General features: G+C 37.4%; 1 pseudogene; it reads left to right on the forward strand.

Annotated features, from left to right (window-relative positions):
• The first annotated feature begins 39,430 nt into the window (after window positions 1-39,430).
• LOC116109474 lies at window positions 39,431-120,913 on the forward strand (annotated as a pseudogene).
• Window positions 120,914-137,423: the final 16,510 nt, after the last annotated feature.

Genomic DNA, 137,423 nt, shown 5'->3' on the forward strand with positions numbered 1-137,423 from the left:
TTCCCCGGTTGGTACTTAATCTCACATTCATAGTCCTTAACCAGCTCTAACCACCTTCTTTGTCTCATATTCAGCTCCTTCTGAGTGAAGAAGTACTTTAAACTCTTATGATCGGTGTAGATATTACTCTTGGCACCATAAAGATAATGCCTCCAAATCTTCAATGCAAAGACCACGGCTGCCAACTCTAAATTGTGCGTAGGGTATCTTGCCTCGTACTCTTTCAATTGCCGAGAAGCATAAGCTATCACCCTACCTAACTGCATCAACACAGCACCAAGTCCTTGCAGTGAGGCATCTGTATAAATATCATAATCTACACCCTCTTGTGGTAACACTAACACGGGAGCTGTCGTTAATCTTTTCTTCAACTCTTGAAAACTCTCTTCACATGCTTCTGACCATATAAACGGAGTTCTCTGTTTGGTAAGCGTTGTCATTGGTTTAGCCAACTGGGCAAACCCTGCTACAAATTATTGGTAGTAACGTGCTAGGCCGAAGAAACTTCTAACCTCTTTTACTGTCTTCGACGTCTGTCATTCAAGGATTGCCTTCACTTTACTAGGATCAACTGAAATCCCTTCTTTAGACACAGTATGGCCCGGAAATATCACCTGATCAAGCCAGAACTCACACTTGGAAAACTTGGCATACAGCTTCTTTTCCCTCAATCGTTGCAACACTATTCTTAAGTGTTCCTCATGCTCTTCTCTCGACTTAGAGTAAACCAGGATATCATTTATAAAAACCACTATGAACTGATCCAAACAATCATGAAATACCCAGTTCATCAAGTCCATAAAAACTGCTGGGGCATTAGTCAAGCCAAAAGGCATCACTACAAATTCATAATGCCCATATCTTATACGGAAAGCAGTCTTAGCTATGTCTTACTCAGCCACTCTTACTTGATGGTACCCTAACCTCAAATCAATTTTGGAGAACACTGCGGCTCTTTTCAGCTGATCAAATAAATCATCTATCCGAGGTAGCGGGTATTTATTCTTCACTGTCACTTTATTCAACTCTCTGTAGTCTATACACATCCGTAATGATCCATCTTTCTTTTTCACAAACAGAATTAGAGCTCCCCAGGGAGAATGACTCGGTCGGATAAAACCTTTATCTAAGAGCTCTTGGAGTTGCTTTTTCAATTCCTGAAGCTCGGCTGGGGCCATTCGGTAAGGAGCTTTAGATATCGGTGCTGTTCTTGGTGCTAGTTCAATACTAAACTCAACTTCTCTTTCCGGAGGTAAACTTGGGAGATCTTTCGAGAACACATCTAGAAATTCCTGAACTACTGGCACCTTTTGAATTGTTGGCTGTGGAACATCACCACTCTGCACCACGTGAGCAATATACCCAGAGCACCCCTTTCTTAACATCTTTCTAGCCTTCACACTCCTGATCAACATACTTAACTGATGGCCCTCTCCAAAACTAAACTTGTCTCCACTATCGAGATTAAATCTCGCTTTTTTCTTCCGACAATCAATTTCTACTCCATACCTCCCTAGGAAGTCCATACCCAAAATCACATCAAAGTCAGGCATATCGAATATTGTTAAATCAATTGCTAACTCCCTACCATGAATTCCTACAGACTCTCCTAGAAGCATCTCACGGGTCAAAACACTAACCCCATCAGGTAACTCTATCTTAATGGGTTGGTCTACCACAACTGATTTCAGACCTAGTCTTTCTATCATCCCATGAGATATAAATGAATGAGTGGCTCTAGAATCAATTAAAGCATATAAAGGAATTGCATGAAATAATAACTGAACAGTTATAGCTGATGAACTGTCCTGGCTGTCGGCACCTATAACACATATTACGGTCCCTTAAACACTCTCTTGAATGGTTCCTCCCACATTTAGAACAAGGGGGAAACCTTTCTGTCTTTGGCCGTTTATTTTGCCAGTCTTTCCTATTCGTCTTGGGTTGGAACTTTTTCTTGGCCCTCACTTCCCTGTTCCTTGTAGCATTTACTCTTTCTCTCTGTGAGGTAGAGGATGGTTCAGTGGGTACCGTTAAAGATAATCCCTCTGCGAGGAATTTGTTTACAAATATTTCTGCCCTTAAGGCTCGCACTAAAGCTTCACTATAAGTATGAGGAGGCTCGGCTCCTGTCATCACATCACGGGCTATATCCGACCTCAAGCCATGAACAAATTTTTCTTTCCTCAACTCCAGAGTATACACCATCCCGGGTGCAAAACGAGCAAGGGAATTAAATCTTACCGAATATTCTTTCACCGTACTAGTCTCCTGCTTCAAATTAATGAATTCTTGGATCTTCTCATGTACTCAATCTTCTGTTCGGTACTCGACCTCAAACAATCTCCTGAATTCTTCCCAAGTCATCGAGGCCATGTCATGAGTCTCTTCCATTAATTCCCACCAAATTCGAGCATCACCCCAAAATAAGAAACTTGTATACCTAATCCTCTCTCTATCGGTCATAGGAAACAATGTCGTCATTCGTTCTACGGACCTGAACCACTTTTCTACCTCTAACGGATCCGTAGTACCCCTGAACTCTGGCGGCTGGTGTTGGCTTGGAAGCCCATAAATCGGCTCAATCTGATTCTGTACTGTCTGAGGTACCGACCTTTCTCTTTCTTGCCTCACGGTCGATATCAGATAGGGGTTTCAGTTCTCTCTGGTACAACTCTCCCTTGACTTTCTGCTAAAACTCGCTGTACAATATCACAGATTCTCGTCTCATCGAGAGCAGGGGGAGTTGGTTCTGGTGGGTTAGAAGGTTCTCCCTCATTCATCACACTCTTACCACGCTTCCGATTACTATGCCTCATCTACAAAACAACCACATTTGATCAATTCAAGAAACACTTAGAGTAAGGAAAGAATTAACTCACAACGGTCGACTATCAGACGTCGTGGCGACGAGAATAGTACACTGTCAAATCCCAAAAATCTTGCTCTAATATACTCATAAAATATACATAATAAAAATACATGTATATTAACAAAAGTAGTTGGGCCCAAATTTTTCTTTTACTAAATATATTGGTTCTTTACATAGTACAAAATATCATGTACAAAACCATCAAAAACGGTGGACAGCATAGCTATTTCTTTTCGCTTGCCGACGTCCATCTGACCGCATCCTAACCTAGATCCTGTAAAAACATAGAAAAATGGTGTGCTGTCGTAGGCAACCAAGATTAATAACCTTTCTAACCTAACTACTAAACTGTAAATAAGGTAAGCAAGGGTCGATCCCACGAAGAGTGTCTAGCCGAATTTTCGATGATGTGAACAAGGCTAGGGGGGTTTGAGTGAAACAGAAACAGTCTTAGCAAAAATCAAAACAAAAACAATTTAAATTGAAATCAATTAATATAACAAAACTTGGTCTCAGACAACATCCGCCATCGGAATCTTACAACTGATCATTGATGCAAAATTAAATCAATCCATACCTGAATATTCACCGTTGGAACTATTTTCCTATCTCTCCTTGATTGTAATTAATCAAGAAACAAGCGATCTTAATTAATCTTACCACTAAACAACCCTAGACAAGCGCTCAAGATTTAATCTAGTGGCAGCCTTAAGAATTAGAGAAATCGATGAAGCTAAACAACACAAACACAAGCGGTTGTATTTAATTTAGTTGAATGTTCTTCTTAAGATTACTAATTCCTGACGCAGCGAATTATTAACCCTAATTGCTTCACAAGTTAGAGGGATCAAACAATTACGGATTTGATATCTAACTTAGCAGTAGATTGCAACAATTAATAAACTAGTAGGCCTCCCTAGTAATTAAACGAAACAATCATAAAATTAGGTATAGAAAAACATCCAATACTCAAACATGAAAATTGAACACTAAGAAAAATATATTAGATCTCACAGTTTAATGATTCCGAGGCCTTCGTTTCCTTCGACCAAGTTACAAAAGTTCTAGCCGCTCATGGCCATAACAAAAACTCAAGAGAAATAAAAATTCCAGAGGAGAGAAGAAAGAGACGTGGTCCCCCTCAAAAACCCTCCTCTGATCCCTTTGCAAAAATCCAGTTTTAGAATTCGAATCTCACTCAATCTCCTAAAAGAAATATTCTCATATCCTAAAATAACATTAATCCTAATTTAATTCTAATTAATTTAAAATAAGATAGAGTCCTAAAATAAAATAGGAAAGTGGTGATTCTGAGCTGTAACTTGCGTGCCACATGTCCTCAAATCTTCCAACAATAAACTGCCCAATTGATTTGCATGACAAGGCAGAATGCTTCAGGACGTCCAGTGCAGATGCGTCAACTCCAAGCTCGATTAAAACCTTGATGCAGTGAGTATATCTCCAAACTCAAAACATGAAAGTTGTAGATATATTTCGTAGCGTTACACAGAATTTTGAATCATCTCAATCGGAGCTCGGATGAGAGAGTTATTCCCAGATTACGAAACAATGTCGAAACTGTCTGAATTCACTTAATTAGTTCCATTTTGCAATTAACGCCTCCATTTGCATCCTAAATCAAAATAGAATAATAATGAGTATATTTAGGCAGCAAATAAGTATAAAAGACTAGACATTAAGGGGGGTAAATATGACATTTTGCATTCCCATCAAGAAACAACAGGGTGAGCACAAATAATGCTCAATAAGTAAATCCTCTAATACTCTATCCCCGTAACTCTTTTTTTAATTCTTTCCTTACATTACTCTCATTTTTCCCTTTCTGTTTCTCTTTCTCGCAACTCTTTTCTACTATCTCTTTCTCTCATTCTCTCTCATTTGAATGTCACGGCCCCATCTTACCGGAGGCACGGCCTGGACCTCATCCCACTCTTCGTGACTTCTACTCATTCTTTGCCGATCGGACTCTGTTATGCATGGATTCGGAACCCTTGGCCATGTGAGTGTATTCTCTCTCTCAGATACTCTCGGGTATAGCCCTCATCCGCATGTACTCTCACGGGCTATACTACTTCTCTCTATCATACTCATGCCGCTCTCAACACGGCATACACGCGGGAATACTCTACCCATAACTCACGGGTTCCCCATCGCACAACCTACTCTATTCTCTTCTTTAGCATTTTTCTCTCTTTTGTTCTCTAGTGTTTATTCTCTCTTTCTCTTTACTCTTAGAGAGCTTTATTCTCAAAAATTTCTACTCTTTCTCAAGCTACTTCTCAAATGCACAATATAAGCTTGTGGATGGCTCATGTTCATTAAATGCACTCATGAAATGCAAGTATGAAATGTTGCAATAATTTAAGGTTCTCTACTCATACTCATGCTTTTCTTAGGCATTTCATCAAACAATAAATGTGCAAACATAAACTCTACTTTAACTATAACTCTACTCCTTTCTTTAACCATCCAATATGGGAGAAAACTCCCTTGTATGATCATAATCCCTGTCAAGGAAAAACACTCCCAAAAAGTTTACTCAAACTCTTCCAACTTCAGCCATACTTCAATCCATCATCATACACTCAAAAGCACTTCTCATAACTCAAACATATCCAACAACAACATAAAGAGACACCCATCTCTTCTCAATTCCTCAACAATCATAACATATACATACATAAAGAAATATCTACTCAAGTGATTTCTTAAACCTCAACTTGGGTTGGATTTACTTACCTTGTGATTGAGTGACTCCACTAGCACTTCTTTTCCGTTGGTAGATAGTCTTTTCTCTACAACTTTAAACAATAACACTATAAGGCTTCAACACATCTATAAGTATATTTCACATCCAAAGCAAGAATTCTTACCTTATGATGCTTTAGATTAATTCTCTACCAAAACTACTCAAAAGCCCTCTAAAACTCCTTGAAAGATTGAATGAAAAGTTGAGAGAAAATGAAGAATGGGAATGGCGGTGGAAGTAGAGAAATGAGGGGGTTTCTCAGACCAAACCCTTAATATCTCATTTTACAATCATTCTTTCCCATTTTGCCCTTACACTTTCTTGGAAATTCCATCTTTGCCCTTTAATTCGTTGCAATCACAACCCAACTCTAATATATTCTCCATGAAATTTTCTTACATTTCACTCCCCACTTTTCCTACTAATTAGGGGTAGAATTGTCACTTTGCCCCTATGAAAAATTCTCTAGAAACTTCACCAAACTTTTCAGCCAACCCTTCGCCGCGACGAACACTTTTCCTTCGCCTCGATGAAAAAATCCAGAGCCTACGTCGCCGCGGCGAAGATTATTCCTCACCCCGGCGAAGACTGTAACCTCAAAATTTGCCAAGTCTTAACAATTTTCAAGGCAATTACTCAACCAAACCGAAACTCACATTCAACTAAGGGCCAACCAAACAATATTCACAACATACAAACTCAATTAAGGGCAAACCAATGAACAATTAGGAAAGACTACATACATTAGCTATGTACCTCAAGTGGGACGTTACATCTGACGAGTTAGAAGGTTCACCCATACTCATTGCCTTCTTACTGCCTGCTCGAGTTCTACGTCTCATCTACATAACACCAACACTTATAGTCAACTCAATTAACTCATCTACTACAAGGAAAGAAATAACTTACAACGGTCGACTACGGGACGTCAATGTTGCGAAAGAGGCACACTGTCAAATCCCAAAACCTTTGCTCTGATACCAAAAATGTAATACTTTCTCTCTCCAGCTAGTATACTCATAAAATAACAGTAAAACTCACTTAATATATATGAGAAAATATACATGTAGATGAGTATAAAATAATGGGCCCATAACTAATTTTTCTTTATATACAAGTCTTTACATAATGTAATAAAGTCACAAAACATCAACTCAACAGTGTTGCCAAACCCTTCCGCTTCTTGACGTTCCAAGCGATCGCATCTCACCTATTACCTGCAAAAACATTGAAAATAATGGGATGAGCACTAATTGCTCAGTAAGTAAACCCGCTATGCTACTCTTCTCTCTCCGTTGCTTATATTCTGAATTTATTTCCTTACATCACACTTCTCTATTCTTCGCTGTTCTCTCTCAATTTCTAATTTCTCACTACTCATGGTAGTAGGCATGGTATCATGCATAGGTATGATGCAAATGCACAAATGCATAAAATGTGCATTTTCTTTTCTGTTTTTCTATTTTCTTATTCTGTTTTCTGTTTCTTTTCTCTGTATTTCTTTCTATGCTTCCTTTCTTTCTATTCTTTCTTTCTTTCTATTCTTTTTTTTCTTTTCTATTCTTTCTTTTCTTCACTTTTCTAGTCTTTCTTTTCTTTTCTTTTCTATTCTTTCTTTCTTTTCTTTCTATTCTTTCTTTTCTTTTCTTTCTTTCTTGCCGATCGGACTCGGTTGAGGCATGGATTTAGAACCTTGGCCGTGTGAGTGTATTCTCTAATTATGGGTACAGTCCTCATCCACATGCACTTCTAACGGACTGTACAATTCTTCTTTCTAATTCTGAGGTCGCTCACTAAAGGCGGCGTGCATGCGGGGCTATGTCACTCACGAGTTCCCCATCGCAACAACCTTCTCTTCTTTTATCTTTTTACACTTCTTTAAATAAAAATTCAGATTTGAACTTCTTTAATATTTCTCATTTCTTTTTGTTTGTTCTTTAACTTTAATGTTCATTATTGCTCTTTAATGCTCTTATGAGTATGTATGCATGTAGATGGGCTCATGCTTATTATTCTTTCTAACTTCACATGTTTGGATGCAATAATGCAATATGGAATGTAAACATGTCATTCTCTNGTCAATAAAGTGGACAATAGCATTGAGATAAGTCAACACCGACACTAAATTTGTCCAATCACTCGTTGAAACATCATTGTAAGGAATAATATGTCCGGATGTCAATTCCGGTGTCAATGTCTTGGCGTCAGACTTGGTTCTATGAATCTCTCTTTCCGAATGATGATAAAATTGTACACAAAACAATTATAGATTTGGAGACCAATACGTATGGAATAAATCAAAAACTCATTGTAAATGCTCTCAAGACTTTGCAAAATTCAAACAAAGAACACATGTGTAATCAGTTTCGAAAACTGAGTAAATGAGATTATTTATTATAGAGGGGTTTAGTAAAGAATACTTGTATAGTAGAGAGCAAGAGTTGAATGAAAGGGAATTAAAACTTATTTATTATTCTCTTCCAACAATGGGATTAAATAGTTACAAGATACAGACTTGTTCTTAAAGTTTAGGAACTGGAATGACTAATTACAGGAAGGAAAGATTATAGGTATCCTAATTTATCATGTACAACTAAGAAATATACAAAAGAGGAAATAAAATATACAAGGGGAGAAAACATAGGAGACTGATAGCAATGATTTCATAACACTCCTCAAGTTGGTGCATAGATGTCACACATGCCCAACTTGTCGAGACACCAACTAAATGCTTGATTGCCTTAGTTAGCACATCTGCAAGTTGATCTTCAGACCGAACATGAGGCACCTCAATGATTTTTGCTTCTAGTTTTTCCTTGATGAAATGTCTATCAACTTCAACGTGCTTAGTTTGATCATGTTGAACTGGATTATGAGCAATATCGCACGCTGCCTTATTATCACAATATAATCTCATAAGACTGACTTGCCGAATATGTAAATCTTGCATTAAATTCCTGATCCATAATAATTCACATATTCCTTTAGCCATCCCTCTGTATTCAGCCTCAGCATTGGATCTAGCTACAACCTCTTGCTTCTTACTCCACCAAGTAACAAGATTTCCACCCATAAATGTTAAATAACCGGATGTAGAACGTCTATCATCAACTGATCCAGCCCAATCAGCATCGGTATACCCTTTAATATCCAAGCTATGACTTTAAGTATTGCAAAATGCGAATAACAACATTCATATGGTCTTCATTTGGGGAATGCATGAATTGACTGACAACACTTAATGCATAAGCCAAATTTGGTCGAGTATGTCCAAGATACACTAGTCTGCGTACTAATCTCTGATAACGTTCTTTATTAGCAGGGATTTGATTCGAATCCATACTTAGTTTCAAATTTTCCTCCATGGGAGTACTAACTGGACTGCAAGCAGACATTCCTTTTTCATCTAATAAATCTAAGGCATTTTCCGCTGAGACAAGAAAATGCCTTTCTTTGACCTTGACACCTCAATTCCTAGGAAGTACTTCAATGGACCCAGATCTTTCATTTCAAATTCTTGAGCGAGATGACTTTGTAACGAAACCTTCTCTTCTAGATCATTTCCTGTCACTATCATGTCATCAACATACACAATAAGAGCAGTGATTTTCTCTTTATTATGTTTCAAGAAGAGAGTATGATCCAAGTTACTTTGTTGATATCCAAAAACCTTCATAGAGCTAGTAAATCTTCCAAACCAGGCTCTAGGAGATTGCTTTAAACCATACAAAGACTTTCTCAATTTGCAAACCTGTTGACTTCCTTTAATCTACATTTTACATCCGGGAGGCAATTCCATATATAATTCTTCTTGAAGGTCTCCATGCAAAAAGGCATTCTTTACATCAAACTGGTGCAATGGCCAATCAAGATTTACCGCCAGAGATAACAGGACACGAACAATATTGATTTTGGCAACGGGTGCAAACGTTTCCATATAATCAACTCCATAAGTTTGAGTATACCCTTTAGCGATAAGTCTGGCTTTGAATTGTTCGATAGTTCCATCAGCTTTGTATTTAATAGTGAAGACTCATCTACACCCTACTGGTGTCTTCCCTTCGGGTAAATCAACAACTTCCCATGTTGAATTCTTTTGGAGAGATTTCATTTCTTCATTCATCGCTTCTTTCCACCTAGGATCTTTCAAGGCTTCCTGCACACTATTAGGAATAGATACTACAGATAATTGATTCACAAAAGATTCACATTCTTTTGACAACCTATGGTAGGACACAACATTACTCATGGAATATTTAGGTTTGGAGGTAAGAGTAGGTTCATAATTTATTTTAGGTATACCTCTTGTGACTCAATTTGGTAACACTTTTATATGGGTTTCAGAGTTTACCTGAGGTTCGTAGATGGACTCAGATTGGGGAGACAATTGATTAAATGGTACAGATTGAGGAGAGGAAGTTGTTACTTCTGGTGATGAAGAGACTGGCGGTATTACTTCCATTTCATTCTCATTGTCTACAATATGACCTGCCTCATCATTTAAAGTATGACCAACCGCCTCATTTTGACTTTCCCAGTTGCCATTACTTGTAAAATCCTCCAAGTCGTCTAGAGTCTACAGTTCATCTCTACTCTCCCCCTGAAATGGAGACTCAAGGACAAAGTAATACATTTCATTTTCATGAAAGGTAACATCAAGTGTAACATACATCTTGCGAGAAGGAGGGTGATAACACCGATAGCCTTTCTGATACAAGCCATAGCCTACAAATACACATCAAATAGCTTGAGGTTCCAATTTATTTCTCAAAGATTTGTGAAGATGTACGAAGGCTACACATTCGAATACTCTAAGTGGCAGATTTGGCACGACAGGAGCACTTATAGTCTCATGAAGCACATGGAGAGGAGTCTTAAATTGTAATGAACTTGACGGTACATGGTTAATTAGCTAGGCTGCAACTATGAGAGCTTCACCCCAGTAACTGGTAGACATGTGCGCCCCAAATAAAGATGCACGTACAACTTCAAGAAGATGACGATTCTTGCGCTCTACAACCCCATTTTGTTGGAGGGAGTTGGGGCAAGTCGTTTGATGAGCAATACCATGTAAATTCAGATATTGTTTTAAGTCTTGATTAACAAACTCTCTACCGTTATCAGTGCGAAGAACCTGTATATGAGATTGATATTGAGTTGCTATCATCTTGTGAAATTTCTAAAACAAAGAACTAACTTCATTTTTTGATTTCATCAAACAAACCCAAGTCATACGTGTGTGATCATTAATAAATGAAACAAACCAGTATGCACCCTTTAGAGAAGAAATCTTTGTAGGACCTCATACATCCGAATGAACAACCATAAAAGGTACTGGAAAAGTAACACGATGACTTTAGCCAATTCACAAATATCACACTTAAAACTAGAATCAGTCAACTGAGAAAACATCTTTGGAAATAATTTTTTTAAATATCCAAAAGAAGCATTGCCTAACCGCTTATGCCATAACCAAATTTCAGAGTTTTGAACATTGCTAGATCTTTCAACTGAGAATGCTTGGGATAATTGATTCGAACTTGCCAGAGTCAACTCAAGATAATAGAGCTTTTCTTTTCTAGTACCATAACCAATTGTCCTCCGAGTCTGGATGTCCTTAAAAACACAAAAATTAGGCCAAAATATCATAATACAATGCAAAGTACATGTTATTTGAGCAACAGACAATAAGTTATAGTTAAGAGAGGGAACAACCAAAACTAAATCCAACTTTAAATTTTCGGTAAGAGTAATTGAACCTTCTCCAATCACATGAGAAGGAGTACCATTGGTTGTGGACACTTTAGATTGTTTAGATGATTTCATAGACTGAACATGATTAGTGTCAAAAGTCATGTGATCCGTAGCTCCAGAATCAATTATCCAAGTACTATTACCATTTAGTGTGGAGACATTAAGAGCCTTACCAATATTACCTGAAATAGCGATTAATGATGAAGATTCTTCAAGGTTGCTAGAAGGTTCGACCACAATAGCAGAAGCATGAGGCTTTTTTTTTTTAATTCCGTTTGGGCGCTTTAGTAGGATCCCACCAATCTGGATACCTAATCAATTCATAGCACCTTGACTTGGTATGTCCAGTTCCACCATAATGAGTACACATGCGTTCTGATTTTGAAGTCCCTATTTCATAGTTGCGATTTTGCGATTAAGATGATTGGTTTTGATCAATAATCTGTTTTGAAGGTCCAGAGTTTTGTTGATTTGTACGCCCTTGTTGAGGTTTGTTCTAACGAGCTATCATAGCAGATGATTCATGATGATCAATTTCTCCATTTAATGTCGTTCTGTGGATAGCATCATGACCTACATACACATATGTTTCTTCAAAATCCAGTGCTGGATCCTTTCTGAGAATCTCTCCTCTAACTTGTTCAAATTCTGCATCGAGTCCATTAAGAAAGATGTGCACTCTCAAGCGTTTAACTGATTTTTTATATGCAATAACATCATTTGGATCTTTCATTACAACCTTATCACGATAATCTAGCTCTTGAAAAATCTTTACAAGATCACCATAATAAGTTGATAAAGGACGACCAACCTGTTTAGTGGAGAAAGCTTGTTGGTTTAATGCAAAGATTTGTGCTTCGTCTGACCCATCATAGAAAGCCTTGGCCAGGGCATTCCAGATTTCTTGTGCGGTGTGTAACCTAAGATACCGCTTCATAATTTCAAGTGACATGGGTGTCAATAACCAGCCCTTAACCTTTTGATTTCTGCATACGACTTTGCATGGGAAGCATCAGTCTCCGTTGGTTAAGGTGTTTTTCCCATAATATAATCAAGCTTTTCACGCCCTGCAATATGCATCTCCATGATTTGGGACCATACATCATAGTTCGTTTCATTAAGAATGATACTAGACTTGAAGCCAGCATTTTCAGATTGCACATGTATGACTGGTGTAGGTGATTCAGGTTTGTTGCCAGTCATGGTACAAGGAATAGATGAAGATTCAAGTTGTAATGATACGTATGGATGGTACGAACCTTACTCTGATACCAAGTAAAGAATACGGGTATAGCAGAGAGCAAGAGTTGAATGAAAGGGAATTAAAACTTATGTATTATTCTCTTCCAACAATGGGATTAAATAGTTACAAGATACAGACTTGTTCCTAAAGTTTAGGAACTGGAATGACTAATTACAGGAAGAAAAGATTATAGGTATCCTAATTTATCATGTACAACTAAGAAATATATAAAAGAGGAAATAAAATATACAAGGGGAGAAAACATAGGAGACTGATAGCAATGATTTCGTAACATGTTTGATGGATATTCTCAAGTTTATTCATCATTATATTCATGTTTACAACACGTGATATCATTTGTTAGACTGTAGATGGAAAAAAATGAGATTGATTGGGTGGGTGATTCTCAAGAAATATTGATTATGACACAAGGTGATGATCAACATGGTTAGAGACAGAGAAAAACTTAAAAGAGAATTAGTTTAATTTGGGGTGTTCAAAAGAACCGGTTGGAACCAGAACCGACGGGTACCCTGGGTTTGGTTCCGATTCTTACCCAGAACCAGTCATCAATGGGTAGGTTCTGGTTCCAAATTTTTGGAGCCGTTACTGTGCGGTTCCGGTTTTGGTTCCTATAGTTAGGAACCATAACCGGAACCAAGAACCAGGAACTGAGACTAATATAAAATAAAATTAAAGATTAGAGGGGTTAATAAAAACTTTTGTAGAAAAAGTAATGTGAATACATTTATATTTATATTTTATAACATTTAAAGTAAGTTGGTTTGACTTTTGATAATTTATTTTTATAAAGTAATGGAGTTTTTTATTTTGAATTTATAATTTGTAATTTTATTTTTGTTAACAAGTGCCAGGTGGGGGGTATTTGTAAGTTTTTAAGGGTTTTTTTGCCATTTTAAAAACTTTTGGGGGGTCACGAATTTTACAGAGTACCCAGAACCGGAACCGAAACCGAAACCATTGTTACAGGTTCTGGTTTTGGGTACCTAGGAACCGGAACCGTCAGTTCCGGTTCTAGTTCCAAATTTCAAGGAACCGTCGGTTTTGGTTCTGGTTTCGGTTCCTTCAAAAAGTGTAGGGTACCCAGAACCGAACACCCCTACGTTTAACTAGTCTTAGAAGCATGAATATGAATAGTGGCAATGTTGGCACTTTAATTTATGCACATGAAATTGATTAATCCTCTCTCACCAAATCCATTATTCTTCTGAGTACATAACCCACAGAATGGGTACAAAAACTCATGTGTGCTTAGATATATGTCATGAGTTTAATGGTTAATGAAGTTTAATTTGGTTGGAAATTAAAGAAATAATAATAAGATTAATGATAGATGACAGGGAGTATCCAAATACTGTACCTACTTTTTGAGCTAAATGTTTGTCACAATTCACATGATGAATGGCCCAATAATGCAAAATATAGCCAGTGGTGACACATTGGATTCTTTTTTTAAGTGATGGTTTGAGTGAGAGAGAGAACAAATGGGGCAATGGTTGGTGGGTTCTTCTTCAATTTCAATTATAGTGAAGTAGGAGGAGATGGTGTCATAATAGATGATGGATAATTTAACAATAATAGAGCTCTTGATTGGAAATTTTTGCTGAAAACCCTATTTTATATATTTACCAATTCTTTACTTAGTGTTTAATTATAAGGCGTATGTACTGATTTAATAATGTTATCGAGTTAATAAAAATTCATATGGGTATTATTTAATTTAACTGTTCTTCAACATTATTGATCTAATAATGTATATTGAAGTGATAAAGTTTTATGACTACATACATAATTGATCTAAGACTTGTATTATATGCAAGGTTTTAAAACCTGGTCTAGCACGAAACCAGGCAAAGTGGTCGAGTCCCGAGTTGATCGGAGGATCAAACCGGTGATGTCAACCTGTAAAAAAGTTTGAAATCAAGCAAAAACACCCCAAATTACATTGTTAGCATCGACAATCTAGGCCAAATAGGGTCTGTTTCCACTGCCAACAACACACCTCATCACCACAAAAACTCTCCCTTCAACCTTCTGACCAAAACCCATTTCACCCCAACCCCATTTGCCTTGCCAATCACCTAGCCCATTGTTGCCATCGATTTATTTTTGCTATTTTCGGTTGTTTCACTCACCGAAAATCACTTCTGTCGCCACCTTTCCACTTACCGACCCTTTCTCTTCAAAAGCCTCAACATCCCAACCTTCAATTGTGCACCGATCATTGTCCTAATTTCTAAGGTTTTTAAACCTGACCTAGTGAATGTTAGTAAACGGTCCCGTATACGCAGCGGANTTTGAGCTAAATGTTTGTCACAATTCACATGATGAATGGCCCAATAATGCAAAATATAGTCAGTGGTGACACATTGGATTCTTTTTTTAAGTGATGGTTTGAGTGAGAGAGAGAACAAATGTGGCAATGGTTGGTGGGTTCTTCTTCAATTTCAAATCAAGTTTATAGTGAAGTAGGAGGAGAAGGTGTCATAATAGATGATTGGATAATTTAACAATAATAGAGCTCTTGATTGGAAATTTTTGCTGGAAACCCTATTTTATATATTTACCAATTCTTTATTTAGTGTTTAATTATAAGGCGTATGTACTGATTTAATCATGTTATTGAGTCAATAAAAATGCATATAGTTATTATTTAATTTAACTGTTCTTCGACATTATTGATCTAATAATGTATATTGAAGTGATAAAGTTTTATGACTACATACATAATTGATCTAAGACTTGTATTATATGCAAGGTTTTAAAACCCGGTCTGACATGAAACCAAGCAAAGTGGTTGGGTCCCGAGTTGATCAGAGGATCAAACCGGTGATGTCAACCTATAAAAATATTTGAAATCAAGCAAAACACCCCAAATTACACTGTTAGCGTCGACAATTTAGGCTAAATAGGGCATGTTTCCACTGTCAACAACACACCCCATCACCACGAAAACTCTCCCTTCAACCTTCTGACCAAAACCCATTTCACCCCAAGCCCATTTACCTCGCCAGTCACCTAGCCCATTGTTGCCATCAATTTATTTTTACTATTTTCGGTTGTTTCACTCACCGAATATCACTTTTCTAGCCACCTTTTCACTCACCGACCCTTTTTCTTCAAAAGCCTCAACATCCCAACCTTCAATTGTGCACTAATCGTTGTCCTAATTTATAGGGTTTTTAATGAATAGTAAAATTGGTACCCCGACCTAGTGAAGGCCCTAGGTCCACCTGATATGGTAGGTTGTGATGTGATGTGCTATTTACCACTCTAATGCTCTATTATGTAGGGACTTAAGTTACATTTACTTATTGGAAACAACTCATAAAGCAAAATAATTGAACATGCTTTACGAGTTCAATTTAAGAGTATAATTGTGTGCGTAAGCAAGACTAAGACAATGAAAAAGAATGGTCAATCTATACACTCTGAGGGATACCATAAACACTCGACATAAACCATCACTGACAACAAAAAAATTGATTGAATCTGTCATACCCCATACCATTTAGTGAATATGAGTTTGGGATTCGGCTTATAAGACTCAAATATTTAAAAGTAAGTAGATGCGTTTTAGATGATAAACACTTATGTAAAACCTAAAAACAATTCTATGAGGCCAGAACCAAAATGGACAATTAATATTTACTTGGACCTAAGATTTGATAAAAGTTGTGAAATATGAATTGGTTAAACTTTGGAAGAGGAGTTATAAGTTTTACCGTAAGAGTAAAAGCAGAAATGATGGAGAAGTAACAAGGGGGTAAGGAGTTAGGGTCTCTATGATTTAGAAATGAAAAAGCATACATGGTAGGATAGCATTGAATTTATTGGGTGGAACTGTTTGAAATCATAGCTTTTTTGACAGAGAGATAGATGGGGACCAGAACATGATAGATTCATATAAAGTAATTCAGAAGTGAAGTATGGGAATCACCAAAGTCACCTCAGGTGAATTTGAATGACTTATAAAAACAAAGAGGCTAACCAGCCTCACAATCCAATCATATGGGGACATTACATTATTCTGTCAGTCATTTCACAATTGCCCAAAATCTCTAAACAAACCTCGACTCACCTCCCATTACTCTCCTTTCCAATTTCTCATTTCTATAATATATTATTGTTATGCCTGGAAAAGTAGGGCTGACGCAGAACCCTGTCAGCGTAAGCAGTCAGAGCTTAGGTAGATCCTGTAGCCATTCAAACGCAGCCACGTCGTGTGCTGACATGAGTAGCATGCTCCTACCAGTGTAGTGGGTCTGCAGCAGAATGACGAAAGGTTGGAGGTGCTCCACGTGTCTAATCCCTGCACACGTCGAGTAAATCACTCGATATTCATCCCACTATAAATAGAGGACTCTTCTTCTATTTGTGGGATTAGCTAATTTCTCTCTAGAAATAGCACATATACTTTCTCTCTCTCTCTTTCTCTCTCTCTTGTAATCACTTGTAAATCAGCTCGCTAAACGCGACCTGACCTCATATATTAATACAATACCAGTGGACGTAGGATTTGCTTACTCAAGCATCCGAACCACTTTAAACATTGTTTCTCCATCTTTTACTCACTTCAATACCCCTATACACGTGTATCTTCTGAACCAGCTCAGCATTTCCCATGTGCGATTAGTTGGTGTCAAAATCAAGCATCAACAGTTTGGCGCTAGAAAGAGGGCCCGATTTAGTGTTCGTCCTTCATCAGGAGAATATCTGACTAATTGGTCCCACAACAACAAATGGCTCACCGATTTGAATCTGGGTGAACCAATCATGGTGACGAAGAGATCCCCCAGGTACAAGAGGACACTTCTCCCCAAGTACAAGAGGACACTTCTCCCGAGGTGTCCTCAGGCCCATAAAATACCGTGGGGGATATCCCTTCAAGCTCACTGCTTGTTAACCGAAGGTTGGACCGATTGGATCAGGTCGTTCCACCCGAATCAAATGAGGCAGTGCCAACACAAAAAACGCCTACAGGTTGCATAAAGGCGCGGAAAAGGGCAATAGCCCATGCCGCACGTCAAAGAAAAGAAAAGCAAGTGGCAAACAATGGCCCTAGAGGCTCCAAGAGGCTAGTAAACACTGGCCGTGCCCCAGGTAGATTACCCGTGCCATTAAGGCTCGGTGACATGTCGCGTGAGCACTCCTACAAAAGTGCAAGGCGGGGAGATTCCCACTACCATTGAAATGATGACTTTGATCATCATACGGGAAGTTCCCACCATTTGCGGGTTGGTTTGTACCACCGCAGAGGCCGGGAAGGTTCCCTGAATAATGCAGAACCATCACATGACTCTAGCCAGCGTGTGTTGAGATTGGCCGGAACTGCTGGCAGAGGCAAGGAGGAATCCAACCTACAGTCATTCCTCAATCATAACCATGAGGGTCGAACCCACGTTGAGGAAAGTGATCCGCAGGTAGCTCCGCTACCTCAGATTGAGGAGTTGTAGCGAGCTCTAGATCAACTAAAGGCTCAGCAAAATAAGTGAAGGTAGGTCATAGAGGCGTCTCCCTTTTCTCTAACTATATTAGCCGCCCCTCTCCCATCAAGATTCAGAATGCCCGATATGTGGGCGTTCGATGGAAATTCTGATTCGCAGGATCATCTGTATGAATTCAATGACCTGATAGAACTTCACCAAGTTTCTGACTTGGCAAAGTGACATTGCCTGGCAGTAACTCTAACTTCACATGCTAAGCAATGGTTCAGATCGCTCCCAGNCGGCTAGACACTCTTCGTGGGATCGACCCTTGCTTACCCTATTTACAGTTCAGTAGTTAGGTTCGGAAGGTTTTAATTCTGGGTGCCTACGACAGCACGCCAACGGCTCTAGCCAGCATGTATTGAGATGGTCGGAACTATCGGGAGAGGCAAGGAGGAATTCAACCTACAGTCATTCCTCAATCGTAACTGTGAGGGTCGAACCCACGTTGCGAAAAGTGATCCACAGGTAGCTCTGCTACCTCAGATTGAGGAGCTACAGCGAGCTCTAGATCAGCTAAAGGCTCAGCAAAATGAGCGAGGGCAGGTCATAGAGGCGTCTCCCTTTTCTCCAACAATATTAGCCGCCCCTCTCCCAACAAGATTCAGAATGCCCGATATGCAGAAGTTCGATGGAAATTCTGATTCGCAGGATAATCTGTATGAATTCAACGATCTGATGGAACTTCACCAAGTTTCTGACTTGGCAAAGTGTCGTTACCTGGTAGTAACTCTAACTTCACATGCCAAGCAATGGTTCAAGTCGCTCCCAGCGGGATCAATCAGCTTATGGCCTTAGATGAGTACGATGTTCCTGAGACACTTCCAAGCAAACGGGAAGTTCTCAATGCCTTTGAACTACCTCAGCAACATAAGGCAAGAGAGGGATGAATCCCTCCAATCTTACATCGATATATTCCACAGGGAGCTCCATAAAGTAGCTCACACTCCCAAGGAGTCCGTTCGAACTCTCATCATCGTGAGAGTTCATCCACAGACAGACATATGGAAAGAGCTGTAATCAGAGGATGATGTTTCTCTCACTCGCTTCTACAGTCTTATGGAGAAATACCTCCGTATTGAGAATTATGTGGCGGCACTCTACTGCCACGACCCCAACACTTTGGGCAGATGGACTAATGACAATCAGCGGAAAGGAAAGAAACCATGGTTTGAGCCCAAGAAGTCTTATGCTCTAGTTCCTCGTTGCGATCGCGACAGGAGTCAATATACCCCTCTGAATGTATCTGTCTCAGCCATTCTTGACAAGTTAGAAGAGGCCGGCTTGCTCGGAGAGCCTGAGCCCATGAAAAATCCCCCTTCAGCCAGAAACACTAAAAAGTACTATCGCTATCATCGGGATAATGGGCATCACACCGATGAGTGCCAAGCTCTCAAGCAAGCAATTGAAGACCTCATCAAGTAGGGGCATTTCAAAGAGTATGTTGATGACTCTGCTCCCATACGGGAGAAAAATCAGGAGGAACCAAGCAAGAAGCGTCATGGTTGTAATGGTATCTACAGCGTAGGAGTTATATTTGGAGGATTGCATCTCGTAGGGAATTTGTGAGGTGCCCAGAAAAGATATGCTCGCACAGCCCATCACGACCCCATCAGTGTGATGAACATGACGCATCGACCACCAAAGGTTTGCAGAGAGGAGGAAATCACCTTATCTGAAAAAGATGTAGTCCGATTGCATCATCCCCACGATGATGCTCTCGTCATTATGCCTCAAATAGGGCGTTGTGATGTCCACAGAATGTTGGTGGACAACGGAAGCGTTGTGAACATCCTGTTCTAGCAAGCTTTCGAGAGAATGAAATTGGATGAGGCCGACCTATAGCCCACCTCTATCCCTCTATATGATTTTACAGGGGATCACCTGATCCCCAAGGGAACGATCTCGCTTCCAATCACACTGGGTGATTCTGACGAGGTGACCAAGATCACTAAATTCTTAGTAGTGGACTGCCCGTTTGCTTTCAATGGCATCCTGGGGTAACCTCTACTAAGAAACTTCAAGGTAGTCACTTCGATCTACCATCTTAAGATGAAGTTCCCCACCCCGACGGGGATAGGGGAAGTAAGTGGATCTTAACACACATCTCGTGACTGCTATGTAAGGGTAGTGCAGATGGCGTGCAAAGGGAAAGGCATACCGCACGGCATTCCCGAGCAGGCAATGATGATCAGTCGGGTCAAATCTCAGCTTGGCCAAGCCGAGGATAATATGGATCCTCGTATCCAGGAATGCCCTTCCAGTGAGCCAGTTGAGGATTTATCTAAAGTGTCGGTCGACCAGAGCGAGCCAAGCCGAGTGTTGAGGATGGGAAGCAATCTTAACCCCCAGCTCGCCAGCGACCTGACCAACTTCCTCAGAGAAAACATTGATGTGTTCGCTTGGATACATGCCGACATGGTCGGGATCAGCCCGAATGTCATTTGCCATGCCCTGAGCATCGACAGTGAGGCTAGGCCGGTCTGTCAGAAGAGAAGAGTGATGGATCCAAAGCGATATGCTGCCTTGAAAATTGAGGTAGATAATCTCCTTCAGAATGGGTGCATCCGGGAAGCACTTTACCCGAGCTAGGTTACCAACCTGGTTCTAGTAAAGAAGCCCAACGGCAAGTGGCAGACCTGTGTTGACTTCACCGATCTCAACAAAGCGTGTCCGAAAGACAACTTTCCCCTACCAAGAATCGACCAACTCGTGGATGGCACTTTTGGGCACAAGTTGCTGAGCTTTATGGACGTATACTCGGGATACAATCAAATTCCAATGTATGCGCCGGACGAAGAGCATACCTCCTTTGTTACAGATCGGGGGTTGTATTGCTACAGAGTTATGCCCTTCGCCCTAAAGAATGCTAGCGTAGCTTACCAACGGTTGGTTAACCTAATGTTTTCCGAGCAGATTGGGAAGTCGATGGAAGTCTATGTTGATGACATGCTAGTCAAGTCGCATGTCGCTTCAGATCACATAGTGCATCTCGTTGAGATGTTCAACATCCTCCAGAAGTATAGAATAAAGCTTAATCCCCTTAAGTGTTCATTCGAAGTTTCCTTGGGAAAATTCTTGGGGTATATGGTTAACCAGAGGGGAATAGAGATCAACCCCAAGAAAATCCAAGCTCTCCTCGATATGAAGAGCCCGACCAACCGAAAGCAAGTTCAGAGCCTCAATGGGCGAATAGCGGCACTCAGTCGCTTCATATCGAAGGCAACAGATCGCTGCTTGCCATTCTTCAACATAGTCAGGGCCAATAAGAAGTTTGAGTGGACTCCCGAGTGCGAACAGGCATTCCAGAGCATTAAAGAACACCTCAGAAAGCCACCTCTTGTGTCCAAGCCTCTCCCGCAAGAAATTCTCCTCTTGTATCTATCCGTCTCTCAGCACGTGGTCAGTGGAGCTTTAGTTCGGGAAGAGAGCAAGGTTTAATGGCCGGTATTTTACACAAGCAAACGTCTGTTAGATGCCGAGATGCGGTATCCAAAAATGGAGCTATTAGCTTATGCCTTGCTGATTGCTTCCAGAAAGTTGCGACCTTACTTCCACGCCCACACAATTCATGTAATGACCAATTACCTGCTCAAACAGGTCCTCCAAAAACTAGAGGCATCGGATAAATTGCTCAAATAGGCCATGGAACTCAGTTAGTTCGATTTGAAGTACAAACCAAAAGCAACCATCAAAGGGTAGGCTGCTACCGATTTCATCCCAGAATTTTCATATCATCCGATCAAGGAATCTGAGCAACAAGCCAGCGAAATCACTTGGGAAACTATTCAGAATCTGTCGACCTGGAGGCTGTACATCGATGGATCATTGAATAGGAAAAGGGCTAGGGCAGGCCTTCTCCTCTTAAGTCCCAAAGGGACTCGTATTTGAAAGAACAACAACATGCATGAAGAGTGGTTGAAATGAAGATTGAAAGCATGAGAGGTTGGTTTTCAAAAAACGATTTTCAAACAAAGCTTGGATAAAGCATTATACCTACTTTTTTGCTTTAAGTTGATGAAGACAAGACTCAACATGATGAGACCTCCACACTTTAACACCACCTTGAGAGAGTTAGAGAGTGGCAGTGGCTAGGGAGAGAGCTTTTAGTTTGTTTTTGAGTGAACAAGTGAATAAATGAACTAAAATGCAACCATTTACATTTATATATACTTGGGCAATTTTGCAATTATTTGTTTTTCACTTCCAAGCCCTAATAAAATCTTATTTTAAAAGGGAGCCCAAGTATTTATTATGTCACCCTTTGAATAATCAATATTATTCAAGGGTCCATGTAAACTAAACTAGTTTACATCAACAACCTATTAGTTTACCCTTTTGCCCTTTAACTATTAAAATGTTATTTTAGTTCATCTCATTTATCTTAACGTTTTAAGATATAATAATTAAATATAAATAATTATTGCTTGACCATTTTAACCCTTAAAATGTCATAGATAATTTTCTATGTAACTATTACCATAGAAATCCCTTCATCACCCTTGGAAGGTGCTAGCCCTCTTTGGATAATCATTTCTCTCTCTCATCCTTCTCTAACTTCTCAAGGCTATTGGTGTGACCATGTAGGTCCACCGTGGAATAGCCGTGAGCTAGTTCTTGATGAATCTGGAAACCTGTTCAGAGGCCCAACGACTGTGGTTAAACATCTAGCAATGTGCCATAGTCCCTAAACCACGATGAAGAAATACTTCATCGAACCCATTTCAGATCATATGTACCATGTAGATAAATCCCTCCATTGATATATCTTGATCGAGCACGGATTCATGGAACGTCAAAATCCTAAACTCGATCTTTTATCGAATAGTCGATCAATATGTCCGGAACTCGTCATCATAAAATTGCTTTTATATGACTAATAATAGACTCTGGCCAAAGATTCTAATTTTTGACATTTATCAACGTTCAACCAGGAAGTCGAATTCGGATGGAGTCAGCAGTACTCCTAATCCTATATTTCCAAGTCAATGGATCCCTTCTTGACCATAGTTTGTTTCCGCATATGAACAACGCATGACCAAATAGGCTTTATCATATGAAACATGACTAGTCTCATACTTATACACCGTATGAACCATACGCATCCATATCAGATCCGACCACAATGTCTCAGGTCATCGTGCACTAATATAACCAAACAATAAATCATTGACTACATGCTCGTCCAAGTGATTTGTCGTTATTCGGTCACGTTTGAAAAATAGTTCACCAACCGCTAATTCATACTAATGCCCCAGTGACATGACTATCATTGTCATCCGTACTTATATCAACTCCTGATATCTTTCAGAAGCATCCAGTATGCCTGCTATGCAATATTGTTGCCCAAATTATATTGTTTCCATAGGGAGCCTTTTTTGATAATTCATTTATCGATTAAATGAATCATCTAGACTATTCATATACATACTTTATTTTAAATGCATGACTGAATAAAGGAAGCAATTTACATATATGAATTGAAGAACTCTCTCTTTTATTATTTATGATATATAGATACAAGACAAAATGCTCTAAAACCGACAACACGAATGGTTTCTAGGGCATACACTAATAGTATTCACGACATCCTCTGGTTTGGGTTCAAAGCAACCAATAATGAGGCTGAGTATGAAGCTCTGCTCACTAGGTTGTGGTTGGCCAAAGAAATGGGATCCAGCACGATTAGCATCCGCAGCGACTCCATGCTGGTCATCAACTAGATTTTAGGAGAATATCAAGCCAAGGAAGAAAATATGATCAACTATCTGAAGAAAGCTAAGGTCGCACGCGAGCCGTTCAAGCACTTCACGATCACACAGATTCCTAGAGATAGCAACTCTGTGGCAGATGCCTTGGCAAAGATAGCCTCATCGCTGGATTCAGATGCACCGGAAAGTATTCCTGTTCGGTTCATAGAGGCCCCTAGTGTCAGCTTGACCGAACAGGCCGTGAATGTGGTAGAATCAATTTCCTAAATGACCCCCATCATCCAGTATCTCTAAGATGGGACCTTGCCCAAAGACAAGGTCGAAGCAAAGACCCCACGAACCAGAGCTGCTCGTTACACACTTATAAGAGACCAACTATATAAGCGAGGGTTCAATGCCCCTCTCCTTCGATGTGTAACCGATGAGGAAACAGACTACATCATAAGGGATATACATGAAGGGATTTGTGGTAATCACACGGCCGCGTAATCTCTCGCCAACAAAGTTGTTCGTCAAGGGTATTACTAGCCCTTGATTCAAGAAGACACCTACAACTTTGTCAAAAAGTGTCACAAGTGCCAGCAGTTCATGAACATACCGCGAGCTCCTTCCTACCAGCTGATAACCATGACCAGCCCCTGGCCATTCTCCATGTGGGGAATCGATCTCATTGGTCTCATGCCAGTTGGTAAAGGGAGAGTCAAGTATGCAGTGGTCACGGTAGATTACTTCACCAAGTGGGTTGAAGTAGAGCCATTGGCCGTGATCACCACCAAAAAGCTCAAGGACTTTGTCTTCAAGAACATTGTGTGCCGCTATGGGATTCCTCATACCCTCATCTTTGATAATGGAAAGTAGTTCGATAACGAGGAATTCAAGCCATTTTGCGACGAGCTGGGTATCCATAAAAAATTTGCCTCAGTCGCAAGATCGCAAGTAAATGGTCAAGTTGAAGCTATCAACAAAACCATCAAGCACACTCTGAAGGCTAAGCTTGGCACAGCCAAGGGAAATTGGGCCGACAACCTTCCTGAAGTCCTATGGGCATACAAGACTACTCCGAGAACCTCTACCTCAGAAACCTCTTTTTCGCTAGCATATAGCTGCAAAGCAATGATCCCTGTGGAGGTAGGGACTGGTTCACTTCGGATAGACCTGTACAACGAGACAAACAACGAGGCGCTTATACGGGCAAGTCTGGATTTAGTTGAAGAACATCGCAGCAAGGCTTAGTTAAGAATGGCAACCTATCAACAATACGCGAAAAGGTTCTTCGACTCTAAGGTCAGAAGAAAAGACTTCCAAGTCGGCGACCTCATTCCAAAGGAAGTCCTTCTCGGTACAAGAGAACCGAGTGCGAGAGTTTTGGGGCCGAACTGGGAGGGCCCATACCGCATCACCAAAGTGATAAGACTTTGGACTTATCATCTCAAAAGGCTGAATGGTTCCGAAGTACCGCGAGCTTGGAATGCTAAACATTTTCAACCATATTATCAATAATTCTGAACTCATTTTTCCTTGTAAAGATTTTACTTTTCTTAATTCTTTTAAATAACAAGTGTATGATTTTGTTCTTTTGTAATCATTTTTACATGTATAATTCTGTTCGCATAGATTTGTACCAATGTTATTGTAAACAGTTAGAATGTGATCTCATGTGTAACATATATAGGGTACAAAAATTGTAAGTACTCATGAAAGATTAAAAAAGCGATGTCTTTATTTAGTCAAAAAAGGAAAGTACATGAGCAAACAGGGAAAAGACTATAAGAGTAGATCACTGGTCCTCATCCCTAGGTCTTGAAAGGGTGACCTCAACAACCTCGGACTGGTCGTCGATCACCTGTTTGGGTGGGAGCTCCTCTAGGACATACTCCAGATGCTTCTCTTCCAGGTTAGGTCCCTAAGCCACTTCCTCGTCCTCGGCCTGCGCCATGGTAGCAAGGAAATCCCGGTACTCATCGGGGAGGTCGAACAAATCGATTTGTGGGTTCTTTAACCGAAGGGCGAAGATGGAGTGAATCATCCACTCTGCAACCCTCCTCTCGATCTCCAACTCTTGCTGTTGCATCTCCACGGTTAGCGAAGTAACGCGACCTTGAGTGAATTGGAGCTCGGCCTCAAGTGCCCACCGCTGTTTTTCGGTGGTCTCCTATACCTCGACCCTTTCCCACTCTACTTGTAAGGCCTGCTCAGAATTAGTTTCCAGCTCCTGCTCTTTCTCGCCAGCTTCTCTGGTAAGTCTGGCCACTGTCCTCTAGAGCTCATTCACTTACTCTCTGCGCTTCTCCAGCTCGGCCTTCTAAAAGTCCACTGTACGAAGATCAGCATTCCTTTCAGACAAATACTGGTTCGTCTGAACAGTGGACAAGTCTCTTTCTGCTCGTGCAGCCTCTAATTCCCACGTAAGCCACACATTCTCTTCCCGCAGCTCGACCAATCCCTCAACGGCGCCCAACTGAACCTTCTACAAGGACAGGTGCATAGAGAGTAGGGCTTGTGTAACAAAGAGAATAAAGAGTTAGTTTATTTTCTACTGGAAAAGCAAATATAAGTCATCGCCGAGGATAACTCATTTTGCCTAGCTGAGGTGCTGGAAGGACATGAACATCAGGTCCATGGGGTTGGAGGCCATGAACTACTCGAACGCTTCCGCAAGCCCGCACTCCAGTAGAGTGAAAAATACCGGTTGCAAATGGTCTGGAAGTTGGCCCATCGAGTCATGCCTGTGCTCGTGCCCGTGCCCGCAGTAGGTAGAGTTTCTTCCTCGGGCTCTTTGCCCGACCTTCTCTCGGGACCTACGACCTCCCTTTGCCTCGTCCGCAGACCCTCTGAGGCAATAGAGATACCAGTCGTGCCCTTGGATGGCCCTCCCAAGCAGAACACTTAGTAAGGCTGCGACCTCTCGGGCTGGACGCCCAGACCCTTAGTCTCAGACTCCTACTCTTCGGCCTAAAGTTGATTTTGCTTCTTGGACTTCTGGGCCATGGTCTTTTGCTTCGGGTGAGCAGCCGAAGGCTGGGGAGCACCCACAAGTCAGATAGGAGCACTCGCCGGGGACCACTGGGAGCCCTTCTAGTTGATCCGATGACGTCTAGTCGGGGGAAGGAGAACTGCCTTAGGCGTGGCGATTTGGGCACCTTGGGAGGCATGGTCGCTGCATGCGAACATCGTTAGCAAAACAGTTCGCTGCATGAAAAATCAAGACAAGCTAAGAAGCTTACTTGATGTGGTCTCTAAGGTCGCTTCGGAGTTGAAGAAACCATACTTCTACAAATTTACAGTTGTCACGAGCAGTCTTGCGTCGCGACTCTCTTCGGGCAGAAAACCAAAGGTAGTGATTCTGTCTGGATCCTCGAGGAGCGATAACATGGTCGTTTTGTTAAGCGCAAAGTAACAAAGAGCTCGTTAACGAATAACAAAAGTAAGTTCTTGAACTCAAAAGAAATGAGAACCTACTCGGCTCCTAAAAGTGGCAAATGCCATCATATCGAAAGAAAAAGAACTTTGTCTCATATGCCCCCACATTGCTCGGGTAACTATGTATTTTCGCTCGATCGTAGGACGCTTGGAAAGGTAAAAGGAGTTCTTTTCCTTACTCTTCTTCAGGATGTACGAGCAACCGAGCTTTAGTGTAGTTAGCTCGCCTAATCCGTTTTCGTTGCACGCGATATACATAGCCACGACTATTATATACATGTTCGTCGTGAGCTAACCTGACAAAAGGGTGGAAAGGGATCAACCCTCCACTCTTAAAGATATTCTCGGAGATTGCAGCCATTCCTTTTGGCGCATTCCAAGCTGTGTATGACCTATGTTGGAAGACCTCCGTGCTGGAGCATATTGGTCTACCACTTCTGAATCTCCTCGGTGGTAATCATTGAAAGAATCTCTTGAAGGGGACCCGCAGGAGCATCCTGCACAGGCGAGTTGGTCCCTTCATCTGTCCTGGTCGTTGGAGAATCCATTCCTCTACAGTCTGAAAAAAGTCGCCGTACACTGTTTAGTATGATGACATGGAGGAAAAAATAAAATTTTCCTCCCTTAAACCGTAGAAAAACCCTAAAAGAATGTTTTAGAGTCACCATCAATGGCTCAAACCCAATGAGAAGATTTCATCTCCGATCAACTACTGGCAGACTGTCATCGCATGGCAACTATCGAAAACAAGAAAAAATAATAAAAGTGGCAGAGGAACCATCCTTACCTCTTGGAATGAGAAGATTAATCCTCCTGCTCCGAATATTAAGCGCGCACCAGTCTGAAAGACAAAGAACCAAGGCTCACGAAAGTTTCTTGCTCTCTCTGAGAAAATAAGTATTGTGACATTACCTGAAGTGAGCTTGGGGTTTTATAGTAAAGGAAGTGGGGCTTTGGCTTCCCAAAGTCAAATGACGTTTGGGCAGAAAACGCATCTCATCGTTGATCGTGACCACATGTTGCAAATCAGCGAAGAAGAGTGACCGTCATGCTTCAAGAAACCAATCGTCGTTCTCTTCCGTTGAAACACTCAAGCGACAACTCGTTTCCCTCCTCCACATTAAATATGCCCACGTCCACATTTAATGCTCTGATAGGGAATGTCGTTTCAGCATGGCTGGCACTTATTGCGCATAGGATACGTCTGTTAGAACAAAAGGTGTTCCATCAATGCATCAGCTACAAAAGTGTAACAAATAAAATTTGAAGAGGTCGTTACATAAAACACTCTTCATCTTATGTCAATCGCGAGGCGATGTGACTCTTCAACCTCATCTCGTGTCAGTGCGAAGCAACGTGACTCTTCGATCTCGTCTTATGTCAGTCGCGAGGCGACATAACTCCTCGATCTCGTCGTATATCAGTTGCGAAGCAACGTGATCCTTTACCTTCAGCGAAAATCTTGCTAAGAGTAAACAAGTCGTGAACCACGGTTAAGACCAGAATCATCGTTATGGCATTGAATAAGGTCTAAGAATAGGTCGCTGAACCTTAGAATAAAGATCATTTCAGGTCGCCTGCATGGGAGTGTTTTCCCAACCTCTTTGCAACTAGGTCAGATCTACCAGTATCTCTTCAAACACATCAAATCAAGGCATAATTATGTAGTTTCCAAGGTTCGATTCTCAAACCTTAAAACTAGGGGACTTCTTTTATGCCTAGAAAAGTAGGACTGACGCAAAGCCCTGTTAGCGCAAGCAGTCAGAGCTTAGGTAGATCCTGCAGTGGGTGTGCACCAGAATGACGAAAGGCTAGAGGTGCTCCACGTGTCTAATCCTTGCACATGTCGAGTAAATCAATCGAGCAGGTGAGCAATGGGACACAAGGAAGGATTTGCACAGCAGTCTAACCCACTACTAGATTCAGTAATCATTACCTTAATTCATCCCACTATAAATAGAGGGCTCCTCTACCGTTTGTGGGATTAGCTAATTTCTCTTTGGAAATAGCACATATACTCTCTCTCTCTCTCTCTCTCTCTCTCTCTCTCTCTCTTGTAATCACTTGTAAATCAGCTCACTGAACGTGACCTGACCTGACCTCATATATTAATACAATATCAGTGGACGTAGGATTNCGGTCCTTTTGCTACACCACTAGCAACGGCATTTTTAATTAAAGTGCGATATGCCAAAACAAGCGTTTGCCCAAACGCTATATCGGTGATATCACAGTCGGGATACAATAGATCACCATCACTAGTCTGTCGTAGCCTCATCAGTGCCAATATCTCATCGATGTGCTGCATCAAATAAAAAAAACAAGATAAGTATGGAAAACATAGGCAAAAATAAGGAAAATTAAGTGAAAATAACTCACCGAGTCCTCAAGCCACGTCCCCATCGTCAACAACTTCTGAAACCATTCTCGGGGATAATCCCCTGTCTTACACTTTATATGGCCATCACTTCCTGATCCATTGTAATAGGCATGGCTCAGCTAAGAATAGCAACCTATCAACAACGCGTGAAAAGGTTCTTCGACTCTAAGGTCAAAAGAAGAGACTTCCAGGTCGGCGACCTCATTCTAAAGGAAGTCCTTCTCGGTACAAGAGAACCGAGTACGGGAGTTTTAGGGCCGAACTAGGAGGGCCCATACTGCTTGCCAAAGTGATAAGACCGGGGACTTATCATCTCAAAAGGCTGAATGGTTCTGAAGTACCGCGAGCTTGGAATGCTGAACATCTCCGACCATATTATCAGTAATTTTGAACTCATTTTTCCTTGTAAAGATTTTACTTTTCTTAATTCTTTCAAATAACAAGTGTATGATTCTGTTCTTTTGTAATCATTTTTACATGTATAATTCTGTTCGCATAGACTTGTACCAATGTTATTGTAAACAGTTAGAATGCGATCTCATGTGTAACATATATGGGATACGAAAATTGTAAGTACTCATGAAAGATTAAAAAAGCGATGTCTTTATTTATTATAAAAAAGGAAAGTACATGAGTAAACAGGGAAAAGACTATAAGAGCAGATCACTGGTCCTTATCCCCAGGTCCTGAAGGGGTGACCTTAACATCCTTGGACTGGTCACCGATCACCTGTTTGGGTGCGGGCTCCTCTGGGACATACTTCAGATGCTCCTCTTCCAGGTTAGGTCCCTGAGCCGCTTCCTCGTCCTTAGCTCGGGCCATGGCAACAAGGGAATCCCGGTACTCATCGAGGAGGTCGGTATTGACTGAATCGTCCACTCTACAGCCCTCCTCTCGATCTCCAACTCCTACTATTGCATCTCCGTGGTCAGCGAAGTAGCGCGACCTTGAGTGAATTGGAGCTCGGCCTCAAGTGCCCATTGCTGCTTTTCGGTGGTCTCCCACAACTTGGCCCTTTCCCATTCTGCTCGTAAGGTCCATTTGGAGTTAGTTTGTAGCTCCTGCTCTTTCTCGCCAGCCTCTCTGGTAAGTCTGGCCACTGTCTTCTGGAGCTCCTTCACTTCCTCTCTGCGCTTCTCTAGCTCGGCCTTCTTCAAGTCCACCGTGTTAAAAGCAGCATTCCTTTCAAACAAATACTGGTTTCTCTCTGCTCGTGCCTCTTCTAATTCTCATGTAAGCCACACATTCTCTTCCCCCAGCTGAACCTTCTACAAGGACAGGTGCATAGAGAGCAGGGCCTGCGTAACAAAGAGAATAAAGATTTTGTTTATTTTCTATTGGAAAAGCAAATATAAGTCCTCTTCGAGGACATCTTGTTTTACCTAGCTCATGTGCTGGAAGGACGTGGACATCAAGTCCATGGGTTAGAGGCCACGAACTACTCGAACTCCTCCGCAAGCCCGTACTCCAGTAGAGTGAAAACTACTTTTTATTCTATATCGTGTAAATCATTATTATTGCAATATGTATTGATATATGTCCTTAGAATGGTAGAACCGTGACGAGGGTATCAAGTGTTTCAAATCTTGATAGTGAGAACCCTATGAGCACATATGTTGGCCATTCTAGAAACATCTGTAGCCCTAGTGTTATTCTGAAGTAAGGGCACAGATAATACGGTAAGGCTATCATAGTGTTGAATGACCCTGTCGAAAGGCAGTGACTGATCTCACTTGTCAAGGTTGTTTGGTGACAACCTAGTGCAACACATGGGTGCTTGCTGTAGGCGGATATACCGCAGCAAGTTCACTGGACTGACCCACTAGAGGATTCTATATGGATGGTAACCCCAGTGTCTATGGAACAAATCCTCTATTGAATGGTGGCACATGTGATCCTTAGACTTGAGATCATCGGAGTGTCTTGTGCACCGATTGGTATAGTTTGACACTAGCCTAACACAGTTCTATTCAGAGCTATCAATACGATGGTGATTGGCTACATCAATGAGTGTATCAAGACTATGGTGGATTGACAGAGGATTCATCACTCCCAGGTACGGGAAAAGTTATCTCACGGCGCAATTCAGTATATGGCAATGACACTAAAACTATGGCCATAGTGGGATTGAGTTGTTACTCTATCCAATTTATAATACAAGTCATTGGTCCAGAAACTGAATACACTAGCTGGCCTGATGGTACTCACCATGCTTCCTATTTGCCTTTAGCCTGGAAGGCATGGGTTTGAGTGGTGGGGAAGGCGAAAGAAACCCGGTGTCCAGGGCTGGGGATATCCTGGTGAGTCACGGGCCGACTACCTGTGTGGGGCGGGCCTCAGCCCACCTGTGTGGGGGTTGTGACAATAGTGCAATTAAACTTGCTGGGGTCGTAGCCTTTATTTAATTTGTTAGAAAAATTAAATAAGTGAAATTACGTTTAAATGTGTGCTCGCACATATTTAATTAAATCATCATTATTGTTAAATGTTAATTAAATATTAATTGATTTTAATTGAGATAATGATGACTTAAATTAAAATATCTAATTTGGAGTGTTTGGCAACATGGGGTGTTTGGGTTGGAGCCCAAGCCCATTCCATGTGGGAATAGGGCAACTTAGTTTGCCTATAAAAGAGAATGTGTGTGTGAAATTAAATTGGTGATTTTATTAGTTCATTTGATTAAAAAGAAAACATACAACAAAACACTCTCTCCCATGCCACTTTCACAGTTTGATTGAAAAATCAAATATTTCTTTTCTTCTTGATTTCTTAAGGCCAAGGAGGATCTAGCAAATCCCTTCTTGGTTCCTTGCGATTGTCTTCGTGTGGACTTCTATGGTTCGATCCTACTCTTGGATTGGTAGCAAACATGTTAAGAGACAATATTGATAGAGCCTCCAACGTGGGTATGAATCTAAGCTTTAAATTCATTTTTTTTGCAAATTCTTGATGTAAACAATAAACTATAATTTATGTGCCCTGATTTTGGGTTCTAAGGAACGATCCATTGTTGTAAAAAAAAATTTTGTTTTCCGCTACGCAACCGGATCGTTTTCTAACAACAAGTAAGGGATGAACAATGTTGAAGAGTGATCCTTGTACTAAGAAGTGAGTTTTAATTTTTAAAGTGTTGAATTTTGATGATTTATGTTCATAGAATTTAATAGAAAGGGAGTTGGATCCAAGAAGGTTTTTGAAGTGTCGGATTGCTCTTGTATAAGGTAAGTAAATCGTACCCCAAGTATGATTTAAGTTATGTCGTGTAGAGAATTTCTTTCATGTATACATATGTGTTATATGTAGAGTTGTTGATGGATTTGGTGTTGAATGATGATTATAAATTATCCATGAGAAGTTGTGTTGATGTATTGGATGTTTGATGAATGTTTGGATGAAATTTGGAAGAATTAGAGTGGAAATTTGGAGTGTATATTTTGGGCAGATTTGGTGTTGAACTGGAGGGTTTAATTCCCAATTTTTGGTGGCTTAGAAAAAAGATAGAAATGTAGTCAAATTAGGGTTCCTTTATGCACCTAAGTTGTTTGATGAAATGTTAAAGAGAAGTGTTTATTTGAGTATGAGTATGTGTTATATTGAGATGAATTTGTAGATGGTAGAGAATGACATGTTTGCATTCCATATTGCATAATTGCTTTTAATCATGTGAATTTAGAAAGAAGTATAAGCATGAAACCATCTACATGCATACATATTCATAAGAGCATGAAAAAACACTAAAGAATGTTAAAGATTAAATAGAAAGAAATGAGAATGTTAAAAAGTTCCAAATCTGAATTTAGTTAAAGAAGTGTAAAAAGATAAAAAGAAGAAAAGGTTGTTGCGATGGGGAACCTTGAGTGACAAGAAGAATTTTCCCCACATGCACGCCGCCTTTAGTGAGCGGCCTAAGAAGAAGAAAGAAAAATTGGTACAGTCCATAAGAGTGCATGTGGATGAGGGTTGTACCCAAGAAAGAAGAATACAGTCACAAGGCCAAGGTTCCAAATCCATGCCTCAACCAAGTCTGATCGGCAAAAGAATAAGAAAAGAATAGAATAAGAAAGAAGATAAAAGAATAAGAAAGAATAGAAAAAAAGAAAGAAGCACAGAAAAGAAAGAAAGAAAAACAGAATAAGAACCGGGAAGAAAGAAAAAACAGAAAAGAAAATGCACCTTTTATACAATTGTGCATTTGCATTTTATTTATGCATAATATCATGCCCATTATCTGAGTAGTGAGAAATTAGAATAGAGAAAGAAAAGAGAAAAAACAAGGAAAGAACAAAGGGAAAAACAGAGAAAGAACAGAGTGAAAAAATACAGTAAGAGTAGAGAAAGAATAAAGAAGAATGGGGAAATGTGAAGTAAGGAAAGAAATTTAGAATTTAAGCAAAGGAAAGAGAAGGGTAACATAGCGGGTTTACTTACTGAGCAATTAGTGCTCATCCTGTTGTTTACAATGTTTTTGCAGGTAACATGTGAAATGCAGTCATTTGGATCATCACGCAGCGGAAAGGGTTGGGTAAAACTGTTAAGCTTATATTTTGAGACTTATTTGTATTATGTAAAGTTTTGTGTATAAAGAAAATTAAATATGGGCCCATACTTTTATACTCTTTTATATATTTTTCTTATATGTATTTAATGAGTTTTTACTATTATTTTACGAGTATACTAGCTAGAAAGAGAGTCATTACATTTTTGGTATCAGAGCAAAGATTTTGGGATTTGACAGTGTGCCCTCCCGCCGCGCTGATGTTCCATAACCGACCGTTGTAAGATTATTTCTTTCCTTACTTATAGTAGTAGATAAGTTATTTGAGTTGATTCAAGTGTGGTTATTTTGTAAATGAGACGTAGAACTCGAGCGAGTAGCAAGAACGCAACAAGTGCAAGAGAAACTTCCAACCCGCCAGAACCTACTCTCTCTACCTTTGATGAGGCGAGAATTCGTAGTATTGTACAGCAAGTGCTAGTAGAAAGTCAGGGGAGAGTTGTACTAGAAAGAGTTGAGACTCCCGTTCGAGTACCAACCACCAGGGAACAAAGAGAAAGGTCGATACCCCTAACAGTATAGAACCGTATCGAGCATATTTATGGGCTCCCAAGCCAACACCAACCATCATAGTTTAGGGGTACCATGAACCAATTAGAGGCTGAGGAATGGTTCAGGTCTTTGAAGCACATAATGGCACTTTTTCCCATGACTGACAGAGAAAAGATACAGTATGTAAGCTTTCTTTTTCGGGGTGATGCCCGAATTTGGTGGAAACTAATGGAAGACACCCACGATATGGCTTTGATGACTTAGGAAGCGTTTAGGAGACTGTTTAAGGCCGAATACAGAACAGTGGATCGGGTTCATGAGAAGATCCAAGAGTTTATCAATTTGAAGCAAGGGTCTAGTACAGTGAAAGAGTATTCTGTAAGATTTAACTCTCTCGCACAGTTTGCACTTGGGATAGTAAATACACCAGAGTTGAGAAGAGATAAGTTTGTGCATAGGTTGAAACCAGAAATAGCCTGTGATGTAATGGCAGGAGCTAAGCCCTCTCATACTTATAGTTAGGCTTTGGAGCGAGTTTTACGGGCTGAGATCTTTGTGAACAAGCTCACCCCAGCCAGTCCATCAATAGCAGGATTGAGTGAACCATCCCCCGCTCCACAGAAAGAGAGAGTTGATGTTCCAAGAAACAGGGAAGTGAGGAACAAGAAAAGATTCCAACCTAAGAAGAACATAAGGAACTGGCAGAGTAAACGGCCAAGGACTGCTGAATTTCCCCCATGTCCCAAGTGTGGGAGAACTCACCCAAGAGAGTGTTTAAGAGAGCTCGACCAAAATGTTTACTATAGGTGTCGACAGCCAGGGCACTTGATGAAAGATTGTAAAGCCCCTCTTCCACCCGCAGCACAGACTCCCAAAGGTACAAATGCTAGGGTTTTTACTGTGGCACAAAGTGAAGCAGAGGCCAGTCCATCTGCAGTTACTGGTCAGTTATTATTTCATGCAGTTTCTCTTTATGCATTGATTGATTATAGAGCTACTCACTCTTTTATTACTTATGGAATGATAGAAAGATTAGGCTTGAAACCTGTGGTAGTAGATCAGCCTATCAAGATAGAATTACCAGATGGGGTTAGTGTGGTGACCCATAAGATGCTTTCAAGGGAGTCTGTAGTGATTCATGGAAGGCAGTTACCAATTGATTTGATAGTGTTCGATATGCCCAACTTTGATGTTATTTTAGGCATGGATTTCCTAAGGAGGCACGGAGTAAAAATTGATTATTAGAAGAAGAAAGCAAGATTTAATCTTGATGATGGAGATAAGTTTAGTTTTGGAGAGGGACATCAGTTGAGTATGTTAATCAGTAGTGTAAAGGCTAGAAAGATGTTAAGAAAAGGGTGTTCTAGGTATATTGCTCATGTAGTGCACAGTAGTGATGTCCCACAACTAGAGATTCAGAATGTGCCAATAGTCTGGGAGTTTTTAGATGTATTTCCGGAAGATTTGTCGAGTTTACCTCTAGAAAGAGAAGTAGAGTTTAGTATTGAACTGGCAGCAATGACAGCACCGATTTCCAAAGCCTCTTACCGGATGGCCCCAGCCGAGCTTCAGGAATTGAAGAAGCAACTCCAAGAACTCCTAGACAAAGGCATTATCCGACCTAGTCATTCTCCCTAGGGAGCTCCAATTTTTTTTGTAAAGAAGAAAGATGGATCTCTACGGATGAGTATAGATTACGAAAAATTGAATAAAGTGACAGTGAAGAATAAGTACCCATTGCCTCGAATAGATGACTTATTTGATCAGTTGAAAGGAGTAGCAGTGTTTTCAAAGATTGATTTGAGGTCGGGTTATCACCAAGTAAGGGTTGCAGAGCCAGATATTGCCAAGACTGCTTTTTAGACCAGATATAGGCATTATGAGTTTGTAGTGATGCCTTTCGGGCTAACCAATGCCCTAGTAGTCTTTTTGGATTTAATGAACCAGGTGTTTCATGATTGTTTGGATCAATTTATAGTGGTATTTATTAATGATATCCTAGTTTATTCTAAGGCAGAAGAGGAGCATGAAGAACACTTAAGGTTTGTGCTACAACAATTGAGAGAAAATTAGCCATTTGCCAAGTTTTCTGAGTGTGAGTTTTGGCTGGATTAGGTGATATTTCTGGGCCATACTGTCTCTAAAGAGGGTATATTAGTGGATCCTAGCAAAGTGAAGGCAATTCTTGAGTGGCAACAGCCAAAGACAGTAAAGGAAGTTAGAAGTTTCTTGGGGCTAGCAGGCTACTATCGGCGATTTGTGACAGTATTTGCTTAATTGGCTAAACCATTAACAACTCTTACCAAACAGAGAACTCCTTTTATATGGTCAGATGCTTGTGAAGAGAGTTTTCAAGAACTGAAGAAAAGATTAACCACTGCTCCCATTTTGGTGTTACCACATGGATTATGATATTTATACAGATGCCTCACTACAAGGACTTGGTGCTGTGTTGATACAATTAGGTAGGGTAATAGCCTATGCTTCTCGACAGTTAAAAGAGTATGAGACGAGATACCCTACACATGATTTAGAGTTGGCAATTGAGGTCTTTGCATTAAAGATATTGAGGCATTATCTATATGGTGCTAAGAGTAATATCTACACCGATCACAAGAGTTTGAAGTATTTCTTTACTCAGAGGGAGCTGAATATGAGACAAAGGAGATGGTTAGAACTGGTTAAAGATTATGATTGCGAGATTAAGTATCAGCCTAGAAAGGCTAATGTAGTAGTTGATGCGTTGAGTAGAAAAGCCTATTTGTCCTTACTCACAAAGTAGAAAGAGTTGTTGAAAGACTTGAGTGGAGAACAGATTGAAGTGATTCCGAGAAGGATTGCGAGGTTAGAAATTCAGTCCACTTTATTGGAAGAGATTAAAGAAAAGAAAATTGTCGATGAATAGTGTCAGAAAATAAGTCAGCAAGTACTTAAGGGCAAGATACCAGAGTTCTACCTGTTAGATGGTATCCTCCGTTTTAGGGATCGCTTATGCATTCCCCAAGATACTGAGCTAAAAAAGAGAATTCTTACAGAGGCTCATGACATACCATACATTGCTCATCTTGGTGCAACCAAGATGTATCAAGATTTAAAGAAGGGCTACTGGTGGCCAGGTATGAAGAGAGATATCAGAGATTTTGTGGCTAAGTGTTTGGTTTGTCAACAGGTGAAGGCAAAACACCAAAGACCATCAGGATGGCTTCAACCACTTAGCATTCCTGAATGGAAATGGGAGAGTATGTCCATGGATTTCATTACAGGCCTTCCCAGAGTTCAGAAAGGGTTTAATTTCATATGGGTGATAGTAGACAGATTAACTAAATCAGCCCATTTTCCTCCAATAAAGGAAAGCACTACCTATGATCAGTTGGCTCAAATTTACATTAAAGAGATAGTCAGATCGTATGAAGTGCCCAAGACAATAGTGTCGAATAGAGATTTCAAATTTGTTTCAGCTTTCTGGACTAGTTTGCAGAAAAATTTAGGTACCCGATTGGCATTTAGTACAGCATATCATCCTCAGACAGATGGCCAGACTGAGAGAACAAATTGGATACTTGAGGATATGTTGAGAGCATGCTGTATGGATTATAAAATGACTTGGCATGAGATGTTACCTTTGGTGAAGTTTGCTTATAATAACAGCTATCAGTCTACAATTAAGATGGCTCCTTATGAAGCCTTATATGGTAGACGGTGTAGATCTCCACTACATGGGGATGAGATTGGAGAGAAAGATGTTCTGGATACAGCACTTGGGCCAAAGATCACTCAAAAAATGATAGAAGATATCAAATTGATCAGAAGTAGAATAAAGCAAGCCCAAGATAGACAAAAAAGTTATACAGATTTGAAAAGAAAAGATGCTGAGTTTGAAGTGGGTGATAAAGTGTTTCTAAGAGTATCCCCCTATAAGCGAGTAATGCGTTTTGGTGGCAAAGGAAAGTTAGCATCGAGATACATTGGTCCATTTGAAGTATTACAGCAAGTGGGAAACGTAGCCTATAGGTTGGCTCTACCACCCAGTATGGACAGAGTACACAATGTATTTCATGTCTCGATGCTTCAGAAATATGTAAGTGATCCCTCCCATATATTAAGTGAAGAGGATGTGGACTTAGAAGAAAATCTTGTGTATGAAGAGCGTCCAGTTCAGATATTGGACAGAAAGATTAAAGAGCTCTGAAACAAGAGTATTCCTTTAGTGAAAGTCCTCTGGAGAAATCATAAAGTTGAAGAAGTTACATGGGAGGTTGAGAAAGATATGCAGAACCGTTACCCATAGTTATTTGTTTGAATTTTGGGGACGAAATTCTTATAAGAGGGGAAGAATTGTAATGCCCACATGGAGGTACGTAATTTAATTTATGCTTTTATACCCCTTAGTTGATTTTTGTTAAAGGTATTTTGAGAAAATGTGAAGAAAATGCCTTAAACTTGCATTAAGGGTAAAATGGTCTTTTCACTCAAAATTAGTTGAAATTGCGGGAAGTGAAAGAGATAGAATTTCATGGAGAATGTAATAAATATGAGGGCATTATGGTAATTGACTAAGGGATATAAAATTTTAATTACTTGTTTTTGTAATGTGGGTTGAGTATATGATGGTTTTGTTGTTTTTGGAAGGATTTTGAGGTGGGGTTTTAGCCCAAATGTTGTGACTTTGACTTCTTTGATTAAAGGATTGTGTTTGGAGAATAGGAGTACGAAGGCTACGATGTTGTACAAGGAAATGGTTGTGTTTGGGGTTATGCCTAACGTGATTACGTAGGTGACTTTGATTAACGGGTTGTGTTAGACAGGGAAGGTAAAGGAAGCTAATGGGTTGATGGGATTGATGATTCAAAGAGGTTTGCAGTCTACTATGGTGACATTTAATACAATGATAAATGGGCTTTGTAGGGAGGGGAAGATGGAGGAAGTTTAAAGGTTGCTGGAATTGATGAGTCAAAGAGGTTTGCAGCCTGATGTGGTGACATTTAATACAATGATAAGTGGGCTTTGCAAGGTGGGGAAGATGGAGGAAGCTAATGGCTTGATGGAATTGATGAGTCAAAGAGGTTTGCAGCCTGATGTGGTGACATTTAATACAATGATAAGTGGGCTTTGCAAGGAGGGGAAGATGGAGGAAGCTAATGGCTTGATGGAATTGATGAGTCAAAGAGGTTTGCAGCCTGATGTGGTGACTTTTATTACAATGATAAGTGGGCTTTGCAAGGAGGGGAAGATGGAGGAAGCTAATGGCTTGATGGAATTGATGAGTCAAAGAGGTTTGCAGCCTAATGTGGTGATGTTCACTGCAATGATAAGTGGGCCTTGCAAGGTGGGGAAGATGGAGGAAGATAATGGGTTGTTTGAATTGATGAATCAAAAAGGGTTGCAACCTAATGTGGTGACTTTTAATTCAATGATAAATGGGCTTTGCAAGGAGGGGAATACGGAGGAATTTAATGGGTTGTTAGAATTGATGAGTCAAAGAGGTTTGTAGCATAATGTGGTGACATTTACTACAATGATAAATGGGCTTTGCAAGGAGGGGAAGATAGAGAAAGCTAATAGGTTGTTGGAATTGATGAGTCAAAGAGGTTTGCAACTTGATGTGGTGACATTTACTACAATGATAAATGGGCTTTGCAAGGAAGGGAAGACGGAGGAAGCTAATGGGTTGTTGGAATTGATGAATCAAGAAGGTTTGCAGCCTAATTTGGTGACTTTTACTACAATGATAAATGGGCTTTGCATGGTGGGTTAGATGGAGGAAGCTAATGAGTTGTTCAAATTTATGAATCAAAGAGGTTTGCAACCTGATTTGGTGACTTTTAATACAATGATAAATGGCTTTCCAAGGAGGGGAAGATGGAGGAAGCCTATGGGTTGTTGGAATTGATGAGTCAGAGAGGTTTGCAATCTGATGTGGTGACATTTACTACAATGATAAGTGGGTTTCACAAGGACAAGAAGATGGCAGAAGCTAATGGGTTGTTGGAATTGATGAGTCAAAGAGATTTGCAGCCTATAATCTGATCTTCTAGTCTTGACCTTTATAAGTATCCATAGACTGATTTGGTATCTTATGTGTTGCAACCTTCGATCATAAGTCTTAACATATATAACCCTTTATATTGTTTTTTAAGTTTTTAGTGTATTTCAATTTGTTATTGCTCACCTGAATTTGGACTCCTCTAATTATTTTTAACTCTTATTTTTGCAATGAATTCTGAATATTCTGAGAGTATAATGCCATGAGGGAAAGATGGCACTTGATTGATTTTTCAAATATCTACTGCTAGGTGTTTAACCGTGAAGGAAAATTTTAAGATAGCCATTTAGTAAATAGACATTTTTTTCTTTGTTTAAATGCTCGTTTACCAAAGTTCTCTAAAAGGATGAAGCTAGAACTCCAAAATCCAATGGTTATTTTTGCTTTTATGGAACTTGTCCAACCTTGTGTTTGCTCAAATACTGTTATATTATCATGACTTGGTTCTTCTTTCTCTATTTTTTAAAGTATACTGCTTCTCCTAACCGCTTTGAATAGAACTTCTTCATGTAAAACCTGCTTGATTTAGATCGGGAGAATCCTACGGTTTTATGAAAACATGTGCTATGGTTCGAATCCTTAGTCAATCCTATTTATAGGAGCAGTTGACAATTGAATCCAATTTTTCCCATTAATTTCGTATCCATAATAGTGCAAAAGGAAGGCTTGTCTCTGAGTTGTTCAAGAATAGAGGCATTGAGTTCATTATTTCACTGATTGCTGATGGGGGACCAGGGCTTCATTGACTTCGTTGCTCATTTGCTTGAAGTGAATATTAGGACAAGCCTTTCTGCATCTGAGGCTCTGAAGCACCCATGGCAATCATAGCCTTAGAAGTTTCAACCCATACCAGCTTACACAATCTGTATTCGCTCAAATTAAATTCATGTTGTTGGTGACATATGAAGTATGATTTTCCTTTCTCATACATAGTTGTATTTCAGTTTTCAAGAATGTAAATTTGCACGTATCATATATTTCAGGGATTCATTCCTCGCTTTGTTTTATAAGGTAGTATCGGAATCTCATTATGGTCTTGTTGTACATTAGGAGAATTCTTCTTTCTTGTTTGAGGAAATATACTTTCAGTATTTTTGACTATATTAGAATTTTTTATATAATTTTAGAACTTCGATCTTTTTAATCTTTTTCCTATTTCTCATAGTCCATTATTGATTTATGTTCTAATCAATTACTAAATATTGTTCCAAGAGTAGATTTATAATGATATGATCTCAATTTCACTGAAGCTTTGCTTATATGATACTGGTGTGAAGCATCTAAGGAGGGTGTTTTAGTTGATGAAAGAGCAGAGTGTTTTAGTTGATGAAAAGGCAGTCGCTGTGCATAGTCTAGGAGATATATATTGAAGAGAAGAAGCATTTCAGACTGAAGTGAGTATAATTTTCAAACTCTTTTACATGAAATAAGCTGCAACATTTTTGTTGAAATTTTCTCTATGTGGGGGTTTGACGGTAGTGGTGATAAGCTACATGTGTGGTCATGTAGAATTGGTTGATTGGTTGGAGGGACTGTATTGGTGGTTTGTTGTTAGCAGGCTGGATAACTTAATCTTCAAAGAATCAATCAAAGCTTCCATATATTTGCAGTCTAAGAGCCAGAGGGTTCTCATCACGATATATATATAGTTAATTTACACAAACAGCTTGTAATATACTCTCTAGCTAGTAATTCTTTGAGAAATATATGATAAAATCTACTAAATAACTTATATAAACATGTATACATAATGTAAAATCCGAAAATTCTAATTTTAATTCATATAAATATATACACAAAATACTGATATAGATTAGTAACACAAGGTAATATTGAACAGTGCCGCCAAACTCCTCTGCTTCTTGACATTCTACCCAGTCGTAAATCATCTAGTGCCTGCAAAACAGTAAAATAACGAAGTGAGCACTAATTGCTCAGTAGGTAAACCCAATTGCACTATTGTGTTTCCCTCGTTACTCATGTTCTGATTTTCCTTTTTCCACTTTATTCTTTGATAATATTCTTCATTCTTTTCTGATATTCTGCATTCTTTTCTAATATTCTGATTTGCTACTTGTCAACGTGTAAAGACAATGAATAAAACTGTATATCGTCGAGCACATAAGAAATGTTGAATCATGTAAGTAGCATAATACATATGCAGAATAATACACTTTCTTGAGAAAAGAACTTTCTTTTCTTTTCTGTTATCTATCTCTTATGTTGTATCTCTTCCTTTTCTTCTTTGTTTCTCTTTCGTTTCTTTTTTCTATTATGGTTTGCCAATCAGATTAGGTTGATGCATGGATTTGGAACCATGGCCATGTGAGTAGGTACAGTCCTCATCTACATGCACTACTCACAGACTGTACAAGTACTGTATCTATATGCTCTGGCCGCTCGCTCGTGGCGGCGTGTATATGGGTATGCTCTGCTGGGTACAGTCGTCATCCACATACACTACTCACGGACTGTACAAATGTTGTATCTCTCTGCTGATGCCGCTCACTCGTGGTGGCATGTATGTGAGCATCTCTGTCACTCACGGGTTCCCCATCACAAAAACCTTATATTATAGCATGTTGTAGAAAGAGAATAGAAAGAGATAGTATGCACATTTCAACATGAATTTCCAAGCTATGGAAATTCTACACTTTCATTCTTTAGTAAATGAGAAAATATACATATTTGCATGTTAGCTTAAAAGAAAATTACTAGTCATTTTCTTTTCTTTCTTTCTCATTCTATGCTAACATATTCTTTCATATTCTCATTTACTAAATCAAGGCTATACATATATATCATTACACAAAATATGCATGATCAAGCCCATTCTTTAATATGCTTTCCAAATTCACATATGTAAACTTGCAAATTCATTATGGCATAATGGTATGTCATGACATATTCTACCATTCTCTACTATCACAATTACCATATCAAAATAACACTTTAACTTACAATTCCTTTCTAACACTTTGATGTGGTATTCAAAAAGTAGAAAAGGTTCACGTAGCTAAAACCCAACACTAAGGGTCATTTCTCTCATGGAACTAACATGATCAAGTCATATATTAAATTTGGGCATAACAATATGCACTCTTGAATACTAACAGTTACACTTGGTTAAGCCCAAACACAATCTTCCTACTTCAATTCTTGCCTTTCTCTAACCCTTTCTTTAATAGGGTTTAGCCAACTCATGCATACATTTTCTCTTTGGATTTTCATAAAAAATTTCATATGCACATGCAACTACCATGTTAGCTACACTTCCACAACTCTCTAATTCAACCAAATTGTGAGCCAAAAACTCACTAACTTTAGTATCAAACCTGGCCGAATTCATCACTTATCTGCACTCCAAAAATTTCAACACAAAATCTTGCACAACTTCACCAAATCATCACATAACCATACACTACTTTCTCAGGACTAAAGTTTACATCATTAAACATCAAAAACAGCCAATAATTCTCTCATACCATCACATACAAACGTCAAAAATTCATTCAATACAAGTCTTGCTCAAATCAAGGTTCAAATTAGATTTACTTACCTTGAATATGTGGATCACTCCCTTGCTCTATCTCTTCCTCTGGACCTAGATCTATAAAAACATAAAGATTTAAAACTTTAAAGTTTAATCAGACCCTTTTGCTATATCTTACTTAAGATGCTTTAGGATGAAAATCTCAAAAATCCAAACCAAATCCTATGATTCCCTTTGAATTTAGTGAAGAAATTGAGAGAAAATGAGGTGAAATGTCGTGAACAAGGGCTGAAGGTATTAGGGTTTCTTCAAATAAGCCTTATATCAATAATATAACATGTATTCCCATTTTGCCCTTGCACTTTCTATGAAATTTCATCTATGTCCTTTAGTCAATTACTAAAATATCCTCATTTTTATTATCTTCTTCACATTATTTTGCTTCTTTCACTTCCAACTTTTTCAAGTAATTAAGAGTGAAAAGACCATTTTACCCCCAATAAAGTTTTAAGGAATTTTCCTTCACATTTGTCTAAGGTAACTTCAAAGAAATCTAACTAAGGGTATCAGGGCATAAGTAAAATTACGTACCTTGATGTGGATGTTACATAGCTTGTCTGCACGATAGCTTTGTATTGTACTAGGCCATACTCTGTTGTTTTATGCGGTTTCTAAGTTGAAATGTGGCCAATTTTTTTTTTTTTTTTTGGGGGGGGGGGGGGGGGCGGCGCATGCATTATAGCAAATCTACTACTATAAACTACATTCAATGTAGATTATGTCAAGACTATACGGTTGAATACATATCTTTGTATATCGTTAACCACCCCCTATATTAGCTTCATAAGCTAGAGGATAGGCCTACCAATCCCCCATCTTTTGAGAATATATTTGATCTTTTGAGTATTCAATTTATGGGGTTAATTTGTGACAATTATTATTCATCTTATTTCAATTCGTTTGTGATTTATTGGTCAACAATGTCCAATATGACCGTCGTCAACTACCATATCTTTGGCTATAGATCTAATAGGAATGACAAGATCGGTGCAGATTGACCAATTCAGCTGGTCGTACGCCATTTCGACAACTTCCGCCATCGTCTGGCGGTGGCGGCCGCTGCCAATACAGTTGGGTGAGTGGGGGTGTTTTTGTTAATTTATATCATAATCATATCATATCTTATTTATTAAATCTTTCCTATCCTATTTAGAATAGAATAATATTCAAAAAAATGTAACAAACTATTTTGTGTGATGTACGTTCATCAATTATTATTGAGAATCTATATGTCACATGTTTAATGTTGACGTTTTCGATTGATGATAACTTTGCAAAAATGCATATATATTTTCAAGGTGCCATGTTACGTATGCTCAACTTATTGTTAGTTTGACATGTAAACACTAGTTGGGTTTGTTTCCTTATTCCTATCAATCTTATTCAAAATGTGCTTTTGTTTCACTGTTCCTAAAATCCAATCTTATTCTATTCAACTCAAAATATTTAAATATTTTTAACCCCTTAGGTTTGTTAATTTAACTAAACACCCCCACAATAAAATTATAAATTGACAAAAACACCTCCCCTCACCTACATATTCTGACAGAGTCGGCCACCATCGCCAGCATTTAATGGGTGGGTGGGGCGTTTTTCTAATTTTAAAACTTTTTTGTATGGGATGTTAAACTAAATTAACAAATATAGGGGATTAAAAATATCTTACCAAACACATTTTCAAATTCAAATCCTATCCTCGTAATAATAATTCAACTTTTTCAAATATACTACTCAAAAAATAAAACAAACACACCTAGATATTCTTTAGAAGCAAGTTGAGTAATTTAGTAAAGACCGGCTCACAACTCTACTTACAAACTTTCTCTCACACCCCCATGTGGTAGTTTGTAATTGATCAACCATAATTGGGTAGGCAAGATCCACTGCAAGCAGGCGGGACCCATTTGCAAGCAGACCAATTACAATCTATCAGGTTGGGGTTGTGAGAGAAAGACGTGGAGATTGAGTTGTAAGTGTAATATTGTCTGATTAATTGTATCATGTATATCTTTTTTAACTTCAAAATTTCTTCAAAAAAGAATGAAAACCTCGTTAAGCATTTGAGCAAAAGCCCTTATATAATTTGGATATGGATTATGAATTCATAAATAGATATATAAAATCTATATCATTTGAAATCAGGAATGTTTTTGCCTTTTGAATAAAGGTAGATTTGAGTTCAATATTGATTTGACCTAATCCATAATTAGGTTGATTGCATTTAATACAATTTATCTATTTGAAGCTATCAGGCAAGGCAGTGAGGCGAGGCGAGGCGAGCCAGCCGCTCGTGCGTAGTTTGAACACTCTCTGCTAGTAATCTGAGATATGTCAATTCAAGTAGCTACATGAACAAACTTTGAAGCCAGGTCTGCAACAATCATAATCATATGATCTATCCACTATTCTGCAGAACATAGCCACCCTCCATGTTAAAAACAATACACCCCTAATAATTTCAGCAAAATATATTACATCTGAACCCTACAGTTTTCAGATAGATACATTTATCCCACTCTCATTTCTAGTGAGATGTATTATTTAACCCTCACACCCAACTTTAAGCCAGTTTGAACACTCGATGATATCCACAACGACACTACTGAAATGATGCTAAAGCTTGATTCATCGTTTTTTTCTTCTCTCATTCTTCATTCGCAAAACAGGTAAAGTGACTACAACTATACCACAAGATTTAGTACTTAAATAACCCAAGTTCAAAAATTCCTTCAAAAAGATTAAAGAAGGTAACATCATTCTTGGTGAAACAAGCTATTTCTTTTGTTTAATGATTCATTTGCAACCCAAACCACCGATTTCATCATTCAATCGGTTGTTTGGAGCTCTTGCTAAGAAGGTTTTTATAGGGACGTTATTTTGCTTACAAACAACAAGTTCATGGGATTGTTGTTAGAGTAGATGCCCTACCAATCAATTATTGTAGAATTGACTCTTTGTAACAATGTTCATTAATCAATAAAGACATTTTATTATATATCGCATAAATCATTATTATTGCAATATGTATTGATATATATCCTTAGAATGTAACCGTGACGAGGGTATCAAGTGTTTCAAATCTTGATAGTGAGAACCCTATGAGCACATATGGTGACCATTTTAATGTTCGTAGCCCCAATATTATCTGAAGTAGGGCACAGAATACGGTAAGGCTATCATAGTGTTGAATGACCCTGTCGAAAGGCAGTGACTGATCTCACTTGTCAAGGTTGTTTGGTGACAACCTAGTGCAACACATGGTGCTTGCTGTGCGTATATCCACAGCAAGTTCACTGGACTGACCTATAGAGAATTCTATATGGTGGTAACCCTAGTGTCTATGGAACAAATCCTCTAACGAATGGTGGTGCATGTGATCCTTAGACTTGAGATCACGAGCGCCTTGTGCACCGATTGGTGTAGTTTTGACACTAGCCTAACGCAGTTTATTCAGAGCTGTCATTATGGTGGTGATTGGCTGCATCAAGAGTGTATCAAGACTATGGTGGACTGACAGAGGATTCATCACTCCCAGTTACGACGAAGTTATCCACAGCGCAATTTAGTATATGGCAATGACACTAAAACTATGGCCACATGGGATTGAGTTGTTGCTTTATCCGAATTATATAGGTCATTGGTCCAGAAACTGAATACTAATATCAAGAGTAATCGAACGTTGACACTATTTCTATGCCTTCATCTCATCGAGATATAGTATGATGAAAGGATCGAATTTACGTAACCATATCGTTGACATGTGCTACTTTGTTGAATCCGAATCTATCGAGTGGCCATGATCCTTGCTAGGGGCCAATCTTGGTCTGTGTATTATTGAGATGATTATTGGTGTTAATCACGATACTATCACTACTGTTATGATGAGGAGCCTATGGACACATAAAGATAATTTAATGCCAAGAGAAAGAAGGTGTTTTCGTCTTTTTGGGCGAAAGGGTATTTTGGTAATTTCACAGTGCATTTAAATTTGCCGAGGTTAGCCTTTATTTAATTTATTAGAAAAATTAAATAACTGAAATTACGCTTAAATATGTGTTCGCTATATTTAAATAAATTATCATTATTGTTAATGTTAATATATATATAATATATATTAATTGATTTTAATTGAAGATATGATGAATTAAAATAAATATCTAATTGGATTGTTTGAAACATGGGTGTTTGGGTTGGAGCCCAAGCCTATTCATAAGGGAATAGGGCAACTAATATGACTATAAAGAAAAGGTGTGTGTGATTTTTATTTTAATGATTCATTCTTTGATTGAAAAGAAAACACACAACCCCAAAACACCTCTCTCCCACGCCACATTGCTTATTTGCTTTGAAATCAAATTCTTTTGATTTTTCTTCTTGTTCCTTAAGGCTAAGGAGACTAGCAAATCATTCCTTAGTTCCTTACGATTGTCTCGTATGGACTTCATCGGTTTGATCCTACACTTGGGTCGGTAGCAAAACACATTCAGAGATAAATTAGAGGAGCCTCCAACGTGGGTATGGTTCTAAACCTTGAACTGATTTTTCTGCAGATTTGATTATTTTTGTATAAACTGTGATTTTTGTACCTGGATCTTGGTTCTAGAGAACGATCCATGTAGTTTATGTTTTTGTTTTCCCTGCGTAACTGGGTCATTCACTAACAGTTGTTACTTGATTTAATTACTTGAATATTCTGATTAATTGTTTTTGTAATGTGGGTCGTTTGTGATGGTTTTGCTGTTTTTGGAGGATTTTGAGGTGGCGTTTTAACCCGACGTTATACTTTTAATTCTTTCATTAAAGGTTTGTGTTTGGAGAATAGGAGTTGGGAGCTTGGAGTTGTTCAAGAAAACGGCTGTGTTTGGGGTCAGGCCTGTATTGTTTCTTATGGTAGTATTATCAATGGTCTTTGCAAAGATGGATTGGAAGATAATGCAAAAGAATTGTTTTTGGAAATGAGAGTGTTGGAATTAAGCAAATGTGGGTTGTTTGTACCACTCTAATTTACGTTGTTGTTTTGTGAGAAATTTGGAAGGGGCTAAAGTCTTGTTTTTTGAGATGGTGGATCAGGTTTGCAGCCTAATTTAGTGATGTACAATACAATGATAAGTGGGTTTTGCAAGGAGGGGAAGATAGAGGAAGCTAATGGGTTGATGGAAATGATGATTCAAAAGGTTTGCAGCCTAATGGCTGACTTTTAATTCAATGATAATGGACTTGCAAGGAGGGGAATGGAGGAAGCTAATTGGTTGTTGGAATTGAGATTCAAAGAGGTTTGCATCTAATGTGCTTACGTTTACTACAAGATAGTGTGCTTTCCAGGGAGGAAAAGACAGAGGAAGCTAATAGGTTTTTGGAATTGATGATTCAAAGAGGTTTGCAGCCTAATGTGGTTACGTTTACCACATGATAAATGGGCTTTGCAAGAGGGAAGACGGAGGAAGCTAATGAGTTGTTGGAATTAATGAGTCAGAGAGCTTGCAACCTAATGTGGTGACTAATGGGTTGTTGGAATTAATGAGTCAATGAGATTGCAGCCTAAGTGTGTGACTTTTAATACTATGATAAGTGGGCTTTGCAAGGAGGGGAAAATGGTGGAAGCTAATGGGTTCATGATTCAAGAGGTTTGCAGTCTGATGTGGTGACATTTAATTCATGATAGTGGGCTTTGTAAGAGGGAATGGTGAGAAGCTAACGGGTTATTGGAATTTATAGTCAAAGAGGTTTGCAGCCTAATCTGGTGACGTTTAATACAATGATTAGTGGGCTTTGCAAAGAGGGGAAGAGGAGGAGCTAATGGGTTGATGGAATTGATGATTCAAGGGTTTGCAACCTAATGTGGTGACTTTTAATACATTGAAAAATGGGCTTTGCAAGGAGGGGAAGATGGGGAAGCTATATTTTGTTGGAATTGATGGGTCAAAGAGGTTTTCAGCCTAATGTGGTGACTTTTAATACAATGATAAATGAGCTTTGCAGGGAGGGAAAGATAGAGGAAGCTAATGGGATGATGGAATTGATATTCAAGAGGATTGCAGCCTAATGTTAACTTTTAATTCAATGATACATGGGTTTTGCAAGGAGCGGGAGATGGAGGAAGCTAATGGGATGATGATTGATGATTCAAAGAGGTTTGCAGCCTGATGTGGTGACATTTAATACATGATAAATGGGTTTTGCAAGGAGGGAAGATTGAGAAGCTAATGGGTTGTTTGAGTTGATGATCAAGAGGTTTGCAGCCTGATGTGGTGATATTTAGTACAATGATATGGGTTTTGCGGCGGGGAAGATGGAGGAAGCTAATGCATACTTGAAATTGATGATCCAAGGAGGTTGGTAGCCTAATGTGGTGACTTTTACTACAATGCTATTAGGTTTTGCAAGGAGGGGAAGATGGAGGAAGCTAATGGTTGTTGGAATTGATGAGTCAAGAGGTTTGGAGCATAATGTGGTGTCTTTTACTACAATGATAAATGGGCTTTGCAAGGAAGGCAATGGAGGAAGCTATGGGTTGTTGGAATTGATGAGTCAAAGAGGTTAGCAGCCTATGATCAAATCTTCAAGTCTTGACCTTTATAAGGACCAATAGGCTGATTTGGTATCTTTATGTTCACTCCTTCGATCATATGTCTTGACATATACCCCTTTATATTATTTTCAAATTTTTTTTTTTTTTTTTTTTTTTTTGTTGTTGTTGTTTGTTGTTGTTTGTTGTTGTGTTGTTGTTTTGTTCACCTGATTCTTACTCTAATTGTTTTAACTCTTCTTTCTGCAATGATTTCTGGATATTCTGAGAGTATATACCATGAGGCAAAGATGGCACTTGATACTTTTTGCAAATATCTGCCACTTGGTGCCTAACCGTGAAGGAAAATTTAAGATAGCCATTGAGCATAGACTTTTTTTTCCTTTTTTTAAATGTTGTTTTACCAAAGTTCTCTCAAAGCATGAAGCTCGAAGTCCAACATCCAATGGTTATTTTTGTTTTTATGGACGTTGTCCAACTTTTTGTTTCCTCAAATACTATTATATCATTTTTCTTCCACAGTGCATGGCTTGACAAGTTAGATATATATGTGGCATACTCTGTTTACTTAAGTTCTTTAGTGGTGAATGTATACTGCTGTAGGTATGATTTTCCTTTCCCAAACGAATTTGTATTTCAGTTTTTCATTATCAAGAATGTAAATTTGCGTATATCATGTATTTCAAGGATTCATTCCTCGCTTTGTATGATAAGGTAGTATAGGAATCTCATTGCGTCTTGTTTTACATCAGGATAATTCTTCTTTCTTGTATGACTTTCAGTATCTTGGAATATGGTAGAATTTTTTATATAATTTTAGGGCTACTATCGTTTTAATCCTTTTCCTATTTTTCAAAGTTGATTGCTGATTTATGTTCCAAGCATTCAGAGCTTGTTTAAGATTTCTGATGCCATAAAATTTATAGGATTCTCCAATGAAGATATCTGAAGCAGTATGGTAGGATAATTTGATAATGACGTCTCAAGGCATTGAAATTTTCTTGATCCAACCAAAGGTAAATGTGTTTTGATAAGTTTAACATTGACCAAGGCTTATCAAGAATATCCATCAATCAAAAGAAAGCAACATTAGAACTAATTACTAACTACTGTTCCAAGAGTTGATTTCTAAAGATTTGATCTCAATTTCACTGAAGCTTTGCTTATATGATTCCGGTGTGAAGCATCTAAGCATGGTGTTTTAGTTGATGAAAGGGCAGAGGCTAGGAGATATATATTAAAGAGAAGAAGCATTTTAGGCTGAAGTAAGTACTGAGTACAATTTGGAAAATCTTTTAGTTGAACCAGGTTGCAAATTTTTGGTTGAAATTGGCATGTCTGGTGTGGAAGCAGCATCTAAGCAGGGTGTTTTAGTTGATGAAAGAGCGGTTTCCGTGAAGAGACTAGGAGATATACTCTGAGGAGAAGAAACATTTTAGGCTGAATTGAGTAAAATCTGGAAACTCTTTTACATGAACCAGTCTGTTGTGGTGGAAGATAGAAACACGAGACTAGCAATGGATTCAATAGTCAAGGCTCTTTCAGAATCAAAGCTAAACTGAAATCAATTGTGTGGAAAATTAGTACCTGCAATATTTGAGCTATAAATTTATTTTCTGTTTTTGGTTTGTTTTTGTNAAACCAAATCCTATGATTTCCCTTTGAAATTTAGTGAAGAAAATTGAGAGAAAATGAGGTGAAAGTGGCGTGAACAAGGGCTGAAGGTATGTTAGGGTTTCTTCAAATAAAGCCTTATATCAAATAATATAAACATGTATTCCCATTTTGCCCTTGCACTTTCTATGAAATTTCATCTATGTCCTTTAGTCAATTACTAAAATATCCTCATTTTTATTATCTTCTTCACATTATTTTGCTTCATTTCACTTCCAACTTTTTCAAGTAATTAAGAGTGAAAAGACCATTTTACCCCCAATAAAGTTTTAAGGAATTTTCCTTCACATTTGTCTAAGGTAACTTCAAAGAAATCTAACTAAGGGTATCAGGGCATAAGTAAAATTACGTACCTTGATGTGGATGTTACATAGCTTGTCTGCACGAATAGCTTTGTATTTGTACTAGGCCTATACTCTGTTGTTTTATGCGGTTTCTAAGTTGAAATGTGGCCAATTTTTTTTTTTTTTTTTGGGGGGGGGGGGGGGGGGGCGGCGCATGCATTATAGCAAATCTACTACTAGTACAACTACATTCAATGTAGATTATGTCAAGACTATACGGTTGAATACATATCTTTGTATGATCGTTAACCACCCCCATATATTAGCTTCATAAAGCTAGAGGATAAGGCCTACCAATCCCCCATCTTTTGAGAATTATATTGATCTTTTGAGGTATTCAATTTATGGGGTTAATTTGGTGACACATTATTATTTCATCTTTATTTCAATTCGGTTGTGATTTATTGGTCAACAATGTCCAAGATATGACCGTCGTCAACTACCATATCTTTGGCTATAGATCTAATAGGAAATGACAAGATCGGTGCAAGATTGACCAAATTCAGCTGGTCGTACGCCATTTCGACAACTTCCAGCCATCGTCTGGCGGTGGCGGCCGGCTGCCAATAAACAGTTGGGTGAGTGGGGGTGTTTTTGTTAATTTATAATCATAATCATAATCATATCTTATTTAATTAAATCATTTCCTATCCTATTTAGAATAGAATAATATTCAAAAAAATGTAACAAACTATTTTGTGTGATGTACGTTCATTCAATTAATTATTGAGAATCTATATGTCACATGTGTTAATGTTGACGTTTTCGATTGGATGGATAAACGTTGCAAAAATGCATATATATTTCAAGGTGCCATGGTTTACGTATCTCAACTTATTGTTTAGTTTGACATGTTAACCATGTTTGTGTTTGCTTATTCCTATCATATCCTATTCAAAATGCATGTTTGTTTCACTGTTCCCAAAATCCAATCTTATTTTATTCAACTCAAAATATTTAAATTTTTTAACCCCTTAGGTTTGTCAATCTAACTAAACACCCCCAACAATTAAAAATTATAAATTTACAAAAACACCTTCACCCACCCACATATTCCTGATAGAGTTGGCCACCACCGCCAGCATTTAATGGGTGGGTGGGTGTGTCTTTCTTAATTTTAAAACTTTTATTATAGGGGATGTTTAACTAAATTAACAAATATAGGGGATTAAAAAATAATCTTACCAAACACATTTTCAAATTCGAATCTTATTCTCGTAATAATAACTCAACTTAACTTTTTCAAAAAAAACTACTCAAAATAATAAAACAAACACACTCTAGATATTCTTTTAGGATCAAAGTTGATTAATTTAGTAAAGACCGGTTAACAACTCATACTTACAAACTTTCTCTCACAACCCCGATGTAGTAGTTATTAATTGATCAACTCATAATTGGGTAGGCGAGATCCACTGCAAGCAGGCGGGACCCATTTGCGAGCGGATCAATTACGAGCTATTACGTCGGGGTTGCGAGAGAAAGTCTGGGAGATTGGGTTGTAATGTAGTATTGCCTGATTAATTGTATCATGTATATTCTTTTGTAATTTCAAAATTTCTTCAAAAAAGAATGAAAAACTTCGATTAAAATCATTTGAGCAAAAGTCCTTTCATAATTTGGGGTGCGTTTGGCTTATTGTTTTTATCCATATTCCCAATCCTATTCTTCAAATGTTGTTTAGCACATTATTCGAAAAATATTAGTCTATTTTTAATTACTTTTAAACCCCATAAGTTTATTAATTTCATTAAATACCCCCAGAAAAAAAGTTTAAAAACTAACAAAAATACCCCCACCCACCAATACTTGCTAGATTCTGGCAACCACCACCGATGGTAGCCGAAATTTGTCACAATAGTCACACCACCACCGAAAATGGCCGGTAATGGCCAGATCTGGCCGTCAGCAACGGCCAAAGAAATGGTCGTCGTTGATGGCCAAAGATGCCCTTTTTCTCAAAGGCCACATTCGGCCTTAGATCTGGCCTTTTCTGACCAGATCCATGGTGGATATAGCCGGAAAAGGCCATATCGATCAAATACCCGCCAGATCCGACCGGTATGTGTGGTTATCCAATTTTCCAACTAGATTCCGACGGTGGTGGCCGGAATCTAGCACTGTGGGTGGTTGGGGTGTCTTTATCATTTTACAATATTTTAATATATTGGGGTGTTTATTAAATTAGCAAACCTTGGGGGCTTTTTTATAAATTTTTAAATTTTATCTCGTAATACTCCCCTATCCAACTATCCAATACTATCCCCAAAATCCTACCCAAAATAATAAACCAAACGCACCCTTGGATATGGATTATGAATTTATAAATGGATATATAAAATACTATATCATTTGAAATCATGAATGTTTTTGCCTTTTGAATAAAGGCAGATTTGAGTTCAATATTGAATTTGACCTAATCCATAATTAGGTTGGATTGCATTTAATACAATTTTATCTATTTGAAGCTGTTAGGCGAGGCGAGGGAAGGCCAGCCGCCCGTGAGTAGTTTGAACACTCTCTGCCAGTAATTCGAGATATGTCAATTCAAGTAGCTACATGAACAAATTTGAAGCCAGGTCTGCAACATATCATAATCATATGATCTATCCACTATTATGCAAAAAATAGCTATCCTCCATGTTAAAAACAATACACCCTCTAAATACTTTCAGCAAAAATATAATTTCATCTGAACCCTATAGGTTTCAGATAAATACGTTTTATCCCACTCTCATTTCCAGTGAGATGTATAATTTAACCCTCAACACCTAAAAGTTTAAGCCGGTTTGAACCCTCGATAGATTATCCACAAACGGCGCTACCGAAATGATGCTCAAAAGCTTGATTCATTGTTTTTCTTCTTCTCCTTCTTCATTCACAAAAGCAGGTAAAGTGACTACAACTATACCACAAGATTTAGTACTTAAAGTAACCCAGCTTCAGAAATTCCTTCAAAAAGATTGTAAAGAAGGTAACATCACTCTTGGTGAAGCACGCAATTTCTTTTGTTTAATGATTCATATGCAACCCAAACCACCAATTTCATCATTCAACAGGTTGTTTGGAGCTCTTGCTAAGAAGAAGTTTTATAAAGATGTTATTTTGCTTTACAAACGACTGGGTTCGATGGGGTTGTTACCTGATTTAATTACTTAGAATATTTTGATTAATTGTTTTTGTAGTGTGGGTCGAGTTTGTGATGGTTTTGCCATTTTTTGGAGGATTTTGAGGCGGGGTTTTAACCCNGTGTTTTAGGACTTGTAATTCCTTGTCCACTCATGTTTACAAGTGTTTTAGGACTTGTAAACGTATCAGGTTGATTGGTTAGGGGGATTGTATTGGTGGTTTGTTGTTAGTAGGCTGGATAACTTAATCTTCAAAGAATTAATCAAAGTTTCCATATATTTGCAGTCTAAGAGCCAGAGGGCTCTCATCACTATATATATAGTTAATTTGCACAAACAGCTTGTCTACACGAATAGCTTTGTATTTGTACTGGCCTAGTTTTGTGTTGTTTTACACAGTTTCTAAGTTGAAATGTTGGCAATTGGGGGGCGGGCGGGTGCATGCATTGTTGCAAATCTACCACTAGTACTACTACATTCAATGTAGATTATGTCAAGACTATACGGCTGAATGCGTATCTTTGTTATATGATTGTTAATCACCCCCACATATTAGCTTCATAAAGCTAAAGGATAAGGCCCACCAATCCCCCATCTTTTGAGAATTATATTGATCTTCTAAGGAATTCAATTAATGGGGTTAATTTGGTGACATGTTATTATTTCATCTTTATTTCAATTCGGTTGAGACTTATTGGTCAACGATGGCCAAGATATGGCCATTATCAATTATCAGATCTTTGGCTATAGATCTAACCAGAATTGACAAGATTGGTGCAAGATCGACCAAATTTAGTTGGTCGTACACCAGTCCGACAACTTCCAACCATTGTCTGGCAGTGGCAGTCGGCAGCCAACAATCAGTTGGGTGGGTAAGGGTGTTTTTGTTAATTTATAAATTTTTATTATGAAGGTGTTTAGCTAAATTAACAAATATAATTATAATCATATCTTATTTGATTAAATAATATCTTATCCTATTTAGAATAGAATAATATTAAAAAAAGTAACAAATGGATCCTAGATTTTGAGTGATGTACGTTCATTCAATTAATTATTGAGAGTCTATATGTCACATGTGTTAATGTTGACATTTTCGATTGGATGGATAAAAGTTGCAAAAATGTATATATATTTTCAAGGTGCCATGTTACGTATGCTCAAACTTATTGTTAGTTTGACATGTAAACATAGCTGTGTTTGTTTCCTTATTCTTATCATATCCTATTCAGATATTCTTTTAGAAGCAAAGTTGATTAATTTAGTAACAACTCATACTTGCAAACTTTCTCTCACAACCTCGACGTAGTAGTTTGCAATTGATCAACTCATAATTGGATAGGCGGGATCTACTACGAGCAAGTGGGACCTATTGGCGAGCGGACCAATTACGAGCTGTCACATCGAGGTTGTGAGAGAAAGTTTGTGAGATTGAGTTGTAAGTGTAGTATTGCCTGATTAACTGTATCATGTATATTCTTTTTTAATTTCTTCAAAAGAGCATGAAAAACCTCGTTAAAAGGATTTGAGGAAAAGTCCTTACATAATTTGGATAAGTATTATGAATTCATAAATAGATATGTAAAATACTATATCATTTGAAATCATGAATGTTTTTACCTTTTGAATAAAGGCATATTTTAGTTCAATATAGAATTTGACCAAATCCATAATTAGGTTGGATTGCGTTTAATAGAATTTATCTATTTGAAGCTGTCAGGTGAGGCGAGGCTAACCGCTTGTGAGTAATGATGATTCAAAGGGGTTTGCAACCTAATGTGGTGACTTTTAATTCAATGATAAATGGGCTTTGCAAGGAGGGGGAAGATAGAGGAAGCTAATGGGTTGTTGGAATTGATGATTCAAAGAGGTTTGCAGCCTCATGTGGTTACGTTTACTACAATGATAACTGTGCTTTGCAAGGAGGGGAAGATAGAGGAAGCTAATGGGTTTTTGGAAGTGATGACTCAAAGAGGTTTCCAGCCTAATTTGGTTATGTTTACAACAAAGATAAATGGGGTTTGCAAGAAGGGGAAGACGGAGGAAGCTAATGAGTTATTAGAATTCATGAGTCAGAGAGGCTTGCGGCCTAATATGGTGACTTTTAATACAATGATAAATGGGCTTTGCAAGGAGGGGAAGATGGAGGAAGCTAATGGGTTGTTGGAATTAATGAGTCAAGGAGGTTTGGAGCCTAATGTGGTGACATTTACAACAATGATAAATGGGCTTTGCAAGGAGGGGAAGATGGAGGAAGCTAATGGGTTGTTGGAATTGATTAGTCAACGAGGTTTGCAGCCTAATGTGGTGACTTTTAATACAATGATGAGTGGGCTTTGCAAGGAGGGGAAAATGTTGGAAGTAATGGGTTGATGGAATTGATGATTCAAACAGGTTTGCAGCCTGATGTGGTGCTTTTAATTAAATGATAAATGGGCTTTGCAATAAGGGGAAGGTGGAGGAAGCTAATGGGTTGTTGGAATTGATGAGTCAAAATGGTTTGTAGCCTAATTTGGTGACGTTTAATACAATGATTAGTGGGCTTTGAAAAGAGGGGAAGATTGAGGAAGCTAATGGGTTGATGGAATTGATGATTCAAAGAGGTTTGCAGCCTAATGTGGTGACTTTTAATTCAAAGATAGATAGGCTTTGCAAGGAAGGGAAGATGGAGGAAGCTAATTGGTTGTTGGAATTGATGAGTCAAAAAGGTTTGCAGCCTAATGTGGTGAATTTTAATTCAAAGATAAATGGGCTTTGCAAGGAAGGCAAGATGGAGGAAGCTAATAGGTTGTTGGAATTGATGAGTCAAAGAGGTTTGCAGCCTAATGTGGTGACTTTTAGTACAATGATAAATGGGGTTTGCAAGGAGGGGAAGATGAAGGAAGCTAATGGGATGATGGAATTGATGATTCAAAGAGTATTGCAGCCTAATGTGTTGACTTTTAATTCAATGATAAATGGGTTTTTCAAGGAGAGGGAGATGGAGGAAGCTAATGGGATGATGGAATTGATGATTCAAAAAGGTTTGCAGCCTGATGTGGTGACGTTTTATACAATGATAAATAGGCTTTGCAAGGAGGGGAAGATTGAGGAAGCTAATGGGTTGTTTGAATTGATGAGTCAGAGAGGTTTGCAGCTTGATGTGGTGACATTTACTACGATGATAAACAGGCTTTGCTAGGAAGAAAAGATGGAGGAAGCTAATGCATACTTGAAATAAATGATGCAAAGAGGTTGGCACCCTAATGTGGTGACTTTTACTGCAATGATAAGTAGGCTTTGCCAGGAGAGGAAGATGGAGGAAGCTAATAGGTTTTTGGAATTGATGAGTCAAAGAGGTTTGGAGCCTAATGTCGTGTCTTTTACTACAATGATAAATGGGCTTTGCAAGGAGGGGAAGATGGAGAAAGCTAATGGGTTGTTGGAATTGATTAGTCAAAGAGGTTTGCAGCCTATGATCTGATCTTCTAGTCTTGACCTTTATAAGGACCAATAGGCTGATTTGGTTTCTTTATATGTTGCATCCTTTGATCATATGTCTTGACATATACCCCTTTATATCATTTTTTTTTTTTTTTTTTTTTTTTTTTTTTGCTTATTTCAATTTGTTATTGCTCACCTGAATTCTAACTCTAATTGTTTTAACTCTTCTTTTTGCAATGAGTTCTAGATATTCTGAGAGTATATACCATGAGGCAAAGATGGCACTTGATACATTTTGCAAATATCTGCCACTAGGTGTTTAAGCGCGAAGGAAAATTTTAAGAAGCCATTAAGGAAATAGACTTTTTTTTTTTTCTTTTTTTAAATGCTGTTTTACCAAAGTTCACTTAAGCGATTCCTATCTTTTACCCTTAGTTGCTTAAGTGATTTGCGATTACTTAAGCGATTTATGGTCTCGCATAAGTGATTCTTCGCTTTTACCCTTAGTCGCTTCAGCGATCAAGTCTGAGGCAGAATCAAGATTTGCCCAGATGCACGATCGCTTAAGCGATTTATGGTCTCGCTTAAGCGATTCTTTTCTTTTACCCTTGGTCGCTTAAGCAATTCTTCACTTATGGCATTGGTCGCTTACATAATTATTGATCACTTAAGCGACCAAGGCCATTTTTCTTCTTATCTTGCCGATCTTTTGATATTGACCATGTTTGAGTGAGAAGTTATATTTGTATTGTGGGTGAGCTCTATATTCAATCATAACCATCCATATTTGTGAAATGAGGTATGTTTCTACTAACGTGCCACACTCATGACTAATTCAGTAAATTGATTGATTGTCTTGATACGACAATGATATTGATAATATTTATTTTGTTTCTCTTGCTTCTTTGGGTAGCAATCAGTGCCGTATAGAGATAATATGCAAAATTTTACTAACTTAAACCCTTTTTAAAATTGATAAAAATGAAAATTAATTAATTTGATTTAATACGTTATAAAAGATGATTTATTCAAGGTAACAATAAAATTTAGAACATAAAAAATTGAAAACAACAACTCTTTAACGGTTGGCCTTGGCAGCTCTTTCGATTTCATCCTTCTTCTTGATGACATAGCTTAACTCTTTTTCTCCCTTTTTTTGTCTTCTTGAATGGCAGATGGATGATAATATGAACCAACTTTGGCGGCACCACACACTGCTCTTCTGGAGGAATTGGATATATCATTTCTGAATAAGCCAGCATGTAGTGATTTACCATATAAAGAGGGGAGCAATGTTTCATGTAAACTTTTGAACCAAAATTCGGCTTCCGTTGATGTTTCAATGCTACTAGTGCATGAGGACAAGGTAAACATTGAATGTCAAGCACTTTACAGCTACAAGTTTTACTAAGAAAGTTAACTAGGGCATCCAGACCATGGCCGTGCATGGTGAACTCTTGAGCATTAAAAGGATAGGCAAACAGTGCATTTGACAGTTCCATACGTTCTCGCAAAAAATTTTCAGCTGATGGAACAAAGGCTGTGGTGAAATTATCTAACTCCATACAACGCTCACGGAACCATCTTGACAATGTCCTCTGGATTGCATCAAAAAGAGCAACTATTGGAAATTCTCTTTCCATTAACAACTTCGAATTTATGGACTCAGCTATGTTCATGGTCATAACATCACATCTTCTTCCAGGAAAGAAAGTTCTACTCCATCACTCGAAACCAACATCATGCTCAAGATACTTAGCAATTTTATCATCCTTGATTCGGATTTGGCGGAAGTGCTCCTTGAACTCATCAACTCGATAAGCTTTTACTGCCATGTAGTATGTCTAAAGAGGCCAACATACTTAAGCTTTTATTTTATGTTCTCGCCAAGGTGACTCATACAGAATCTGTGATGTGCTTGAGGGTAAATAGTGGCAATCCCCTTCTTTATAAAGTTATGCCTATCAGATATTATGCACAACTCATCACTATCAGGCACTATCGTACGTAATTGCTAAAAAAATGTAATGCCCACATCGCGGCACGTAGCTTTACGTATTCACTAATACCCTTAGTTGAATTTTGTTAAGGTATCTTGAACAAGTGTGAAGAAAATGCCTTAAAATTTCATTAGGGGTAAAATGGTCTTTTCACTCATAATTAGTTCAAAAAGTGGGGAGTGAAAAGAGATAGAATTTCATGGAGAAGTTAATAAAAATGAGGGCATTATTGTAATTGACTATGGGACATAGATGGAATTTCATAGAAAGTGCAAGGGCAAAATGGGAAAGTAGAAGTAATAAATGAAATATTTTGAGTTCATTCTTGAAAACTCTATCATTCTCTACTCCCTCACACGCCACTTTCATCTCCAAATTCTCTCATTTTCTTCATCAAATTTCCAAGGCAATTTAGAGGATTTTTGGTTGGATTTTGGTAGATATTCAATCCTAAGCATCCAAAGGTAAGAGTTCTTACAATATGATGTGAGATTAATTTTTAAAGTGTTGAATTCTTATAGTTATATGCTTAGGGTTTAAGAAGAAGAGGAGATCTACCCAAAGAGAGAGTTTCTAGTGTGGAACTACCCAAGATCAAGGTAAGTAAATCCAACCCTAAGTTTGATTTGAGTAAGTTTGTAGAGATTTGTACATGTATGTATGTGCTTATGTTTTTGAGAAGTTTTGATGAGATTGATACTTGATGATAATTAAAATTCAGCCATGAGAATGTAGACTTTGCCTATATGGTGATTGATGGAAGTTTGGTTGAATTTAGAAAGAGTTTGAGTAGACTTTATGGAGTGTAGTTTCTTGGCCAGGTTTAGTGTTGATTTAATGGAGTTTTGCTCCAAATATTGGTGGCTTGAGAAAGAAGTAGAAGTGTAGCCAAATAGAGTTTGAGTATGCATGCAATTTGTTTGATGAAAATCCTAAGAGAAAACATGTTACCGTGGTTGCCCTATCACAGCTTTGACCTTCTGAGTGATTTTTGGGCATCTTACTTATTGAATTGGGTTGAGACCTAAACATAAAATTTGTAGCCCTTTCTCTAAGCTTTAAAATGAGACCAAGATCACAACAATCCGATGTGTATAACTCGAGACATGCCTTCTTGAATATGACCCGTGCAGAATGACTACCTCAAAATATTTTTTAGTCTAATAATCTATGATTGATTTCAAGTATGGGAATGTTGTTGGTAGAAAATACTAGTTCTCTAATGATATTTTTATATGCCATAATGCATTCTCACATTCTCACATTTGCATTTAGAAAGAATAGCAAAGAATGAGCATAGTTCCATGCATATACACATGGATGAGAATAGTAAAGAATAAAGTCAAAAGAAAGAAAAGAATTAATTGGAAAAAGATAAGAGAAGAGAAGGTTGTTGCGATGGGGAACCCGTGAGTGATAGACAAGAATAGTCCCACATACACGCCGCCTTTAGTGAGCGGCCTCATAATCAGAAAGAAGTAAGTGTACAATTCGTTAGAAGTGTATGTGGATGAGAACTGTACCAATAGAATTTACCTACATGCACGCCGCCTTTAGTGAGCGGCCTCAGAATAAAAAAAAATAGTTGTACAGTCTAATAGAAGTGCATGTAGATGAGGACTGTACCCACTCACATGACTAGGGTTCCAAATCCATTCCTCAACTGAGTCCGATCGGCATAGAAAGAAAGAAAAGAAAGAAAGAATAGAACAGAACAGAACACAAAAAGAAAGAACAGAACAGAACACAGAAAGAAAGAACAGAACACAAAGAAAGAAAGAATAGAACCCAGAAAGAAAGAATAGAACAGAAAGAAAGAACAGAAATAGAAAACAGAAAAGAAATTACATTCTTTATTCATTTATGCACATGCATCATGGCATTCACATTATTCAGAATTAGTTTCTCCAATTGTGCTTACATGTTAGTAAGTGAGAAACAAGAATAGAGAAAGAACAGAGAGATAGAAAAGAAAAAGAATTGAGAAAGAACAGAGAGAAAGAATAGAAAAGAACAGAGAAGAAGAGAGAAGTGTGATGTAAGGAAATAATTCAAAATATGAGCAACGGAGATAGAAGTGTACCATAACGGGTTTACTTACTAAGCAATTAGTGCTCACTCCATTGTTTTCAATGTTTTTGCAGGTAGTAGATGAGATGCGGTTGGTTGGAATGTCAAGATGTAGAAAGGTTGGGCAATACTGTCAAGCTTCTTAAGAAATTTATTTACATTATGTATAGTTTTGTATATATAAAGAAAAATTGGGCCCATTATTTTATACTCATCTACATGTATATTTTCGTAATATATATATTTAGTGAGTTTTACTGTTCATTTTATGAGTATACTAGCTAGAGAGAGAGTCATTACATTTTTGGTATCAGAGCAATGATTTTGGGATTTGATAGTGTGCCTCTCCCACCGCATTGATGTTCTGTAGCTGACCACTGTAAGTTATTTCTTTCCTTACTTGTAGTAGATGAGTTCATTAAGTTGACTAAAAGTGTTGGTGTTATGTAGATGAGACGTAGAACAAAAGTAGGCAGTAAGAAAGCAATGAGTATAGGTGAAACTTTCAACCTATTAGAATTTACTTCCCTTGTCGTCATTGAAGCGAGGATCTGTAATTAGACAATAAGTCTTAGTAGAGACTCAGAGAGGCTCGATACTGGAGAGAGTTGAGACCCTAGTTATTGTACTAACCCCTAGAAAGAAGAGAGAGATGCCGGTACCCCCGATAGTGCAGAATCGTATTAAGCCGATATATGGGTTGCCTAGTCAACATCAGCCATCAACATTCAAGGGTACGATGGACCCTATAGTAGCAAAAAAAGTGGTTTAGGTACGTGGAGTGTACGACAACACTGTTAAAGCTTATGCCCCCAATAATAGAAAGGTGAGAAATCTGAAAAGATTTTAACCCAAGAAGAACATTTGGGTTTGGCAGAATAAAAGGCCGAGAATTGTTCCATTAAGAAAGAGTTACTAGATGGTATTAGTGTGGTAACTAAGGAGATTCTTTCAGGGGAGTCCGTGGTGATCCATGGAAGACAGTTGCCAGTGGATTTGATAGTGTTTGATATGCCCGATTTTGATGTTGTTTTGGGCATGGATTTCCTGGGGAGATTTGGAGTAGAGATTGATTGTCGGAATAAGAAAGAAAGATTTAATCTTGATGATGGTGATAAGTTTAATTTCAGCGAGGGTCACCAACTTAGTATGTTGATTAGCAGTGTAAAGGCCAGAAAGATGCTAAGAAAAGGGTGCTCAAGGTATATTGCTCATGTAGTGCACAGTAGTGATGTCCCATAGCCAGAGATTCAGATTTTGCCAGTAGTCCGGGAGTTTTAGATGTATTTCCGAAAGTTTTGTCGGGTTTACCCCCGGAAAGAGAAGTAGAATTCAGCATTGAACTAGCACTGGGGACAGCACCATTTTCCAAAGCCCTTTACCAGATGGCCCCAGCTGAGCTTCAGGAATTGAAAAAGCAACTTCAGGAACTCTTCGACAAGGGTTTTATGTGCCCTAGCCATTCTCCTTGGGGTGCTCCAATTTTTTTTTGTAAAGAAGAAAGATGGATCCTTATGGATGTGCATAGGTTACAGAGGGTTGAATAAAGTGACAATGAAGAATAAATACCCTAAACCTCGCATAGATGAATTATTTGATCAGTTGAAATGAGGAACCGTGTTTTCACAGATTGATTTGAGGTCAGGTTATCACCAAGTAAGAGTTGCAGAGCAAGATATTTCCAAGACTACTTTCCGGACTAGGGATGGTCATTATGAGTTTGTGGTGATGCCTTTTGGGTTAACCAATGCCCCAGCAGTCTTTATGGACTTAATGAACCAAGTGTTCTAGGATTGTCTTGATCGATTTATTGTGTTGTTTATTGATAGCATCTTGGTGTATTCTAAGACAAAAGAGGAGCATGAAGAACACCTAAGATTTGTGCTACAGCGATTGAGAGATAAGAAGCTATTTGCCAAATTTTCCAAGTGTGAGTTTTGGCTGGATCAAATTATCTTCCTGGGCCATACTGTTTCAAAGGAAGGTATCTCATTGGATCCGAGTAAGGTGAGAGCAATCCTAGAATGGCAAAAGCCAAAGACATCTTGGGGCTAGTAGGCTACTCTAGACAGTTTGTAACAAGGTTTGCTCAGTTAGCTAAGCTGCTTATAGCTCTTACTAAATAGAAGACTCCTTTTATATGGTCAGATGACTGTGAAAACAGTTTTTCAGGAGTTAAAGAGAAGATTAACCACAACTCCTATCCTCATTTCAGGGACTTGGTGTAGTATTGATGCAGTTAGGTAGGGTAATAGCTTATGCTTCTTAGCAGTTGAAAGAGTATGAGATGAGATACCCTACGCATGATCTAGAGTTGACTACTGTAGTTTTTGCACGAAAAATATGGAGGCATTATTTGTATAGAGCAAAGAGCAACATTTATACAGATCATAAGAGCTTGAAGTACTTCTTCATCCAAAGGGAGCTGAATATGAGGCAAAGGAGATGGTTAGAGCTGGTAAAGGAACAGATAGAGTTGATACCGGGAAGGCTTGCCAGGTTAGAAATTCAGCCTACTTTACTGGAAAAGATTAAAGAAAAACAAGTTGTTGATGAGTGGTGTCAGAAAATAAGTCAGCAAGTGCTTGAGGGCAAGATATCATAATTTCACCTGGTAGATGGTGTCCTTCGTTTTCGAAATAGTGTATGTATTCCCTAAGATGTTGAGTTGAAAAAGAAGATTTTTGCGGAGGCTCATGAAACACCATACACTGCTCATCCTAGAGGAACCAAGATGTATCAAGATTTAAAGAAAATTTATTGGTGGCCAGGTATGAAGAAAGATATTGGAGATTATGTGGCTAAGTGCTTGGTTTGTCAACAAGTGAAAGCAGAACACCAAAGACCATCAAGTTTGCTTCAGCCACTTAGCATTCCTGAATGGAAATAGGAAAGTATATCAATGGATTTTATTACAAGCCTTCCAAGAGCTTAGAATGGGTATAATGCAATATGGGTGATAGTTGACAGATTAACGAAGTCAGCCCATTTTCTTCCACTAAAGGACTACCTTAGAGCAATTGGCTCAGATTTATGTCAGGAAGATAGTTAGACTCCATGGTGTGCCCAAGACAATAGTGTCAAATAGAGATTCCAGATTTGTGTCTGCTTTCTGGACCAGTTTACAGAGAAACTTGGGTACGAAATTGGCCTTTAGTACAGCATATCATCCTTAGACAGATGGCCAAACTGAGGATATGTTGAGAGCATGTTGTATAGATTATAGAATGACTTCTTGGCATGAGATGTTACCTTCAGTGGAGTTTGCCTATAATAACAGTTATCAGTCTACAATTAAGATGGCTCCTTATGAAGTCTTATATGGCAGATGGAATAAATCTCCATTACATTGGGATGAGATAGGAGAGAAAGATGAGTTACAAACAGCTCTTGGGCCAGAGATGACTTAGAAAATGATAGAAGATGTCCAGCTGATTAAGTGTAGAATGAAGCAAGCTCAAGATAGACAAAAGAGCTATGTAAATTTAAAGAGAAAAATGTAGAATTTGAAGTGGGTGATAAAGTGTTCATTAAGATTTCCCCAAGCGGGTAATGCGGTTTGGTGATAAAGGAAAACTAGCACCTAGATACATTGGCCCTTTGAAGTGTTACAACGAGTGGAAAGGTAGCTTACGAATTGGCGCTACCACCAAATATGGATAAAGTGCACAATAGTTCCCATGTATCAATGCTTCAAAGGTATGTCAGTGATCCCTCCCATATACTAAAAGTAGAAGAAGTGGACTCAGAGGATAATCTCGTTTATGAGGAGCAATAAGTACAGATCTTAAACAGAAAGATTAAAGAGCTCTAAAACAAAAGTATTCCACTAGTAAAAGTCCTATAGAGGAACCATAAGGTAAAAGAAGCAATATGGGAGATAGAGTCAGATATACGAAACCGCCACCCTGAGTTGTTCGTTTGAATTTCGAGGACAAAATTCTTGTAAAGGGGGAGAAATGTAATGCCCACATTGCGGCACGTAGCTCTACGTATTCCCTAATACCCTTAGTTGAATTTTGTTAAGGTATCTTGAACAAGTGTGAAGAAAATGCCTTAAAATTTCATTAGGGGTAAAATGGTGTCTTTTCACTCATAATTAGTTCAAAAAGTGGGGAGTGAAAAGAGATAGAATTTGTGGAGAAGTATATAAAAATGAGGGCATTATTGTAATTGACTATGGGACATAGATGGAATTTCATAGAAAGTGCAAGGTCAAAATGGGAAAGTAGAAGTAATAAATGAAATATTTTGAGTTCATTCTTGAAAACTCTATCATTCTTACCCCTCACACGCCACTTTCATCTCTGATTCTCTCATTTTCTTCATCAAATTTCCAAGGCAATTTAGAGGATTTTTTGTTGCTTTTGGTAGATATTCAATCATAAGCATCCAAAGGTAAGAGTTCTTGCAATATGAGTGAGATTAGTTTTTAAAGTGTTGAATTCTTTAGTTATATGCTTAGGGTTTAAGAAGAAGAGAGATCTACCCAAAGAGAGAGTTTCTGTGTGGAACTACCCAAGATCAAGGTAAGTAAATCCACCTAAGTTGATTTGAGTAAGTTTGTAGAGAGATTGTACATGTATGTATGGGCTATGTTTTGAGAAGTTTTGATGAGATTGATACTTGATGATAAATAAAATCAGCCATGAGAATGTAGACTTGCCTCTATGGTGATTGATGGAAGTTTGGTTGAAGTTAGAAAGAGTTTCAGTAGACTTTATGGAGTGTAGTTTCCTGGCCAGGTTTAGTGTTGATTTAATGGAGTTTGCCCAAATATTGGTGGCTTGAGAAAGAAGTAGAAGTGTAGCCAAATAGAGTTTGAGTATGCATGCAATTTGTTTGATGAAAATAATAAGAGAAAACATGTTACACGTGGTTGCCCTATCACAGCTGTGACATTTGAGTGATTTTTGGACATATTACTTATGAACTGGGTTAGACCTAAACATAAAATTGTATCCCGGTCTAAGCTTTAAAACGAGACCAAGATCGCAGCGATCCAATGTGATAACTCGAGACATGCCTTCTTGAATATGACCTATGCAGAATGAATACCTCAAAATATTTTTTAGTCTAATATCTATGATTGATCAAGTATGGGAATGTTGTTGTAGAAAATTGTAACGCCCCATTGAGGTAAGTAGTTACTGTTCTTTGGTTGCTCTTAGTTGAGATGGTATCGTGGTATTATGTTTTGATAACATTAGTCGAGTGTTGTGTGAATATTTGCCTTGAAATTGGTTGAAAAGGCAGAAGAAGTTCAGTCTGCCGTACTTTGCGGGGCGAAGAAGAATCTTCGCCGCGGCGAAGAAGTGTGGAGGCCAAGGCAAACTTCCTGGAAAGATTCGCCGCGGCGACAGAAGGTTCTTCGCCGCGGCGACAGTCCGACCAAAATGTTTACTAAGTTTTAGATATTCTCTTCACTAAGGGCTTTTGGACCATTCTACCCCTAATTAGTAGGAAAAGTGGGAGTAAATTGTAAGTTTTTTTCAAGGAGAATATGTTAGTATGGGGTGTGTGGTAAGGAATCAAAGGATATGGATGGAATTTCCATAAGAGCAAGGGCAAATGGGAAGAATGAGTTTTAAGAGGTGTATAAAAGGGTTTAGTCTTTGAATGTTCTTCATTTTTTCCAGTTTCAACCGCCTCCTTCATTCTTCTAAACTCTCTCAATTTCCTTCAATCTTTCAGGATTTCAAGAGCCTTTTGAGAAACTTTTAGTGGGGTTTAACTAAAGCTTCCTAAGGTAAGGATTGTACTTTAGAAGGGAGTTTTCTTATTTTTTGATTAGAATCTCATGTTGTGATGGTTGAAGTTGTAGAGGAAAAGCAAGCTTCCAAAGGAAAGGAGAAGGTTTAAGAAGCCAATTTCTCATAAGTAAGTAAACTCAACCTAAGTTGAGATTTAAGAACTCCTTGAGTGGATTGAAATACATATGTGTTTCTTTAAATTGTTGAATGAGAGAAGTAATTATGTTTGAGTTATGAGTTATGAGAAGTGTGGTATTTGCTTGATGTTGGGTTGAGTTTGATTGGGTGGAGGAGGTTTTGAGCAAAGTTATGGAAGTGTTCTCTTTTCGACAGGGAATTTAGGGTTTATAAGGGAGTTTTCTCCATTGGTTGATTAAAGAAATAGAAAAGTTAGATGAGAGTAGAGTTATTCATGCACATGAGTTGTATGATGAAATGCTCAAGAGAACCATGAATAAGGGTAGAAAGCCTTAATGTGTGCTACATGTCATAGTTATTTTTCTTAATTCATTAATGAGTATGAGTCATTGATGTGCATTATTATGCTTTACTTATGCATTAGAAAAGAGAGTGAGAAAGAGTAGAGCTTATGAGTTTAGACTACTCTAAGAGTAGAAAGAAAAGAGAATGAGCACTATAGAGTAAAGCTAGAGTAGTGCTTAATAAGAGAATAGAGTAGGTTGTGCGATGGGGAACCTGTGAGTACGGGTAGAGTATTCCCGCATGTACGCCGCATCGATAAAGTGGCCAGAATATCAGAATGAAAAGTGGTGTAGCCCGTAGTGTACATGCGGATGAGGGCTATACCCAAGTTTACCCGAGAGATTCTATGCACCACATGGCCAAGGGTTCCGAATCCATGCATAACACGTCCGATCGGTCTAGAACGAGTAGAAGTCACCGGGAGTGGGAGCGAGTCCCAGCCGTGCCTCCGTCAGATGGGGCCGTGATACTGAAAGAAAATTAGTATAGAGGAGCTATGAGGAAGAATAATTAGACAGTGAGAAAAGAAAGGGTTACGGGAATAATTTGAGTTTAGGGGTTTACTTAGAGCCTTGTTTGTGCTACACGTGTTCCCTAGTTTTTGCAGGTACTAGATGAGGGACACAGTTGGTGGACATCGGTACACGAAGAGAAATGGCTACACTGTCCACCCTTTTTTGATAGTTTGCATATGTCACAAACCTTGTAATATTTGTATAAAGAATGCATATGTTTAATGAAAGAAAATTTTGGGCCCAGCTTTTATATTATGGTTACGTGTATTTTCACTATGCTGTTTTTATAAGAATCGGTCGTTACATTTATGGTATCAGAGCAAAGATTTTGGGATTTGACAGTGTACCATTCTCATCGCTACGATGTCCAATAGCCGACTGTGTAAGTTCAATTATTTCCTTATGTCGAGTATCCTCTTAAATTGATCCAATATGATCGTTTTGTAGATGAGGCGTAGTAACCGAAACAGGGTAAGAGGGTGATGAATGAGGAGAATCCTCAAACCCTAGAAACAAATCCCCCTAATCTTGATGTGACATTGATTCGGAATATTGTTCAAGAGGGGTTAGCAGAGAGTCAAGGGAGAGTTGCACCAGAAAGAACTGAGACCCCTGGACAAGGACGGCCCGCAAGACAAGAACGTGAGGGGCGGTACCTCTAGTGTACCGTATCGAGTTGATCGGTCCAGGGACTTGCAAGCACCACCAGCGTCAGAGTTTAAGGGTCAAGGGTCCGCTGGAAGCAGAAGAGTGGTTTAAGTCCGTAGAACGGATAGTGGCCTTGTTTCCCATGAACGACAGAGAGAGAATTAGATATGCTAGTTTCCTATTCGGGGTGATGCCCGAATTTGGTGGGAACTGATGGAAGAGACACACGACTCGGTTTTAATGACTTGGGCAGAATCAGAAGACTGTTTGAAGCCGAATATCGAACGGAAGACCGAGTACATGAGAAAGTCCAAGAGTTCATTAATTTGAAACGGGGACTAGTACGGTGAAGGAGTATTCGGTAAAATAATTCCCTCGCCCGTTTTGCACCCGGGATAGTATACACTCAGGTGGAAGGGACAAGTGTTTAGGGGTTGAAGTCCGATATTGCCCGAGAGTGAGACGGAGCTGAGCCTCCTCATACCTACAGTGAGGCTTTAACAAGGGCGTTAAGGGCGGAGATTTATGTGAATAAGCACATTGCCGAAGAGTCATCTTTACAGGTACTCGGTGAACCATCCCGTTTGCAGAGGGAGAGGGTAGATGCAACAAGGAATAGAGAAGTAAGGGTCAAGAAGAAGTTCCAACCCAAGAATAACAGGAGGGATTGGCAGAATAAGCGGCCCGAACCGAAGGGTTGCCTTTGTACTAAGTGTGAAGGAACCCTTCGGGGGAATGTTTAAGGGATAGAAATGTGTGTTACAGGTGCCATCAGCCAGGGCATCTGAGAAGGATTGTAAAGCTCCGTTTCCACCCGCAGCTCAGGGTCCGAGAGGTACTAATGCAGGGTTTTTACGGTGGCTCAGGGTGAAGCTGAGAGTCCATCAGCTGTAACTGGTCAGTTGCTATTCCATGTGTTTCTTTATATGCTTTAATTGATTCGGGCTACCCATTTTTTATATCGCATGGGATGATCGGGAGATTAGGTTTGAACCTAGCAGAGTGAGTCAACCTATTAGATTGAGTTACCGATGGGGTAAGTGTGTTGACTCAAGAGGTGTTGTTAGGAGAATCCATAGCGATCCATGGTCGAGAGCTAGCGGTCGATTTAATAGTCTTTTATATGCCGACTTGATGTGATTTTGGGCATGGATTTCAGGGAGGTATGGAGTAGAGATCGATTGTCGAAAGAAGAAAGCGAGATTTAATCTCGATAATGGGGATAAATTTAGTTTTGGAGAGGGCCATCGGTTGAGTATGTTAATTAGTAGTTGGAAGGCTAGAAAGTGTTAAGAAAGGGGTGTTCTGGATACATTGCGCATGTAGGCAGAGTGGGGATGTCCCACAGCCAGAGTTTCAGAAGGTGCCTATAGTTCGAGAGTTTGTGGATGTGTTTCCGGAAGATTTACCAGGTTTGCCACCGGAAAGAGAGGTAGAATTAGTATCGAACTAAACCGGGACAGCACCAATTCTAAAGCCTTATCGAATGGCCCCAGCAGAGCTTCAGAGTAGTAAGAAACAACTCCAAGAACTTTTGGACAGGGTTTTATCCGACGGTCATTCTCCCTGGGGAGCCCCAATTTTGTTTGTCAAAAAGAAGGACGGATCGCTTCGGATGTGTATTGATATAGAGAATTGAATGGTGACTGTGAAGATAAGTACCCGCTACCCGAATAGATGATTTGTTTGATCAGTTGAAGGGGGCAGCAGTATTCTCCAAGATTGACCTGGGTCAGGGTACCATCGGTTAGAGTGGCTGGGCAAGATGTAATTAAGACTGCTTTCCGTTCAAGGTATGGGCATTATAGTTTGTAGTGATGCCGTTTGGGTTGACCAATGCCCCAGCAGTTTTTATGGACTTGATGAACGGGTGTTCCATGATTGTTTAGATCAGTTCATAGTGGTTTTCATAGCGTATCCTGGTTTATTCTAAGTCAAGAGAAGAGCATGAGGACATTTGAGAATTGTACTGGAACGGTTGAGAGAAAAGCAGTTGTATGCTAAGTTTTGAAATGTGAGTTTTGGCTCGATCTAATTCTTCTTGGGCCATACGGTATCGAAGGAAGGATTTCTGTAGACCCGAGTAAAGTACAAGCAATCCTCGAGTGGCAGAGGCCGAGGACAGTAAAGGAGGCAGGAGTTTCTTAGGCTGGCAGGTTATACAGACGATTCGTGAAGGGTTCGCTCAGTTAGCCAAACCATTGACAACCCTCACCAAACAGAAGACTCCTTTATATGGTCAGAAGCTTGTGAGGAATGTTTCCAAGAATTGCAGAAGAGGTTAACAACGGCCCCAGTGTTAGTGTTGCCACAGGAGGGTGTAGATTATGAACATCTATACAGATGCTCTTTGCAAGGACTTGGTTCAGTGTTAATGCAACTAGGTAGGGTGATAGCATATGCCTCTCGGCAATTGAAAGATCATGAAATGAGATACCCTACGCAGATTTAGAGTTGGCAGCAGTGGTCTTGCTTTAAAGATTTGGAGGCATTACTCTACGGTGCAAAAGAGCAACCTCTATACTGATCATAAGAGTTTGAAGTATTTCTTTACTCAGAAGGAGTTGAATATGAGGCAGAGAAGATGGTTAGAACTGGTAAAGATACGAGTGCGAGATCAAATATCAACGGGGAAAGCCAACGTAGTAGCCGATGCCTGAGTAGAAAAGCCTATTTGTCCCGATCACTAAGCAAAGAGAACTGATCGAAGAGTGTGTGTAGAGAGCAAATCGAAGGTTTCCGGGAAGGATTGCAAGGTTAGAAATTCAGACTATTTACTGGGGGAAGTGAAAGAAAAGCAAGGGCCGGAGATGAGTGGTGTCAGAAAATAGTTCAACGAGTACTTGAAGGTAAGACAGCAGAGTTTTGTGAGAGATGGTGTTCTTACTTCAGGAATCGGTTGTGTATTCCTTCGAACGGTGAGGAAGCAGAAAATTCTTGGAGGCTCATGACACGCCATACACTGCTCATCCTGGAGCAACTAAGATGTATCAGAGCGTAAAGAAAAGTTATGGTGGACAGGTATGAAGAAAGACATTGCCGAGTTCGTAGCTAATGTCTAACTTGTCAACAGGTGAAGCAGACAATCAACGGCCGTCAGGTTGCTCAGCATTGCTTTTGTTCCAGAGTGGAAATGGGAGGTATTTCAATGGATTTCATCACTGGTCTCCCTAGAGTTCAGAGGGGGTATAATGCTTTATGGGTGATTGTGGATAGGTTAACCAAATCAGCCCCTTTTCTTCCAGTAAAGGAAAGCACTACTACGAGCAGCTGGCTCAAATCTACATTAAGGAAATCGTCAGGTTACATGGTGTACCCAAACAATAGTGTCCGATAGAGATTCCAGATTTGTCTCAGCCTTCTGGATGAGTTTACAGAGGAACTTGGGTACTAGATTAGCGTTCAGCACTGCCTATCATCCTCAGACGGATGGCCAAACTGAGAGGACAAATCAGGTGCTTGAAGATATGTTGAGAGCCTGCTGTATGGATTATAGATTCTTGGCACGAAATGTTACCCCTGGTGGAGTTTGCCTACAACAATAGTTATCAGTCTACAATAAGATAGCGCCTACGAGGCTTTGTATGGTAGACGATTAGATCTCCACTACATTGGGACGAGGTAGGTGAAAAGGATGAGCTGAGTGTAGCCCTTGGGCCAGAAGTAACTCAGAAGTTGATAGAAGATGTGAGATTAATCAGAAACAGGATGAAGAAGCCAAGATCGACAAAAGAGCTATGCCGACTTGAAGAGAAAAGAAGTGGAATTTCAAGTGGGTGATAAAGTGTTTTTGAAAGTTTCCCCCGTTAAGCGAGTAATGCGCTTCGGAAGCAAAGGGAAGTTAGCACCGCGATTCGTAGGTCCATTTGAAGTATTGCAACGGGTAGGAAAGGTTGCCACAGATTGGCGCTACGCCCTAGTATGGATAGGGTGCATGATGTCTTTCATGTCCTGCTACGGAAATATGTAAGTGATCCCTATCTTGAGTGTAGAGACGTTGAAGTGGCAGAGAACCTAGTATATGAAGAACGTCCAGTTCAGATTTTAGATCGAAGGGTTAAAGAGCTTCGGAACAAAGTGTTCCGTTAGTGAAGATCCTTGGAGGAATCACAAAGTGGGAGAGGCCACTTGGGAGTAGAACGGGACATGCAGAATCGTTTTCCGGAGTTATTTGTATGAATTCGGGGACGAAATTCTTTTAAGGGGGAAAGAATTGTAACGCCCCACTTGAGGTACGTAGTTACTGTTCTTTCGGTTGCTCTTAGTTGAGATGGTATCGTGGTATTATTGTTTGATTAACTTAGTACGGTGGTGTGTTGAATATTTGCTTGAATTGGTTGAAAAGGTAGAAGAAGTTCAGTCTGCCGTACTTCGCCGGGGCGAAGAAGATCTTCGCCGCGGCGAAGAAGGGTGGAGGCCAAGGGAAACTTCCTGGAAAGTTTCGCGCGTGACAGAAGGTTCTTCGCCGCGGCGACAGTCCGACCAAAATGTTTACTAAGTTTTAGATATTCTCTTCACTAAGGGCTTTGGACCATTTACCTAATTAGTAGGAAAAGGGGGAGTAAATTGGAAGTTTTTTCAAGGAGAATTGTTAGTATGGGGGGTGTTGGTAAGGAATCAAAGGATAGGATGGAATTTCCATAAAAGAGCAAGGGCAAATGGAAGAATGGTTTTAAGAGGTATTAAAAAGGGTTTAGTCTTTGAATGTTCTTCATTTTTCCAGTTTCACCGCCTCCTTCATTTTCTAAACTCTCTCAAATTTCCTCAATTTTCAAGGATTTCCAAGAGCCTTTTTGAGAAACTTTTAGTGGGGTTTTAACCTAAAGCTTCCTAAGGTAAGGATGTTACTTTAGAAGGGAGTTTTCTTATGTTTTGATTAGAATCTCATGTTGTGATTGTTGGTTAGTGTAGAGGAAAAGCAAGCTTCCAAAGGAAAGGAGAAGTGTTAAAGAAGCCAATTTCTCATAAGGTAAGTAAACTCAACCTAAGTTGAGATTTAAGAAATCCTTTGAGTGGATTGAAATACATATGTGTTTCTTAAATGTTGAATGAGAGAAGTAATTATGTTTGAGTTATGAGTTATGAGAAGTGTGGTATTTGCTTGATGTTGGGTTGAGTTTGATTGGAGTTGGAGGAGGTTTTGAGCAAGATTATGGAAGTGTTTCTCTTTCGACAGGGAATTTAGGGTTTATAAGGGAGTTTCTCCCATTTGGTTGATTAAAGAAAATAGAAAAGTTAGAATGAGAGTAGAGTTATCTCATGCACATGAGTTGTTGATGAAATGCTCAAGAGAACTATGAATAAGGGTAGAAAGCCTTAATTGTTGCTACATGTCATAGTATTTTTTAATCATTAATGAGTATGAGTCATTGATGTGGATTAATTATGCTTTACTTATGCATTAGAAAAGAGAGTAGAGAAAGAGTAGAGACTATGTTTAGATACTCTAAGAGTAGAAAGAAAAAGGAATGAGCACTATAGAGTAAAGCTAGAGTAGTGCTATAAGAGAATAGGTAGGTTGTGCGATGGGGAACCTGTGAGTACGGGTAGGGAGTATTCCCGCATGTACGCCGATCGATAAAGTGGCCAGATATCAGAATGAAAAGTGGTGTAGCCGTAGTGTACATGTGGATGAGGGCTATACCCAAGTTTCACCGAGAGATTCTATGCACCACATGGCCAAGGGTTCCGAATCCATGCATAACCAAGTCCGATCGGCTAGAACGAGTAGAAGTCACGGGAGTGGGAGGAGTCCCAGCCGTGCCTCCGGTCAGATGGGGGCCGTGACTTACTAGAAAGAAAATTAGTTAGGCTATGAGGAAGAATAATTAGACAGAGAAAAGAAAGTGTTACGGGAATAATTTGAGTTTAGGGGTTTACTTACTGAGCCTTGTGTGCTCACCCAGTGTTCCTAGTTTTTGCAGGTACTAGATGAGGGACACAGTTGGATGGACATCGGTACACGAAGAGAAATGGCACACTGTCCACCTTTTTTGATAGTTTTGCATATGTCACAAACCTTGTATATATTTGTATAAAGAATGCATATGTTTAATGAAAGAAAATTTTGGGCCCAGCTTTTTATATTAGGTTACGTGTATTTTCACTATGCATGTTTTATAAGAATCGAGTCGTTACAAAAATACTAGTTCTCTAATGATATTTTATATGCCATAATGCATTTCACATTCTCACATTTGTATTTAGAAAGAATGAAAAAGAATGAGCATAGTTCCATGCCCATACACATGGATTAGAATAGTAAAGAATAAAGTAAAAAGAAGAAAAAGAATTAATTGTAAAAGATAAGAGAAGAGAAGGTTGTTGCAATGGGGAACCGTGATGATAGAGAAGAATAGTCCCACATACACGCTGCCTTTAGTGAGCGGCCTCATATCAGAAAGAAGTAAGTGTACAGTTGTTATAAGTGTATGTGGATGAGAACTGTACCAACAGAATTTACCTCTGCACGCCGCCTTTAGTAAGCGGCTTAGAATCAGAAAAAAGAGTTGTACATCTGATAGAAGTGCATGTAATTGAGGACTGTACCCACTCACAATGGCCAGGGTTCCGAATCCATGCCTCAACCGAGTCCAATCAGCATAAAAGAAAGAAAAGAAAGAAAGAAAGAAAGAAAGAATACAACACAGAAAGAAAGAAAGAACACAATAGAAAGAAAGAAAGAAAGAATAGAACAAAGAAAGAAAGAAAAATAGAAAGAAGAAAGAATAGAACACAGAAAGAAAGAATATAATAGATAGAGAGAAGAGAAACAGAAACAGAAAAGAAATGCATTCTTTATGCATTTATGCACATGCATCATGGCATTCATATTATACAAATTAGTTTCTCCAATTGTGCTTACTGGCGTGCTGTTGTAGGCACCTAGAATTAAACCTTCCGAACCTAACTACTAAACTGTAAATAGGGTAAGCAAGGGTCGATCCCACGAAAGTGTCTAGCCGAATTCTTGATGTGAAAAAGGCTAGGGGGTTTGTGTAAAAACAGAAAACAATCTCAGCAAAAACAAAACAATTTAATTTGAATTCAATCAAAATGACAACTTGGTCTCTGTCAACATCGACCATCGGAATCTTACAACTGATAATTGATGCAAAGATAATCATTCACACATGAATATTCACTGTTGGAACTAATTTCCTATCTCTTAATTGTAAAATCAGGAAACAAGTGATCCTAATAATCTTACCTCTAAACAACCCTAGACAAGCGCTCAAGATTTAATCTAGTGGCAGCCTTAAGAATTAGAGAGATGATGAAGCTAAACACACAAACACAAGCGGTTGATTTAATTTAGTTGAATTTTCTTCTTAAGGTTCTAATTCCCGACGCAGCAAATTACACCCTAATTGCTTCACAGTTGGAGGGATCAAACAATTACGGATTTGATATCAAACTTAGCAGTAGATTTCAACAATAATACACTAGTAGGCCTCCTAGTAATTAAAGCATCAATCATGAAAATATGCAACAGAATAACATTCAATACTCAAACATGAATTAACACTAAAAACAGAAAGATCTCACAGTTATTTTATTCCGAGGTTTCCGTTTCCTTCGACCAAGTTACAAAAGTCTAGCCGCTCATGGCCATCACAAAAACTCAAGTGAAAGAAAATTCCAGAGAAGAAAAAAAGAGAGAGGCGTGGTGTGTCTCTCCTCAAAAACCCTAATCTGATCCCTTTACAAAAATCTAGTTTTTTTACAATTCGAATCCCACTCAATCTCTAAAAGAAATATCTTTATCCTAAAATAACATTATCTAATCTGATTAATTGGAAATAAAATGAAATAGAGTCCTAATAAAATAGGAAAGTGGTGTTTCCAGCTGTAATTTTCGTGTAGCAAGTATGTCTTCAAAACGTGCAATAAAGACTGACTGCATGACAAGTCAGAACGCTCCAGGATGTCGGCAAGCAGGTGCGTCAACTTCAAGCTCGATTACAACCTTGATGCAGCGAGTATCTATCCAAACTCAAAACCTGAATCATCTCATCGGAGCTCGGATGAGAGAATTATGCCTAGATTATGAGCAGTGGCGAAACGGTCGAATTCCCCTAATTAATTCCGTTTTTCAATTAACACCTCCATTTGCTTCCTAAACCAAAATAAAGTAATAATGAGTACAATTAGGAAACAAATACGTATAAAAGACTAAACATTAAGGGGGTTAAATATGACATTTTGCATTCCCATCACTTACATGTTAGTAAGTGAGAAACAAGAATAGGGAAAGAACAGAGAGAAAGAATAGAAAAGAACAGAGAAGAAGAGAGAAGTGTGATGTAAGGAAATAATTCAGAATATAAGCAACGGAGATAGAAGGGTAGCATAGCAAGTTTACTTACTGAGCAATCAGTGCTCACTCCGTTGTTTTCAATTTTTTGCAAGTAGTAGATGAGATGTAGTCGCTTGGAATGTCAAGATGTAGAAGGGTCGGGCAACACTGTCGAGCTTCTTGAGAAATTTATTTACACTATGTATAGTTTTGTATATATAAAGAAAAATTGGGCCCATTATTTTATACTCATCTACATGAATATTTTTGTAATATATATATTTAGTGAGTTTTACTGTTTATTTTACGAATATACTAGCTAGAGAGAGAGTCATTACAAAAAACCAAGTCCACGACTTGTCGTTCTCAAAGTCAACCACACACCATGCAACAAGATATGAGTGATTGTCGTTGTTCTGTGCAGTGGCCATCAACAATTTACCTCCATACTTTCCCGTAAAAAAGAAACCATCAACAGCCAACACCTTTCTCATATTTACAAAACCCCTTATAGTAGAACCGTAAGCAACAAAAAAAATATTTAAACCTTATATTCTTGTCCCGCTTCAAATCCGTCTTGCTACCTCGGTTTGTCAACTCAAGCATGTAACGATAGGCTTCTAATATTGCGTACCCGTACTCCAACGTGCCCCTCACAAAATCTTGTGCATGTTATCTCCCTTTCCAGCATTTCCAGTAACTAATAGCACATCCCAACTCTGTGCACACAAATCTCTGAATGTCTTTAGGAGATGGACCTTTCCCTTTAATAAACTGACTTTTGACAAATTGACCAATAACATCAGTGGAGGTTTGTCAATGCTCACCTGAAATATGTCACAAACCACATGTGCGCTCACGAGTATATGTGCTAACAATAATTTTTTTGGACTCCACGAACCTTCTAGAATAAACCTGCCACTTGTACTTTCGGTCACAACATGCAACTGTCACTACTAATGAATCAAACTTTTTGGTGATGAACTCAAAATTACCTCTCATGGCAACAAGTTTTAGCTTCCTCACCACTTCCTCTTGTTGTCAAATAAATACCCTATGCGCAATTTTGATCCATCAGTAAAAACATGAACTAATTCACTACTACCTGCAATTGCCCCTTCTGAACCTACATAAATGACCATAGTGTTCTCTTCCTCACAAACTACACCTTCTGCATAATCTGTATTTAAAGGAATCTCTACATCTGTGGGAACATGTACGGGGTCTTCCTCCTCAACATTCTCATTCTGCCGCACATGACCAACCTCTTCTACAGTGTCCTCCTCACCACCAACTCTTGATTTTTCAACTAAGAAATCAATGCCCTCGTAGTTCAAATTAAAACCAGCATTCTCTCCGCTAACTTCCTTGTTATCCCCTTCCTTTGAACCAACTTCCAACAATTTATCTACAAAAGAAACCCTTAAAATCGACCTCGTGTAATGACTCTTCTTTCTAGATAGTATACTTGGAAAATATAATATGATAAAAATACATAAGCATATAAGAAAAAGATAATGGGCCCAAAAATTTCTTTACTTTATATATAAAATTCNTTCGCTCAGTTAGCCAAACCATTGACAACCCTCACCAAACAGAAGACTCCTTTTATATGGTCAGAAGCTTGTGAGGAATGTTTCCAAGAATTGCAGAAGAGGTTAACAACGGCCCCAGTGTTAGTGTTGCCACAGGAGGGTGTAGATTATGACATCTATACAGATGCCTCTTTGCAAGGACTTGGTTCAGTGTTAATGCAACTAGGTAGGGTGATAGCATATGCCTCTCGGCAATTGAAAGATCATGAAATGAGATACCCTACGCATGATTTAGAGTTGGCAGCAGTGGTCTTTGCTTTAAAGATTTGGAGGCATTACCTCTATGGTGCAAAGAGCAACATCTATACTGATCATAAGAGTTTGAAGTATTTCTTTACTCAGAAGGAGTTGAATATGAGGCAGAGAAGATGGTTAGAACTGGTTAAAGATTACGAGTGCGAGATCAAATATCAACCGGGGAAAGCCAACGTAGTAGCCGATGCCCTGAGTAGAAAAGCCTATTTGTCCCGACTCACTAAGCAAAGAGAATTGATCGAAGAGTTGTGTAGAGAGCAAATCGAAGTGTTTCCGGGAGGGATTGCAAGGTTAGAAATTCAGACTACTTTACTGGGGGAAGTGAAAGAAAAGCAAGTGGCCGATGAGTGGTGTCAGAAAATAGTTCAACGAGTACTTGAAGGTAAGACAGCAGAGTTTTTTGTGAGAGATGGTGTTCTTTACTTCAGGAATCGGTTGTGTATTCCTTTGAACGGTGAGTTGAAGCAGAAAATTCTTTTGGAGGCTCATGACACGCCATACACTGCTCATCCTGGAGCAACTAAGATGTATCAGGACGTAAAGAAAAGTTATTGGTGGACAGGTATGAAGAAAGACATTGCCGAGTTCGTAGCTAAATGTCTAACTTGTCAACAGGTGAAAGCAGAACATCAACGGCCGTCAGGGTTGCTTCAGCCTTTGAGTGTTCCAGAGTGGAAATGGGAGAGTATTTCAATGGATTTCATCACTGGTCTCCCTAGAGTTCAGAGGGGGTATAATGCTTTATGGGTGATTGTGGATAGGTTAACCAAATCAGCCCATTTTCTTCCAGTAAAGGAAAGCACTACTACGGATCAGCTGGCTCAAATCTACATTAAGGAAATCGTCAGGTTACATGGTGTACCCAAAACAATAGTGTCCGATAGAGATTCCAGATTTGTCTCAGCCTTCTGGATGAGTTTACAGAGGAACTTGGGTACTAGATTGGCGTTCAGTACTGCCTATCATCCTCAGACGGATGGCCAAACTGAGAGGACAAATCAGGTGCTTGAAGATATGTTGAGAGCCTGCTGTATGGATTATAGAGCTTCTTGGCACGAAATGTTTACCCCTGTGGAGTGTTGCCTACAACAATAGTTATCAGTCTACAATTAAGATAGCGCCTACGAGGCTTTGTATGGTAGACGATGTAGATCTCCACTACATTGGGACGAGGTAGGTGAAAGGAGGAGCTGAGTGTACCCTTGGGCCAGAAGTAACTCAGAAGTTGATAAAGATGTGAGATTAATCGAAACAGGATGAAGCAAGCCCAAGATCGCAAAGAGCTATGCCGACTTGAAAGAAAAGAAGTGGAATTTCAAGTGGGTGATAAAGTGTTTTTGAAGTTTCCCCCCGTTAAGCGAGTAATGCCTTCGGAAGCAAGGGAAGTTAGCACCGCGATTCGTAGGTCCATTTGAAGTATTGCAACGGGTAGGAAAGGTTGCCTCAGATTGGCGCTACCGCCTAGTATGGATAGGTGCATGATGTCTTTCAGTCTCGATGCTACGGAAATATGTAAGTGATCCCCTCCATATCTTGAGTGTAGAGGACGTTGAAGTGGCAGAGAACCTAGTTATTGAAACTCCAGTTCAGATTTTAGATCGAAGGGTTAAAGAGCTTCGGAACAAAAGTGTTCCGTTAGTGAAGATCCTTGGAGGAATCACAAATGGGAGAGGCCACTTGGAAGTAGAACGGGACATGCAGAATCGTTTTCCCGGATTTATTTTGTATGAATTTCGGGACGAAATTCTTTTAAGGGGGAAAGAATTGTAACGCCCCACTTGAGGTACTAGTTACTGTTCTTTCGGTTGCTCTTAGTTGAGATGGTATCGGGGTATATGTTTGATTAACATTAGTACGAGTGTTGTGTTATATTTGCCTTGAATGGTTGAAAAGGTAGAAGAAGTTCAGTCTGCCGTACTTCGCCGGGGCAGAAGAATCTTCGCCGCGGCGAAGAAGTGTGGAGGCCAAGGGAAACTTCCGGAAAGTTTCGCCGCGGTGACAGAAGGTTCTTCGCCGGCGCGACGTCCGACCAAATGTTTACTAAGTTTTAGATATTCTCTCACTAAGGGCTTTGGACCATTCTACCCCTAATTAAGGAAAGTGGGGAGTAAATTGTAAGTTTTTTCAAGGAGAATATGTTAGTATGGGGGTGTGTTGGTAAGGAATCAAAGGATATGGATGGAATTTCCATAAAAGAGCAAGGGCAATGGGAAGAATGAGTTTTAGAGGTATTAAAAGGGTTTAGTCTTTGAATTTCTTCATTTTTTCCAGTTTCACCGCCTCTTCATTCTTCAAACTCTCTCAAATTTCCTTCAATCTTTCAAGGATTTCCAAGAGCCTTTTTGAGAAACTTTAGTGGGGTTTTAACCTAAAGCTTCCTAAGGTAGGATTTGTACTTTAGAAGGGAGTTTTCTTATGTTTTGATTAGAATCTCATGTTGTGATTGTTGGTTAGTTGTAGAGGAAAAGCAAGCTTCCAAAGGAAAGGAGAAGTGTTAAAGAAGCCAATTTCTCATAAGGTAGTAAACTCAACCTAAGTTGAGATTTAAGAACTCCTTTGAGTGGATTGAAATACATGTGTTTTCTTTAAATTGTTGAATGAGAGAAGTAATTATGTTTGAGTTATGAGTTTGAGAAGTGTGGTATTTGCTTGATGTTGGGTTGGTTTGTTGGAGTTGGAGGAGGTTTTGAGCAATTATGGAATGTTTCTCTTTCACAGGGAATTTGGGTTTATAGGGAGTTTTCTCCATTTGGTTGATTAAGAAAATAGAAAAGTTAGAATGAGAGTAGAGTTATTCATGCACATGAGTGTGTATGATGAAATGCTCAAGAGAACTATGAAGGGTAGAAAGCCTTAATGTTTGCTACATGTCATAGTTTTTTTTCTTAATTCATTAATGAGTATGAGTCATGATGTGCATTAATTATGCTTTACTTATGCATTAGAAAAGAAGTAGAGAAGAGTAGAGACTTATGAGTTTAGACTACTCTAAGGTAGAAAGAAAAAGGAATGAGCACTATAGAGTAAAGCTAGAGTAGTGCTTAATAGGAATAAGTAGGTTGTGCGATGGGGAACCTGGAGTACGGGTAGAGTATTCCCGCATGTACGCCGCATCGATAAAGTGGCCAGAATATCAGAATGAAAAGTGGTGTAGCCCGTAGTGTACAGTGGATGAGGGCTATACCCAAGTTTACCCGAGAGATTCTATGCACCCACATGGCCAAGGTTCCGAATCCATGCATAACCAAGTCCATCGGCTAGAACGAGTAGAATTCACCGGGAGTGGGAGCGAGTCCCAGCCGTGCCTCCGTCAGATGGGGCCGTGACTTACTAGAAAGAAAATTAGTAAGGGATCTATGAGGAAGAATAATTAGACAGTGAAAAAGAAAGTGTTACGGGAATAATTTGAGTTTAGGGTTTACTTACTGAGCCTTGTTTGTGCTCACCCATTTGTTCCCTATGTTTTTGCAGGTACTAGATGAGGGACCACGTTGATGGAACATCGGTACACGAAGAAAATGGCTACACTGTCCACCCTTTTTTGATAGTTTTGCATATGTCACAAACCTTGTATATATTTGTATAAAGAATGCATATGTTTTGAAAGAAATTTTGGCCCAGCTTTTATATTAGGGTTACGTGTATTTTCACTATGCATGTTTTTATAAGAACGAGTCGTTACAAAATCTAGTTCTCTAATGATATTTTTATATGCCATAATGCATTCTCACTTCTCACATTTGATTTAGAAGAATAGAAAGAATGAGCATAGTTCCATGCACATACACATGGATTAGAATGTAAAGAATAAGTAAAAAGAAAGAAAAGAATTAATTGTAAAAAATAAGAGAAGAAAGGTTGTTGCAATGGGGAACCCGTGAGTGATAGAAAGAATAGTCCCACATACACGCTGCCTTTAGTGAGCGGCCTCATAATCAGAAAGAAGTAAGTGTACAGTTCGTTATAAGTGTATGTGGATGAAAACTGTACCAACAAATTTACCTACATGCACGCCGCCTTTAGTAAGCGGCCTTAGAATCAGAAAAAAGAGTTGTACATCTGATAAGTGCATGTATTGGGACTGTACCCACTCACATGGCCAGGGTTCCGAATCCATGCCTCAACCGAGTCCAATCAGCTAAAAAGAAGAAAGAAAGAAGAAAGAAAGAAAGAATACAACACAGAAAGAAAAACAAAATAGAAAGAAGAAGAAAGAAGAAAACACAAAGAAAGAACAAATAGAAAGAAAAAAGAATAGACAGAAAGAAGAATTAATAATAGAAGAAAGAGAAACAGAAAACAGAAAAGAAATTGCATTCTTTATGCATTTATGCACTGCATCATGGCATTCATATTATTCAAATTAGTTTCTCCAATTGTGCTTACTGGCGTGCTGTTGTAGGCACCTAGAATTAAAACCTTCCGAACCTAACTACTAAACTGTAAATAGGTAAGCGGTCGATCCCACGAAGATTGTCTAGCCGAATTTTCTTTGATGTGAAAAAGGCTAGGGGGTTTGTGTAAAAACAGAAAACAATCTCAGCAAAAACAAACACAATTTAATTTGAATTCAATCAAAATGACAAACTTGGTCTCTGTCAACATCGACCATCGGAATCTTACAACTGATAATTGATGCAAAGATAATCAATTCACACACTGAATATCACTGTTGGAACTAATTTCCTATCTCTCCTTAATTGTAATTAATCAGGAAACAAGTGATCCTAATTTCTACCTCTAAACAACCCTGACAAGCGCTCAAGATTTAATCTAGTGCAGCCTTAAGAATTAGAGAGATCGATGAAGCTAAACACACAAACACAAGCGGTTGATTAATTTATTTGAATTTTCTTCTTAAGGTTACTAATTCCCGACGCAGCAAATTACTAACCCTATTGCTTCACAAGTTGGAGGGATCAAACAATTACGGATTTGATATCAAACTTAGCAGTAGATTTCAACAAATAATACACTATAGGCCTCCTAGTAATTAAATGCATCAATCATGAAAATATGCACAGAATAACACAATCACTCAAACATGAATTAACACTAAAAACAGAAGATCTCACAGTTTATTTTATTCCGAGGTTTCCGTTTCCTTCGACCAAGTTACAAAAGTTCTAGCAGCCGCTCATGGCCTCACAAAAACTCAAGTGAAGAAAATTCCAGAGAAGAAAAAGAGAGAGGCGTGGGTGTCTTCCTCAAAAACCCTAATCTGATCCCTTTACAAAATCTAGTTTTTTTACAATTCGAATCCCACTCAATCTCCTAAAAGAATATTTCTCTTATCCAAAATAACATTTATCCTAATCTGATTAATTGGAAATAAAATGATAGAGTCCTAATAAAATAGGAAAGTGGTGTTTCCAGCTGTAATTTTCGTGTAGCAAGTATGTCTTCAAAACGTGCAATAATAGACTGACTTGCATGACAAGTCAGAACGCTCCAGGATGTCGGCAATGCGGTGCGTCAACTTCAAGCTCGTTACAACCTTGATGCAGCGAGTATCTATCCAACTCAAAACCTGAATCATCTCAATCGGAGCTCGGATGAGAGAATTATGCCTAGATTATGAAGCAGTGGCGAAACGGTCCGAATTCCCCTAATTAATTCGTTTTTCAATTAACACCTCCATTTGCTTCCTAAACCAAAATAAAGTAATAATGAGTACAATTAGGAAACAATACGTATAAGACAAACATTAAGGGGGTTAATATGACATTTTGCATTCCCATCACTTACATGTTAGTAAGTGGAAACAAGAATAGGAAAGAACAGAGAGAAGAATAGAAAAGAACAGAAGAAGAGAGAAGTGTGATGTAAGGAATAATTCAGAATATAAGCAACGGAGATAGAAGGGTAGCATAGCAAGTTTACTTACTGAGCAATCAGTGCTCACTCCGTTGTTTTCAATTTTTTGCAAGTAGTAGATAGATGTAGTCGCTTGAATGTCAAGATGTAGAAGGTCGGCAACACGGTCGAGCTTCTTGAGAAATTTATTTACACTATGTATAGTTTGTATATATAAAGAAAATTGGGCCCATTATTTTATACTCATCTACATGAATATTTTTGTAATATATATTTAGTGAGTTTTACTGTTTATTTTACGAATATACTAGCTAGAGAGAGAGTCATTACAAAAAACCAAGTCCACGACTTGTCGTTCTCAAAGTCAACCACACACCATGCAACAGATATGAGTGATTGTCGTTGTTCTGTGCGTGGCCATCAACAATTCCCTCCATACTTTCCCGTAAAAAGAAACCATCAACAGCCAACACCTTTCTCATATTTACAAAACCCCTTATAGTAGAACCGTAAGCAACAAAAAAATATTTAAACCTTATTTCTTGTCCCGCTTCAAATCCGTCTTGCTACCTCGGTTGTCAACTCAAGCATAACGATAGGCTTCTAATATTGCGTACCCTACTCCAACTGCCCCTCACAAAATCTTGTGCATGTTATCTCCCTTTCCAGCATTTCCAGTAACTAATAGCACATCCCAACTCTGTGCACACAAATCTCTGAATGTCTTTAGGAGATGACCTTTCCCTTTAATAAACTGACTTTTGACAAATTGACCAATACAATCAGTGGAGGTTTGTCAATCCTCACCTGAATAATGTCACAAACCACATGCGCTCACGAGTATATGTGCAACAATAATTTTTTTGGACTCCCACGAACCTTCTAGAATAAACCTGCCACTTGTACTTTCGGTCACAACTGCAACTGTCACTACAATGAATCAAACTTTTTGGTGATGAACTCAAAATTACCTCTCATGGCAACAAGTTTTAGCTTCCTCACCACTTCCTCTTGTTGTCAAATAAATACCCTATGCGCAATTTTGATCCATCAGTAAAACATGAACTAATTCACTACTACGCAATTGCCCCTTCTGAACCTACATAAATGACCATAGTGTTCTCTTCCTCACAAACTACACCTTCTGCATAATCTGTATTTAAAGGAATCTCTACATCTGTGGGAACATGTACGGGGTCTTCTCCTCAACATTCTCATTCTGCCGCACATGACCAACCTCTTCTACAGTGTCCTCCTCACCACCAACTCTTGATTTTTCAACTAAGAAATCAATGCCCTCGTAGTTCAAATTAAAACCAGCATTCTCTCCGCTAACTTCCTTGTTATCCCCTTCCTTTGAACCACTTCCAACAATTTATCTACAAAAGAAACCTTAAAATCGACCTCGTGTAATGACTCTTTTTCTAAGATGTCTACTTGGAAAATATAATATGATAAAAATACATAAGCATATAAGAAAAAGATAATGGGCCCAAAAATTTCTTTACTTTATATATAAAATTCTTTAGATTAATAAACGCCTCATGTACATAAGCTTAAAACAGTGCACAGTAGTGCCATTTCTCTTCGCTCCTCGACGTCCATCCAACCGCTTCTCACCTATTACCTGCAAAAACATTTAGAAACAATGGGGTGAGCACTAGTTGCTCAGTAAGTAAATCCGCTACTCAATTCTTCTATCTCCGTTGCTCTTATTCTGAATTCTTTCCTTACTTTGCTCTTTTTCTTCTTCTTCATTCTCTATTTGTTCTTTCTCTTTTCTTTCACTAATTCTAGTTCCCATTGTTCTTTTGTTCTATCTTTCTTTGTTATTTCTTTCTAGTTCTTTCTGTTCTTTCTTTCCTCTAATTTCTCACTATCCATGATAGGCATCATGGTATCATGCATGGATGAGATACAAATGCACAAATGCATAGAGATGCATTCTCTATTTTCTTTTCTGTTTCTTATTCTGTTTTCTTTCTCTTTTCTATATTTCTTTCTTTCTTTCTTTTCTTTCTTCTTCTCTTCTTTTCTTTTCTTTCTTGCTTGCTTATTCTTTCTTATTCTTATTCTTATTCCTTGCCGATCGGACTCGATTGATGCATGGATTCGGAATGCTGGCCGTGTGAGTGAGTACAGTCCTCATCTACATGCACTCTTACGGATTGTACAAATTCTTTTCTTCTTAGGCCACTCATTTAAGGTGGCGTGCATGTAGGTATTTCTTCTTCTTCTTGTCACCCATGGGTTCCCCACCGCAACAACCTTTCTTTTCTTTTCTTTAGCTTTCTCTTTGTTCTTTAGTGCTTTTCTTTCTTTCTCTTTGTTCTTTAGTGCTTTTCTTTCTTTCTCTTTATTCTTTGAGTTCTCATACATATGCATATGATTGCATGTAGATGATTCATGCTTATATTCTTTCTAAATGCAAGAATGTCATGTAGAATAAAAATAAGTCTTTCTCTATCATTTACAAGCTCATAACAAGATTACAAATAAATACACTCATGCATACATTTCTCTTAGACATTTCATCAAACATCATGCATGCATACTCAGTTTCTAAATTAGCTACACTTCTATTTCTTTCTCAAACCACCAATATTTTGATTAAAACTCCCTTAAAACAATATTACACCTGGCCATGTAAAACACTCTATAAATTTTGCTCAAACTCTTTCTAAATTCAACCAAACTTCCATCAATTTCTATCAACACAACTATCCCTTCTCATTGTGGAAATCCAATCATGGATCATCAACAAACCCAACAACAACTCCCTCAACAAATCTCTAGCATATAAGAAAATCTCTATACTTTTATTGCTCAATCAAGGGTTAGGGTTTGATTTACTTACCTTGAACTTGAGTCCTTCCACTAGAATCTCTCTTTCGTTGGTAGACTTCCACATTCTCCAAAATCCTAAGCATATATATACTATAAGAATTCAACACTTTAATAATTAGTCACACATCTATTTGCAAGAATTCTTACCTTCGGATGCTTAGGATTAAATCTCTACCAAAATCCAACCAAAAGCCCTCTAATTTTCCTTGGAAATTTGATGAAGAGATTGAGAGAATTGAGAATGAAAGTGGCATGCAGGTTGTAGAGAATGGTAGGGTTTGTGTGCTTGAACCCTTAATATCTCATATTAATATTCATACTTTCCCATTTTGCCCTTACACTTTCTTGAAAATTCCATCTTTGTCCTTTAGTCAATTACAAAAATGCCCTTATCACTATTGCATTCTCCATAAAATTTTCTTACTTTTCACTCCCCACATTTTCAACTAATTAGGGGTAGAATGGTCATTTTTCCCTTAAGGAAATTTCTCTAGAATTTTCTCATGAATTCCAACCAGCTCTTTGCCCCGGCGAAGATTTTTCTTCGCCTCAACGAAGAATTCCAAAGCATACGTCGCCACGGCGAACTTTCTTCTTGGTAGCGGTGAAGCTTGTAAATCTTAAACTTGATTTGGGCAGAGAATTTGCTGCCGTGGCAACCAAGTTCCTTGGCCGCGGCGAAGTCTGCACTTCCCAAATTCTTAATCTTTCACCTTAACACAAGCAAAACTCAAGGAAGTAAAGGCATAAAAGCATAAATAACTTACCTCAATGTGGGTGTTACAATTCTCCCCCCCTTAAAAGAATTTTGTCCCCGAAATTCAAACAAACAAACAATTCCGGGTAGCAATTTTGCATATCTTGCTCTACCTCCCATGTAGCTTCTTCAACTTTGTGATTTCTCCATAAGACTTTCACTAAAGGGATACTCTTATTTCGAAGCTCTTTAACCTTTTTGTCCAATATTTGTACTGGACGTTCCTCATAAATGAGATTCTCTTCTAAATCTACTTCCTCTACTATCAATATATGAGAGGGATCGTTGACATACTTTTGAAGCATCGAGATATGGAACACATTATGAACCCTGTCCATACTCGATGGTACTGCCAACTTATAAGCTACCTTTCCCACTCGTTGTCACACTTCAAATGGACCAATGTGTCTCAATGCTAACTTTCCCTTGCCACCAAAACGCATTACCTGCTTATAGGGGGAGACTTTCAGAAATACTTTATCACTCACTTCGAACTCAACATCTTTTCTCTTCAAATCTGCATAACTTTTCTATCTATCTTGGGCTTGTTTCATTCTACTTATAATCAACTTGATATCTTCTATCATTTTCTGTGTTATTTCTGGCCCTAGAGCCGTATTCAAAACATCTTTCTCGCCTATCTCATCCAATGTAGTGGAGATCTACATCGTCTACCATACAAGGCTTCATAAGGAGCCATCTTAATTGTAGACTGATAGCTATTATTATAGGCAAACTCCGCCAAGGGTAACATCTCATGCCAGAACATTCTATAATCCATACAACACGCCCTCAACATATCCTCAAGTACTTGATTTGTTCTCTCAGTTTGGCCATCTGTCTGAGGATGATAGGCTGTACTAAATGCCAATCTGGTACCCAAGTTTCTCTGTAAACTAGTCCAGAAAACTGAGGCAAATCTGGAATCTCTATCTGATACTATTGTCTTGGGCACTCCATGCAATCTAACTATCTCCTTAATATAAATCTAGGCCAATTGATCCAAGGTAGTGTTCTCCTTTACTGGAAGGAAATGGGCTGATTCAGTTAATCTATCTACTATTACCCATATGGCATTATACTCTTTCTGAACTCTTAGGAGACCAGTGATAAAATCCATTGAGATAGTCTCCCATTTCCATTCAGGAATGCTGAGTGGCTGAAGCAATCCTGACAGCCTTTGGTGTTCTGCTTTCACCTGTTGACAAACTAGGCATTTAGTAACAAAATCTCCAATATCTCTCTTCATACCTGGCCAGCAATAACCCTTCTTTAAGTCTTGATACATCTTGGTTGTTCTAGGATGAGCAGTGTATGATGTGTCATGAGCCTCCATAAGATTTTTCTTTTTTAACTCAGCATCTTGGGGAATGCATAAGCAATTTTTGAAATGGAGGACGCCATCTAACAGGTGGAACTCTGGTATCTTACCCTCGAGCACTTGCTAACTTCTTTTCTCACACCACTCATCAACAACTTGCTTTTCTTTAAATTCTTCCAATAAAGTGGATTGAATCTCTAATATGGCAATCTTTCCCAGTATCACTTCAATCTGTTCTTTGCACAATTCTTCAAATAATTCTTTCTGCCTTGTGAGTTGGGACAAATAGGCTTTTCTACTCAAAGCATCAACTACTAAATTGGCTTTCCCAGGCTGATATTTAATCTCACAATCATAATCCTTAACAAGCTCTAACCATCTTCTCTGTCTCATGTTTAGCTCCCTTTGAGTGAAAAAGTACTTTAAACTCTTGTAATCGGTGTAGATATTACTCTTTGCACCATATTGGTAATGCCTCCAAATCTTTAATGCAAAGACTACAGTTGCCAACTCTAAATCATGTATAGGGTCTCTTGTCTCGTACTTTTTTCACTATCGAGAAGCATAAACTATTACCCTACCTAACTGCATTAGCATAGCACCTAGTCCTTATAGTGAGGCATCTGTATAAATATCATAATCCACACCCTTATGTGGTAATACCAAAATGGGAGCTATGGTTAATCTTTTCTTCAACTCTTGGAAAATCTCTTCACAGGCATCTGACCATATAAAAGGAGTTCTCTGTTTGGTAAGAGCTATAAGCGGCTTAGCCAACTGAGCAAATCCTGCTACAAACCATCGATAATAGCCTAGTCCCAAGAAACTTCTAACCTCCTTTACCGTCTTTGGCTTTTGCCATTCAAGAATTGCCTTCATCTTACTAGGATCCACTGATATTCCCTCTTTGGAGCCAGTATGGCCCAAAAATATAACTTGTCCAGCCAAAACTCACACTTAGAAAACTTGGCAAACAACTTCTTATCTCTCAATCGCTGTAGCACAAATCTTAAGTTTTTCTCATGCTCCTCTCTTGACTTGGAATAAACCAGGATGTCGTCAATAAACACCACTATAAATTGATTAAGACAATCATGAAACACTTAGTTCATTAGGTCCATAAAGACTGATGGAGCATTGGTTAACTCAAAAGGCATCAACACAAACTCATAATGCCTACAACTAGTCCGAAAAGCAGTCTTGGCAATATCTTGTTTTGCCACTCTTACTTGATGATAACCCGACCTCAAATCAATCTTAGAAAACACTGCTGCTCCTTTCAGCTGATCAAATAAATCATCTATTTGAGGCAACGGGTACTTATTTTTCACTGTCACTTTATTCAATTCTCTGTAATCTATGCACATCTATAGCGACCTATCTTTCTTCTTCACAAACAAAATTGGGGCTCCCTAGGGAGAATGACTGGGTCGGATAAAACCCTTATCTAAGAGTTCTTGGAGCTGCTTCTTTAATTCCTGAAGCTCGGCTGGGGCCATCCGATAAGGGCTTTAGAAACCGGTGTTATCTCTGGTGCCAATTCAATGCTGAATTCTACTTCTCTTTCTGGAGGTAAACCCGACAAATCTTCCAGAAATACATCTAAATATTCACAAACTATTGGCACATTCTGAAACTCTAGTTGTGGGACGTCACTACTTTGCACCACATGGGCAATGTACCCAGAACGCCCTTTTCTTAACATCTTTCTGGCCTTTATACTACTGATTAACATACTCAGTTGATGGCCCTCTCCAAACTAAACTTATCCCCATCATCAAGATTAACTCTTGAATTCTTCTTCCGACAATCAATTTCTACTGCATACCTCCCCAGGAAATTCATGCCCAAATACCATCAAAGTCGGGCATATCAAACACTATCAAATCAACTGGTAACTCTCTTCCCTGGATCACTACGGACTCCCTTGGTAGTATCTCATGGGTCACCACATTAATACCATCCGGTAATTCTATCTTAATAGGCTTATCTACTACAGCAGGTTTCAAGCCTAATCTTTCTATCATTCCATGAGTAATAAAAGAGTGAGTAGCTCCAGAATCAATCAATGTCTAAAGAGGAACTGAATGTAATAGTAAATGACCAGTAACTGCGGATGGGTTAGCCTCAGCTTCAGTCTATGCCATTATAAACACCTAGCATTGGTACCTCTGGAAGTCTGTGCTACGGGTGCAGAAGGGGCTTTATAATCTTTCATCAAGTGCCCCAGCTATCGACACCCATAACATACGTTTTGGCCTAACTCTCTTAAACATTCCCCTGGATGAGTTCTCCCACACTTTGCACATAGAGGAAACTCAGTAGTCCTTGGCCGTTTACTTTGCTAGTCTCTTCTATTCTTCTTGGGCTGAAATTTCTTCTTATTTTTCACCTCTCTATTTCTAAAAACATCACTTCTCTCTCTGTGTGGAACGGGAGATGGCTCACTTGGTCCTACTGTTGATAAACCGACTAGGGTAAGCTTGTTCACAAATATCTTCACCCCTAAAGCTCGCTCCAAGGCTTCACTATAGGTCTGAAGGGGCTCGACACCTGCCATTCCATGACAGGCTATTTCTGGCTTCAACCCATGCACGAACTTATCCCGTCTTAGTTATGGGGTACTCACTACACCTAACGCAAACCTTGCCATGGAATTAAATTTCACTGAGTATTCTTTCACTGTACCCGTGCTCTGTTGCAAACCGATAAACTCTTAGATCTTTTAATGAACCCGGTCAATTGTTCTGTACTTAGCTTCAAATAACCTCCTAAGCTCTCCCCAAGTCATAGCTGCTATCTCATGAATATCTTCCATCAATTCCCACCATATCCAGGCATCACCCCAAAATAGAAAACTAGCATACCGGATCTTCTCCCGGTCTATCATGGGAAACAAGGCCGTCGTATGCTTTACGGACCTAAACCACTCTTCTGCCACTAATGGATTTGTTGTACCTCTAAATTTCGATGGCTGGTGTTGGCTTGGGAGCCCATATATAGGCTCTATATGATTCTGTACTATTAGGGGTACCGACCTTTTCTCTTTCTTCCCTGGTGGTTGGTACTCGAACGAGGGTTTCAACTCTTTTTGGTACAACTCTCTCCTGACTTTCTACTAACACTTGCTGTATAATATTTTGGATTCTCGCCTCATCGAGGGTAGAGGGAGTAGGTTCTGATGGGTTGGAAGTTTCCCTCGCACTCATTGTCTTCTTATTACTTGCTTCGGTTCTACATCTCATCTACAAGACAACCATACTTGAATCAACTCAAAAAAAAAACTCATTTGTTACTATAAGTAAGGAAAGAATTAACTTACAACGGTCAACTATGGTACGTCAACGCGGCGAGAGTGGCACATTGTCAAATCCCGAAACCTTTGCTCTAATATCAAAAATGTAATGACTCTTCTTTCTAGCTAGTATACTTGGAAAATATAATATGATAAAAATACATAAGCATATAAGAAAAAGATAATGGGCCCAAAAATTTCTTTACTTTATATATAAAATTCTTTACATTAATAAATGTCTCATGTACATAAGCTCAAAACAGTGGATAGTAGTGCCATTTCTCTCCGCTCCTCGACGTCCATCCAACAGCTTCTCACCTATTTCCTGTAAAAACATTTAGAATGGTCACTTTTCCCTTAAAGGAAATTTCTCAAAAATTTTCTCAAGAATTCCAACCAGCTCTTTGCCCCAGCGAAGATTTCTTTGCCTCGGCGAAGAATTCAGAGCATACGTCACCGCGACAAACTTTCTTCTTGGCCACAGCAAAGCCTGCAAATCTTAAACTCGATTTGGGCAGAGAGTTTGTTGCCGCGGCGACCAACTTTCTTGGCTGCGGCGAAGTCTGTACTTCCCAAATTCTTCAATCTTTCACCTTAACACAAGCAAAACACAAGGAAGTAAAAGCATAAATAACTTACCTCAATGTGGGTGTTACACCTCGAACCATTGTCGCCCACATCAATCATATATAACTTCACACCTTCATCCGACTTTAATATAGTAAGAAGTACCTTATAATATTCAGGAACTCTGCTTAAAACATACTTCATAACTATGTCACTACGTGAGCAACTCAAATCCCCTTTTCTAATTATTTCATCAATCAACTCATCAAAACTAACCTCTGTGCTTACAACAATTGGTATAACTTATTTGCTCTTCCCAATCCACTTCTAGCAACTTTCTTCCTCCACCCACTCACCAAAATATTCAACACCCAAAACAACTTGTCCCATGTCTAACAATAGCCAAGTACCTATAATATAAGAAAAAAAAAATATTATTAACTTATGTATTAAGGGTTGAAAGATTTTAAAAAGCATCTGCAGAGTCGCTTGAGTGATCTGGTGTATCGCTTAAGAGATATGGTATATCACTTCCTGGATTGCTTAAGCGATATAATGGATCGCTTAAGCGATTTTTTGCCATTTACCTGATCGCTTAAGCGATTTGCTAACATACACCAGACTTATAGCAGATTGGTTAAACGATCTTATGCCATTTACTTGATCGCTTAAGCGATTTGTTGCCATATACCAGACTTATAGCAGATCGCTTAGGCAATCTATGATCTGCTGCATTATACCAGATATACCAGATCACTTAAGCGATCCATCATATCCAGAACACATTTTCAGTCATCTCTACCTACAATCGGTGCTACCACCCCCACTTACACACAATGCAATAAATGTAACGCCCCACTTGAGGTACGTAGTTATTGTTTCTTCTTTTGCTCTTATTTGAGTTGGGTTCTTGGTAATATTGGTTGGTTGAAAATAGAAGAAGTTTAGTGTTTCAGTCTTCGCCGCGGCGAAGGGGTGTTGTAGCCACGGGGAAGTTGCTGGACGGTTTCGCCACGGCGACAGAGGATTCCTCGCCGTGGCGACGTGCCAATCAAATTGTTTGTTAAGTTTTAGATATTTTCTTCCCTAAGGGCAATTTGACCATTCTACCCCTAATTAGCAGGAAAAGTGGGGAGTAAATTGAAAGGATTTTTCATGGAGAATATGTTGCTATGGGGGTGTGTTTGTAATGAATCAAAGGATATAGATAGAATTCCCAAAGAAGAGTAAGGGCAAAATGGGAAGGCTTGTGTATAAGTTTCATTAAAAGGAATTAAAGACATTTCAAAACCCCTCATTCTTCTTCTCCATCGCCACTCTCCTCTATTGCTTCCTCTCAATTTCTCTTTCTTTTGTTCAAGGAGTTTTGAAGGGGCTTTTGGAGTGATTAAGGGTAGAAAATCAATCTAAGGCATCCTAAGGTAAGGATTTTTGCATTGGTTTTGAAGCTTTGTGAGTTTTGAATATATTTGATTATTGAGGGTTTTTGTTCATTTGTCTAAGAGTAAAGAAAGTCAAGCAAACCAAGTGAAAGGAAGAGTTAGTGAAATCTCTCCATAACAAGGTAAGTAAACCCCCAACCCAAGTTAAGATTTGAGAATTTTCTTGATTAGGGTTTTGATAGCAATGATGTATGGATGTGTTATACAGGTTATTTGCCATGTTATTTAGGCTTAAATAGAGATTTCTAGTGCTTTGTGGTTGTTTATACATTGCAAATATAAGAAATGACATGTGGGTTGGAAAGGTAGTTTGAGATTGAATTAAAGGATATTGAGAAATCCTTTTTGGAAGTGTCTTTCTTTGCAGGAATTGTGGCTATGTGAGGGGGATTCTCCCCATTTTGGATGGTTAGAGAAAGATTTAGAATTATTGTTATAGTAGAGTTTTATTATGCACTTGAGTTGTTTGATGAAATGCCTAATAGAGGTTTGAGTATGAGTAGTGAACCTTAATTCTTGCATCATTGCATATTGGCATCTCATAAGTGCATTAGTGGAGATGAACCATCCATAGGCATTAATTGTGCATTGAGAAGTGACCTAAGAAAGAGTAGGAAACTTTGTGTATGCACTTGCTCTTTGAGTAGAGAACTTGGTGGATGCAACTACTCTAAGGGTAGAGAGAATGAGAAGTGCTAGAGCAGAGTGAATGAGAAGAGTAGTAGAAATGGGTTGATGCTTTGTGATCATCACCCGCCAGTTATGAGAATCGGGTTGATGCTTTGTGATCATCACTCGACTAGCCATTAGAAATGGGTTAATGCTTTGTGATCATCACCCGATAGGTAGTAGAAACGGGTGGATGCTTTGTGACCATTACCCGGTTAGACATTAGAAAGGGGTTGATGCTTTGTGATCATCACCTGACATTTATTAGAAGTGGGTTGATGCTTTGTGATCATCACCCGACAGTGATTAGGAATGGGTTAGTGCTTGGTGATCGTTACCCAAAAGTAATGAGGAACGGGTAGGTGCTATGTGGTTTCCACCCGGTAGTTACGAAAACGGGTAGGTGCTTCGTGATCCCCACTCGGTAGTCACTAAGAACGGGTTGGTGCTGTGTGAACTCCACCCGATAGTCATGGAGAGTGAGTTGGTGCTGTGTGAACGCCATCCGGCCGTACCTCTGATAAGATAAGGCCATGACATTTAGTAGAAACAGAAATAGAAACAGAAATAGTATAAGGAAAGAATTAAGAGTAATACATACGGGGACAGACAGATAGAGGGTTTTACTTACTGAGCATTATTTTGTGCTGACCCCGTTATTTTCCTTTGTGGATGCAGGATCTAGGTGATGATGCAGTCGGAGGGGCGTCGGCAAGCGAGGAGCAATAGCTACACTGTTTCCCCTGTTTTGTCCTTTAAAATGGCATTTTTGTAAATGACGTTCTTTGTTTATAAAAGACATATGACTTATAATGGAAAGAAAGTTTTTGGGCCCAATTTTCTATTGTTATTATGCATTCATTGTATTAGTTTACAGTAGTTGTTACAATAAAATTTTCAACAAATTTCACTCCTTTCAACTTGCATTACATCAAACAAAACCCAACAACCTAAACAACTAAATCAAAATCATAATCCAAACCCAATCCATCATTAAATCTTTGTAAATCAAAATATAAAATGGAAAGGGGAGATACACATACCTGGACGAAATGTCAGGAGGAGGAGGGGGAGGAGGATCTATGGCAGAGAAGATGTTAATGGTGAAGGATGAAGATAGTGTTAATGGCGGGAAGAAGAAGAGATGTAGACGAAGAAAAAGATACAGAAGAAGATGTAGCCGAAGCTTAGAAGAGACAGCCACCAGGGGAAGGATTCGTTAATGGCGGGAGGAAGAAGAAGAAGGTGTTTGGGTTTGTTTGCAAGAATTTTGGCTCTTTGGGGACATATTATAATTTTTAAAAGATTACACTATACTTCATTAATCCTGATTAACCACTAATCATGTTTAATTAACCTTAATCAATAACAAAGCTATTTACTTAACACTTTCAAACTACATGGCCTTTTAATTAAATTTGAACTTGATTTGGCCTTTTAATTAAATGCCTCCATATATAACCCTTTATATTATTTTTAAGTTCTTTTTGCAATGCGTTATGGATATTCTGAGAGTATACACCATGAGGCAAAGATGGCACTTGATACTTTTTGCAAATATCTGCCACTTGGTGTCTAATCGTTAAGGAAAATTTTAAGATAGCCATTGAGGAAATATACTTTTTTTTTTCTTTTTTTAAATGTTGTTTTACCAAAGTTCTCTCAAAGCATGAAGCTAGAACTCCAACATTGTAACACCCACATCAAGGTACGTAATTTTACTTATGCCTTAATACCCTTCGTTGGATTTCTTTGAAGTTACCTTAGACAAATGTGAAGAAAATTCCTTAAAAGTTCATTAAGGGTAAAATGGTCTTTTCACTCAAAATTAGTTGAAATTGTGGGGAGTGAAAAGAGATAGAATTTCATGGAGAATGCAATAAAACTGAGGGCATTATGGTAATTGACTAAGGGACATAGATGAAATTTTAGCGAAAGTGCAAGGGCAAAATGGGAATATATGCATATATTATTTGATATAAGGCTTTATTTGAAGAAACCCTAACATACTTCAGCCCTTGTTAGCACCACCTATACGCCATTTTCTCTCAATTTCCTTCACTAAATTTCAAAGGAAAAGCATAGGATTTGGTTTGGATTTTTGGAGATTTTCAATCCTAAAGCATCCTAAGGTAAGATTCTAGCAAAAGGAATGTGATTAAACTTTAAAGTTTTAAATTTTTATGGTTTTTATATGATCTAGGTCCAAGAGGAAGAGATTTAGAGCAAAAGGGAAATGATCTCACATATACAAGGTAAGTAAACCTAATTTGAACCTTAATTTGAGTAAAACTTGTGTTGAATGAATTTTTGCATGTTTATATGTGATGTTATAAGAGAATTGTGGGCTGTTTTTGATGTTTATTGATTTATTAATTCTAGCCATGAGAAGTAGTCTATGGTTATGTGAAGATTTGGTGAAGTTGTGGAAGATTTGGTGTTGAGATTTTTGAAGTGTAAAGAATTATTGAAAATGGACAGGTTTGATGCTATAGTTAGTGAGTTTTCAGCTCACAATTTGGTTGAATTAGAGAGTTGTGGAAGTGTAGCCAACAAGGTAGTTGCATGTGCATTTGAAGTGTTTGATGAAAATCCAAAGAGAAAGTGCATGCATGAGTTGGCTAAACCCTAATGAGGAAAGGGTTAGAGAAAGGCAAGACTTGAAGTTTGAATGTATATTATTGATCTTTTAACTTGTTTTCACTGGGGAGAATGGTTAGGAAAGGTTAGGGAGTAAGTGGAGGTAAATAGGTATAGAAAAGCCTTAAAGTAGGCATGTTACCAAGGTTGTCCTGTCAAATTTGTGACCTTCTGAGTGATTTTTGGGCATCTTATCTATCGAACTGGGTTGAGTCATAAACATAAAATTGTAGCCCTTTCTCTAAGCTTTAAAATGAGAACAAGATCATAGCAATCAGAGATGTATAACTCAAGATATGCCTTCTTGAATATGACATGTGAAGAATGACTATCTCAAAAGTGCTCCCACTTTATTAGTTTATTTGTAGTCTAATAATCTATAACCGATTCCAAGTATGAAAATGATGCTTAAAGGGTTTTGAAGCATTTTTGAATGAGTGGTCTTTATGATTATTTAATGATTGTATGAACATATATATTTGATGTAATGAATGACCATGGAGGCTATGTGTAATATGTTATATATCACCTAAGTATGAGCTTGTGCATGTATAAACAAGCCTAAGGATGATATATTTCTATGAATTTATTATGCATCCACAAAATGGTCATGATGAAATGATATGTTCATATATGGAAGTTTATGTTTTGTAAAAAATGCAAGTGTAGAATTTCCATAGCTTGGAAATTCATGTTGAAACATGCATAGAATCTCTTTCTATTCTATACTATGATATAAGGTTTTTACAATGGGGAACCCATAAGTGATAGAGATGCCCACATACACGCCACCACGAGCGAGCAGCATCAGCAAAGAGATATAGTATTTGTACAGTCCATGAGTAGTGTATGTGGATGAGGACTATACCCAGTAAAGTTTACCAACATGCACGCTGCCACGAGCGAGCGGCCACATCAGAGAGATACAGTACTTGTACAGTCAGTGAGTAATGCATGTAGTGAGGACTGTACCCACTCACATGGCCAAGGTTCCAAATCCATGCATCAACCTAGTTCGATCGGCAAACTAGAAAGAAGAAAAAAAAGAAACAGAAACAGAAAAGAAAAGAAAGAGGTACAAAATAAGAGAAATAGAAACAGAAAAGAAAAGAAAGTTATTTTCTCAGGAAAGTTTTATTATTCTGCATATGTATTATGCTACTTACATGATTCAGTATTTTTATGTGCTCGACGATGTACAGTTTTATTCATTGTCTTTGCACATTGGTAAATAGCAAATTAGAGTATCAGAAAAGAATGCAGAATAACAGAAAGGAATGAATAATATTAGCAAAGAATAAAGTGAGAAAAGGAAAATCAGAACATGAGTAATGGAGGAAGAACAGTCATGCAGTTCGGTTTACTTACTGAGCAATTAGTGCTCACTTCGTTATTTTACTGTTTTGCAGGTATTAGATGATTTGCAATCGGGTGGGACGTCAAGAAGTGGCGGGAGTTTGGCGGCACTATTCAAAATTACCTTGTGCTTACTAATGTATATCAGTATTTTGTGTATATATTTATACAAATTAAAATTAGAATTTTCGGATTTTACATTATGTATATATGTTTATAAAAGTTATTTAGTGGTTTTATCTTATATTTTTCAAAGAATTAATAGCTATACAGTGTATTACAAACATCTAATGGTTATTTTTGCTTTTATGGACGTTGTCCAACTTTTTGTTTGCTCAAATACTATTATATCATTTTTCTTCCATAGTGCATGTCTTGACAAGTTAGATATATATGTGGCATATTCTGTTTATTGAAGTTCTTTAGTGGTGAATGTATACTTCCATAGGTATGATTTTCCTTTCCCAAACGAAGTTGTATTTCAGTTTTTCATTATCAAGAATGTAAATTTGCACATATCATGTATTTTAGGGATTCGTTCCTAGCTTTGTCTGATAAGGTAGTATAGGAATCTCATCGCGTCTTGTTTAACATCAGGAGAATTCTTCTTTCTTGTATGACTTTCAGTATCTTGGAATATGGTAGAATTTTTTATATAATTTTAAAGCTTCTATCGGTTTAATCCTTTTACTATTTTTCAAAGTCGATTGCTGATTTATGTTCCAAGCATTCAGAGCCTGTTTAAGATTTCTGATGCCATAAAATTTATAGGATTCTCCAATGAAGATATCTAAAAAAAGTATGGTAGGATAATTTGATAATGACATGCCAAAGATCTCAAGGCATTGAAATTTTCTTGATCCAACCAAAGGTAAATCTGTTTTGATAAGTTTAACATTGACCAAGGATTATCAAGAATATCCATCAATCAAAAGAAAGCAACATTAGAACTAATTACTAATTACTGTTCCAAGAGTTTATTTCTAAGGATTTGATCTCAATTTCACTGAAGCTTTGCTTATATGATTCCGATGTAAAGCATTTAAGCATGGTGTTTTAGTTGATGAAAGGGCAGAGACTAGGAGATATATATTGAAGAGAATAAGCATTTTAGGCTGAAGTGAGTACTGAGCACAATTTGGAAAATCTTTTACTTGAACTAGGCTGTAAATTTTGGGTTGAAATTGGCATGTTTGGTGTGGAAGAAGCATCTGAGCAGGGTGATTTAGTTGATGAAAGAGTGGTTGCTGTGAAGAGACTAAGAGATATATTCTAAGGAGAAGAAACATTTTAGGCTGAAGTGAGTACAATTTGGAAACTCTTTTACATGAACCAGTCTGATGTGGTGGAAGATAGAAACATGAGACTGGTAATGGATTCAATAGTCAAGGCTCTTTTAGAATCAAAAGCTAAACTGAAATCAATTGTGTGGAAAATTAATACCTACAATATCTTAACTATAAGTTTGTTTTTGTTTGAAAGATTACCAGGATGAACAGTTTGATCATATAAAAGATTAATTCATGGGGTTTGTGATTGTATTACAGGAGAGGGAAATCGGTTACTTTGTGCTTTGTTAATCACAGTCAAGAGTTCCTAAACCTTATGGATTTGCTTTTAAGCTTTACATGAACATCCTTCGCTTAAAACACGTTTACTTAGTTCAGATGATCCAAGGTTTATAAAATAGTTCGAACACTCAGTTGCTAGTAATGCAAGGTATGTTAATTCAAGGAGCTATGTATTCCATTGCAAAATTACATGAAAAAAATTTGATGCCTGGTCTCCAACATTAAAGAAAGAAAAAAGAACAACAAAATAGTTTTTGTTGTTCTTAATCATATCATAATCATATGATCTATCCAAAAGGCTGTAGAAATAGCTATCCATGTCAAGTACAATACACCCTCTAAATAATTTCAGAAAAATATAATCCTAAAGTTTAAAAAACAACAAAAGCCACCATCAAAAGTTGAAAGCACAAACATATCATAAGAGTAATTTCTCTTGATTCTGAAACTGATGGGGTTTATTCTTAACCATCATATCCATAAGTCTCCAAAAATAACTATCCATGGATAACTAAAAAACTCTCATACTTGTCTCAAAATACACAAGTGGGTTTATGCAGTAGAAAGAAGCAAACTAGTTATATCACAATCATATGATCTTAATCCAAAAGGTTTCATGGATAGGTAAATACATAAACACTTTATAGTTATCCAAAAATCAATAAATCCCCTAAAGTTTAAAACTAACACAAAATGCACCTAGAGTACAAATATTTCACCCACCACCAAAGCCACTAATTTTACTTAAAACAATTGGATCAAGTCATCGATTGAGACATGAGCAAATAACATAAAGAAATGGCAAAGTGGTCTCCTTACATTAAAGAGAGAAATGAGAGAGGGACTGAAAGGCTGAAATTTTATTATAATTTTGCTTCTTTTAACATACCATCAATGCCTAGATAATTACATCTGAATCCGACAGGTTTCACATAAATACATTTCATCCCACACTCATTTCCCGTGAGATTGTATTATTTAAACCACAAAAGACTTGGCCAGTTTGAATTGAACCCTAGATAATCCAGAAACGCCGCTACTCAAATGGCGTTCAAAACCTTTCTTCGTCGTTGTTCTTCTTCTTCTGAAACCAAAATCTCATCTTTGTTCACAAATTCATGTAAAGTGACTACAACTATACCACCAGATTCAGTACATAACGTTGAAGAGGTAGCGAGGCTTGACAAATTCATTCAAAAGGATTGTAAAAAAGGTAATATCACTCTTGATGAAGCACACTATTTCTTTTGTTTAATGATTCATATGCAACCCAAACCACCGATTTCATCATTCAATCGATTGTTTGGAGCTCTTACTAAGAAGAAGTTTTATGAAGACGTTATTTTGCTTTATAAGCGAGCGGATTCAATGGGGTTGATGCTAGATCTTTTTACATTAAATGTTTTGATTAATTGATTTTGTAATGTAGGTCGAGTTTGTGATGGTTTTGTTGTTTTCAGGAGGATTTTGAGGTGGGGTTTTAGCCCAAATTTTGTGACTTTGACTTGTTTGATTAAAGGTTTATGTTTGGAGAATAGGGTTACAGAGGCTAATGAGTTGTTCGAATTGATGAGTCAGAGAGGTTTGTAGCCTAATGTAGTGACATTTACTACAATGATAAATTGGCTTTGCAAGGAGGGGAAGACAGAGGAAGCTAATGGATTGTTGGAATTGATGAATCAAAGAGGTTTGCAGCCTAATTTGGTGACTTTTAATACAATGATAAATGGGCTTTGCAAGGAAGGTAAGACTGATGAAGCTAATGGATTGTTGGAATTGATGAATCAAAGAGGTTTGCAGCCTAATTTGGTGACTTTTAATACAATGATAAATGGGATGTACAAGGTGGGGAAGACGAAGTAAGCTAATGGGTTTTTGGAATTGATGAGTCAAAGAGGTTTGCAGCCTGATGTGGTGACATTTAATTTAATGATTAATGGGCTTACTAAAGAGAGTTAGTAGAAAAGAGTTACGAGAAAGAGAAAACAGAAAGATTATAAAAGAAAGAGTAAACGAGAATTGTAAGGAAAGAATCAGGGAGAGAGTTACGGGGATAGATGAGTAGAGGATTTACTTACTAAGCCTTAGTTGTGCTCACCCCGTTGTTTTCTATGTTTTTGTAGGACCTAGGTGAGGACACAGTCGGATAGGCATCGGCAAGCGAAGGGAAATGGCTACACTGTCCACCCTGCTTTTGATGTTTTTGTGCATGATATAGCTTTTGTATAACGAATGCATGTGTTTAATAAAAGAAAAATTTGGGCCTAACTTTTATGTTATTTTACATGTATTTTACTATGCATATTTTATGAGAATACGAGTAGAAAACAGTCGTTACAATTAAGTCTTCGGTAAGTTCATTGATTTGGCATGTCTGTGGTTGCAATCAATTATTGTGAATTATATGCTCATTGATGTTTGTTGATTTTATTTTTCAGCTTGCAATTCGAGCCTAACAGTGATTATTTGTTGTTGGTATGCTCATGTGACGGGCAATTAGTTTTTCCTGTATTGTTGACGCTAAGTAACATTAAATGTTCATGGTCTATACTTTGTCTGAAGATTAAGCATTGTTTTTTTGGCCATGCTATCTATTTGTTCTGGCCGATATGTAACCATTTGCTTTGGGACTGGGCTACATGAAACATTTATGGATCGGTTTATGTTAACAAGATTCGTGTGAGTGTTGTTTTTGCTAACTATGTTATCAGGTTACACAATCGGTCCTCAACTATCATCAAATTGTGATGCTCGGTGCACTATTGTCACAGGGTGGCAAAATCTGATAGTAGTTGAGGTTCAATTTTGTGATTTATGAATGGAAAATTATTGTATCGTGTTTGGTCATTGTGGACGTCAACGTTTCGTGCTGTCGGAGTGTCATGGTTGGTATCATGGCATGATGGTGATAGTGTTCAGAGATTTGGTTATTTTGGGTTTGGTGTTGCTGGATTGTGATGGTTGTTATTGTACAAGTTATCTTGCCTGCATGAACATTTGCGGCTTGGTGTTCGATGAAGTAAAGATTTGTTGGTTGTAGTCAATATACGGTGATTTTGATGTATTCAACTGTATGTGTCTGAATCATCTATGTATTTATTAATACTAAGGCAATATATCAAAGGTGTGTTTTCTGGATTGTGATATTTATGCAATGAATTACAACAAACGAGTTGCCAAGCAAATCATGCCGCCCAATTATGGATGATGATTTTTTACTCTTTTTGTCAGTATGTGTGCATTGCATTGGCATCAGGAAGGTCTAATCATTTTGAGGTTCTTATACTGTTTTCTAATTTGTAAGTTTAACAAAATATTTACTATCCTTTCCTATGGACTTGCACCAATGAAATATTCCTAAAGTGACCAATATAGGAACAGATGGGATTGTATCATGGTATCCAATTCCTATCAAATCCATGGTTTGGCAGTGTTCCTAGAAAAGTTATAACAATTTATAAACGCTACCAATCATATCTTAATAATGGTTCGACAATGGAATGTAGATCTCAATGATACCTTATGGATAAATTGTGGATCGGTATCCGCTCTATTACCATTTTGTAGCCAAATTGATGGTTTAATGGTGAAGTTATCAACCATAGTAGACTTTGAAGAATCATAATTATGAACAATGGTTAGGCAACGGATTCCACACTATTTGTTAGATAATTTTTTAAAGATATCGAACTACAACATCAATAAAAAATTAAGTGGCTTAACATCTCTCTAAGTTGGTATCAGGCAAGTTGCCTAATACCTGTATAGGAATATATGGAATTATTTATCTTTATGATATATCAAACTATCCAAATTTTTGTGTTTCTTAGATCATGGATAAGTATTCAAATTTATGGTTTAGCAATGTTCATAGAAAAGTTATAACAAATTATAAACGCAATTAATTATGTCCTCGGTATTTGCCCTATATTATAATAATAATAATAATAATAATAATAATAATAATAATACAGGTGCATTGCATTGGCATTCCAAAAATGTGCATTAATAAGATGAATACCCATGTAGGTTATTCGCCATGTGGCATTGACAAGTCAATCAAATTGCTTTATCTTTACATGTTGGATTAGTATTTATTGCTCCATCTATAAATATTAATTAGTTAAAAAAATTGGGATCTCTATTAATAATTAATAATAATAATAATATTGGTGCATTGCATTGGCATTCCAATGATGTGCATTAATAACAAGTACACAGGTGTATTGGATTGCTATTACTAATTGTGGTTTAATGACATTTGTCTAGGATTGCTATTTATAATTATATAGGTACATTGTATTGACATTGGAAAACTTTCTTCGTATTGAATTCTATTTAGTTGCGTTGGTATTCAAAATGTCTAAATAAGGGGGAATAAAAGGGGCGCATGTTCAGTTGTGTATCATCGCAATTTGTTAGTACAATTTTTTAAATATGCCGAATTATAATATTATTACAAAATGAAGTGGCTTGATTTCTCTTTGAGTTTATATCAGCAAATCTAATATTATATTAATAAAAAAATTGAAGCAGTCAATGTGTTTCTTGATTGAAGATTTCAGTATCAGTTTATAAATGATAAAGGTTATGATTTCCATTGTAATAAACCCTTTGTTGTGCTGTAATTGTACTGTTATGTGATACTTTCAATGTGATATTACTATTAATTGTCAGGATAACAGAATTTTGGTTTAATTATGGGTTAATGCACTTCCTTTTTGATTGATGTGTTCAGTATTATGATGATGTTTGGTATTCTGATGTTTAATGTTGCTCTTAATGTAGTGTTTTTGTTAAAGTGTTGATGAAATAAATGGAACTGTTTATGTCACATAATAATACAAGTTTGTATCAAATGCAATTTAAATAAGAGTTACACGTGTCCACATAACAAAATTATAAAAATAAAAAAATCCCAGTATTTATCTGAATGTGGCTAATATAGGGACAGATGGAATTGTGTCAAGGTATTCAAATTTCGATCAAATTCATGGTTTACTAGTGTTCCTATAAAAGTTATAACAAATTATAAATGTGTAACACCCACATCAAGGTACGTAGCTTTATTTATGCCCTAATACCCTTAGTTGAATTTTATTAAAGTTATCTTGAACAAGTGTGAAGAAAATTCCTTAAACCTTCATTAGGGGTAAAATGGTCTTTTCACTCATAATTAGTTGAAAAAGTGGGGAGTGAAGAGAAATAGAATAACATGGAGAAGATAATAAAAATGAGAGCATTCTTGTAATTGACTAAGGGACATAGATGGAATTTTTAGAAAGTGCAAGGGTAAAATGGGAATCTAAATATATTATTTTATGATATTAAGAGTTGAAGAAGAGAAACCCTAGCCACTCTACCCTCCATTCAAGCCATTCTCTACCCAAATTCTCTCAAATTTCTTCATTAAATTTCCAAGGAAATTCATAGGATTTTGGCTAACTTTTGATAGGTTTTCAATCCTAAACATCCAAAGGTAAGATTCTTGCACCAAGAAGTGAGATTAAATTTTAAAGTTTTGAATTCTTATGGTTGTATATGCTTAGGGTTTGAGAAGGGGGGAATTTTACCAAAGAGAGTGTATAGTGTTGGAGTTGCTCAAATTCAAGGTAAGTAAACCTAATTTGAACCTTAATTTGAGCAAGACTTTGTTGAATGAACTTTTTTGCATGTTTGTATGTGATGTATGAGAGAATTATGGGCTATTTTTGATGTTTATTGATGTATAAATTCTAGCCATGAGAAGTAGTGTATGGTTATGTGATGATTTGGTGAAGTTGTGGAAGATTTTGTGTTGAGATTTTTGGAGTGTAGAGAAGTGAGAAATTCAGCCAGTTTTGATGCTCAATTTAGTGAGTTTTTGGCTCACAATTTGGTTGAATTAGAGAGTTGTGGAAGTGTAGCCAACATGGTAGTAGAATGTGCATATGAATTGTTTGATAAAAATCCTAAGAGAAAACATGTTACCATGGTTGCCCTGTCAAATCCGTGACTTTCTGAGTGATTTTTGAGCATCGTTCCATCGAATTGGGTTGAGACTTAAACATAAAAGTTGTATCCCTTTCTCTAAGCTTTAAAAAGAGACCAAGATCATAGCAATCCGATGTGTATAGGTCGAGATATACCTTCTTGAATATGACCTGTGCAGAATAACTACCTCAAAAGTACTTCCAATTTATTAGTTATTTTTAGTCTAATAATCTATGATTGATAGTATGGGAATGTTGTTGGTAGAGAATACTAGTTCCATAATGATATCTTTATATGCCATAATGCATTCTCACATTTTTTTATTTGCATTTAGAAAGAATAGCAAAGAATGAGCATATTTCCATGCACATACACATACATGAGAACATTAAAGAACAAAGAGAAAGAGGGTTTGGATGAATTGTAGTGAATTTCTTTTATGCATGTATATGCTTATATATGAAGAATTGTTGATGGAATGGATATTAAATGATGGTTAGAATTTATCCATGAGAAGTAGTGTTTGTGTACTTGATGTTTGATGAGAGTTTGGATGAATTATGGAAGAATTGGAGTAGAATTTATGGAGTGTGAATCTTGGACAGGTTTGATGTTAATCTTGGTGTGTTTTATTCCAAATTTTGGTGGCTTAGAAGAGAGGTAGAAATGTAGCCAAATTAGAGTTGTTTTGTGCACGTAAGTTTTTTGATGAAATATCAAAGAGAAGTGCATGTATGAGTATGATTATGTGTTATATTGAGATGAGTTTGTAGATAGTAGAGAATGACATGTTTGCATTCCATATTGCATTATTGCATTTAAACATGTGAATTTAGAAAGAATTATAAGTATGAAACCATCTACATGCATACATACTCATAAGAGCATGAAAAAGAACTAAAGAATGTTAAAGAGTAATAAAAAGAAATGAGAATATTAAAGAAGTTCAAATCTGAAATTTTATCTAAAGAAGTGTAAAAAGATAAAAGAAAAGAAGGTTGTCGCAATGGGGAACCCGTGAGTGACAAGAAGAAGAATATTCCCACATGTAAGCCGCCTTTAGTGAGCGGCCTAAGAAGAAGAAGAATTTGTACAGTCCGTAAGAGTACATGTGGATGAGGACTGTTGTAATGACTCTCTCTAGCTATTATTCTCGTAAAATAACAGTAAAACTTACTAAATATATATATAAGAAAATATATACATATAAACGAGTATAAATTTATGGGCCCATATTTAATTTTCTTTATACACAAATCTTTACAAAACATAATAAAGTCTCAAAATATTAACTTGATAGTTTTGCCCAACCCTTCCACTGCGTGAAGTTCCAAGTGACCGCATCTCACCTGTTTCCTACAAAAACATTGAAAACAATGGGGTGAGTACTAATTGCTCAGTAAGTAAACTGGTTATGCTATCATTGGTTAAATTCTAAATTTCTTTCCTTACTTCATACTTCCCCATTCTTCTCTATTCTTTCTCTACTCTTACTTTGTTTTTCTCTCTGTTCTTTATCTGTTTTTCCCTCTGTTCTTTCTCTATTCTTTCTCAATTCTTTCTCTTTCTCCCTACTCAAATAATGGGCATGGTATTATGCATATATATATATTGCAAATGCACAAATGTATAAAATATGCATTTTCTTTTCTGTTTTTCTTTCTTTCCTGTTCTTATTATGTTTTTCTTTCTTTTATGTGCTTCTTTCTTTCTCTTCTTTCTTTTCTTTCTATTCTTTCTTATTCTTTTCTATTCTTTTCTTTTCTTTTCTTTCTTATTCTTTTCTTTTCTTTTCTTATTCTTTTTCATTCTTTTGCCGATCGGACTCGGTTGAGACATGGATTTGGAACCTTGGCCGTGTGAGTGTATTCTTCTTTCTTGGGTATAACCCTCATCTACATGCACTCTTACGAACTGTACCAATTCTTCTTTCTTATTCTTAGGCCGCTCACTGAAGGCGGCGTGCATGCAGGGAAAATTCTTCTTGTTACTCACGGGTTCCCCATCGCAACAACATTTTCTTCTTTTTTATCTTTTTACACTTACTTTAAATAAAAATTCAGATTTGAACTTCTTTAATATTCTCATTTCTTTCTATTTACTCTTTAACATTATTTAGTACTTTTTCATGCTTTTATGAGTATGTATGCATGTAGATGGTTTCATGCTTATAATTCTTCTAAATGCACATGTTTAGATGCAATAATGCAATATGGAATGCAAACATGTCATTCTCTACCATCTACAAACTCATCTCAATATAACACATAATCATACTCATACATGCACTTCTCTTTGACATTTCATCAAACAACTTATGTGCACAAAGCAACTCTAATTTGACTACACTTCTATCTTTTTTCTAAGCCACCAAAAATTTGGTATAAAATCCTCCATACTTAAAGCCAAACCTGTCCAAAATGTACGCTCCAAAATTTCTACTCCAATTCTTCCAAACTTCATCCAAACTCACATCAAATATCAAATATACCAACACTACTTCTCATGGATAAGTTCTAATCATCATTCAATACCAAATCCATCAACAATTCTTCATATAAAACACATATATGTATAAAAGGAATTCTCTACACAATATTACTAAAATCATACTTTGGGTAGGATTTACTTACCTTATATGTGAGCAATCCAATACTTTAAAAATCTTCTTTGATCCAACTCTCTTTCTCTTAAATCCTATGAACACAAATCATCAAAATTCAACACTTTAAAAATTAAAACTCACTTCCTGGTGCAAGGATCTTACTTAAGGATGCTCGGGATTAAAAATCCACTAAAAAGTACCCAAGATTTATGAATTTCCCTTGAAGAACAATTAAAGAAATTGAGAGGATTTGAAGGTGAAGGTGGCGTTAAAATGGATGAAGAATGGCTAGGGTTTCATTCTTCAATCCTTGATATAACATAATATTATTTGTAGTTTCCCATTTTTCCCTTGCACGTTCTATAAAATTTTATCTATGTCCCTTAGTCAATTACCATAATGCCCTTATTTTTATTGCATTCTCCATGAAATTCTATCTCTTTTCACTCCCCACAATTTTAACTAATTTTGAGTGAAAAGACCATTTTACCCCTAATGAAATTTTAAGGCATTTTCTTTACATTTTCTCAAAATAACTTTAACAAAATTCAACTAAGGGTATAAGGGCATAAGTTAAGCTACATACCTCGATGTGGGCATTACAACTGTACCCAAAAGAATATTACTACATGTACGCCGCCTTTAGTGAGCGGCCTAAGAAGAAGAAGAATTTGTACAGTCCATAAGAGTGCATGTAGACGAGGACTGTACTCACTCACATGGCCAGGGTTTTGAATCCATGTCTCAACTGAGTCCGATTGGCAAAGACTAAGAAAGAAAAGAAAAGAAAAGAAAAAGAAAGAAAACAATAGAAAGAAGATAATAAGAAGAGAAAGAAAATAAGGGAATAAGAAAGAAAAGAAGAGAAAAAAAAATAGAAAGAAAGAAATACAGAGAAAAGAAACAGAAAAGAAAATGCACATTTTATGCATTTGTGCATTTGCATCATACTTATGCATGATACCATGGCTATTATCATGAGTAGTGAGAAATTAGAAACAGAGAAAGAATAGAGACAGAATAGAGAAAGAATAGAGAAAGAAAAGAGAAAGAAAAGAGAAAGAATAGAGAAAGAATAAAGAAGAACAGATAAAGAACAGAGAAGAATAGAGAAGTGTGATGTAAGGAAAGAAATTCAAAATTTCAACAACGGAGAGAGAGGGGTAGTATAGCTGGTTTACTTACTGAGCAATTAGTGCTCACCCTGTTGTTTTCAATGTTTTTATATGTAGTAGATGAGATTGTAGCCACTTGGAATGTCAAGAAGCGAAAGGGTTTGGCAACATTGTCGAGTTGATGTTTTGTGACTTTATTATATTTTATAAAGATTTGTATTTGAAGAAAAATTAGTTATGGGCACATTATTTTATACTCATCTATATATATATATAGTGAGTTTTACTGTTATTTTACGAGTATAACTCCCAAGTTTACTAGCTAGAGAGAAAGTATTACAAAATGCAACCAATTATATCGTGATAATGGTTCAGCAATGGAATGTAGACCTCAATGATACCTTATGGATAAGTTGTGGATCGTATATTGACTACAACCAATAAATCACTTTATATTAACTATAACCAATTCAATCTTATGTATCAACCATTTGATGATGTAAAGATTTTTGATAGCTTGAACAATCATAGTTATTGACAATGGTTAGGCAATGGATTCCATACTATTTGTTAGGCCATTTTTTAAAGTTGTCGAACAATAATATCAATAACAAATTAAGTGGCTTAATGTTTATCTTAGTTGGTATTAGGCAAGCTACCTAATACTTGGTCTAACTTTAAAAATAACTTGGGAGTGACTAATATAGGAACAAATGGAATTGTTTATCTTTCTGATATATCGAGCTATCCAAATTTTGGGCATCCTTAAATCATGGATAAGTATTCAAATTCATGGTTTAGTAATGTTCCTAGAAAAGTTGTAACAAATTATAAATATAGTTAATTACATCTCGGTTATGGTTCGGCAATGGAATGTAGACCTCGATGACACCTTGATATGTCGAATTTCCAAGCATTTTTAAATCATGATATCATAGTCGGTATTTTCCCTATCAGCATTTTATATCTAAATTATAGACAATGGTTAGGCAACGGATTCCATACAATTTGTTAGACAATTTTTTAAAAATGTCGAACTATAATGTTAATAAAAAATAAAGTGGCTTGATCTCTCTTTGGGTTTATATCAGCAAAACTGTCGAACAATAATATTATTAAGAAAATTGAAACGATCCAATGTCTCTATCAGATGCAAATTTCAGTATCTATCTATAAACGATAAAGGTTATGATTTCCATTGTAATAAACTTTTTGTTGTACTGTAATTTATTTAGTATATCAGAGGTGTGGTTTCTGAATCATGGTATTTTATGCAGAAAAATTGTAATAAACAAAGTGCCAAACTAATCATGCAGCCATATGGGTTAATACATTTACTTTTTGAAATAATCATAATTATAGACAATGGTTAGGCAACGGATTCAATACAATTTGTTAGGCAATTTTTAAAAAAATTTCGAACTATAATGTTAATAAAAAATAAAGTGGCTTGATCTCTCTTTGAGTTTATATCAGTCAAAGTGTCGAACAATAATATTATTAAAAAAATTGAAGTGACTCAATGTCTCTATCAATTGAAAATTCCAGTATCAATCTATAAACGACTAAGGTTATGATTTCCATTGTAATAAACCTTTTTGTTGTGCTGTAATTTATTCAATATATCAGAGGTGTGGTTTCTGAATTTGGTATTTTATGCAGATAAATTGTAATAAACAAAGTGTCAAACTAATCATGCAGCCCGATGGGTTAATACACTTACTTTTTCATTGATTGTTTGGTATTTTGATAATGTTTACTGTTCTCGTATTTAATGTTGTTGTTAATGGTATTAGTCTCTTTATATCATGTTTTGTAGCTTTACAATTGCTCCTTTTCGATGGATTTGTACTATTAATAATTTTATCAAAAATCGATGGGTGCATTGTACTGTTATGTGATACATTCAATGTGATATTACTATTAATGATCAAGATATCAAAATTTTGGTTTAATTATGGATTAATGTACTTCCTTTTTTATTGATGTGTTCGGTATTATGATGATGTTTGATATTCTGATATTTAATGTCGTACTTAAGGTAGTGTTTTTGTTAAATTGTTGAAGAAATCTATGGTAATGTTTATGTCACATAATAGTGTAAGTATGTATTGAATGCAACTTAAATAAGAATTACACTTGTCCACGTAAAAAAATTATAAAAATAAAAAAAATCCCAGTCTTTAGTTAATTTTGTTATTATTCTTATGCTGTTTATTAAGTGTTGTTGAAGTTGATGCAGTTTTGTGGATGGATGTTTATCTGAAAGAGATTAATACATTGTATTTGCTATGTATTATGTTTAATGCGGAATTAATGTGAAGTGTGAGGAGTATTTATGTGGATGTGAGAGGTTTTATACATAACTCTTGCAATTAATGTGTTTGTTATATATACGTAGTTGTTACAGGTAATGATATATGTTTAATTGTTTTTATCTTTCTATTGTAATGTTGTATATGTTGGATTATGAATTCGTCTGTAAAAGCTATTAATTTGCATATAATAATATGGAGTTTAAAATTTTAGTACTGAACAAAAAATTCAGCATACTATTAAATTGAGATAAGAAATATTTATAGTATAATTAGATTATAAAATCGAAACATTATGTTATTTATTTATAATTGTGGTACAACGACATTTGCTTTAGTTGTAAAATCTCGGTTGCAAATCTTTATTGCTTTTACTAAATTGTATTAAGAATGAATTTCTTTTTGCAAGCAAGTAATAACAATGTCTAATACTTTTCTTGAAGATATTGATGAATCAAGAGATGATTGGATAGTCACTATCAGAGTATCTAGATTGTCGGAATGTAGGAATTTCATAATGGGTGACGAACTTATAAGCCTTGACATGATTTTGATTGATGAACAGGCATAAAATATAGTCTAAAAATAATGTTAAGACTTTTATTTCTGATTTATACAGGTTTGCTTAAATTTGTGATTTCCACTGGTTCTTTAGAATCAAGTTATTCATGCCTCGATACCAATGAATAGAATTGCAAAGTTTAAAAATCAGCTTCATGAAGGGTCGATATATTTTATCAGACATATGAAAGTCATACCATCTACTCCCTCTTACAGACCTATTGATGGTATATATCGTATACAATTTCTCATGATCGCGACTGTACAAGAAATAAAAGAACCAAGAGTTGTTATTCCAAGATATAAATTTGAATTTGCTGGTCTTCATGATCTTCATAATAGAATGAATGATACAAGGTTATTACTAGGTATAGTTAATTTGAATATTTGTGATTTAAATGCGTGAGAAATATATTTGTACATCAAATGTGATAAATTATATGTAAATGTCATTGGAGTTTTGAATGCAATAGGAGAAATTGAAGAGATCAAGTCGACAAAGACTAAAAAAAAGAGACATTAGATAGCAAATGGCAGAGTAAATTCCTTTGTTAATGTTTTTACGTTCTTCTTCCACTTTAAATAATTCACACTAATATTGATTTTAGAGAACCAGTTGACATTACGTTATGGGGGAAATTTTTCTGAAGAAATAGGTGAAGATTTGCAATCAGCAAGTACCAACCCAATTGTCATAATATTTACTTCAACAAACTTATGTTCTTTTCCATACAGGAAGATTATATCTCAATACAACTTCAGCATCTAGAATTTATATAAATTTAGATATTGGGGAGGTGCATTCTCTGCAGAAAGAGTATGTGTTGGAGAAATAGTTTTTTAAAGTAATTTCACGGATAGAATCGTATTTAAAATTTTATCTACTCTTTGTTATTTCAGAATGGGAATTCTGCTAGTAATTCAATTATAGAAAAAGATTATGAATCAAGTTCCGATTGGGAAGGAAGTGTTTGAGAATAGAACATCACTCAAACATGTTACCAATCTTGTGTGGCATGATGTTGATAAGGTACAGTATTCACTAAAACGTTAAACTGATTATTGTAACATAGTTTGTGAACAAAAATTACAATTGTATAGGTGATGGAGTATATAATTAAGGCCAAGATAATCAAAGTTGATGATAGATATGTTTGGTGTTACAATTCTTGCACCTATTGCAAGAAGAAAATCCCTGATATTAAAACCTATTTATATTGTGAGAAATGCAACAAAGAATCGAAATCTCCTCAGATGAGGTATATCATTGTTTATTTTTTACTGTTTATAATTATGTATTGTCAATGCAATAAGAAGTATATTCAATTTCAGACATTTATTTGTAACAATGTTTTGTTAATGTTATAACAGATACAAGGTGGAAATGAGAGTGTTAGATGGAACGGCTGAAGCAATTTTTATATTGTTAGATACTGTAACCCAGATATTGGTTGGGTTATCATATTCTCAACTGTTGAACAAACAAGGTAATAATCAGAAGAATATCCCAAAAGTTTTGAGTGACCTGTCTGGACAGATGTTTGTTTTCAAAATCAAGTTGAGAATTATGGATCTAAAGGTAGGATATGAATCTTATACTTTCACAAAACATTTTCTGATTGTTGAGAATCTTGAGGATGAATATAACTTATGAGAATTGCAAAAGGTCAGTATAATCTTTATTCTTAGATAGTTAATTTTGATAATATTGAAGTGGTATCAATGCTTTGTAAAAAACAATAGGCAAGTAATAGAGAACATGGATCACAATCGTCGATGTCAGATGTGAGTGAATACAAAATACTGACACCAAAAATCAAAGATGTGTTTGCAAAAACGGTGGCAAGAGTTGAACCTAATGATGCTAAAAACAGGATAGACAATTCTTGTACAGACATGTTAGACAGATTGAAAGAGAGGGAATGAGGAAATGAGCAAAAAGAAAGTGATGGTGAGAATTTTAAAAGTAGCAATAGGAGTTACAAAAGCAATCCAAGAAAAAAGTTGAGGTCTTGATAAAGTGATCATGTCACATTTGATAGATTAAATATATAATGTAATTGGGACTTCTTTTGTGAAAATGCTTTATCTTTATTGATGAATGCCAACACAAATAAATATAATATTAAACCACAATTAGTACAAAGCAGTGAACAAACTATTTCGTGTAAAAAAAAAAAATGTATAGTACCATTAACTCAGAATAAAAAAATCGAACCTTTGAGTCTACGAACAATCAAGTTGAATGGTTGGCATATGAAATATGATGAAATTATATAATGTGTAATAGTAATAGCTCAATATACTTTTATATTTGAAAATCTTTATTTAAAAAATAAAAAAATAAAACCATGAAATTTTGAATCATATATAGTTTTCAAACTATTAGATTTTTTATTACTGTTTAAAATGAATAAAATAAGTATAACATATGTTTATGTTTGGTCGGGTAATAGGACTATTCTCTATTTAATTTTAGTAAATTTTTGGTTAATTTTATAACAAGAAAAATGTAGATGTGAGTATGTCTAACGGAATCGCTGAAATAACTTTTATGTTGTTTGATATAGTAATCATGAAATTAATTGGATTATCATGTTCTCAATTATTAAACAAACAAAGTTTTTGAATGGACTGTGTGAACAGATGTTTGTTTTGAGAAGTGGACATGAGGTTACTGATTTTAAAGAAATATATGAATCCTATACTGTGAGAAAAGTTTTAGTTGACAATGTCAAACTTGAAAATTATTATAAGTTACAGAAATTACGGAAGGTCGGTATAAATTTTAAGTTTAAATAGTTGATCACAATATTATTCATGTAATATTAAATATCATGCACAATTTGCTACAAAATACTGACATCGAATGTCCAAAACATGTCTGTAAATATAGTACTAATTGTACAAGTGGGTGATGCTGAAAATATAATTAGACCATTTTTATACAAACATATTAGGGGCATCACAAAAGAGGAAAAGAACTATAAAAGCGATCCAACAGAAACAACATAACATTGCAATATTCATGTAAAAAAGCTAACGAAACGTTTTTTAAGTTCACGTAAAAACTATAAAAAACAATCCAAAAGAAACAACATAAAATTTTCATGAAGTGTTCCTTTCATATTGAATAGATTAAATACATAAATGAATTGGGTCTTCATTTTTGGATATTTTTTCTGTTGCTCAATGGGGGTCTACCCCTGTGATGAGGTTGATGCTCATGCACTGGTTGAGAGGATACATTGACTGTATCTTGAACTTTTGTTGAATTTGCTGGCAAGATCATGTTCTTCCGTTTGTTCATCAACTCCAGACATAATCTAGTGTACTTCTTTGTCTGCAAGCAAACAAAATAAACACAATTTTTTTGATCTTCTCAAGTATTCAAATCCATTTCACCAATTTCATATATAAAATATAGTTTGTGGAAAAGACATATTATTTTGCTATAAAAATATTGTGAGTTTATAAAAGTCTGTAGAAATCATACTGCTTCAAGTTTTCCATATGCATTTCATAACTTCAAGCCATAGTTAGAGTGAAAAGAAAATCATTAAAATCATTAACAATACTTAAATAGATATAGTATTTGAAATCATCTAGAGAAGTGAATCATATTCTACCAAAGTCTCTATACCTTCTTTTGGGATTCGAAGTACAAGTCTTTATATCTGAGATTACTAATTTTTTATTACATGTATTAGATGGTCAACCTTTCCTTTTAAATTTTCAACCGTATTACTTGGTTCAGCCTGTTTCATCTGTTGAGTTGATTGTAGTTCGACTTCTTGGTTGTTGTCAGTGAAAACCACCGATTTTATCACATGCTGAACATCATCATTGTGAGTATGCACAACTGTTCCTTGGAGTCTTGTAGAGCATCCACTAGGACCCTTACCAACTTTCTTCCGTTTAGTTCTCGCAGATAAATTCTTTGCATTTTCTTTCATCTCAGTTTATGATTCTACTATCTTTGCTGATTGTTTCGTCTTTTCCATTCTACCCGGATTACACAACAAAGCAAACCAAATATGAAACTGAAATATATCAACAAGAAAAAAAATAGAAAAAGAAGAAAAAATCGTTATCTGAAACATGTAAATTCTGAAATAAGAAATTTCTCTATAAAAGTAGTTGTAACAAATTTTTTTTATGTTTCTTCCCTTTTTGTGACGCTTCAACTATTAATTTCATATGAATAGTAAACCTAGGTTTTTTCGTTTTTAAGAATGCTTCATCAAAATTTTTTTACAGGTGTTATAATTAGGGGTGGGATAATCCGGTTAACCGAACCGGATAGTGTAAACCGGAAACCGAACCGGTTATTCAGCTTAGGCAAAAATGTAAACCGAAACTAGACCGATTTATAGAATAAACCGAATTTAAACCAAACCGAATATTCAGTTAACCGGTTTTCAAATTCATGGAACAAAATTGATAGGAAAATGGTCATCATGATCCTAGTAAAGAAAGCTTAGTGAAACCGAAAACTGATGGTAAAAGCACCTCAAATTCATAGAGATAATATAAAAAAAGGGCCCTACTAAACAGAATTACCTTTTGCTCAACATAATATGGTGATAAAGTATTAGATTTACCACAGCCAAACTAAGTAATGTGTTTGAATAATTCATAGTACTAGAGCCTCTGAAAATTAGAAGCAACCATCAAAATATTCATCAGATCTATTGCTGAATTAGTAGATGCATTAGGTTACTAAATCAGCACTGGACTGTTGATCATGGAGCAGGGAAGCAGCTGAGGATTGAAGATCTGAACGGCGGTGGAAACTGGAGCCGTGGTCAACTGTCGTCCCTGTTCCTGGTTCGAGGAACTGCAATGCAACAATTGTGGTCATCGTTGGGTGAGTGGGTGGTTGTGGTGGTCACTGGGGGTGTGTCAGTGAAATGGTATTGCGATATTGCAGATGGATGGGTTTGGAGTTTCAATTTGGTGGTGGAGTGGGTGTGGGTGGCACTGGCGAAGATGGAGTCTGGAGAGTGGAGTGGAGGTGGAGAAGAGAATAAGAGATATTGAAAAGTGAAGATGGGTTCTGGAAAGTGGAGTGGAGGTAGAGAAGAGAATAAGAGATATTGGAAAGTGAAGATGGGGTTTGGAGAGTGGAGTGGAAGCGGAGAAGAGAATAAGACATATTAAAAAAAAAAAAAAGGGCAAAAAAATTAAAACATATTTTATTTATATACATAGGGTAAAACTGATTTGGTTTTCAGTTTTTAAATTTTCACAAATCGAATCGGTTTACAAAAAAACTTAATTTTCTGTTTAGTTTTGGACCGGTTTTCAGTTTAGTTTGGTTTTCGGATTATTTCTCCCACCCCTAGTTATAATTGCATAGAAATGACTTCAATATGTAGGAATGCCCATCAAATACAACTGTATACTATAATATTAAACAAATTTTAACTATAGAAACACAAACAAACAAATGAAACTGTTAGTAAACGGTCCCATATACGCAGCGGAAACAAAAACAAATATAATATAGAGATCGTTTAAATGAGCCAAGATCAAGGGTATAATTTTACAATTCATATTAAAATAAAATCTGCAGAAAAATAAATCTGAGTTTAAAGAAAACAAATGCATGTTGGAGGCTCCTCCAAATTTGTCAATGAATGTTTTGATATCGAACCAAGTGTAGGATCGAACCCACCCACGTAGTCCACACGAAGACAATCTTAAAAGAACCAAAGACGGATTTGCTAGATCCTCTTTGGCTTCAAGATTAAGAAGAAAACAAATCAATTGAATTGATTTTAGGCCAAAAAGTGTTGCTGCTGTGGGAGAGAAAGAGAGGGGATGTGTGTGTGTTTTTCTTTTAAAAGAAATCAATAATTTAATAATCGCACACACTTTTCTTTTTATAGTAAAATAATCAAGTTGCCCTATTCCCATATGGAATAGGCTTGGGCTCCAACCCAAGCACCCCATGTTGCCAAACACTCCCAATTTGATATTTTTATTTTCCATCATTATCTCAATTAAAATCAATTAATATATATTTAATATATATATTAACATTTAACAATAATGATAATATATTTAAATATGTGCGTACACATATTTAAACGTAATTACGCTTATTTAATTTTTCTAACAAATTAAATAAAGGCTACGACCTCAACAAATTTAATTGCACTATAAAATTACCAAAATACCCTTTCGAATTAAAAGACAAAAATGCCCTTCTTTCTTCCTAAGTCTTAAATTATCTTCTATGTGTGTGACCCATAGGCTCCTCATCATACCGGCAGTGTATAGTATCGCGATTAACACCAATTAATCGTCTCATTAATACACAGACCAAGATTGGCTCCTAGCAAGGCATCATGGCCACCCGATAGATTCGGATTCGGATTCAGCAAAGTAGCTACCTGTCAACGATATGGTTATCGTGCAATTCGATCATTTCATCATACGTTATCTCGACGAGACGAAGGCATAGAAATAGTGTCAACCTTTGGTTACTCTCGATTTTATGTATTCAGTTTCTAGACCAATGAGCCGTATTATAAACTGGATACAACAACAACTCAATCCCACTGTGGCCACAGTTTTAACGTCATTGCCATATACTGAATTACGCTGTGAGATAACTTCTCCCGTACCGAGAGTGATGAATCCTTTATCAATCCACCATAGTCTTGATACACTCCTTGATGCAGCCAATCACCACCGTATTGATAGCTTTGAAAACAACTGCGTTAGGCTAGTGTCAAACTGCACCAATCAGTGCACAAGGCGCTCCAGTGATCTCAAGTCTAAGGATCACATGCACCACCATTCGTTAGAGCATTTGTTCCATAGACACTAGGTTTACCATCCATATGGAATCCTCTGGTGGGTCAATCCAGTGAACTTGCTGTGGTGTATTCGCCTACAACAAGCACCCATGTGTTGCACCAGGTTGTCACCAAGCAGCCTTGACAAGTGAGATCAATCACTGCCTTTTGACAGGGTCATTCAACACTATGATAGCCTTACCGTATTATCTGTGCCTTTACTTCAGAATAATACTGGGGCTACAGACGTTTCTAGAATGGCCACCATATGTGCTCATAGGGTTCTCACTATCAAGATTTGAAACACTTGATACCCTCATCACGGTTCTACCATTCTAAGGACATATATTAATACATATTGCAATAATAATGATTTATGCGGTATAGTATAAAAAGCCTTTTATTGATTAATTAACATTATTACAAAGAGTCAATTCCACAATAATTGATTGGCTCTAGGGCACCTACTCCAACAATCTCCCACTTGCATTATTAGCCAATCATTCATGCACTCAACATTGAATGACCCAAGTGCCTGCACTATAGCCAATCATTCATGCATTCAACATTGAATGACCCAAGTGCCCATCATGCTTTTACTGCAATAGAAACATTAATAGTGGGTTAGTAGGTGTTCTACTAATCGATCCTTCATATCAGATTGAATCAACTAACTAAGTGTTTGGATTACTGGTGAGACCGTGATTCCTCAGCCACAACAATGGCTCCATTGTTATCGTAGTACAACTATACTGGATTAGCAATGCTTGAAATCACATCAAGTTCAGTAATGAACTTCTTGATCCAAACTGCCTACACGTCTGCATTAAATAATGCGATACACTTAGCATCAATTGTAGAATTCGCTACAGTACACTGATTCGAGCTCTTCCAGCTCATTGCAGTTACATTGAGACAAAATTGTGTAATCCCAAATTACGAACTATAATCATCCTTTTCTCGTTTGGAAATAGCGTCACTGTATTCTCTTACAGTGAGCTCATCTTTCCTCCATAATCCAAGAATATATATTCTTAAACCCTTTTCAAGTACTTAAGAATGTCCATTGACACTTACCCAGTGTCATTCACTTGGATTTAGTTGATATCTTCTACTAGTGCTGAATGCACATAAGGCATCAATCTAAGTACATAACATATTGCTCACTTGAGCCTGATTGATATCCACTACAAGTGCTGAATGGACATTAGATATCAATCTTAGCACACAAGATGGATCCACTTGCTAAAGCATGTGGGATCCTCTTCATTCTATCTCTCTCATTGTGTGGTTAAAGACACATATCCTTACAGAGATAGACAACATATGCCATCAGAAGAAATCCCTTCTTAGATTTTTTCTATACTGAATGTGTTCAGTACCTTGTCTATGTACTTTGACTTAGTTTGAGTAACCTACACGATCTATCACGATAGATCTTTATACCAAGGATGTAGGCTGCTTCCCCTAAGTCTTTCATGGAGAAGCACTTGGATAACCAAGTCTTTACCGACTGCAAGTTTGGTATATCATTCCCGATCAGAAGTATGCCATCGACATACAATACTAGGAAAGTTACTGCACTCCCACTCACTTTCTTGTAAACACAGGGCTCATCTTCGTTCTTGATAAAACCGAATTCTTTTACGGCTGCATCAAAACAAATGTTCCAACTCCTTGAAGCTTGCTTGAGTCCATAAATGGATCTCTGCAACTTGCATACCTTATAGGCTTGACTATCAAGAACAAAATCTCAAGGTTTCCATTCATGAAAGCAGTTTTGACATCCATTTGCCAAATCTCATAGTCATGATGCAGCAATTGCAAGCATCATCTGGATGGATTTAATCATAGCAACTGGCGAAAAGGTTTCTTCATAGTCAATGCCATGAATTTTTTTGAAACCTTTAGCAACCAACCATGCTATATAAGTATGCACGTTGCCATCCATGTCAGTCTTCTTCTTGGAGACCCATTTACACCCTATGGGTTTTACCCTTTCAAGTGGTTTCACTAGAGACCACACTTGGTTCTGGTACATGGAGTCCATCTCAGATTGCATGGCTTCAAGCCATTTAACAGAATCTGGATCCGATATAGCATTTTCTGGGTTCATCGTCTTGGTAGAGTAGTACGTCACCATGTTGAGTCACGAGATAACCGTATCTCTCGGGCTTATGGCGTACTCTCCCAGATCTACGTAGCTCCTATGCTACTTCAGGTGGTTCACTTTGATCCACAAATTGTGGAGTAACCTCCTCATGATGCTCAACCACTTCCTATGGCACATCATCCCACCCTCCGTCTAGTATATCTTGTGGTTCTAGAGCCTCATCAAGTTCTACTTTTCTCCCACTAGTACTTCTTAGAAAATATTCCTTTTCTAGGAAGACACCAGATCGAGCAACAAAAATTTTGCGCTCTTTTGGGTGGTAGAAGTAGTATCCTTTGGATACCTCACAAATATACATTTATAGGATATTAGGCCCAGCTTGTTTGAAGTCAATTTCTTAACATAAGCTTTGCAACCCCAAATCCTTAGATAAGACCAGTTGGGCTTTCGCCCACTCCATAGCTCATATGGAGTCTTATCTACAGACTTTGATGGCACATGGTTCAAAACGTGAGTCGTAGTCTCTAGGACATGACCCCAGAACGATGCAGGTAAATCACTATAACTCATCATGGACCTAACCATGTCAAGTAAGGTCTTATTCCTCCTTTTTGACACTCCTTTGTGTTAGGGTGTATAAGGAGGGGTGAGTTGTGATACTATCCTACATTCCTTTAGGTATGTTTAACTCAACTTGCCAAAGTTGGCATAGTTGTCATTTGAGATTATCCTTGTTGTCTTTCTTAAGAACATATTATTATGAAACAGTTCTATAAAGAATATTATTTATACTCAAGGACAATAATCCATTAGTAAACTAATATTCTCATTTGTCCTATGTGGACATAGAAATATAATTTCTAGAAACTGAAGAAAAACCATAATAATCCACAAGTTCCAAGAAATAAGTCCATCGGCCAAATCAGACAATAAGATCCTATAGCAAATGCAGCAGCACGTGCTTCATTTCCAACTGGTAGGTCCACCTCTCCCTCGGCGAGCAATCTACTCTACCGTAGTTCCTACACATCAATCAAATGTGAGTACAACATCTTGTGTTAACTAGATGTTTACGGGAGAAGTTAATCTCAATAACGTACTTGATGAAGAAGTAACATTCTTCTTCCCTTTTGCTAGGAAGGCCTTGCAATGTTTCCTCCAGTGGTTGGGATTCCTACAGTGAGGACAAACACCTTTCCTTTTTGCAACAGTTCTTTCCAATGACTTCTAAGCCTTTTCCTTTTCACTTTAGTTGGCATCAACCAACGTCAATGTTTTTGACATTTTCATGCCTAGCTCAATAGCCTTCAACAAATACAGAAGCTCAAAAAGGGTATTCTTCTTATCTTCCTCAATAAAGTCATAGACAAATTGAGAATAAGAATCTGGGAAAGACTGTAATATTAGGTTTATCGCTAAACCTTCATTAAGTCCACATCCCAAAATCTCAAGCTTGTTCATATACTCGATCCACTTGAGTATATGATCGCCAATTTTGGTACCCTCTTCCATCCTACATCTGAATAATGACCGAGACACCATATGCTTCTCATTTCTTCAAAGAAAATTAAGAATAGAAGCTAAATCCATTTTCTGGCATTGTTGTCACAATAATGGTGTCATTGATGCAAGCATAATGTATCTTGTCATTTCTGCTTTTGCATCATGTGTATGCTTCACATATACATACCCAATCTCATGGATAGAACTATCAGTAGGCTCTGGTGATAGAGCTTGCTCAATGGTGTATAACCTATCACTTGACTGAAGTATATTATTTATACTTCTATACTAGTCAACGAAATTTTCACCATTCCATTTCTCTTCCAGTTTGATGATTTGTCGCAGCAATGTTGGGATCATTTTGCTCAATTTTAAGTGAATATACAAGTGCAAAAAAAGTAACCTTTATTACCATGTTCATTATTATTGTTTAATATGGTATTTTATTAAACAAAGCTCCCACTATTTTACTCAAGTTAATAGCCCTCACCATTAACTCGAGAAATCCCGTTGACTTTCCTAGTGGACCGAGATCCCATCCTACCCATTTCAAACCTTCGCTTTGGCGAATAAGCCAAAATGAGTTGATTAGGTAGGCCAACAAACTTAATCCACACCAGTTGATAGCTCCTACTATCAACCTCAAATGTGAAAAAGCCAACAAGCCAATCACACAATCTAATGGTCACTACATGCCATTGTCCTCAAGTGTGATTCTCAGTATCAATAGAGTGGACACTACATGTCACCATGTACACATAATATGTCTATTGCTCTCCTATGCCTATGACGTGTGTTTATCAACCTTCGCCTTGGCGAACAAACAAAACTGCCATTTTAAGTTGACCCATCACCATTAAGGAAAACTCTAATGCATTTTAACCTCCCACTGGTAGAAGTGTACCATTCGCTTTGGCGAACAAGGTTTCAACGAACAGTGGTTTGATTAAAACCATGGTGATGGAAGGCTTACTTGACTTAATATACTTTAATTGAGGGTTTTGTTATTTAAATGTCTCACCAGATTATTATCTTTGTTAGAATGACATTGTTTGGCATGTTTTTGAACATTCAACCTTAGCATGCATTCTAAGCAAAACTTAAACGTGCCGGTACATGGCCCAACTAAAACCGATTTCCTCGAGCCTAGAGGAATCGATGGGTCACCTAGGGGTCCTGTAATAAACATCTCGAGTCTTCAAGTATGGTTGCCTCGTTCTTTGCTCCATCTTCAAGTACATTACAAAACTTTTAAATTTACAAAAAGAATAATAATACAAAATTCTTTACATCAATAAATTTAGAAACCTCGATTTACATTCGAGGGGAATTAGATGAGAAGAGAATGTACATCGAGAAAAGGAGAAAGGCAGGACATGCAGGCCCTATTTAATAAGTTATACAACCATACATATCCAAAATTATTTTAAAACATTCACCCTTAGGTCTAAGGCTCATGTACCGGGCACCATACAATATACAAACAAGTACAAAGCATACATTTCAAAAACAATCAATTTTTTAAATTAGTGGGTTTATTACAATTTACCCCCTAATAATTTACAGATCCACGTGTGGTCTAAAAGTTTTGAAACTTTACATTTTAGCCCTTACGCACTCGAAAGTGCGCTCGTTGTGGCGATGAATTAGATCGCCGTGGTGTGCATTGGTTATGCTAACGTCCACTCTCTACGTACATTCGCCACAGCGATTTGGTACAGTGCATGTCCTAAGGACGATCGCCGCGGTGATGGGTTATATCACAGCGGCGAGCGCTGTTTTCATACAGCGCTCATCTAGAGGATGATCCCTATGGCAATCCTTTATATCGCTGCGGCGAGCGCTGGTTTTGTCACCAGCACCAATGTGGACAACGCTCGCTGCGGCGATGGGTTATATCACCGCGGCGAGCGTACACAGATTTGTAGCTCCGGATCTATTCATACAGCAACCAAAAACACTCTAAACGGATTTTGCAATCAACAAACACATTAATCTCAACAAAAATCCATCAACCACTATTCCAAACATGCAGATCATCAACAAATCAGATTAATCGATTAATCAATTTCTCAAAACATGATTTAAGGCAGACTTTATAAGGCAACATTATATCATCAAATACATGTTATCAACCATCCAAATAAAAATTGTGAAATTCAGTACCCTAGGCTCTGATACCATTGTTAGTAAACGGTCCCATATACGTAGCGGAAACAAAAAAAATAATAATATAGAGATCGTTTACATGAGCCAAGATCAAGGATATAATTTTACAATTCATATTAAAATAAAATCTGCAGAAAAATAAATATGAGTTTAAAGAAAACAAACGCACATTGGAGGCTCCTCCAAATTTGTCAACGAATGTTTTGCTATCAATCCAAGTGTAAGATTGTACCCAAGTAGCCCACACGAAGACAATCTCAAAAGAACCAAAGAGGGATTTGCTAGATCCTCTTTGGTTTCAAGATTAAGAAGAAAACAAATCAATTGAATTGATTTTAGGCCAAAAAGTGTTGTTGCCGTGGGAGAGAAAGAGAGGGGCTGTGTGTGTGTTTTTCTTTTAAAAGAAATCAACAATTTAATAATCATACACTTTTCTTTTTATAGTAAAATAATCAAGAAATCAATATGGAATAGGCTTGGGCTCTAACCCAAGCACCCCATGTTGCCAAACACTCCTAATTTGATATTTTTATTTGCCATCATTATCTCAATTAAAATCAATTAATATATATTTAATATATATATTAACATTTAACAATAAAGATAATATATTTAAATATGTGCGTACACATATTTAAACGTAATTTCACTTATTTAGTCTTTCTAAAAAATTAAATAAAGGCTATGACCTTAGCAAATTTAATTGCACTGTGAAATTACCATAATACCCTTTCACCTTAAAAGACGAAAATGCCCTTCTTTCTTCCTAAGTCTTAAATTATCTTCTATGTGTGTGACCCATAGGCTCTTCATCATACCGGCAATGTATAGTATCGCGATTAATACCAATTAATCGTCTCACTAATACACAGACCAAGATTGGCCCTAGCAAGGCATCATGGCCACCCGATAGATTCGGATTCAGCAAAGTAGCTACCTGTCAACGATATGGTTATCGTGCAATTCGATCATTTCATCATACATTATCTCGACGAGACGAAGGCATAGAAATAGTGTCAACCTTTGGTTACTCTCGATATTATGTATTCAGTTTCTGGACCAATGACGCGTATTATAAACTGGATAGAGCAACAACTCAATCCCACTGTGGCCACAGTTTTAACGTCATTGCCATATACTGAATTGCACCGTGAGATAACTTCTCCCGTACCTGGGAGTGATAATCCTCTGTCAATCCGCCATAGTCTTGATACACTCCTTGATGCAGCCAATCACCACCGTATTGACAGCTCTGAAAACAACTACGTTAGGCTAGTGTCAAACTGCACCAATCAGTGCAAAAGGCGCTCCGGTGATCTCAAGTCTAAGGATCACATGCACCACCATTTGTTAGAGGATTTGTTCCATAGACAGTGGGGTTACCATCCATATGGAATCCTCTGGTAGGTCAGTCTAGTAAACTTACTACGGTGTATTCGCCTACAGCAAGCACCCATGTGTTGCACCAGGTTGTCACCAAACAACCTTGACAAGTGAGATCAATCACTGCCTTTCGATAGGGTCGTTCAACACTATAATAGCCTTACCGTATTATCTGTGCCCTTACTTCAGAATAATATTGGGGCTACAGACATTTCTATAATGGCCACCATATGTGCTCATAGGGTTCTCACTATCAAGATTTGAAACACTTGATACCCTCGTCACAATTCTACCATTCTGAGGACATATATCAATACATATTGCAATAATAATGATTTACGCAATATAGTATAGAATGCCTTTTTTTGATTAATGAACATTATTACAAAGAGTTAATTCCACAATAATTGATTGTAATAATTCCACAATAATTGATTGTAATAATTCTACAATAATTGATTGGCTCTAGGGTACCTACTCTAACAGCAACTGCTACAAAAAATAAAGAACATAATTGAAAAAAGGGACGAGATATACAATAACTAAGTTGGCAATGTAGAAGATGTCGACACGAAAGCTTCAAACACTTCAAAAGAAAATTGGCACTGACACGAGAGAAAGTCAAAACGATTACACTAACAGCATGTTGGACAGAGAATGGGCGTGAACACAACTTAAAGAAATAGAATATGTGTTAAATAAAAAAAACCCAGATAAATGAATATATTAATGAAACATAAATGATTGTTAATCCACTGACTGTAGAAAACCGGTTGGACCAATGTTTTTGAAATAGCAGGTGTACTTTTTAATAAAATAATATTTAAGTTTTTAGGAATATCTGGAACAACATGATTGTTAAATATTGCAAAAATTTGGTGAAATCTATTTGATTCAAATAATATTTAATATTTTAGATACTCTAACAGTGACTATCCAATCATCTCTTGATTCATCAATATCTTTAAGAAAAGTATTAGACATAGTTATGACTTGCCTGAAAAAGAAATTCATTCTTAATACAATTCACTAAAAGCAATAAAGATTCCCAACCGAGATTTTACAACTAAAGTGAATGTTGTTGTATCACAATTATATATAAATAACATAATGTTTCGATTTTATAATTATTAATTAATTAAAAAATGGGATTTGTATTAATATTTAATAATAATAATAATAATACAGGTGCATTGCATTTACATTCCAAATATGTGCATTAATAACAAGCATACAAGTGCATTGCATTGGCATTCCAAAGATGTGCATTTATAACAAGTATACAATTGTATTGGATTGCTATTACTAATTGTGGTTTAATCACATTTGTCTAGGATTGCTATCTATAATTATGTAGGTGCGTTGTAACATAAATGGAACACAAAACTAAAATGTCATTAGTAATTTAACAAACTATTTACCTGGTTAATATAAAACCATCAACCTGTTAGAGTGGGTGCCTAAGAGCCAATCAATTATTGTAGAATTGACTATTTGTAATAATGTTCATTGATCAATAAAAGGCATTTTTATTCTATATCGAGTAAATCATATCTATATGTATTGATATATGCCCTTAGAATGGTAGAACCGTGACGAGGGTATCAAGTGTTTCAAATCTTGATAGTGAGAAACTTATGAGCATATATGGTGGCCATTCTAGAAACGTCCGTAGCCCCAGTATTATTTTGACCAAGGGCACAGATCATACAGTAAGGCTATCATAGTGTTGAACAACCTTGTCGAAAGGCAATGACTGGTCTCAATTGTCAAGGTTCTTTGTTGACAATTTGGTGCAATACATGGGTGTTTGCTGTAGGCAAGTTCACTAGACTAACCCACCAAAGGATTCCATATAGATGTTAACCCCAGTGTCTATGGAATAAATCCTCTAACGGGTGGTGGTGCATGTGATCCTTAGACTTGAGATCACCGAAGCACCTTGTGCACCAATTGGTGTAGTTTGACACTAGCCTAATGCAGTTCTATTCAAAGCTGTCAATATGGTAGTGATTGGCTGCATCAGGGAGTGTATCAAGACTATGGTGGATCGACAAAGGATTCATCACTCCTGGGTATGGGAGAATTTATCTCGCTGCGCAATTCAGTAAATGGCAATGACACTAAAACAGTGGCCATAGTGGGATTGAGTTGTTGCTCAATTTAAGTTATCATTCTGGTCATTGGTCCAGTAACTGAATACATACATATCTAGAGTAACATAAGTTGACACTATTTCTGTACCTCAGTCTCAATGAGATAACAGATGATGAAAGGATTTGATTGTATGGTAACCATATCGTTGACAAGTAGCTGCTTCGCTGAATCCGAATCTATCGAGTGGCCATGATGCCTTGCTAGGGGCCAATCTTGGTCTGTGTGTAGTGACACGATTAATTGATGTTAATTGCGATACTACACACTATCGGTATGATGAGGAGCCTATGGGTCACACACATTAAAGATAATTTAAGAATAGAATCAATTTGTGCAATGGGCATTTTCGTCTTTTTAGGCAAAAGGATATTTTGGTAATCTCACATTGCAATTAAATTTGCTGAGGTTGTTGCCTATATTTAATTTGATATTAAAATTAAATAAGTGAGATTATATTTAAATATATGTACACATATATTTAAACGAATTATTATTATTAATTAAATGTTAATGTATTTCTATAAATACATTAAGTGAGTTTAATTGAAAATTATAGTAATTATAATTAAAATATCATGATTGGCAGTGTCTGGATATAGGGTTGTTTGGGTTGAAGCCTAAGCCTATTCCATGATGGAATAGGGTTTTATGTGCACTATATAAGTGCAATGTTTTTTGAATTAAAGTGTAGTGAATTCATTCAATCTTTATTCACTTGAAAGAAAAAGAACACACAACCCTCTCCCAAGTTGAGCGCCAACCTTGTATTTCATTGAATCAAAATTTCTTTATTTTTTAATTTGGTTCTTGAAGCTAAAGAGGATATAGCAAATCCCTCTTTAGCTTTTCGGGTTATCTTCGAGTGGATTACCGCTGGTTCGATCCTACTCTTGGATCGGTAGAGAACTCAGTCAGAGACAAGTTTGAAGGAGCCTCCAAATGTGCTTATGAACTCCAAACTCTACTCTGATTGTTCATATTACTGCAAATTTTGATTTAACATATAAACTGTATAATTTATACCCTAATCTTGGTTCAATGGGAATTATCTATGCTTTATAATTTTTGTTTTCTGCTACAATAAGCTTGATCGTTTCCTTACAGTGGTATCAGAGCCTAGGGTACCAGATTTTACAATTTAATGTATGGTTGATTACATGTATTTGATTGATAACATGTTGCCTTGTTGAATCTGTATAAAATCTTCCTTGAAAGCACGTTTTAAGAAATCAATTTGCTTGATTAATTTAATTTGTTGGTGATCTGAAAGATTGGTATATTGGGATATGGATTTTTGTTGAGATCAGATGTTTAGATTGATTACAAAATCCAATTGGCATTTTGTTTGCTACTGGTTGAACTGATCTGTTACAAATCAGTGTACGCTCGCTGTGGTGATATAACCTATCGCCGCGGTGATCGTTTTTTGGCATACTTGTTGGTTGTAAATCAGCGTTCGTTGCAGTAATATAACCCATCGTCACGGCGATTGTCCTTCACGCGATCGCTGATTGAATATCAACACTCGCTGCAACGATCTTAGTCTAAGGTGCGCGTTGAAGAAAATTAGTGCTTGTCGCAGTGATATAACCCATCACCGCGACGATCGCATGTTATGCATTTACGCCAGTGAGCGTACTTTCTAGTGCGTAAAGGGCCAAAGTGAAAAGTTTCAAAACGTTTAGACCAAATGTAGATCTACAAAGTGTCAGAGGTTAATTAATAATTCACCCACCCAATTCAAAAATTGATTGTTTTTTAATGTATGCAATATACTTGTTTGAATATTGCATGGTGCCCGATACATGAGCTTTAAGACCTATGATGAATGTTTTAAAATATTTTTAGGTATGTATGGTTGTATATTTTAAAATAGGGCCCACATGTCTTGTCTTTCTTCCCCTTCTTCATGTACATTCTCTTCTCATCTCATTCCCCTCGAATGTAAATCGAGGTTTCTAAATTTATCAATGTAAAATTAGTTTGAGATTAATTTTATTGTAAATTTAGTATGATGTTTTTGTAATGTACTTGAAGACAGAGCAAAAGGCAAGGCAGTCATACTTGAAGACTCAAGATATTTATTATAGGACCCCTAGGTGACCCACCGATTCCTCTAGGCTTGAGGAAATCGGTTTAAGTTTGGCTGTGTACTGGCACGTTTATATTTTGTTTAGAATGCATGCTAAGGTTGAATATTCAATAACATGCCAAACAATGTCATTCTAACAAAGATAATAATCTGGTAAGACATTAAAATAAAACCCTAAAATAAAGTATATTAAGTCACACATATGCCTTCAATCACCATGGGTTTAATCAAACCACTGTTTGTCAAAACCTTGTTCGCCATAACGAAGGGTAAACTTCTACCAATGGGAGGTTAAATTTCATTAGAGTTTTCCTTAAGGGTGATGGGTCGACTTAAAATGACAGTTTTGCTTGTTCGCCATAGCGAAGGTTGATAAACATGTCATAGGCATAGTAGAGAGGTACACATGTTGTGTACATGAGGACATGTAGTGTCCACTCTACTGATACTGGGAATCACACTTGAGGATGATGGATAGGCTGTTGGATTGTGTGATTGGCTTGTTGGCTTGTTTCACATTTGAGGCTGGTAGTAAGAGCTATCAATTGGTGTGGATTAAGTTTGTTGGCCTACGTAATCAACCCATTTTGGCTTGTTCGCCATATTGAAGGTTTGAAATAGGCCAGATGGGATCTCAGTCCACTAGGAAAGCCAATAGGCTTTCCCAAGTTAATAGTGCGGGCTATTGACTTGAGTAAAATAGTGGGAACGTTGTTTAATAAAAGACCATATTAAACGTTAATGAACATATAATGACTTTTACTTTTCTGCAATTGTAGATTCGGCAAAATAATCATTATGAACCTGCAACCAATGATCAAGAAAGAGTACAAGCTGGATGGATCCAATTTCTCAGACTGGTATCATAATCTTCAGATTATACTAAAGTCCGAAAATAGATTTTATATCCTTGATAAGCCATACATGGCTGAGCCTGGTCCTGATGCCACTCAAGAAATGAAGGATACTTATCAGAAGTTCCTTGATGATGCTGATGGCGTTCAATGCTTGATGTTAGCATCGATAACACCTGAGCTGCAAAAGCAGCATGAGAATATGGACGCTGCTACCATCATTCTGAACCTCAAGGAGCTTTTCGAAGGAAATGCTTGACATGAGAGGTATAAGGTGTCAAAAGCACTATTTGGAAATTGCATGACTGAGGGAGCCGAAGTTGGTCCTCATGTGCTCAAGATGATAGAGCACATTGAGAGGTTTGAGACTTTGGGTTTTGGGTTGGATGCAGAATTACAAATGGATTTAATTCTGCAATCCTTACTTGATTCTTTTGCACTGTTCATTATGAATTTCAACATGAACACGATGGTGAAACCTCTGTCAAAACTTCTGAACATGCTGAGGACTGCAAAGCTGGATATGAAAAAGTCCAAACCTATTTTATTGGTTGCTGCTCGTAAAGGAAAGGGTAAGGCCAAGGCCAAACCCAAGTCCAAGTCCAAGCCCAAGCCCAAGCCCAAGCCCAAGCCCAAAGGACAGGGAGCTCTTAAGCCTAAGAGTGGTGTTGAGAAGGGCGAGAAAGTAATTTGCTTCTATTATGGCAAACCTGGCTACTGGAGAAAGCACTATAAGGCTTTCCTTGCTGGCAAGAAGAAGTCAGAGGCTTCGACTTCAGGTATGTTCATGATTGAGATTAACTTCTCTCCTTCAACATCTTGGGTCATTGACACAAGATGTGGTACTCACATTTGCACTGATGTGTAGGGACTAAGGCATAGTAGATTGCTCGCCAAGGGAGAAATGGACCTATGAGTTGGAAATTGAGCACATTTAGCTGTATTGGCTGTAGGAACTTATTGTTTATCTTTGCCTTCGGGCTTGTTGTTGGAACTTCATAATTGTTATTACATACCTTCTATTTCCAAAAATATTATTTCAGTATCTACTTTGGATAATTTAAGATATCATTTTGAGATTTCTAATGGATTGTTGTCCTTTAGTTTGAATGGTATTCTATTTGGAATTGCAAGGTTATATAACGGGTTATATGTTCTTGATTTAAACAATAAGAATATTCTCAATGTTGAAACCAAGAGAGCTAAACATAGCGATCGAAACCAGACATATCTCTGGCATTGTAGATTGGGTCATGTTAATTAGACTCACATTGCAAAACTTCAAAGGGATCAAGTTTTGGACCCTTTTGACTTTCGGTCATTTGAGGTATGCAAATCATGCATTTTAGGCAAAATGACCAAGTCTTATTTCACAAGAAAAGGTGAAAGGGCTACTGAACTGTTAGGCATCATCCATAGTGATGTATGTGGTCCACTAACAGTTAAAGCTAGAGGTGGATATTCATACTTTATTACATTTACTGATGATTTCAGTAGATATGGTTATGGCTACCTTATGAGACATAAATTTGAAGCCTTTTATAAATTCAAAGAATTCAAGAATGAAGTACAAAATATGTTGGACAAAAGTATTAAAGCTCTTTGGTCAGATCGAAGAGGTGAATACTTAAGCTCAGGGTTTTCTGAATACTTCAAGGAATGTGGGATAGTATCACAATTCACCCCTCCATATACACCCCAACACAATGGAGTGTCTAAAAGGAGGAATAGGACCTTACTTGACATGGTTAGGTCCATGATGAGTTTTAGTGATCTTCCTGCATCATTTTAGGGTTATGCCCTAGAGACTGCGACTCACGTTTTGAACCGTGTGCCGTCAAAGTCTGTAGATAAGACCCCATTTGAATTATGGAATAGGCGAAAGCCCAACTTGTTGTAATGCCCCACTTGTGGTATGTAGTTAAATTATTGTTGCATTGCTTGAATGTTTATTGATTTGTTCTCATTTGAGCTTGCATGTTGTTATTTTTGGTTGGTTGGCCCTTAGTTGAATTTTGTTAAAGTTATTTTGAGAAAAACGTGAAGAAAATCCCTTAAACTTTTATTAGAGGTAAAATGGTCTTTTCACTCAAAATTAGTTGAAAAATTGGGGAGTGAAAAGAGATAGAATTTCATGGAGAATGTAATAAAAATGAGGGCATTATTGTAATTGACTAAGGGACATAGATGGAATTTTCAAGAAAGAGGAAGGGCAAAATGGGAAAGTAATATATATATTATTATGTACTAAGAGTTCAAGAGTAGAAACCCTTACTGGGATAGATGACTAGAGGGTTTACTTACTGAGCATTATTTGTGCTCACCCCGTTGTCTTTCTATGTTTTTGCAGGATTTAGGTGAGGACATGGTCGGATGGACGTCGGCATGCGAGGAGGAATGGCTACACTGTCTACATAGTTTTTGATAGTTTTTGTTTATGATACTAATTTTGTATAAAGAATGTATATGTTTA

The sequence above is a fragment of the Pistacia vera genome, unplaced genomic scaffold (assembly GCF_008641045.1).
Source record: "Pistacia vera cultivar Batoury unplaced genomic scaffold, PisVer_v2 Contig580, whole genome shotgun sequence".
NCBI classification, from domain to species: Eukaryota; Viridiplantae; Streptophyta; class Magnoliopsida; order Sapindales; family Anacardiaceae; genus Pistacia; species Pistacia vera.